Source organism: Siniperca chuatsi, linkage group LG8 (assembly GCF_020085105.1).
Source record: "Siniperca chuatsi isolate FFG_IHB_CAS linkage group LG8, ASM2008510v1, whole genome shotgun sequence".
Classification (NCBI taxonomy): domain Eukaryota; kingdom Metazoa; phylum Chordata; class Actinopteri; order Centrarchiformes; family Sinipercidae; genus Siniperca; species Siniperca chuatsi.
The window spans coordinates 3,444,387-3,588,565 of NC_058049.1; the positions used below are offsets into that span (position 1 = coordinate 3,444,387).

Genomic DNA, 144,179 nt, shown 5'->3' on the forward strand with positions numbered 1-144,179 from the left:
ATTTCAAACATTACCCTGTTCGTTCCTTTCATCCAGCTTGTCTAAATGTACCCCGTTCCCCCCGTCTATACAATGCATGAGGGTAGTTAGCTCTCAATCGGTTATACACTACTTTTTGAAGTCGCACTGGAATAATTTGAGTCCACAGTATAGGGTAGGCTATAATTATTCTTACCAGACATTCAGACAATGCTGCAAAACTGCAAATTAATAAGTGATTAATGAACGTTTTCGGTCACAGCCATAGGCTTTAGATTGAGGCCTTCATTACAGGGGAAATAAATTAAATAAATTAGATTATACTAAAACTGTTTTACTATTAATGCATACTGCTGAAATACAATATTAATTTAAAAATATAATCAGCCCCCCCACCCCCTTCCCCCCTAGCAAATTGCATATTTGTCCTAGAATTTTTTTATTGGAGTGTGACAGTGGGAAATATATCACTGGTAAATGTACACTTTATTTTTCTCTGCTGCTGCTGTGGTTGAAAAACATTTTAAATATCACAAATCTTGCTAAAAAAACAAACAAACCGTTTTTTCCAGTCCGGTCAGTGTTTTTTTTTTTTATTGGTTCTGAGCATGCGCCCTCTGTCGGACAGTTCAGCGGAAAGAAAACGGTTTGAATCAGTTGACAGGACAGAGAAAAGAAAGAGCAAGAAAAGTTGTAAAAGTAAGTTGTAACGTGAATTTATTATCTCGAGAAAATATGAGCGAATTGCTATATTTTACAGACAATAGTTTCGCTGCGCTGAAACAAAAAATATTCGCCGGAAGAACAAACTTTGTTCGCTTTTGCTCGTCGCCGCCAAGACGTTAGCACGGTGGGGAGCTAGCCTAACCAAGCTAACGGAAGGAGGAAGGACCGGGAGAAATGTTTACCGACCGGTGTGACCAAGCTAACAGCTGAACAACGGCGTCTTTCTTCGGCAAGGTAAGAGGACACAATAAGGACTAAAGTAAGTTAAATAGGAACACAAGGGAACCACTTTATTAAGAAAATGAGAGCCCGTAAGAAGCATGCTTGTTTCTTCAATTAACACACCAATGTCTGAGATTTGGTTTTCACGTGGAGGATCTTAATTGGCAGTTTATTGGGAAACGTTACACCTTGCTAAAACAATGCATTTTAATACAGCAGCCCTTCAATATATCCTACCGACATAAAGGTTAAAATGTTCAGTTTTTCGGTTAAACAATTTTTGCATTATACTGAGATGTGTTTATAATATTTAGTCAACTCAACATAGTAAAAACTGCAGTCTCCAAAATGACCATAAAGTTAATTCACACTTTTAATTCACCTCAATCTGAAAGGTATAACTTTCATGAAAGTTGGATGTATTGCAGGGCTGTTGCATTAGTTTTAGCTACATGTACATAATAAACTGGCACTGGAGTGTATGTTCAGTTGTGCGCTCAGACCAAACCTCTAAGTAAATTCTCTAAAAGTTTTGTGATTAAGCATGAAAGTTAATTCTTGACCTTGGAAATAGTAGTTTGACAAAACTATCTCAAATTAAGGACCTAAATGTAAGCGTTTTCAATAGCCCTGGCACTAACAGTGTGCAGGAATTCAACCGTCTTTGCATATGCATTTTTGAAAGAACTCAATGGATTTTTGCAGTTTTATTATCTTAATAACAGGGGTATTAATCCATAAAGGAGCTCTTAATCTTTCATTTCAGATTATCTCAGGAAGGACAACTGATGCTTTCCCTTAGCATTTTCTTATTTACAGTTATGTAGCAATTTATTTGTTTTCCTGAATAACATACTTGAACAAATTCCTTTCAGTCCATTTATCATGACTGTTGACGTCCCCCAGTCACTAGAAAAAAAATACTTGTGAAAAAGAAAGCTGAAAATATAAAATATTGGTGATAATACTGTAGCAAAACATATGGAGGCGCCTCTTATTATGACAGATGTGACCATTTTGTTTTGTTTTATAATCCTTATTTCAACCTGCCAAGATTTAACTCTGGATTTAATCCACTTTTGGGGATTATATGCCCTGATTTATTCAAAGGGATGAACAGAAATGTAACAATGCCAACACTAGGAATCTCTCTACAACCTGATTTTTATGCTGTTAGGTAGCATTTGCAAGCATGCCTCCAGTGTACCACATGCTGTTGTGTCCTTTTTTAAATGAATAGACATAAAAATACTCAAGCTGGTTAAATGTATAATTCTCAGATTGTAGACCACCTGTGAGTACCATTACACACCTTTACTAACTTACTGCAGTATGCTATCAAGGATGTTACTTTTTCTTGTCTGTCATGTCATGGGTCCAGCCTTGAGCCCAGGTAATTTAAGACTGAATGCATGTCAGTATTGTGGTAGTATTGAGTCTAGAATGAAATTCATAGGCCTCACAGTGCAGACTACATACCTGTTAGAGCGCAAAAACATATAGTGTTGGTTCTCCTCTCTGTCCTCCTCTGTGGACTTATCACCTGACATACTAACACCCTTGCTGTCGGACACCAGTGATTTCATGTGTTTTCACTGTGTGTATGTGTGTGTGTCTGTGTGAATGACAGGGATGGAAAGAGTGATTGACAGCCGGTTGGAGCGGACAGGCAGCTCCACAGCTGGGGTTTAAAGACACGAACTGGCAATACACACTTGCTGTGTGTTTCATGTTATTATAACCTGAATGCACACTAACCCATGGGGACAAAAATTGAGGTCCCCATGGGTAGAGACTGCTTTTTGAGGGTTAAGACTTGTTTTTAGGGTACAAGTTACAATTAGGTTAGGGTTAGGGTAAGGGTTAAGGTTAGGCATTTAGTTGTGATGGTTAAGGTTAGGGTAAGGGGCTAGGGAAAGCATTATGTCAATGACTGTCCCCCACGGGGATAGTATAACAAACGTGTGTGTGTGTGTGTGTGTGTGTGTAAGAGGGGGAGAAAAATAATAGTGTGAGCGAGGGATATATCATGTTAATCTGTGACAGGAAAAATATTGTGAATATTGTATTCGCCAGTTGTCAAAAAAAGTATGTTAGAGTTTGATTTGAGCATTATAGAGAGGCAAAGTCCCTCCCCTTCCAGTGGACTGTCATGGGACGTTATTTCGGAAAAAATATGTGAGGTAGTTAGGGGTGGGCGATATGGCCCTAAAATAATATCACAATATTTATTTTATTTATTTATTTCTGTGATAACGATATTTTTGAAGATATGACACAAATCCTGAAAAATATTATGTATGTATTTGTCTATTGAAAATATTCTCTCTCTCTCTCTCTTTATTTATATATATATATATATATACACACACACACACACACACACACACACACACCAGCTATATTGTTGTTGCTGTGCTTAACGGTACAACGTCAGTACATCAACAAGTCATTATCGTGCTATTACTTTTTTTTTTTCATATTAAAAATTATGCCGGTATTATCGTGAACAATATATGGCACACCCCTAACGTTAGTCAATGGTCAGAGACAAATAATTTTTTGATCTAGTTTGAACTGTACCATAAATTACACATTTTTCACACAAATCACACGTTTATCATTTCAGAAAATAAATTTGCAAGTCAAGAAAATCGCAATTTGTTGTAAAACTGCTGAAGTATGACTGTGAAAATACGTAATTAGACCCCAAAAGTTGCGTAAGTGATGTCATAACTTTCTCTCTGTCCACAAGCTACCCAGAGCTGCTGAAGCTACGATGTGTGTTTCGTGCCGGGATGTAGTCACATGAGCAACGGGTCTTGCTCGTTTTTTCGCTTCCTGGCTGGTAAAAGGACCAGGAGTAGCTGAATAAAACACACCAGGTAAGATAACATTGCATTTGTGCTTGGAACTTAGCTAAGTTACCTAGCTAGCTAGCAAGCAATGAACATTAGCTAACATTACAGCATTAGCCGTAGCACATTATTTGGTAAATGGACGATAACTAAAACATATTCCGAAATGTTCAACAAGAGTTGTCATGAAGATAGTAAGATTGGGTAACATGTATTTCATGAACCCTTTGAAGAGTACTGTCACATCGTAGCATTATGATTTATTCTAACTAATGACTCCACAAAGGGAGAATGAAAAGGTTCAGGTAAAAGTTATGTTCTTTTGTGTGTGAAGTAAACATTAAACATTAAAAAGATCAGGCAGTTTAGGGAGAGTTGAAGAGAGGAATGCAGCCTTGCATAACATTCTTCTGGACAACGTTTTTCAAGGGTGAGTCAGTCTCATTTTTGGCAAGATTGTAGTTATTATTATTATTATTATTATTATTTTTTTTTTTACCTCAGCTGTAACTCTGCTGAAAACTTGAGGAACTTGCAAAATGGACTGACCAGCTCTGGAAACCTGATTACCACTGTACATATTTGATGTGCATACATTATATATACCTTTTTTTTAAAGGCACAATGCACCCCAAAACCGCACCCACATACACACACGTGTAATGTGTGACATTTTGTCATGTCATGTGAAATCATCTTTACACACTTGAAAACTGTAAAAGCTGCAACTTGTTTTGAAATTGAATTTTTAATATCCGATAATAAAGTTGATCTAATATTTTCTTTATTCTTCTCTCTTCCCAGCTCCATCAGCATACCCTGTATCCTATATCCTGCAAGTCCAGCTTGCTAATCAATGCTCTTCATTTATATGTAATTACAAATAAATTCAATTTATTGTATGACATTGATGAAGTATGTGTTTGTGTTTCATTACGTTATGTAATTTATCAATACAGTTTAGTAGCAATACAGTGGGGCCCAAAAGTCTGAGTCTACAACCAATATTTGTGTTTCCAACATTAATTGAAGTTTAAAGTGTATTACATGGCAGTCACGTTCCATTAAATGAAACAATTTAAATGTGACTGGCATGGAGTGGAGGATGACACAACACTCTCTAATACACATTACCAAGGAATGTATAGACAGGACCCATAACAGCTTATGTAAATTGATAACATGCATAACACTTGTGGTATCTGACATAACACTGAAACTGGGCCTCACTCAAATTATCCTGAAAACTCTTCCAGCATTATCTAACTTTAGTTATTACTGGCTAACCCTGAGTGCGTCCTTGTAAACTATATTTTAGAAATTTTTTTTTTTTTTTTTTTTTTTTTACACAAATCAACAGCTACTTAAATTGATTTGTACACTGTTTTAACGTTAAACTATATGATTTTTACTGATCTTTGTTAACTCACAAGTTAGCTAACGTTAGCTAAAATCATTGATTGCTTTTGATGTTACAACGTAAGTTAGCTGACATGCTTGTTTAACACTGACCGAAACCTTGTAGAGCCGGTCCCGTATGCTAGCTCTTACGGAAACCAAATGACTCTCCTTTTGCATTGCTGCAGCTCTCAACATGGCCAGACTTGTAGTAATTTTCACCTCTTTTTATTCTTTTTCTCTTGTTCAAATGTGCCAAGGTGACGGCCATGTTAGTGTTGGTGACATATATTGTGCGAGACGAGAGATGTAGCTAACTGAACGGTTTCTCACAAAACTAAATGGTACTTTACTATTTTTACATGTGATTTTTTTTTTTTTTTTTTTTTAAACATGGAACTTTTTGTGGTGATATAAATTGACAAACTTCATATGTGTAATTCATGGCACAATTCAAACAGGATCAAAAAATTATTTATCTCTCTGTTAACTACCATACATATTTTTTCCGAAATAAGGTCCCATGGTCCCACAAGATTACTAATGTGTTGTAGGGTTGTAGGTACTGCTCTTATGACAGTTTTCCCAGTGTTTGTGTAATATTTCCTTCTCTTTGATTACTTTTAGCGATATATCGTACCTTTGGAGCTTCCTATGTATTTGGATCTGCTACAGTTGTGAACTGCATTTCCCATGTATGATTGTGTGGAAAAAGTACACGAGTTTGTATTTGATGTCAGTTCAAGCTCTGAGATTGAAGGTTTAAAGACTAAACGCTAGCCTTTTTGAGTAAATACTTGCACGCGTGCAGAGCCATTCTCAAGGTTTGATGTTTTTGACCTTCTTGCGCCTTGGCATTGGGTTGCGATTGTGTTGATCCTCTCAAATGTATTTGTAATTTCCAACCCCAAAACACTGTTTAAAAAGCTGCTTTTGATGTGCTTTGTACCTGTGATTCCTTAGTAGTTTGAAGGTTTCTTCTTTAAAAATGTATGATGTCACATCCAGATATTTGCAATAGCTACAAAAGAGTTTGAGAGCAGGAAGTGTTGGGTGGTTTTAAAGGAATTTGGGAAAACATCAGAAACACTTAGTTGAAGCAGAAGTTTGAGGGAGAAGAGTAAGAAGTTTGGGGGAAAGTAGGTTCACCCAAAATAATAAACAAAAATATATCATCACAGTCTGATATATTTCAGGCCTCCAGGCAACAGAAATTAGAGCAGTGTAAAGTGTGTGTAGTGTTTGATATGCAGTGTGCTATAACTACCTCCAAACACACACACACTCCTTATCAGGTAGCGTCAGGATTGGGCATAAAGTTGCTGACTGGGTCAGATAAGAGCTGCTTCTGTTGTAATGAGTCTGAGACACACAGACAACTACCTGTAGCATCTTTATCTCAGCACCTCCATCTCTCACTTTCTGTTTCTCAGTTTCACACAAACACATTCTTTCATCCAGTCACACTTAAATATTCACAAAATCTCAGACAGCCAGACGCAGGCATTCGCTGTATCATCCTGCCTTTATCCAGTTTTTTTTCTCCGTCACACACGTCTGTCCTCTAGTGTGTCGCCTGAGCTGCTCTCATCATTTCATAATTTTGTTGGAGGAATTAGATGATTATTGCATTCCCTCGCCTATGACATTGTAATAGTTTTATTGTGTTATGAGATACTTAGCAAAAGAAAATTAGAAAATTAGATATCAGCAAGACACTCCAAACACACTTGAATGATCCTCTAAATCATTCCACTTTTTACTGAAGCAGAAGAAACAGGTCTGTTCATTTACTGTGTGCAAATGTAGCATCACTGTGTCGCATGTTTTGCTTGCTACTCAATAAGGAATTTGCTTGGTCACCGTCAATGGGTGTAGATCAGAAGTTTTTAGGCCGTTGGATCAGCATTTAACCTTTTTAATCCTTCAAACTCATTTTAACTTCACAGTCCTTGAAAAAAAATAGCTGCTCCCATAGGTGACACAACCTTTTTTAATGAATTTCAGTCTGGCTTCAGAGTTTGCACAGAACTAAATTAGCCCTCTTGAAGTTCTTAAATGGGCTTTTCTTGGTGATGGATTTATGTGACTGCTATTTTACTTGGACCTTACCTCTGTTTTGACACAGTAGATCATGCAGTTCTGATGAACAACCTTCATGATGTAGCTGGTATTAATGGTAAAGCCTCAGACTAACCTTTTCAGTTATTATGGGCAGGTTACCATCCTCAACTATAACGCTCTGTGGGGTTCCTTTAGGATCTATCCCGGGTCCTGTTCTTTTCTCACCATGCATGCGTAGGGCGTTGAGGGCGTTTCATTGCTTCACTGATGACTCAGTTTTATCTGGCCTAGTTAAATTTTTAATTAAAACACCCTTAGGTATTATTAGCAAAACATAAGCAAACAACCCCACAACTGTCCTCAGATTTTAATCAAATCAAATGTTACTAAATCCTGATTAGTGCATGGAAGTACATATCATCACTTTTTGTCCAACTGAGCCACACCCACTTCAAACCAGAGAGAAAAGCATCATCTCTCATATGAAATAACAAAGACTGTTCCTACTTGGGCAGAATACTGTGATTATGGGTCCAAATCCCTCATAGCAGGAAGCTGATTAAGAGAATAATTTCAGGACCTTTAAGAAGTGGCCATTAACACTCTGCAGCTGAACAAAACCAATTCTAGGATTATTTTAGCCACCACTGCAACAACCTATAATAAACCTTGACCAGTTAGCTGAATGTGTCAAAGCTTATGCAAAGTCAAATTTAAGTGCTGCATTAAACTACTTCCCATTAAATGCTGATTGATCAGGCTTTCAACCGTTTGGCCCAGTGCATTTCTCAGTCGCTGTGTTCGGGACTAACCCTAAGAAAATTATTTTACTGTCTGGCTGACTTACATCACCGATGTGCATGGGCAAAAATTACCCATGATTTCCTAATCCTGTCTGGAGAAGGCTTAACATTTTTTCACTTCTTTCCAGACCGTGATGAAACCCACAGATGTGCTGTTTTTTCACCTCATCTGTTGCTGAGAACACGAAGCAGCAAGAAGTATGATATCTTCAATCAGTGTTCATAGAAGATAATATCTTTATTCTTATTCTCTTTACAATATCGAAAAACAAAACAGAAAGACAGCATCTTAAAATCTCTCACAGAGAACAACAACAGAGCAAAACATGGGGAGGCCCACATTGATACAAAAATAAACTTTATAAATGAAAACAAATGTAACTTACATTCAAATGAAGTCATATTCTGCACAAACAACCTACAACAGCAACACACAGATACAGACTGTATGTACAACACAATACCTGCAGATTATACGGTCTTTTTTTGTACTAAAAGGACTGAAAAAAATTCTTTCCAAAACAGCAGTCACAGTTAAACCACCAGTGATAGACAGACATTGCACATTTACCCACAGCATACAACAACAATGGCAATCGCAAACTGTTGAGAGGATTTATTGACACATTATCAGATTGGAGAATATATATATTGATCTACCAAAAAAGGATTAATTAGAGAAGAGCAGGAATGGAGTTACTCAAGTAAAAATGTTGGCTAGCAGGTAAATTTAGGCAACTGTAACATCCTGGTTAAGATTAGCTTTTGGTTATGATCCAACACTTTCCCTGATCTTCAAAAATTCTCAGTTCTTGCTCACAAATTTCCTTACAATCTGAAATAACAAAGGCAGCAGAAATACACTGTCAAATGTATGATGAAAAACTACAAGGAAGTTTCAACACTCATTAAGGCCCATCATTATTCATCCAGGATATTAACTTCAAAAGGCTTATCTCTAAGTGCTTTCTTTAAGGCTTTTCTCTAATTTTTCTACTTACGTTTTTCTTAACAATAATTTGTATATGCTGTCAGTGTGTCATTGGCTCAACACTGTGTACTTTGAGAGTGATTGGTAGTATTTTAAGTTTATTCCTTGGAGCGTTTTTTTCCCCTCCATTATCCAAACTTAAAAGTCGCCTCTGGCTAAGCAAGATGAAATCCATGCAGTCCTTTAATTATGGGAAAATGTATTTCTCTTACATTTTGAGTGTTGCTTCCAAACCCTAATGTCTTTCAGTCTTCCATCTTCAGAAATTGTGCCAACAGTCAGCAAGACTGCAGTAACTGAATATGTATTATTTGCAGAGTGTGGTTTGATTTAGACCAATATGGTGCCAGATGGGAGACATTTGGAACGAATGAGCGAGTTCCAGTGAACTTTTTTTTTTCCTGAGACTGGCGATCTACCTATCCAGTGTGTGAATCACCCTGATGTGGATGAACAAATGCCTTTTTCTAGTACAAGCAGTACCCTCATGTCTTGCTTATCTCCCCAGCCTCCAAGAGCTGTGTAAAACAAAATTCAGTTGATGCAAGATTTTACAGGCATCATCTGCATCCCCAACACGTTTACATGGAGGCAGCATCAGTAAACACTGTGTACATGTTCACCCTGCGTGCCTTCGTTTGCCAAAACACAAACTGTCCAAACTGCTAGAAAATCTGATTTGTCTTTCAGATTTGATCTTTGGGGCCGTTTATCTGCGCTGGAATTCACAAGGTTCTCAAGGTTTTGTAGTGTTTGGACTGTATAATCGCTTGCTGACATTGGTTGTTATAGCGACGGGAGGATTTGAGCTTCATATCTGACTATGGACTGAAGAACAGATTGCTGAGTGGCCAAATTAAAACATCTGTTTTCATTACACTTACTGTGTCAACTTATACATACTGCATGTGGCTTTGTGCTATGCTAACATACAGTATTATGTTGCACCTAAACAAAGCACACAGACTGTCACGCTGTTCAATTTACTAAAAGGGAAAATCCATGGCTTCCACAGTAGGTTTCTTTTTGAGTTTAGTTAATTAGAAAACACTGAGAAATCCATGAATGCTTTCAGACCTGAAATGATTATTCAGTTGATCATGGATTGAACTGAAAAGTCACATAACAGTCAATTATCAAGTAAACTTTCTCAAATTTCATAAATTAAATCCACTTTTAATCCTTTAAGGAATTCAGGAGCAAGTTGTAGTTGCCACTTTTTCATATTTTTTAAATGATTAATTAGTTAACCAAAAAATAAGAGATTAGAGCTGAGATGAATAGTCGGTGAGCAGAAATAAATTGAATAACTATTGTTTAAGAACCCATTTTTCAAGCAAAAATGCCAAATAATTGCCAGTTCCAGCTTCATCAGCTGATTACCGATGAGCATTAGTTGTTGCTCTAAATTCTTTATAAAAGACGTTTTGATGAATTGATATTTAATTGTGAATTTTGTGGCTCTTTACTGTTGTTGAACAGTTGAATTTAGAAAATGCTGTTCAGGCTAAACATCAACTCTACTATTCAGTATAAAACATTCACTTTTTAATATTCTGCATACTGCACAACAAGCTCTTGACCAAAACAAGCATTTCTTTTATCTGAGGCTTGCATATTTACACCATTTAAAATGGCTGCATAGACATTTCATTACTGCTGCAAAAACTCCTCCACATGTAGTATTCCCTTTATCATCGAGGGCAGCAAAACTGTAGAACTGAACTTAATCACAAACACTAATGTCTCCTGCAAAGAAAATACTGTTATCTAGTTCACACTAATTAAAATCCATGAGGGGATGCTTACAGATTCAAAATTACAGAATTTACAGTAATGGAAATGGCATTGATACTAGTAACACTCAAAAGTTAAAATACATCTATTTCACGACTAACATCACCGTGTCCCTCTTGTTTATGGCTTTAATTTTTTTTTTAATGAGGATCCAGCCCCCTTCATTGTAACAGACAGCAACAATAAACAACAGCAACAGTAAGCAGATTAAGTTCAATGAAATGTTTATCCTGCATGAAATGTGTTTGTCATTTTTAATACGTTTTAAATTTGAAATAGTGGGCCAACATTAGACGCACATTAAATCTGTGTTTTTCTGACATTCTTGCAGTTCTTTTATGACTGTGATATGAAATATTTCATATTAACACAAACACACAGCAGAATGAAACCTCATTGGTGATTTACTTTTCATACAATGCAACAGTCATCAAAGCTCTATCAGGATTTTATCAGAAAGGCCTTTCTGAATGAGCTTTGTTGTCTGAATGTCACGCTGGCCACTGTCATGGCAACTGTGTTTTCCTCGTGCCTGTTGTTTCACATTCAGTCACATCATACGGTGCATAGTAAATATGCCATTATCAATGTTTGGCAGAACGGAAATTATGGTTGTGTTTTGAGATGTGGTTTGCTATGCATTTTGGACATGTTTCGAAAGTAGATTCCTCTTCTGAGAGTCAGATTCTCGCATGTTGAAGCTTAAAAAAAGTCTTGAGTTTTGCCTTATTGTGACTGACAGTCCACAGTCAAGTCAGTAATACTGTTTCACAACCCTAACAAGTTAACAAGTGCTCTTGGTTTCGTCTCTCAGATAAAGGGATGAACTTCTGCTGAACTTCTTCCACGGAGGTAACCGAGGAGTCTTGTATTACACCGTGTAGTCTGGCACAAGTCAAACAAATGAAAAGACATCTGAAGCATTGTTTCACATGGTGCTTTCATCTCTGTCAGAGTGGGGGAAAAAAAGACTCAGATCTCACAGTGAGAGACTGCTGAGCTGCTGTTCGTTAGTTTCAAAGAGTCCCATCTCAGAAGTGTACTTTTACACAAAGCTGCCTTAGAATGGAGTAGTAGAACATAGCGGCATGTACTTGCACTGTTTAGGTTCCCATATGAAACTAAAAAGTGAATAATCACTGGAAAGGACGCAAATTGCCACAAAAGGATGTAGGCTTTGAACCAAAACTTGGTCTTAAAACATCACCTCCTCACAGCTCCCGTAATCACTCTCCACCATGCTCGACCCGTCGTAGCTGCGCGGGTTCTGCCCTGCTGGTCTCGTTTGAGGCTGGGCGGGGTTTGGCGCTGGTGGCGGGCTGGCCTGCTCTGCATACGATGGCATAGCCACACTCAGACGCATGCTGAGTCTTTTGTAGCCTCCCGAGACGTTATCGAGGCTGTGGGTGTGCTGGGTGGGGTAGTAGCTGATGGCGGTATACTCGTTGGGGCACTGCGAGCTGGGAAGAGGAAGCCCGTCGGGACCCAGGAAGTCGTCCAGGTTCTGGTTGCTGTAGCAAGGCGGTAGGGGAGCGCGACGGTCACAGCGATCTAGTGGGAATGGGAAGCCACCGAATCGAGAGTTCCTCCGCGAGTCCACGGTGGAGGTGGAGTAAGTGTCCTCTACGATGTCAAACTGGGGGAACTCCTGGACTGCTGGACGGCCATAGTAGTCTGGGTCTGCCGGATAGACTGAGAGAGAGGACAGATAAGAGAAAAACATCAGAATAATTTGTCCCGATACGTTCTTTAGATCTACTAGTTTATCTGTTAGTCATCAAATGCTATGAAGGATCTCAAGTGCATTGGAAACACATTAGGTATTATAATGTAGTGCTGAATGATCAGAATCAGAAATACTTTATTGATCCCTGAGGGGAAACTCTTTTGTTACAGCAGCTGCCTGTAACAAAAGAGTGATTTATCATCAAATAAGTGTTTGAAAGTTGAAATTAGTCAATTAACCAGTTAGTCTATCGACATAAATTTGTGTAAGTCTTAAGCGAAAACTAATACTTGCAGGAAAGATGAAATGGAATGTAATTTTCCAACATTTGGATTAGATTATTGAGGCCGAATTGATATTTGTTATGTATGTTGGCTGATGTTCTTTTGTATAAAAGTTGTTTATTAAATTGTGACCAACATATGTAATATAATTTTATTTTATAATTTTACAGCTGAAAAGTAAACTTATCAGTGCTCGCTGGAGGACAAACTATGTGACGGCAACACAAAGTTATCTCAAACGTATATCTGGCACCGCCGTACTGCACTTTTGTCAGTTAAAAAGTGGCCGACATATTCGTTGATACAATATATCTGCAATAAGCTAATATCTGCTGGTATATTGGCCTGGACGATTTATTGGTCTACCTCTTATTTGGATGATTATATTCTAAACTCACCCTTGCTTTGCACAACCTCTTAATCTACTTGTAAAGCAACAAAATGCTTTTTAGGTTAAATATTTTGTTGCACAACACAGCAAAGTCGTCTGTTAATTTGCCTGTGAAAAAACTGACACTACAGTATGCCAGTGTTTCTGCAAGTGCACACTCATCAGAGTGAGAAGTTTACCACTTAGTTTTGAATAGCTGCTACAGAGTCAGATCAGCTCCCAGCCTCAAAAAACAACTCGAATCAACACTTACTGTCAGAGAAAGATTAATACTAATAAACACTGGGACAGATGTTGCTGTGCGGGGTGTGCAGGATGGATTTGAGCAAGACGGAGGGTTTAAAAAAGCTTTGACTATTTGCATATTAAATCCTTCACTGTGGATTTGAAGTGGTGTGGGTTTGACTAGTTTAACAGGAGGAGGGGCGATGTCTAAAGAAAGCTCAATGTCCTAAAGTCACCACATTTACCTTAATATTTTAGACAGATGACTGATCCAAAATGCCTGCAGAAGTAGAATAATCTTCTCTTCTTGGATCAACTGAATTACAATCAACTAACATGGACAATTCAAGGGCAATCTTGATGATAAGCTCCTCTAGCTTTTTGTACATCCCAGTGTGTGCTCTTAACACTTAATCACTTAAATATTTTCCTGAAAATAATTTCAAGCTAAGACCCCAACCTTCAAACACTTATTTGATGATAAATCATGCCTTTTTCGCTGTGCTAATCCTGAATAAGTAGTTACACCAGTTTTTGATTTAAAAAAAATAAAAAAAAATATTCTTCTGCTGGGTAGTGTGTAGCAGGTGAATAGTTGTTTCCGGTGGAGCACAAAGCTTGTTGATGACCTTGCAGTGATTCATACTTACAGTTATTTCCCCTTTCAGTGTTATCTTTACACAGAACATTGTTCTTTGTGTATTGTATTATTTGTAGTTGTGTAAATGGTTTAAATCAGTGTGTCAGAGAGGAAAGTAGTAAACATGCTGTTGGTACTTGAACCTGTTGGCACATACCTTCCTGTATTCATCAACATAAACTACGTCATTCTCAAAGTGGCTGTGACGCATAGTCAGGCCCACAAAACCTTTTTTTTTTCATGCTGTCATTTAGAGCTGAAACAATTAATCAATTAGTTGACAGGCAGAAAAAACTGCAGCGACTATTTGGATAATCGAGTAATAGTGAGTAATGGTTGTAATTTTCTAAGCAAAAATGCCCAACATTCACTTTTCCAGCACCTGCAATGTGAGGATTTGCTTCTTGTCTGTTTTATATCATTATAAATTAACTCGCTTTGGGGTTTGAGCTTTTGATTGGACACACAAAAAATAGAAGCAATATGAAGATGAGAAATTGTGGTAGGAATTTTTTTTCCCCAACTGATTATTTTAAGATTTTGGAGTGTTAGTCAGAGAAAAGAAGCAATTTAACCTTTGGCTTTAGAAAATTATACTCTGCATTTTTCACGCTTTTCTGACATTTTATAGACCAAATGATTAATTGTTTGACTGCAACAGTGGCATTAATCATGGTTACTATTCTAACAAATTACATAAAAGTCATTACTTTGTCAAATCTGCATAAATTAACTATTTTGTCCCACTTACACAGTAGAACCTAATAAATGCAACACGTAAACATTATCACCATATATGTTGGCTATTAAGAAATCAAGAAATCGCAGTACAGAAATGCCAAAGATAGGTTTGAGGTAATTACATAGTTTGTCTGCCTGAGAGCACTGACAAGTTTATTTTTCAGCTGTAAAATGTCCCAGTACATATCCAGGTCACAATTGTTTAATAATTACATTTAAGCTATCCTTATCAAAAATGTTTGTTTATTCTATGTGTTTATGATAAACTAGTATTCACGAAAATCTAAATCTTAAAAATCTATTATTGTTAGGGCTTTGATAGTCGGTTGATGTTATTTCCATAATAATCACTGATGATTTCAGAGTTTCTAAAAAAGTAGCTGAACTCTAACAAGATAACTGAAGTCTTGGGTACTAGTCAACATTTTTAGATAAACTATCGGCAATGAAATTTAGCAACGACTGGGTATCGAATCTTAATACTTTTTTGGTATCCGCCGAAATGTGCACCTCCTTTGTCAGACAGATATTTACTGATTTAAATCACAATTTTGCCAGTTTTTAAATAGTATTTTAATTAGGCAAAGTTCTTGTATGGCTTATTGTGTTTAGACAATTGTGTTGAATACATTGTAAGTATTATTTTGTATCGGTAAAGAAACTCCAGTATCGTATCGGCTAGGGCTGCACAATTAATCGAAATAGTATCAAAATTGCAGAACCTTAAATTATTTGATAAAGGTAAAATGTGTGACAAAACAGCATTTTAATGAAGTACTGTAGTGCTGCAGAGATGCCCCGGCCTACAAATCTTGTTCTCCAGATGTAAGAAAACATGTTTGTTTGGTACAGACCCCAACAAATGTCACATCGTCACAATTTTAATAGTTTATTCAGTGAAAATTGTGATGGAAAAATTATCATTCCCACTAATCATAATCATATCGTAATGTGATTTTTTATTTTTATTTTTTTACCATATCGTTCAGCCCTTGTATCGGCTACGCTCACTTCATGCATTTATTGATGGAAACACATCATCAGGCACACAGAAAGTCATGTGTTTTTTCATTAGCCACCCTGGCCAATAAGACAAAATTATGTTCAAATAATTGGTAACAGTAATAACAAAGTAATAAATATAATCAACAAAAAAAGGGCGTCGCAGCTCAGCTCCCACCACAAATACCCTGCAGCGATGAGCGCTTAGCAGAAAAGAGGACAAATCTGAAAACAGAATGAGGATTACCACTTCAAATTCCTGCCTTCATCCCCAAAATCTCAAACTAACAATGCAGACGCATTATACAGTTTGTTCAAACAAAACAACATTAAAAAAAGCCTCCTGCTGTCACTTGAGTTACTGAGAATACTAATCAGAATTCCAGCTGCTTGTATTGTGAGACAGCAAAAATTAAAGTAGCAGAGGGAGACAAAGTAGAGATTGGAAACAAAATGAAAAATGAGAGAGAGAAAAAAAATGAGGCTGAGAGACAGATGGTGGAGGAACAAAATGAAGGGGTGAGGGACAAATGGGTGAAAATGACGACAGACGAAAGAATTGGCAGAGAAAGAAGCAGGTAAAGAATTCAAGGGGGGAGAGAGAGAGACTGTGAAATTTGTATTTTTTAACCGCAAGTCTACAATTTATATTATCTTACTCATCTGTATATATTTTTAATAGCATATTTCTTCTTTTTATGTTTTCATTTCACACTTGCCTTTGGCAATGTTAATGTCTGTTTTCCATGCCAATAAAGCCCCACTGAACTGAAAGAGACATGTAGATAAAAAGAGGCATTTAGAATAGATGAGAGAAAAAGAAGGGAGACAAAGTGAAAGTATTTGCACTAGGATGATGTTTCCAGGCTAAAGAGATGAAGAACTGACTCTCCCTCTGTAGACTTAATAGATATCAAAGGGATTCGGCTCAGACTCACAATTTTTGCTTGTTATTTCCACACTTTGCACACTTCAATAAATAGTTAAGAACAACAGTTGTTTTCTTTCTTAGGCTGGAAAACAGAGGACTCAGATCACTGTAACCTAAAGGAGCACTTCACCTCCAAAATGGTATCAACTTGTTTGCGTCATTGATCGGTTTTCGCGATCGGTGAGTAGAAAGCATTAATCCTTAGCATTAATATTTTTACTGAATATCAGCCGATAATGATCGGCGGCTGTGCAACAGAAAATATGTCTTGAAAGAAATTTAATGCCTTGATTATGTTTGTTTGTTTGTTTTTTTACGTGTTTTTAATTAATGCACGTTGCAAAATGTTCATACTGAGTGTAACTGCAAAACATTCATTGACCATTATGTCTTTTGATTTTTGTATAATATCGACGTGGCATCTAAAGCATGATTGTTTTTATTATGTTTAGGTACTCACAGCACTAGTTTAAGGTTAGGGTGACATGAGATAGAATCGTAGAAAAGGTTTCAGTCGTAGTCATCTGGACACTGTTTTCAGAATCAAGACGTTTCGGCTCCCATCCGGAAGTCATTCTCAATTGTGAAAAAATTGGACGGGAACTGGAAATTTAAACTACTCTGAGTTACATAAGCCCTGCCCTCAGGAAGGAATCTGCCTGAGTATCTGTAAATAGCTAGTTTCACCTGAAACTGACCTAATAGTTTCAAGATGGCCCAGTAATCAGGCCTATTGTTCTCTGGCTGCATCTACTTCATCACTGCTAAGTGCCTGATTAGCATGTGATAGGCGTGACCAAGGTGATAATACACTCTGATAGACTTTGGGCAGATTAAATCTCAGACCACCATTTCTGTTCAAAGAGGGTTCTCTTTCTTCACAAAAATGGCTTCCTTGACGCCCGTTCAAACCAACTCTTCTCTCTACTAAGAATCTTCACCTCGCTGTCTTCAAATGTGTGGTTTGTAGCTTTTAAATGCAAATGCACGGCGCTCTGTAATCCTGAGTTAGCGTGTCGTCTGTGCTGATAAAGTCTTTTGTGAAGTGGCTGTTTGGTTTCGCCTATGTACCGTTCTTTGCAGTTTTCCTCACTGCACTGAATGGAGTAGACAACATTGCTCTGTTTCTGTGTGGGTAACCTGTCCTTAGGGTGAACGAGTTTCTGTCTTAAAGTGTTGCCTGGTTTAAAGAAGACAGGAACATCGTGCTGTCTAAAGATCCTTTGTAGTTTTTCAGACAGTCCAGACACATAAGGAATGGAGACACCGTTCCTTCTTGGTTTTCAGTTACACTTTTGTCCTGTTTTTGGCTCTTTTAACTTTGTTGATAGCCCAAGTAGGATAACCACAGGCTGAGAGTGCATTCTGGACATGCCTTTCCTCTTTCTTCTTACCCTCTGAGCCTGTGGGCACTTCTTTGGCTCTGTGCTGTAATGTCCGGATTACACCCAGCTTGTGCTGTAGTGGATGGTGTGAGTCAAAGAGCAGGTATTGATCCGTATGTGTTGGTTTCCTGTACACTTCTATCTGGAGCTTTCCGTCCTCTCCTCTGAGAGTAGAACAATCAAGAAAGGCCAAGCGGTTCTCTCTTTTTGCATCCTCACGCGTGAACTTGATGTTGGGGTCCACCGTATTAATATGCTCTGAGAACGCTTCCAAGTCTTGTTTCTTGATTTTCACAAAGGTGTCATCCACATAACGGTACCAATGACTTGGTGGTGTGCCGGGAGCGAGGATAATGCCTTCTTCTCAAACTGTTCCATGTACAGGTTGGCCACAATGGGAGAGACCGGAGAGCCCATAGCACAACCGTGAATCTGTCTGTAGAAGTGTCCCCGGAATTGGAAGTAGGTTGTGTTGAGACAGATGTCTAATAGTTTTACATGTGTGTTCAGGTGTAAGCTTGGTCCTTTGCTGCAAGGTGGAGTCCTCCTGCAGTCTTCTCATCACCGCTGACACTGCTTCTGAGGTTGGGATGCAAGTGAACAAGGACACTACATCATAAGAAACCATAACGTCATCTGGGTCCAACTGGAGATGTTTCACTTTGTCCACAAATTTCTGTGTGTTTTCCACATGATGTACTGTGTTTCCCCACCAACGGAGCCAAGATTGTAGTCAAATGTTTGGCTATGTTGTATGTGATGGAATCTGTGCTGCACACGATGGGTCTGAGTGGAACATTCTCTTTGTGAATTTTGGGAAGGCCATAGGAATAGAATGGAATGGCTTCCCCAGGAAGCCATTCCATGCATCTATGGCCTTCCCAAAATTCACAAAGAGAATGTTCCACTCAGACCCATCGTGTGCAGCACAGATTCCATCACATACAACATAGCCAAACATTTGACTACAATCTTGGCTCATGCTGGTGGGGAACACAGTACATCATGTGGAAAACACACAGAAATTTGTGGACAAAGTGAAACATCTCCAGTTGGACCCAGATGACGTTATGGTTTCTTATGATGTAGTGTCCTTGTTCACTTGCATCCCAACCTCAGAAGCAGTGTCAGCGGTGATGAGAAGACTGCAGGAGGACTCCACCTTGCAGCAAAGGACCAAGCTTACACCTGAACACATATGTAAACTATTAGACATCTGTCTCAACACAACCTACTTCCAATTCCGGGACACTTCTACAGACAGATTCACGGTTGTGCTATGGGCTCTCCGGTCTCTCCCATTGTGGCCAACCTGTACATGGAACAGTTTGAGAAGAAGGCATTATCCTCGTTCCCGGCACACCACCAAGTCATTGGTACCGTTGCGTGGATGACACCTTTGTGAAAATCAAGAAACAAGACTTGGAAGCGTTCTCAGAGCATATTAATACGGTGGACCCCAACATCAAGTTCACGCGTGAGGATGCAAAAAGAGAACTGGCTTGGCCTTTCTTGATTGTTCTACTCTCAGAGGAGAGGACGGAAAGCTCCAGATAGAAGTGTACAGGAAACCAACACATACGGATCAATACCTGCTCTTTGACTCACACCATCCACTACAGCACAAGCTGGGTGTAATCCGGACATTACAGCACAGAGCCAAAGAAGTGCCCACAGGCTCAGAGGGTAAGAAGAAAGAGGAAAGGCATGTCCAGAATGCACTCTCAGCCTGTGGTTATCCTACTTGGGCTATCAACAAAGTTAAAAGAGCCAAAAACAGGACAAAAGTGTAACTGAACCAAGAAGGAACGGTGTCTCCATTCCTTATGTGTCTGGACTGTCTGAAAACTACAAAGGATCTTTAGACAGCACGATGTTCCTGTCTTCTTTAAACCAGGCAACACTTTAAGACAGAAACTCGTTCACCCTAAGGACAGGTTACCCACACAGAAACAGAGCAATGTTGTCTACTCCATTCAGTGCAGTGAGGAAAACTGCAAAGAACGGTACATAGGCGAAACCAAACAGCCACTTCACAAAAGACTTTATCAGCACAGACGACACGCTAACTCAGGATTACAGAGCGCGCGTGCATTTGCATTTAAAAGCTACAAACCACACATTTGAAGACAGCGAGGTGAAGATTCTTAGTAGAGAGAAGAGTTGGTTTGAACGGGCGCCAAGGAAGCCATTTTTGTGAAGAAAGAGAACCCTCTTTGAACAGAAATGGTGGTCTGAGATTTAATCTGCCCAAAGTCTATCAGAGTGTATTATCACCTTGGTCACGCCTATCACATGCTAATCAGGCACTTAGCAGTGATGAAGTAGATGCAGCCAGAGAACAATAGGCCTGATTACTGGGCCATCTTGAAACTATTAGGTCAGTTTCAGGTGAAACTAGCTATTTACAGATACTCAGGCAGATTCCTTCCTGAGGCAGGGCTTATGTAACTCAGAGTAGTTTAAATTTCCAGTTCCCGTCCAATTTTTTCACAATTGAGAATGACTTCCGGATGGGAGCCAAACGTCTTGATTCTGAAAACAGTGTCCAGATGACTACGACTGAAACCTTTCTACGATAGAACACTCCTGGACGAATGAGGGACTACACCGTCTTATGAGATAGAATGTGTTTACTTTTTCCATATTTAACCAAAGCTCTTTCCTTGGACCTTTAGGTCTCCAGTGTTGACGTTCTGTGATTTTTACGCCCACCATCCACCTCCCTGCAATTGCTGTGTGGTATAACAACGTGAAGGAGAGGAGGCGCGCACACCAGTGTTGGACAGGTGCCGACCACAACAAAAGTACAGGTGTGGAGGAGAAATGGTCGCACTCACGATGCAGAAAATAGTTTTAAAAATAAGTCTTCCTCAGGGTACTGCAGTATACTAACAATGTAACGCTTCCTGGAGTGGAAAAACTTCGCTAGTGAACATAATCCAGACTGTAAGTTTGTTTCTTCCAAAATCTAGTACAACATGAATGTAAATTTTAGGAGACAGGGTTGGATACTGATGTCCCTTCCTTGTGCGACTCCACTGTAAAAGATGAGGGACAAAATCTACAGCCCTCTTTCTATGCAGCTGGAGCTAATATGAGGATTAAACAATAGACATCAAAGGGGGCACAGCTCAGAGTCAAACTTTATTTCTACACTTTGCACAGTTCAATAAATAGTTAAGAAGAAGAGCTGCAGAGAACAGGGGACTACGTCTCGGATCACCACCGCAGGCTTGATAATAAATGGCAGAATTATTTTGTTCACTTATAGATTTTTTTTATACCAAACTGAACTCTACTTAGAGGAAACTTTTTACGTAAAGCTCCTTTTTTCAAACTCAAGTCCAAGTGGGAATATAATGCCCTGAAAAGTAATTCAAGGCCTCATGAAATGTGAATAAAATTGTCTACTATGTAAATTATATAGTTTGTATCTGTTTAACAGTAATAACAGTAATCTGCGTTTTACCTGTAAAGTGATGAATGTTTGTAGTCTCTGGGCCTCTCCCTTCAATTAATCAGTGAATGATTAAAAGGGAAAATAAAAATCCTAAGTTTATGCCTGCAGTGGGGGGTTCACTTTGGTTTTGGTTGGCTGCTGAGCTGGAAAGATTTGAGAACTGGGGACAAATAGTTTAGCAAATATGCATTTAAATGTAAATGTATGCTCTAGTACTTTCCCAAAATTTAATATTTTAACAGCTTTGAAAATGACATTAAAAATCATGATTTGTTAATGAAATTTCCCTTTTCTAAACATGAAAGCTTGCTGCTGGGGTTTGCAAATAGCTGAAAAGTTCAAGAGGGACAAAAATCTGATTTGAGAGCTAAAATTCAGCTGCATTTGATTTTTGAGGCAACTTTCTGCATGTGTTAACTACAGATCAGTGTGGCTGCGCCCTTCAGCTCCTGCCTGCACTTACTTTGCTAAATAGAGGAGTTGTGAGTAATCTCCACCTAACGTTTGACAGGTCACATGCCAGGTACGTCTTTTCTAACATGTATTCAAGAAGTATAAAACAAAGCTTGAAATGAAATTAAAAACATCAGTGAGCCACACTGGGTGACATGTTCATCAGCACACACACACACACTGGGGCAACAAGACGGTGTATGTGGGATTGAGTCAAAATAAACTACAGATACCCATCAGAGCACCAAATGCTGATTAATCTGACTCTGAAAATAGTCCACAAATGCACTATTTCCTGCTGTTTGTTTGTTAGTGCCCAATTGTTTTAGGAAATTACAGAGCTCTTTACAGAGCCTAAAAATAATAAACTATATATTCATAACCTGTTTTTGTCTTTACTAGGAACCAATGGACTCTGGGCTGAGTGCCACGAAGAGGGTAAGCAAATCAGAGAGTATTGAGAGATAGACTAACATTGTTGGTTTTGGTCTTTTTATGGGATTTGGTGACAGTAAGAGAAATATAGAATACCACCAACCTTAAACACATCTCATCATTTTAAAGAATTTTATAAATACAACATAGTGAAAATAGCATCATGTGGTTGGCGAGTAAGCACCAGTTCAGTTTCGGAGTGTTTTAAACAAAGCGGTCCTTAGCTTTTTGGGGACCTTAAGCATGCAGTGACAACAAAGCTATTAATATTTTATTGACGACAGTCTTGATTTAAAAAGTAATACTTTCTACAAATGTATTCTTCTTTGTAGGGCTGTCAACTTTAGTTGTTTAGTCGACTAATCGGTCGATGCCGTTTTGGTCGACTGACATTCTCATTGGTCGACCAGTTGCAAATTTTTTTTTTTTTTTTAACCAATAAAGAAATTTTCATTGATTTACTCCTTGATATTTATTCCTTTATTAGCAGTTATATATTACTGTATTCTAAATATAATAAGCCTATGTTTTATACCAAACTTTAAATGCTTTAATTTAGGCTATTTTATAACGGCGCCACAGTTTAGCGCACCACATGAGCACTCGGGAACCGCACCTGTGGCTGGCTGCACTGCTGCTTCGCGCTCAGTAAGGAATATAAGTAGTTTTGCTGTATTCATTCAGTTAGAACGCTACTTGTTTTGGGCTTTAGTCGAAAAGATGTCCAAGAAATCTAAATCTTTTGTTTGGCTGCATTTTACAAAAAAAGACGACAAGACTGTGGAGTGCAAGCTATGTGGCCTAAAGCTAACTCAACCACCAATATGACCTATCACCTAAAAGTGGTAAGCGAGATATAAATGTGTCAGACAGCTTTGGACATGACAACAGAGCAGTGGAATATGGCTGAAGACATCACAGACGTTCTTAAGCCCTGACAACCGAGCTGTTGTCGGAGGAGGCTAACACATCCCTGTCAGCGGCCTTCCCAATGCTTGAGAATCTAAAAAAATGTCATCTTGCCATCACAGATAACGATAGTCCAACAAAGAAGAAGTTGAAACTTAAGCTTGTGCAGGAAATAGATAGTCGATGGAAACTCAAAGACCGAGTTGTGATGACAAGCAGCCTGTACATTTTAACTGCAGTACTGGACCCGCGCTTCAAACAGCTACCTTTTCTTAATGATGAGAAACGGGATGAGGCCTATTCTGAAGTCGTAAAACTAGCACAAAGGCTAAGCCTCTCGGGAGACAGCGCAGAGCAGACAGGGGATGATGAGGACCCGTTGGCAAAAAAACAGAAAACGGCAAAAGAGAAGGAGATAGCGATGCTTCTTTGTGGACATGGTGCAGAGGATGATCCTGATGAGCCAAGCGCACAAAGATCCTCTTGCGACGAAATGAAAGATTATCTTCAGGACAGAAGTAAAGTGGACACTGCTGGGCCACTTGCGTGGTGGAAAAATAATGAGGAGAGATATCCACGACTTGCTCGGGCAGCCAAACGCCTGCTCTGCATCCCTGCAACCTCCACTCCTGCAGAGCGCATATTTTCCAAAGCAGGATTTATTGTTAACAAGTCGAGGAGCTGTCTTTTACCCAAGAATGTGGACATGTTAGTGTTTTTGGCCCACAACATAAAGGTGGACTAGGCCTGCAGATCTGTAAGTAGCCTTAACGGCTTTATTATGCTGACTCAATAGATTTTGACTCAATTTATTTGTACACTTGACGCGTTTGAAAATAGCCTATATAATGTAACAAAACGAAAAAAATCTATAGGCCTTCCTACTATACAGCCTATTATTATTAGTGTTTTTTTAGGCTATTTTGGGTTTGTGTTTGTTTTAAAACGCCTAGATCGGTTGGACAAAAGTTAACCCATAGCTTTGAAAGTAAAGAAGAATATACAGCCTGTATAATTGAGAGTTTTTGTTAGGATTTTTCATTATTTGGCAGTTTTAGCAGTTATATTTTTTGTAGCGTGTGGTGTGGTCAGGTGCACGATTGTGACGGTCACTATAGACCTAGGACAGAACTCCTCACTTTGCAGTTTAAAAAATAACCTAATTTTCAAAGAATTGTGTTATTATTATACTTTTATGTATTATTGATGTTTTTCGTTGTTGTTTTATAAATGCTCTATTATAATTGTTTAATAAATGTTCAATCAAAAAAAGACATTGCGTCTTTTTTTTTTTTTTAGTCGACTGATCGTTGCGCAGGACAGGACTTTGGTCGACTAAGCATTTCTTTGGTTGACTACAGCCCTACTTCATTGGAACAAAACAGAATCTTAGATTAGTGCTCTTAAGTTCTCTGTTTGGTTTTCTCTTTCTTTCTCCAGCATCATAATATTACCCTCTTGGCATTTGATAGCCATCAATCACTTCATGATGGCTGACAGTTTAATGGGGCTCTGTGATTGGATGCTTCATCACCAAGTAAATAATAATGATGGTGATAGAAGACCCATCTAAGTCTATTTTTTCGAATTTTGACCATCTCAAACACAGGACAATCACCTGATCTGCCCACAGAACCTGTCAAGTGTGGTCAAGAGCGGTAAAGGATTTCTATTCAGTGCCAGGGTCACAGGGCGAACTAAAAGCAAAGTGTAGAGGATTCAGCCACCGTCCCCTTTAACCACGGGCCAGATAACAAGTGAAGAACTACAGGAATGTGTACTTTATTCTATGTGAAAAGGTCAAGCAGATGAATAACTTGCCAGGCGGGCGTTGCCTGGGGAGTGACGGCATGACAAACGCCTGATCTGCCTCTCTTCATCTGTCTTGAGAACATAGCAGTGGATGTATGAGTCACGGCTCAGCTGTATTGATCTGTTACATGAAAAAAATTGCTGCACACAAAAGGAGAGAGAGAAGGAATGTGAGAAAGGAAAGGAGGACAAAGAGAAAGAAATTGAGTGAGCGTGATCGAAGAAGAATGAGACAGATAGACTAGAGGGAAGAATAAATAAAGAGAAAGGTGAAGAACGAGGGAAAGACGAGTGCAAAAGTGGAAAAAGAGACAGAAAGACGGGCAGAGGTGAAAAAGAATGAAACAGGGCAAGAACATTCGTATCCTAAACCCCTCTTACTTTTTTGTATGAGGTTTGGTGGTACAAGTGTTCCATGTCAGATTCAGCAAACACTCCTAATTGTACAAACTTGTAACCTGTTTACAGGTGTGTGTTCACTAGCAAACTACCTCCCCCAAATTGATATCTAAAGCTTCCTGTTCACTCTGTGGTTTTGTTTCAGGAGGTTTAAGTCCTGCAATCCATGCATACACCATTTCCCATTTATAAAAGGAACGTGTGGTGAGAATGTGCACACCTCACAGTCGCATTTATAAACTTAACTTTGATTAATTACTTAGTGTGATCAATTTTTATCTCTTTATTTACACCGGATGTATTAATTTCAATTGGCAAGCAAATCTCACTTAACAAATTATCGGTTCATATGAGGGGTTCTTGCATGAGGCCCAATGAGTGTGATTTAGAAAAGGAGAGACTGCAAAGGAAAAGTAGAGGGAGAGAAAACAAAAGGAGAAACAGAAAAACCGTGAAAAGGGGAGGGTATTACAGAATATAGAATCAGTAGTGTAGACTATAGACAGTCATACCGGAAAAACAAGGAGAGAGAAAGATGGAAGGAGAGAGAAGCAATCACAGAAAGAAAGTGGAAAATAAAGACATGCTGAGAGATGAAACAGAAATCACTTTATTTCCTGATGTTATCGCGTCCAATTGGCCTCGTCTATGTTTCATCTTCCAGAATTTAATCAGCGACTCTACAGTTTGGTGTTTCCCTTGACGCACCACCCCGCAAGACTATTAAATACTTGTCTACAATGACCTTGAATGACTGAATCATTCAATTCAATGGAGCTTCATTGGCATGGGAAACGGTTGTTAACATTGCCAAAGCAAGTTCATTCAGCCTATCCTGACATTTTGTATTACTGTGTGGCTGTGCAGCATAACAAAAATACCAGGATGATTTTGTTTATGGTTCATTGATGTTTTTTTCCTTCAGTGTGGTTGACATTTTCCCTAACGAGTGATTTCGCAATGAGTGTTGGAATTAGATTATGTTCAACACTAACTTGAAATGAACTGCTACTAACTAACTGCTAACAAAGACGCCTTCAATAAAAATACATACATGTGACCGTACAGTTGTCTCGTGTCTCAATTACAGAAGATATATTCCCTCTGTGTTTTCAGTGCACTGTAAGTTCACACTGGAGAAATTACAAAATTAAGTATTCTTTAAAATGTCAGTATACACACTGAAATCACTCAATATTATAGGTATTGATGGCCGCTATGATACCATTAAAAAAAATCTACTCATAGCTGGAACAAAGTGAGAAAATTCACAGTTTGATTAATCATCATCCTAAAATTTTATAAATACACACCTTCATAGTCCATATCCCAGTGGTTCTTCCTGATGGAGTCGTTGTCTGAGCTGGATGGTGGCCTGGTAGGGAGGTTGGGGGCAACGCTGCACACTACCGGCCCCTGTATCTTTGGAGAGGAAACCCCGCATCCTGATGAACTGATCTGGCTGCATGGGCGAAGCGACCTGAACGGCGTGTGGTCGAGGTCGTTGATGGGATCGACCAATGTGCTCATCTCTATGGGGTTGACTTGCTGGTTTTCGGCTTTGAGGCTCTTGGCCAGGCTGGGCTGGAAATAGCTGTGGGTGTGAAAAGATAATTAATCTTTGTGGAGTAATTACAGACACCCAAATTCCTGCCTCATTTACTAGCTCACTTCTGTTTCACTATTATCTATTTTTTTCAAAGAAGGTTTGTTGTATCAGTGTTTATGAAAAGCTGGAGAGAAACGCGACTCCCAAATGGATGATAATGTTGCTTGGCGACTGCTGGATGCACAGTTGTTTGTTAACACTAATACAGTATGTCAGGGCTATGTGCCTGTCTGCTAGTTTTGTAAATCCTTTGGCCTCTAATGGCTAACAATTGATTAATACAGCTTTAACTAGATGTTTGAGGATAATAGAAAAAAGAAGTTTTAAAAATTGGGGAGCAGATACATTTAGCATTTACATTTTAGCCTGCTGTGTTGCAAGTATAACAACAAGAGTGTTTCTTCTGACGTCTCTCTACAACTTCGCAGTTGTATAATTTAAGAAATTTTTCTTTCTGATGGAATCAAATTCTCCTTCAGTTTCTGTTCCTGATGGGCTTACTTCCCCCTTGGATTTCCACTGGATGCAGAAAGGCTTTATAACTTTGTGGCATTGACAAGTATGAAACAGCATTTGAACACTGTGTATTGTAGTTTTTTTTTTTTTTGTTAAATCTTAAAACATATAACCTGGACTAATGGAATATGTTGAGGAATTTTGAACTTAAAGGTCCAGTGTGTAGGATTTAGTGGCATCTAGCGGTGAAATTGCAGTTTGTAATAATTTGAATACTGCTCGCCTCACCCTCCCCTTCAAAGCGTGTAGGAGAAACTATGGTGTGTGCGAAAAACACGAACAGCCCTATCTAGAGCCAGTGTTTGGTTTGTCCGTTCTGGGCTACTGTAGAAACATGGCGGTGCAACATGGCAACCTCTGTGGAAGGGGCCAACAATTCTTATTTTCAGGTGATTATACACTAATGAAAACATAAATATTATATTCCATTTCTGCCAATAGCTCCTCCTAAATGTTACACACTGGACCTTTTAATTTTAGACACAGACATTTGCTCTCACCCATTGGAGTCCTGGACACAGACGGGCTTTTTCTTCTTCTGCTGAACATAACGTTTCCTTATGCAAATGAAGATGCCAACCAAGAAGAGTAATCCAAGCACGCTGGCACTGATCTCCATGATTTCCACATAGCCAATCATTGGAGATACATGCTAGATAGATAGACAGGACAATTGATGGATTGAGTATAATTAAAGGTATCTATGGATGTTAAGTGGAATTTCCCTTATCTCAAAAACAAAGAATTTTGTGATACTTTCAAGAAGGACACGTAAATTAATTAATTGTTGTTCTGACTGACCAGAGGCAGCGGGTCGCAGTGGATGTAGCCGTCAGTGACTTTACAATCAAAGCCTCCAGGACACGGATTGGGCGAACAGACTTCTTTCTGATTATGGCACCTATAGGAGAGTAAAGGAAGCTGCATTTAGGAGAATATGGAGATGACAGGAATTATCTTTATTTTAATATACTGTAGTTTTGTGGTGTACATGTAGTATAAAGTTATTTGGTGGATGCTAGTTCAGTATATACACTTGCAGTGTTGGCGCTCTGCTCTAAATGCTCAGTTAACAAAAAACTAAAAGTCTGTAGCCATGGTAGCAGCCCCTTGAGGCTGTTAGCTCATCACACACACCACAACAGCATGATAGCGTTAGCATGTTACATACTAAACATTAGTATGTAACATTCAACATGTTAGCTTGTTAGCGTGGTAACATGCGTACAGTTGCTGACATTAAAAGTTAAAATACTACCAATTAAACATGTACCACTAGTTGCATGTTAACTTTCAAACAATAAACATAAATCAAACTTTAATTGTGCACCTTTCATACAGGTTAAGTATGAAATTCAGCTGAAATTAAAACATGATTCAGGATTAAAAATTAGATATGCATGTGTGTTTCTCTCTCACTTGAACTTTGCAACTTGATTTTGGCCAGAAATCAAGTGCTTTCTCTTTAAAACAGTTAGTGTTCACGACCAGATTGCTGTGAATATGGATTGTGAACAAGAGTACCTCGGTGAATAGCAGCACAAAGGCTGCCACTTTGGCCCGGGAATGAAGTTTAAATTTGGCTGATGATACTGAGCGCTTCACTGCGGCCCTCCATCTTCCAGGCCCAGGCACGAAACACGACCCAGAGGACCTACTGGCAGAGCTCTGATTGCTAAGTGCCACTGCTGAGATACTGACAAAACCTATCATTTTGTTTTATATAAATCTGCCTGGTGTTCAGCTTTACCCACTCATTTCCCAGGTGTTGAATTCCCTTGTTGTACAGCACTGAAAGTATATTCTACAGTTATAGGGAAAAATACAGCATTCACAAATTTTTTCTTGGACAAGGAGTTTGGTTTTTGGAAATGTTTTTTGATGAACTGAATTATAAAGTCCTGTATTTTTCTTTGTATTGGACAGTTTGGACGGATTATTGTTGGTTCATGTGGATGGTATTCAGTCAAAACACACAGTGGACATTGTGCTGCTGTCCACTGCACAGATGACACGTGATAAAACTTCACAGCATGATAAAACATCAGTTTGTTTTGCAAGTCACACATCCTGCAATTACGATCCACCGGCGGTTATTTCTCATTCGCTGAGTTAATCAAAACCCCACCTGGAACATGGATTGCTGTTAATACCCACAAGGAGCGACGCAATTCCACAGGCGGCCTTAATGAAAGAAGGAAAATGCTGCTGTAATTTCATTTGAACGTGACTGTTCTCTTTCATAGCCGTTAGTGGTGTGAGAACACAACTAGCTCGTTCTAGGGTGATGAACAAATGGGTATGTTTGTGTGCATCTGACGGTGTGTGTGTGTGTGTTACAGTTGGAGTGTCCAATCACATATAAATGCAAATTCACGGCCATGCATGGTTTTTCGGAATGCAACCGTACTTCAGTGCAAGTGATGTTGCATATAATGAGGGTTGTGCTGGTTTTGGTATTATTAATCATTTAGTCTACGAAATGTTAAAGGAAAATCAAGTTTAATACAACTTGAATTTCATTTTTGTTGGTATGGCCATCCGTTCTCAGTTATGATAAAATTGAGTTCTTGAAAGTTGCAACGTCGCTAAAAATAGGTCCAACGGTTGAAAAAACACGAGCGGTCCGACGATCAGACAGGTTGGTAACAAGCCAACAGTTTATCCAGATTTACCTTCACTTTATTTGGAGGTACTGAAAGTGGGTCTGTAAACTGTGAATGTGTACTATAGACAGTTTGAGGAGTAATTCTACCATTCAGCATTGTTTTTCCTTCAAATAAATTTGTCCAAATTGTTTGTTTCCAACCTGTCTGACTGCTCTTGTTTCTTGCCGCGTTTGACTACTTCTTCAGCTGCGTTTTTCAGTTGTCTGTCCCACACATCTGGCGAACAGATATGCTTCTATTTTAACTGATCCAGCTGTCCACACAGGTGGTGCAATGGCTCACGTTTCACTCGCACTCAAAGCATGTTTTCTTCCGTTTTATGCATGTAACTGCAGTGTTGTGCATTGGGCTCTGAGAGCTGCCAAAACGTGGGTGACCCACACTCAGTACTGTGCCTAAACGCATCCTGTGTATACAGACAGAGCATTGAAGCTGCTGCTCTGCTAACGTGCTGCTCACGCTACGCCTCCTGTGTAGACAGTGTTAGTGATGTCGCTTGGTGAGTACCATGGCTGCACTCCAAGGGCGGGGAAAGCCGCTTAAATGGAGTACGGGAAGCTCATGAGGCGGCAGGTGTGACATTGAATCTCTTTCAGCTTGTAATCAAACAGCAGCAGGTAGTGGAGCTGCTGTGACAAACTTTAATTTAATCTTATTGCAGCTTTTAAGTGTGGGCAGAGACAGTACCGTACCTTTTCCATTTGTATTCAGCCACAACAAGCCGTGTGAAATATGTTTTTAATCAGTCTGAATGCTGTTGGAGACGTTACTGCAAATCGGCATAAATTGTGTGCCACGAAGAAATGGAGTGGAAACAATGCCCAAACAGCTTGATGCGTCACTGTGCCACTGTGCACCCCATGTTATTATTACGGATAGAAATCATGTTCAGAGCTACGAAGAAACCCCAATTTGTAATAAACCGTAGTTTTCCCTTTAAGAAAACCCAAATAATACCAATCATGTGCTACCAGAGGCCAAAGCGATGTTTTAAAATTGCTTATGCAGTCTGAAGAAATGGGGAAAAAAGTGTTTGATTCATAATGGCACAGTATAACACCAAGAAAGAAGCAAATTCCTACATGTAAGTTGTTGCAGATTTAACCAGCACATATTTGGCATTTTTTCTTGATAAATGACTTAAAGATTAATTAGTTATCAAACTATCACTGATTATTATTTTGTTGACCGATAATAAAATCACTTAAGAATGATGATGGCTGACACTGCAGATGCTGAGCGCTGATATTTTGGGCCTTCAAGAGATAGTGAACATTGGACGTCTTTAACATCTTGGGCATTTTCATTATGAAGAAGTCAGGAGCCGCCTCATAATTTGAATCTTCTGTAAAAGCTTCTAAAATAGCGTCTTGATGAATATTGAGCACTAAAACTCTCCAGTGAAACCAAACTAATCAAATTTTTACAGCACCCTCAGTTCTTAAAGGAAGTCTTACACAGCACACATGTTCAACAGCAGTACAACATCAACTACTGCATGTAAGTAATGAATATGTTAATGCGTTACTCATTAAGAAAATGAATGAATAAAATATGTGTGTTTACCTTGCTTCAGCGTTGACCAGCGGGCAGGTACACATGTAACCTTGAGCCTTGGGTACACACACCCTGCCGTGGGCACATGGCTGGGAGGCGCACGGGTTGTCGGCCAGCTCGCAGCGGGCGCCGTGGAAGAGTCCTGCACACCTGCAGCGCGGCTCTGCAGAGTAAATAAAAACACCCAGACGTCTGAGACAAGAGCGACTGATCAAAGCCACGGCCAGTTACCCCTACAGGCAGTAAACAATCAAAGCAAAGGTCAACCTGATCTAACCAGAGAACACGAGTGTGTTTGATATTTAAAGGGGAAAATCTCCCCTAAAAAACTTCAACACTGTTTAACAGCAATTTTGTTGTTTTTCTTCTTCCTGCGGATAACTGCTCAAAACCAGACAGTGTGACATCACCAGCAGCTACAAAGGAGTCTGTTATTAGAAATGCTTTCACTGATCTACAACAAACAGGAAACATCACGTTTTGTCAGTCGCCCAGAAGAGAAGAGCTTTTTTCTAAATCCGTCATTTGCATTAAAGTTCACAGTCACAGAAGGAGAAAACCACTTGAGAGGAGGAAACAGACCAATTTACACCCACAGGAGCTTGAAACAGACCAGAATGCAATGCTCATATTCTTTTTTTGCTTTGGCTGTAAAGTAATTGTGCTTACACATTTGACAAACGGAGAATTTTGGTGGTGGTTTGGTTTGTCTTTTTAATATTACAGTCATTTGGCAGACGCTTTTGTCCGAATAGACTAACATTTACACACACATACACACACTTTGTGGTTCAGTGTCTTGCCCGAGGACACTTTGACATGGGGGGCCTGGGATCAAACCACCAACTCTGCGATGATGATGATAATGTCCAACTTGCTCTACCATCTGAAATACAGCCACCCTTATTTCTAAACTGTATGCAATTCTCCTTAAATGACTCGTGACTTTAATAGTAACCTGCTTGTATTTACAACTAATGTTTATAATGGTTTCATTAGAGCATAGAAATTTGTACTTGGCCTCTGGGGACAGTAACAAAATACTCTTAAAGCTCAAAGGTCCACTAATTGGCTTTTGGAGCATTTAACAAAAGCTAGACTGATACATATCTGATACTAGCTTATTGCAGATACATTGGAATTGGCATAAATATAGGCCGATAAGTAACAAGAAATTGCAGTACAGAAATGTCAAAATATGTTTGAGGTAGTCAAACAGTGACGCCATTACATAGTTTGTCCATTAGAGTGCTGAAAGGTTTATTTTTCAACTGTAAATTGTCCCGCTTTGTATGAATCTTTGTCACAATTCTTAAACTAATGAATGTAAGAGATCCTGATCAAAAATGTCTGTTTACGTTCACGACAGTATCAGATCCTGTGTCATCCTAAACATGGAACTTAGGTCACATGATAATAGGTGGTCATATATTAGGGAAAGATGATCTCTGACGTGAATGTCCTACTTGAGCTTTTCGCCAACCATCCACTGACTCCAGTTCCACCTTCCCAGCCGGAGCTGTGACCAGCTTTGGTTTGGGGTTTACAGACAGCTGATGTTGTCAGGGGTCCAGGGTTCTTGCCATTTTACCAATGTTCGTCACATTTGTTGTTGTTTTCCTAGCTAGTAAGTGGACGTTTGAGTTTTGATTATTTTGTTACACATCTTTCTGTGGTGTTAGTCTCAGTTTAGAAGGACATGTTTCTTTGTTACCTGACATGTTTTTGACATAATAAACCAAGACCTAAAAAGGCCTAAACTGCTATAAAGAAAAAGAAAACAAGGTAAACCTTCCTTTTACTCCACATCCCTTTATACTCGGGAAGTAAACAAAACAGTAGGGGAACGACTTCATATTCTACAGTAAAAATAAAGAAACATCCACAGCCTTCATTGTTTTTGCCGCCTGTCTGATTACATTTGCTCGAGCTGAAAGGATCTTTTGGGAAATAAGTTGTTTGGCATCGCACCCCAGAATTTGTGCCTGAAGCATAACTGAAATGTGATTTGACATGATGATGAATAAAGTCCTGAGAAAAGTAATACCTGGCTGTAACCTTGTGTCCTGTGTGTGTGTGTGTGTGTGTGTGTGTGTGTGTGGGGCACAAATTATGCAGCTCAGCGACCTAACAGGTAAACCCACGGTAAAAAAATACGTTTTCTGATAACAGCTTTAGGGTTCGTTTGTTTACACTGTTCTTCCAAAGCACAGAGATCTATATCATCTTCGCAGCTTTATGTTTCATATCCACCTTACTAGAAAAAGAACATATTGCCTGCACTCTCTCACAAAGACTCATGAGGATAATATTATTTTAAAGCTCCTGGTCTTTTATCTGTAAAATTGCAGGTGTGCTTATCAGCTATCAAGTAGAGAATAAGGCAAGCCACCAGACATCTTTTGTGATACATAATGCAAAAAAACAAAAAACAAAGACATTGTGAGCCTCTCAGACACCAATTTTTTATCTTTTGTGCTTCGCCAAGAACTGATGCATTCGGCCAATTAGTGATAACCTACAACGTTAATAAAGCAAGCAGTCACATAAAGAGAGCCTGATAAGGATTTGAGACCAAACTAATCTTTCATGGCGGAGTTGTGGCTTGTCCCTGACTGAGAGGGTGTACGGTAGCTCGATGCCGGGAAACTTCAATACTTTCTAATTATTCCTTGTGTAATAATTACTGATTTGCAGGGGTCTATCTCTTTGGCTACTGGAAAGGATATTGCTCTGGCCCCATCCCCCTTTTTTAAGGGGCTGGTGTTATTCTGTTTTTATCTTATAGTCAAGAAATCAAATGAAAAGACCAAAAATGTTCTAAGTTAGTAGGCCAAACAGCTGTAGTTTTTAGCAAACGTTTCGAAAACAGGAAATAGTGCATTTGTTGGAGACGGTTTTTAGCGGCGGATTAATACACATCTGGTCTCAAGTCACTTGAGACACCAGTGCTGCTTTGTACAACATTGTTGGTGTAGGGAAATCATGGAGGACAATTTGATATTTTTATTCTAAATCTCAAACCGGACAGTTCGGCCCTCGACTGTGGAGCAGACACTACCAAAACCTCAACTATATTTGTTTGTCTTTTTAAGAGTTAAGAGTATTTATATTACTGCACATATGATTGCTATTAATTGCGTTTTTAATTCTGCTTTATCATCTTTTTTCATTATGAAATCCTATGAATGTCTATGTGGCCTAAGAGTAGCCAATAAATACATAGAACATGAGGTGGAAATAAGCTAGAATGCACCAGAAGGGAGTTGAGATTAAAAAATAAATAAAATAAAAAAATAAAGAGGCTGTTCTACCCCCTTTGTAAAGTGTGGGCATGAAACGCTGTATATTTGTTTTTGCTGAACATATCCAAAGTCTTGTACAGCCCATAGAGGAAGGGGTGTAAGAGGATTTCCTGTTACATCGATCAGTATGTGTGTACGTTCACAGTTCCTAATTTTTCTGTGGATGTGTTTTCCAAAACTTTGTTACAAACCTGTTTTGTTTTTAAAAGCGGTATATAAATGAACTTAACCTGTTTTCCGTGCTCTTACATGAACAAAGTTGGAACAATTCTTTCACATGAAAGATTTCTCTCTTTGTGTTTTTGTTTGACCTTTTCTCTCGGGTTTGAAGTAGGCGGGACTCAGCTGGAAAAAGGTGATGTCACATAACATCCATGCACCAATCAGAATTTAACAATATTTGAATGATACTGATGACAGTTGTGGGACTGTTTGCTCATCAAACCACACCCACGCAGTCCTGATGAAGTTTTTGCGTTAAACTCCTAATAAATAATACCGAAGGTATTTGTTTTCTAAACTTTAACTTCAACTCTTAAATACGTAAGATTTGAAGTTTTCAAGTGAGCGACCTCTTCAGTGCACTCACCTCCGCTGGCGTTCTCCTCGCAGACCCCTTCATTCTGACAGGGGTTCTTGTCGCACGCTCCTGCCCGGCTGCAGCACTGGTACACCCCAAACACCCTCCTGCTCCCTGGCCCGGCCCACTCAGCCGTGTCACCCACTCTGATTGGCTCCCCGTTGAGCTCCAGGCCCTCTAGGCAGCCAATGAAATTACGTGGATTCTGGTGGACCTCTGGAGCAGAGTCCCGAGTGAAAGAAGCAAAGAGCAAAGCACCATGGGAGCGCATCATCCGGCACGGCTCGGCCAGGGTGATGAAGGCTGGATGCTGCTGGTCCAGGGTCAGTCTCAGGGCAGTGGAGTTGACCTCCAGTAGGACGCTGTGCCACCAGCCATCTGACACTGGATCAGATCTGATCAGTAAGGAACCAGGGGAGGCGTTTCCACAGCTGTACCTGAACTGCAGCTCTCCATCAGTCAGCTGAAGAAGGAAAGTGAGATTCAGTTAGCAACACGGTAATTATGCTCAGAATCTCTAGAGCAATAAGATGAGAACCAAAACTTTTAATTTACTAGAAGAAATAAGAAGTCCATATTCAAGTTATGGCTTAATGAAGGAATCTAAACCCTGTACATTGAAAGAGTTAGGCTCTTAGACTTGTCCGGTTAGATAAGATTCACTGACCTCACATGATGTAAACTGTTTTGTCCATTTTAGATTTTTTGTTTGTTTGTTTGTTCTAGGATAATGGCAGCGTGGGAGAAGGTAAAGACAAGGAACTGTTAAGTTACTAACTTATTAGAAAACCATAACTGTCACTTTAATTTTATATACTAGACCAAAACCATACAGACGTTAACGCAGTGTAAGTCTGTATGGTTTTGGTCAAACACTCTTACTTGTCATCATCTGTTTTTATTCAGTTGGCATTTAAGACTTTGTTGTTTTATGATTATGCATCATGTTGTGGTGCTTGTTATAGTGATTTCTTTGTTCAATTATAGTAATTTTTGGTGTTATTACCCCCCGGAAGCATTGATTTGGTGGTTGAAGGTCTGAAGACGTCTTGGTTAAACTGGGTTGAAAGTGAAATGTTCTGATGTTTAGGTTACATATACAGGTTAAATATATTGTTTTTTCTTTATGTTGAAATATAGTAATTTAAATGCTGCCGAGACAACGTTTAGATAACCACGTTTAAACCTGCAAATCACCAGCTTGGCACTTCTGTTTTTTTGTTTGGACTGGTCTAAACATAAAATCACGGTTGCAAGCCTGGTGATTAGTACAGAGAGATAACAAAATCTGGTATGTACACTGTGATTTAACATTAGATTCAATTTTATGTGCCAAAGTAATACATACACACGCCTTTAAGTAAAAGTTAAGCAATAGAGATTCAAATGATCAAAACATTCCAATGCACACCAAATATACTCGATGCCAGCAACTACGATAACTTTAGCGTTTGACCTTCAGCCTGTGGAGATTGCAGGCATTAAGAAGATAAACACGGGTGTGTTTTTGTTCTCTTTTGTGTCTCAAATAGAATCTGATTTCGCTGTCAGCTCCCCGTGTCGCTGATGTACAACACCACACAGTGCTCAGAGTCACACACATTCATTCAGCATTTCATCACCATCAGCGGGAGCCTCTTAACGTTTCTGCACGCTCAGCGTTCCCACAAACTAACAAGCCAGCAGCTTTTTTTATTATCTATTCATGCTTTATGTAACGGAAGGGTCCTCATATCTTCCCCATTAAATATACAGATGGAATGTGTATTTTGCAAATTGCCAAGCATCACCCCATCGGACACTGACAGCCGTGATGCATTATTGATACCAATCTGCTTGACTCCTGCTTCTTTATTTGCTGCAGGACAATGAGCTTTTCTCTATTTGTTTTCTTTCTTGGAGTTTTTATTTCCTGCTTTCTATAAAACTCAAGTATAGCATGGACAGGTTGCTCAGCATTGAGGCTCTGCGGGGTGTCCTCCGGGCGATGCTGCTTAGCTTTCTGTCCCTGCCAGAGGTTTCTGTTTGATTCCCTGCGGCTGGGATGATGAAAAATACAAACAGCAATGATTTATTTTGGAGGGACAGACCTGTGAAATTCTTCACATGGGTCAATGACAGAACACACAGAGGAGAGGGAGATGAGGGCTGCTCTGGCTCTGGCTTATCATGGAAAGATACTGAAGAGCTGGCAGAGGAACAAGTGAAAACTTCGAGACATCCGAGGCGCCTGTCGCTTGTCTTTTAATCTATTTTACATGACTTGGTGTGACTACTGGTGCGATTTATGGTGGATATTTGAAGAGAGACTGCACAGTTTGAAGCACTGAGGATTTTACAGTATCTGCACAGCCGACGTAGTGTGGGCACCGTGTCAAGTCAAACTCCACAGCATCAGTGTTTCATGAAATCAACGAGCCTGAGCGCAAACGCTGCGAGTTTCCCGCAGGGAGCTTTAATACTGCTGGGCAAAGCTTAATCAACAACGGCTGCCACACTCATGTATTCTGCTTGCATGTGATGTATGCGCATACTCAAACTCAAACACAAGTATATTGAGAGCATGCAGGAGGCAGCGCTACACGTCTGCAGTGATAAAAGCTCCGCTGAGCACACTCACTCGTTTGTTGTGCTACATAATAAAATCTGGTAACATGGGAATAGCCTTGCGGCCTGTGGTTGCATTTACATACAAATAAATTTAAAATTGAGAGTAAGGCACTGTTGGATTCAAAGAGACTGTAAGTAATTCACTGAAGCCGCCCCTTGTGGCTGTTAGACCAGTCTCCCAAAAAAAATCATGGACACTTTGGATTTTTGCTAATTTGACATCATAAACTGAGTTTAAGAAACAGCTAGTAGTGGGAAGTAGAATGCACAAACAACTTTTAAACTTTAGATTTATTTCTACTTTATTTAGACAGAAAAGGCATTTGTAAGTATTGTAAGTTTTCGAAACTAAAAGTTTAATATTTGTTTAGACTGATCTTATAGACTAAATGGAATCCTATGAATTATATTAATCTATGATCACAGAGCTAGTGGTCCCTAACTGCTTTAACTTAAGTAATGAATGTCTAGTATTTGTCTACTCCAGTGAACTGAATACCTGCAAAATCAAGCTACTATCAAGCTAGCCTGTAAATTGCCTGTAAACGTCTAATATGAGAAATTACAGGTATAGCAACCTCTGTAGAAGCAGTGTAACAACATGTCAACCTGTTGACAAATCTCTACCGTCTCATGGTATATCATTATCAAATCATCAGCTACCAACTGTAAATGGGACTCTGAACCAAAGCATGGAAACAGGTATTTTCAGTCATGCTGATGCTAAGCAGCTATAATTTTTTACCATCAGTGTTGTGCATGAATGCACTAAAAGAGCGCATGTCATGTTGTTGGTGAACGGTGAACAGAACGTATCCGTTTGCTAATGAACGTGAGCGTCGTTCACTCCCGCAAGAGTTAATGACGCCCTCGCACTGTGTTTTACAGCACCCGGCATGCCGGTGTCACAGAAATGACACATCGAGCTGAAGCATCTGACCAGTCTTAGGAAATATCTGCGAGTGAATGAGGATCACAAGAAACCATTAACAAAGACCACGAGCCAACAGCCGCGAAGTTCCTCTGCTCGAGTCAAACTCACAGCATTTTGTAAAGGAACAAAACTGAAGAAATGAATGTGAACTAGTTCATTTAAATCTGTGTGAACTGAGCTTTGAGCTTGCTCTTTTGAAGTGTGAATTTGCACAACACTGTTTACCATGTTCATATCCAAATTTAGTGTGTTAACATGCTAACATTTGCTAATTAGCAAAAAAAAAAAAAAGTACAGTTGAGGCTGATGGACTTGTATCTCCAGGATGTTTCTCTGAAGTCGTCACAAAAACCAGGTGAGGGACTTCTCAGATGACCTTTTGAAGCCATTTCTGCTGACAATGAATCAGGCAGGGACCTATTCTTGCATGTGCGAGCCGAGAACCAAAACCCACGAGGTAGAACCTTGGGCAAGTGCTGCTTTTGAAGTTATCCGAGAATCAAAATGATTGAATATTCTGTCTGAGTGCACACGGATGTCACGCAAATGAGAAGAGCCCACAAGGGGAAGTATCACGCTGCATTTCAAGGAGGGTTTTTTTTTTTTTGTTATCTGTTTAGAGAATTATTCATGTCTCTCAAAGAATACAACAATTTGTTATTCGTTTAATATGGTACAGTAGACCTTGTATTATAGCACGGAGATGAATCTTCCTTTCCCTCGACAAATCTAGAAAAGCACGTCAATAAATCTTGAGTTTTTCATTAAGACTCCTGCAGAAGTCTCAGTGGTTCCCTCGGCGTGCATTTTGAGATAAAAGGGTAATATGTGGCTCACGTGCTGCATTCAGAGCCAGCAGTCACAGCTCAAGTTAAAAGGGCACTGATGAGCTGATAACGCTGGAAAAGCAGGGAATAATAAACCAGACGAGTATTGTTGGCTTCATAATCAACTGTGGAACTTTAAAAAAGTGTGTAGGGTGGGAGTTTACCGCCGCTTCTGATATTCAAGCAGGCATTTAGCACACATAAACATATGAAATAATCTGACACAGAGATAAAGGAGAGGCATGCCTGATATGCTCTAACATGTGATAATCTGCAGGATTTTGGCAAGGGAGAAGCAGCAGGGTTTGGACAGCTTCAAACCCTGCTAACAGCTTTTCTTGTCAGCACAGAGAATATGAAAAGGCCCAGGACGCAGCTGGTATTTCACGGTGAAGAAGGGCACGTTGTCTGAAATGTCAGTGTTGCCACAATAGAACAAGTTTAAATCAAGTTGATTTTATTTTCCAAGTTTCAGGGTGTCAACAGGTGCTGTGTCATGCTGACAGTGTTGACCCAAATACACAGCAGAGTGTTCTGCTATTATGGGATCTGTGTTTGCAGTAAACACAGAAAAGGAAAAACAGAGATTAGACACAAGACGAATGACTCACCAGATATCAAATATTTCAAAAAATGTGAAACCTGTGCTGATAACCTGACTGTTGGCATCAAGTAGCAAATAAAATATTCACAGTTAAGATGATATCAGTAGAACATCCAGCAGTACTTGTGAATCGGAGCTGGAAACATTTTGGATTGAAAAGCTTCACTTGTCATCGTCGTTCCCCAGCGAGAACCCCCGAAGATTAAATCAGCAGCTCTCAGATTTGATCATTCTGATAGTAAATTAGTGTCAAACAACAATTACATTACATTAACAGCACCTGAAAATTAGGAGGAGATTTAATCTCTCCACAGCAGCAATACTCAAAGAGCAAAATAAATTAGCTGCCAGCTCAGGGGAGAAAATATTTACACTTCCTGCAAATTAATGAAAATAATGATTTTCTTGTTCGTTTAGTTGTAATTGAATTGCAGCCTGTGTTTTTCACCCTGAGCTGTTGTGTCATTTCCAACCAACAGACAATGAGGATATCTTTATGTCTCATGTGAACAGAACAAACGCTGACACACACGTCTTTACTGGTTTGTCTTTGGACCAGTTCTAAATTATTTATTCATTGTTATATTTGATTATTATTACCATTGCAATAAGGTCTAAGCAGCATTTTAATGTTTTAGTTGGTTGAGGTGCAGAACATTTTAATATAGTGTTGGAGAGTTTAGTCTATAGCAGGGTTTTTGAACTCTGACACTGGCCCTGGCCTGTGTTGGCTTACACTTTGCCAAATTGGCACCATTAAAAATATGCCGAACTAGCCATTAGCAGAACCTGTTTGCAATGTCCCAGTGGATGCACAGACAAGTATAACTGGATTACTTTGGTACTGAAGAAAACTTGTGATTCTCAGACAAGTTCTGAAGTTGCTTTGTCCACTGATTTAAGAATTGTTTACATTTATCCGCAATCACAGATAATGCTATCCTCAGAATATGAAAGTCACACAGAATCTAAAAATATGTGCATCATGTCTGTGTGTTCAGATCTGACTGAGCTCTGAAGAAATAGCTGAAGTACCTTAATACCTCTGGTCGACAGTATAACAATGCATCATATTGAAAAAGTTTTGTTTGTAAAATCTTGATCTTCAAACTAACCAGTAACTGCCAGACAAATGTAGTGGAGTAGAAGTTATTTAAGTAGAGTACTTGAGTAAATGTACTTAATTACAGTCCACCACTGGATTACCTACATTAACTACACATCGTATACCCAACGTGTATTAGGCACAAGCTACAGCAGAACAGCTGTAGGACGACAGAACAGAACATCCAGTAACAGGCTGCATCTGTTTATAAAGATCAGTGATTTAGGAAATCATAAGAGTACATCTGCCACAAAGGGTTCAAAATAAATCCTGTCATCTGTTCCTCTTTAAATGCAGCCTCGCAGAGATAAATACCTGTAAAGTTCCCCAGTCGTTGGTGCTGTTGGTGGACACGATGAGGCCTTGCTCCTGGAGAGTCTTGAACCTCAGTGACAGTTTGAAATCCTGGTAGTCTTCATCCATCCTGTGAAGGTACTTCAGGTAGGATTTACCGTCGAACCTCACTGCCGACTCTGAAACATAAAAACAACCGATAGTGAGATCACCGGTCATTACTTTAAACCAAAAGTAACACTATGAAAGAAAGCCATGTAACTCCTAAATTGTGGTAGTCTCATTGTACCTGTCGATTAACTTTAAGCTGAGTTTGTTATGAGCTGATTTTAATCAAACTCTTTTTACACAAAAATGTGCATAAATGGCCTCGATCCAAATTAAATCTTTCATTTGATCAAAAATATAATTGCAAAGAGGCCACAACCAAAGAGGAGCAAAGTGGTGACGCTCCAGTTCTACTGCACAGAACAACTTTCATCTCTCTCAGTTCCTTTTAACAAAAACTTTAAAGTTTTCAATAGACAAGTGAAACAATGGCTCAAACTACAAAGACGTGAACATTGAGCGAGTTTTGAATGGATCCACTGGTCGCATGCATGCACATATACAGTCATTCACAATGTATGAACACAGACACGTTTCAGCTAGAGGCTTTAATATACATTACATCGGTTGCATTTCTTTTTCCAGAAACGGATTAGTTGACTGTTCAATACTTGATTGGCATCAGTTTGGTAAGAAATAATCGTTTCTAACATCTTCATTTTTAAAGTTCACTGGTTCCAGCTTCTTAAATGTGAAGTGATGTTTTCTTTGTGTTGTATGATAGTAAACTGAATATCGTTGGTCAAGCAATGTGACTGACCTGATGTCAACTTGGGCTTTGGGAAATTGTGATGGGCATTTTCTCCTATTTTCGGACAGTTTATAGACAAAACGATTAAGAATAATTGAGCAGCTGAATTGCTAATGTAAATAATGGCTAGTTGCAACCCTATTCTTATGCAACAATGTTTATCTGAATTGCACCTGGTAAATAAATAAAGAAAACCTACTCCACAGGCTTTGCTTAAATATTCTTAGTTTTATGGCAGTAAATTACTTGTCCTACCAAACCAATGTCTTTTCATCTTTTAAGACAACTAGCTGACATTACTGCTGACGCTTTCCCAATGGATAGAAACCAGTGGCTGCTGGGAAGGTTGGAAACCAAGCTGCAGACTTTTGACCAAATTAACCTTTTTCACATTCTAACTCAAGGCCACAAAACTTGGAAAAGGAAAAGTAAAAAAACCTTTAACTAATATTTATCACTCCTCAAGGCAGCGCTGACACCTTCACTTTCCACCAAATGTGACAGCTGAGTCTGCAGATGAAACATGGTGTAAACTGAACGTAATGTGTGATCTCAGATCTGACAGACAAGTCTGCAAAGAAAGAGAGGAAAAATACGTGTTTTTCTCAAATTTGTTTGATCTTTTTAACTGGAAAATGCCAAAAGTTGAAAAACCAAAATGCCCAAAGCCAAAGAAATAAGAACACAGTAACGTGCGACTGGTCTGGCAGAAGTTTAGGCGTCAACAACAGTAACAAAGGAGGAAGGACTGAATGAAGGATGAGTGAATTCATGAAGGATGGAGGTGCAATTCATGGATGGATCAATGATGATTCCAACAGCAAAACTTCTGCTTTTTTTGTGGTTCTTAGATGAAACTTTATTGATTTTACTCTGACCTTGTGGTCCACTCAGGAGATTTAAAAAACACCAGTTTGGTTGATGAAGTTTGTTTGTGTCTGAAAGGTCAGCAGTTTGAAACCCAGACTGGCTTTGTGGGGAAGGAAATGAGAGTCTTGTTCATCAGCTGCTTCTTGTTTGAAGTTTGAATCAGTGTTGCTGTATAAACTTTCAAAGGATAAAAACTATTTTAAAAAAGCCTTACAAACTAATAAACATTCAAATTTAATGACAAATACAGAAAGTGCAACTTTATAATCAAACTTGATGATTAAAAAGGTTTGTTTGTTTAAATGACTTTTGCCAGTTTCTTCATTTACATTGTCAAATTGGCTAACCTTTGTAACCTTTATAATGTGCATTTGTGTATATTAGTTAAAACACTATTTCTTGATATTGGTTCTCTTCTTTGTGAATTGCATAAGGCTGAAACTAACAGTTATTGTTGTTACAGATTAATCTGTTTATTATTTTTTCAGTTAATTGAATAAAAGCTCAGTCCATAAAGTGCCAGACAATTGTTAAAAATGCCATCATGGTATCAGAGCTGTAAGTGGCACCTTCAAATGTCTCGTTTGTCTGAACAATCCAACAATATTCAAATTACAGTGATATGAAACAGATAAAGGCAGCAAATCCTCACGTTTGAGAAGCTGGAACCAGAAAATCTTTGGCATATTTGTGTAATAAATGACTTAATTGATTATCGAAATTGTGGGATGACATTTTTCAAATGAGCGTACAGAAGGTTCAGTGTATGCAACTAAAACATCTCAAAATTCACCTACAACACCAAAACAGCTATTTTTATTTTTTTTTATCATGGCTCCATGACATGATATTTTGTATGATTTTGATTATTTGCAGAAAAAAAAAGGTTTATAACTGGCAGCTAACTTTCAACATCGGCACACAAACTGTAGCCTGTTCTCCGTTCTCACACGACATCTCCTTATCGCAGAACCCTAGAGTCTCTTAAGACCAAAGAGGTATCCAATATAGTCAAAATACGGTGTCGATAACACATTTAGAAGATGTTCCACAGGGAAGGAGACTCTAAACAAGCTGATAATGAGTGCATATCCTGGAGAGCCCCTAGCTGACTTTTATTCTGTTCTCACACCACTAATCTTCACAGGAATGCCAACACAAATCACTGAGGACGAGCCGACGCCGCTGCTCAGTGCTTTAGACGTTCTGTCGGCTGTAATAGAAGCCAACTGAGGGCCCATATTCACGCTGAACGTGCTCCGAGTAATTTATATGAAATCTTGGGGATTTACTCCCTTAGTTCGCTGTGTTTGAACAGGTGAGAAGAAGAAGGCTCTTTGATCTCTGGCAACAACAGATATCTTCATCGACTTGCCTGAAAATAGTCTGTCCTCTCCTAAAAAAGCGAGAATTCAATCTGAACCAAGTGATGGAAGATGGGTCTTATGAAAGTCCAGCAGAACTGAGGGGAAACTGCAGAAGAGGCTGACGCTCATATTCAGCTTTTTCTTCTTCTGTTCCTAACTGGTACAAAGACCAGAGACGGTATTTACTCACCTCATTCTCAACCCCACAACTGACATCTCAGTGTCACCCTGGCAGGATGACCACTTTGTACAGCATGAATGAGAAACAACTGTCTTTTCCTCCCCATTTCTTTTAAGAGTTTGTCCCCTAATTACTTTTCTATCCTTTTTCTTCTCTAATGAATAGAATTTGTTTATCTTGCTTTGAGCCTTTCTGCGGGCCACCTCTTCTGCATGTGCTTTTTCTTTGAATTTACTATACATCTTCTTTTATAATTCTTTCATGTGGAAATAAAAAAATAAAACATGAAAATGTTTCTCCATTATGACAGAAGAAAGAAAAGCTGCAAATGTCGGTGGAAATAAATATTTCTTCACCTCAGTTTTCCTCAGTTACACCGTCATGTGGTTTTCTGTTAAAAACAACATTACATCCACAGTTGGATGAGATGGTCGTGGACAGCGTGCACTCTCTGCTCTGTGTGGATGTTGAGAGAGCTGGCTCTGCTGTAGCGCACGTACGGTGCGTTTTCTCATTCAACGCTGCAGTTTTGAACTGGATCAATTGTCAGAGCAGCTGGAAGACACTGCTGCGTCTGAAGCTGCAGACTTGTCCTGCTCTTTAGGAGAGAGGAGGGTGATGAGCTGTGTGTGGGGGTGTCTATGAACTGCCATTCCTGCTGATAAAAGGCCGCCGCTTCCTCCCTGGTTCACACACGCTCACATCAATACCCACATGCACACTCCCTCATTATGCCTCTCCAAAGCACAGGTACATGCACACACACACACACACACACACACATACCATTACAGGGGCAGACGCTCTCCCAGGTGTGTTGTGGGGTGATGTAACCGGCCCTGGCTGTGGTGAAATGGCTCAGTCTTTCTCCTGTCAGTCGGACGGCGTTCCTGCAGCCTCGCGGTGGACAGCCGGTACCCAGACACCCGTTGTGGCTCACCTTGTTGATGCTGAGGCCCAGAGAGTCCTCGATGTCTGATATAATACCTACATCAAAGAGTTCAACTTTCAGACTGCACATTCAAAGACACTCTTCGTCTCACGGGGATTATCTGACTTACTTTGTGCCAAAAGAGTCTTTTTCTACTGAAGAAATGTGCCTGATATCCATTGCTCTGTATTTCAGCCTAGATGATATCTTTGGAATGAATTGCAATTATTTTTCCATTTAAAGCTAATTACTGAGGTATTTTGCGACTCAGTTGGCGAAGATGTCAAACTGCAATATCATAGTTTTAAATGGCTCAATATGTATCTTTATGATTACCTGCAAGTCTGTTGGTTGGCAGAGACTGGACGAGTCCACTCTGAGGCCTCCAGATCAGCAGGGCCTCCAGGACCTGGGCGTCAGGTAGCTGCTGCAGGCTGGCCAGGTAAAGCTCTTGTCTGGGCAAACCCAGAGCTTGTCCTAGGTTGCGCTGGAGGCCTCTCCAGTGGTCACCCAGAAACTCCTCCGGTGACAACCCGACCAGCTGCAGCGTCAAACCAGAGTCCAGCGCCCTCTGGTCGGCCATCCACACGTGAACTCTGACCCCAGTCCAGACGCTGAACTTCCCATCAGTCACGCTGACGTTCAGGGAGTATGAGCCCTCCTCCAGGTTTTCGTCCGCCCAGATTTTGCCATCAGTCAGGTCGACGGAGAACCTCTCCTTGTCTGGGTTTTCTGATACCAGCTTGTAGGTCAGGACATCCTGCAGGTCCTGGTCTGAGGCGTGGAGCCTGCCAATGACCCGGTTGGCAAACAGTCCGCCAGAGGTAGTGATGAAGACCTCCATAGGCACTACAGATGGAGGGTACTTGCTCTGCTCTGTGACATTGATGTTGACCACACAGATGGAGGAGAGGGGAGGGTGGCCGCTGTCTGTCACCTGATTGGTACATGGATAGCAGTTAGCACACAACACAAAGATTAGACCGATATCATATTTGCCTTTTTATTAAAATCAAAATAGATTTTGTACTGGACTGTAAACAGCAAGCCTGACTCTTTAAAAAGGTAACAAAATCCACCTAGCAGCACCGTGAATTGAACGTGTTGATTATAATCATTTCTATCCTTAATGAACGGTTTGTGTCTCATGATACTCTAAATGCTGTGTATGAGGATACTCTTACACTGACCAGAGGCTGGCTAAAAACATATGGAAATGGTAAAAATAAAAAATGCATCAGCAGTTTTAAACCCAAACATTTGTACCAGCCTACAAAAATCCATGCAATGCAATCCACTAATATGCATATTCAGCTGTACTCAAAAATGCTTTCAGTTCATAATCTTGAACAGCCTTGAAAGCTGTAACCTAATAATAACCTTTTTATTTCTAGTGGAAAGACATAACAGGGTAAACTTTGTTGAAACTCTACTTAAGGATTCTAGTTGAATGTCATTTTTCATACTGTTAGCAGTCAATAACTTTGAATGTTATTAAATTCACAGCGGTGAACTTTCTTAATAATCCGACTTGATTTTCACGATCCCTAAAGGACACCTGTCTATATAACTATGAAAGTAATAAGCCGAAGGTGTGACCTCACATCCAGTCAAAGCAAATTATCGACAGTCTGGAGTCTGTAACTTTCAGCTCAGCGGTGAACCTAAAGCACCACAGGACTCTCAGCTTGTGAAGTCAGCCATATCACTGCTGAACCACAGCAGACAATGAAAATGACTCTGTTACCACTTCCTCTTCTGTTTGCCAGTGTGTTTGCCACCTCTCCTGTCAGCAACACAGCAACAGAGGCCACGAGGGACACTCAGCATTTGATCACTGAACCGGGATTACAATAATCACTTTGTAGTTTCTTTCACAGTGTGACGATTTGTGAGAGTTTCATTTTATTGTCATGAGATTCCAGCAAAAAGATGTGAATCTCAGGGGAGAAATGTGAGATTTGACAGATATGACAAAAGATTTTTTCCCTCCACTGGGTGAAAACAGTGTAGGAAAGAAAGTGACAGACAAAAGTTGTCAAGGTGGAGTGAAAAACAGGTGAGCAAATTCAGGAGGGGAAACTTATATGAACCAGACTCCGGTCTGAGGTGAACGTGCCCCATAATCATATACTGTTTTCTTACCTGTATCTTGAGCTGGTGATGGGGTTTGACCTTCTTTTTGAGAGGAGCAGAGAGCGACAACAGGCCACCCTGGTCAATGTGGAAACGGCGGTCCTCGTTGCCGCTGACGATGTGGAAGGAGAAAGGGGGGCCGTTCCTGGGCATGTCTTTGTCCGTCACCACGAGCTGGAGGATGCTGCTGCCGAGTGACTCGCCCTCCTGCAGGAGACAAGGTTTTAATTCAACTTTAATTCTTTCTATTATTTTATCTTATTTTATTTCCAACAGCCCTGCAATACATCCTACCGGCATGAAGATTATGGTTTAAACTGTTTTAGAGGTGTTGATTCAACTTGACTATGGTCATTTTGGAGCCTGTAGTTTGTAGTGCTGTTGAATTTTATTGCGTTATACTGAATATACTGATACATAGAAAATATTAGAAAGACTATATTATATTAGACTATATTTGTTTCGAGGGCGCTCATTGTGCAATAAAGGGGAAGTAAGTAAAGTTACTTAGTGTACCTAATAAACTAGCAACTGAGGATAAATCAGCCATATTGTCGCCGATCATTTTCTATAGCATTTGATTAAATTATTAGATCAATTTCCAGGCAGCCATTGTTTTCCATTCATGTCAGTATGCTATGAAAATTCACTTTAAAAGAGACTTTAAACATAACCAATCACATTGAATATTTTGTTGCTTTTTCACTTCAAAGTATCAGTGGAACTATGCGGTAATGTGGCTGCGTCTGTTTTCATAGCGTACCGAAATGAATAGAAACCAGTGGTTCCCTAGAAGGCGGGTTATCAATCTAAACACTTACAGCATGCTTTGGGAGAAGGGCAGCAATGAAATACACACTTTAGGGTTAATGGGATCAAACATGCAACACCACCGGTGTGGTCTTTCAAATTTCAATTAGAAATCAAGAATCACAAAACACAATCCCGTTTTGGCGAAGAATGACTTCATCAGAGTGTGAGGAATGCACAGGAAGTCATGCTTAGAGTGTGTCAGGGTTAGGAGTTTGATTCCTTGTGCAGGACAGTGGTTTGAGCAAGGCATTAATGCTGGAAGGGATTCACCTTCCCTGTACATGTTTTCCAGGTGGATCCAATGTGGGACTGAAGGGCAACCCACAGATCACCTGCCTGTTTCTCTTCCCTTCACTGCCGCAGTATGATGGAGTTCCCAGTAAGGACTGATTTGGTCTTTTGCAGCTGTAAAGCTGTCTAGACCATAACTACAGATTCAGTGGATGCTACGGGGTAATTGTGAGCCCCATTTTTCAATGTATTCTGATTGCATATGTTATAGCTTTGTAGAAAAAAGGTGGAAATTCTACATATTGTAGCTTTAAATTGCTATATTTTAATATGATGCAGGGGTTAACTATATGTTGAAATACAGTAATTGAAATGCTGTTAAAACAAAAAGGTTAAATAAATGTAACCTAGATGTTTATTAACTTTCACTTTTCCACCTAATTTAGCCCAGTTTTACAAGGACATCTTGACATATTTGGACCTGCAAATCACAAAATCAATGCTTTTGCAAAATCTAAAACCACTGCTTTCTAAATCACCTTCCTCAGATGCAGTGCAACACAGTGCTGAAAAAAATCACTTCAGAGGAGTAAAATCCTGTTAAATTTGGGAGTGAAACACCTTCACATGTATTATTCATGTGTCAATGTTTAGCATGCTGGAGTGAAGACAAACAGGATGTGCAGTAAGTCAACACAGATGCAATGTGATTTATCGCTGTGTTGTAGCACTTCTGCATCCTTTGAGGAAGATACCGAATTACCTGTCCATCTGCTGCTTTTAGTGAAATACTCACATTTGACTGCAGCCTAAAATGGCGTCAACACTTCACTACAACAGATGTGTCGGTCGTTAAAATGGGTGTCCAACAGTGATAAATAGTCAAACAAAGACACACGATGACTACCTGTCTGAAAAAAACAACAACTCCTTTCCCCAGTTTGAGAAACATCCATCGGCTTAATGAAATCAGAGCTTTCGTCATCAGGACGAGCTGGCCGTGGAGACATTAGCAGATGGGCGATATCACAGTTTGGATTCATCACTGCACACGGCAGACGTTTTGGCTTGTGAACCAGCTATTCTGTGACTGAATCAGAGTTTCTGAGCTGGCAGAGCTGCAGCAGGTAGAGTGATGGAGAGCTGGCAGAGAGAACTTTAACTGTCAGTGAGCAACAGCCAGCGTGGCTGAAACTACACAGTGACAGCCCTGCCAGAGGCATGAACACACGTACAAAGACACGTGTATTCGCACTGAAGCATGCAAGTTTTTCCACACCAGGCCCCGTAATTAGAGGTGTTAGGTGAAAAGGTGTCACTGATGTCCTGCGAGCAAACACACACACACACCCCAACAAATCATGACAGCTTATCTTCCTGCATCTTTGATCCCCACAAGGTTCAGAAGCCCTGCTCTGGTTTTGCCTCTCTGCACACAGTTTTAATGAGCTCTGGGTGCCACAGTTATAATGGAGCAGCACATTGTCACTAGGAAAAAGAGAAAGATATATTGATCAAGAATGACTGATATTTAGTGGTTTCTCTTTAATTATCTTCAGTCATTAGTTCATCTGTCTTCATTATCACCTTTTTAGGCAGTCAGGAGCAGAGCAGGTAGACGTTTACAGCCTTGCTTGAGGAATATTTGGCACTACTGATGGCTGTTTTTGGGGAATAGCATAAACCTTACAAGCTTTTTCAGGTCACTAACATCATGAACAGATTAACTAAACTGGCTCTTCATGAGGAGTTGCATGCTCTGCTCATATTCATGTAAAAGTGAGTCTCTGTGTTCATATTTTTTCATTGAATTGTCAAATTTCACACATGAATGCGACTGCTGCTTCCCCCCTCAGGACACCAGGTTATATGCGGGAGCTGATGAGCAGGCGATTCTTTTCCGGAGCTTACTGGCTGAATTTTGTTATTTCTATTTGTTTTTTGTTTTTTTTACATATTGCTTGTTGACTTTTTGTTGATGCAGTGGTTTGTGTGAGGTCTGTTTTTTCTTCTACTGTAGGCAGCGTGGTGCAAGCATCTTTTTAACTGCTCCAGGCTGCGAACATGGTTGGTTTCTGAACACAAATCCAAAGCTGTTTTTCCCCAACCAGAACACATTGGAGAAGAATCTCTCAGACTTGCCTATGGTGTCCACGCAGGGGTCAAATAAATTAATGAATCAGGGTTAAAGGCCAAAAAGCGTGTTTGGGGGTTTGTGTGTGTGAACACGTTCAGTGTGGTTATGTAGGTATGTGCGTGCGTGAGTGGGTCAAAGCCTTTTCCAACTGACACGATGTAGGATGCGTGAAGTCAAACTCCGCCTGATAAATGTTTATAAAAGTTCTATATAATATCCAATTCATTCTGTGTAAATCCTGTCGAGATCTGAGTTCGCAAACCCAAGTTCTTAGTGAGTTTTGTCTTGGAGAAAATGGGCTAATGTTAGAATGCTGAGTTTGCCACCAAGCTAGTAGCACAACATAAAATAACAAAATAAATTAAACAAATAGACAATGAACAAGAAGATTCAATTAGGTAACCAGAAACCCATATTTCATCCCTTTAACCAATATAAAAGTAGAAAATCACAGTATCAAGTGTTTAGATGCACTGAAATTACATTAACAGGAACGCTGTAGTGTTACCATAGCAACCACACCAGCTAGACTCATCCTACATAGCTAAACTGGTGTGAATGTACTATAAGGCTACAACCTTTCATTGCACAGTAAATAGATTCAGAACTAACATTTTCAAAAGAAACATTTAAACACAGGGAGACATCTCCATTCCTGTGGTGATAAATACACATCAGGATCAGATCCTGAAAGGGGGACCTGCATTTGTGAGCGGGTGTTTGACCTGTTCTCATGTAGACAAACATGTTGTGTGAGATGTTCTGGTTGTCATACCTGCAGCAGCAGACTGTGGTTGACCTGGGAGAAGACGGGCGGGTTGTCGTTGACATCGGTGACAGTGATGGTGATGAGAGCCGCAGAGGAAAGAGGAGGATCACCTTCATCTGCTGCCTGCACCGTCAGAGAGTAATGAGGGATCTGGAGAGGAGATACAGGTGAAATTCAGTATTTTTTGTCTTTTATTTAACTCTTTTTTTGTACTGTTTTTCCTTTTTATTTGGTTGTTGTTTCTTTAACTTTCTGAGTTGTTGCACCACTTGTGTTTTTTTGTGTCTTTTCGATGAATCAATCATCCTTTATTTCTTGTGTTTGAGAAATAAAACAACATAAAATGAAACTTGATGTCTGTCTTGTTGCGTTGTTCGTTTTTATTTATTTGACACACACAGAAACACACTGACCTCTTCTCTGTCCAGCGCAGTGCGGACAGTGATTTCTCCACTACGAGAGTGAATAGAGAACTGCTGCAGAGGGTCTCCGCTCACTATGGAGTAACGCAGCAGATTGTTGATTGGACCATCCTGATCGGTAGCTGTTACCTGGAGGTAAAGAAAGGGAGAGGAGGAGAGGAAAAATACTTGATAGCACCCAACAAATGCAATCCATTAGAGCAATAACAATGCCAAACGATCATAAAGTATGGTCAGAGGTCATGGTTAGCTACAGCACAGCATCTCTGATGCTGGTAAAGGAGACGTCAGCAGGGCTGATCGTCCATTCAAAAGGTTTGAATGTGGATCCGTGGGTTGAAGGACATTTTCAAGAAGAAGAAACTAGGTTAGTAGGAAGGTAATAGTTGGTTCTGATTCATGGTTCTAGCTTATTTTAGCCTTGTTATGAGCATGAAAACACAGACATTATCTTGTTGCAATGACTTCATGCCAAAACACATTAGCAGATTTGTTAGTTGTAAAGAAAGTGACCAAAATGATCAAGACATCAGCTGACTCTTGCTTTTTTATTGTCACTGAAATGCCACCTTTATTCCTCGCCTATTCAAAAAAAGAGAACACATTTTAGCCTCGTTTTTAAGATGACTACAACATTATTTTGTCTTAGCCTGGATTTTACTGTAATTACTGTATTTATGAGCAGTTTCTGGTTACTTCAGCTCAATTATTCTAGCTCGTATTAGTATTGTCTTTACCTCTAAAACAAAAAAGATATTAGATTGTTTCAGCGTTTAGCTTACACAAAGTGTTTGCTTATAGCCTAATATTTAGCCTGAGCACAATATTAGCTTGTTTTAGCCTCAGCTTTTACTTGACAACCTCATTAGCTTGGTTTAGCTTAGTTTTTTATCTGCACCGCAAGCTTAAAGCTCGTTTCAGTGTTAAATTAACTTGATCACAATGTTAGCTTGTTATAGCTTAACCTTGACTACAAGATTGTTTTAATCTCGGTTTCAAATACACAACAATATTTTAGCCTCAGCTTTACCTTGATGACAATATTTTGTTGTTCCAGCCAAGAACTTGACTTGACAACTACATTAGCTTGTTTTAAGCCTTGATTTTAACCTGATGACATCATTGCCGTGTTTTACATTTGACTACAATATTAGCATGTTTTGCCTTTGTTTTTAACTTGACAATGAAATTAGCTAGTTTAAGCTTTTTTTCTTTAACTTGACAATAATAGGTTATTTGGCCTTGGTTTTAGGTTGTTTTAGTCTTTTTTCTTAAAACAAGAGAAAAAATCTTCTAGAGTGGTAAGATTCACGTTGTTTCGAGAATTTTCTCGAGTCTACCTTCTGTCTTGTTTCACGATATTAACACTAATTTCTGGATAATTCATGAAGCATTTGAAACAGGATGTACAAAAGACTTTTGGTCTCAATAATAGACAAAGGTGACTCATTAAGATGGAGATGTCTTGCACTAAAACCATGTTCTGAGCTCATCTTGTGCTTGTTTTCCTCTTTCTTGCCACAGCTTTAGCTAATTGTAAGAATGAGTCATATTATTTTCTCCACTGACAGAGGAGACTCTCCGCCAGTAATTTGAAAACAGTTAAAACATTTCAAACAGCGACAAGTTGGAGTTAAATGGTGAAAACAGAGAGATGGGAACAGAGGACCGAAGAAGAAAAATGTCAAATATGAAACCATATAATTACAGACACATCATCCAGCCGTGGTTCAACCATCAGCAAGCCACTGAGCTGTGTTATTGCTGCGTTATCTCTGCTGCTGGCCCGACAGATGTGCATTAGGGCTGCACGATATGGTAAAAAAAAATAATAAATCATATTGCGATTATTTTGACAGATATAACGATTGCGATATGATTAGTGGGAATGATCATTTTTGCATCAGAATTTTCATTTTCACTGAATAAACTATTAAAATCATGATGATGTGACATTTGTGGGGGTCTTTACCGAACAAACATGATTTTAGGCCGGGGCATCTCTGCAGCACTACAGTACTTCATTATAATGCTGTTTTGTCACACGTTTACCTTTATCAAAAAATTGCAGCTTCTGCGATTTGAATATTGCACTTGGCCATGTTGCAATTTCGATAATATTGCGATTAATTGTGCAGCCCTAATGTGCATCATCGACAGGCTGCCAGATCATCTCATACTGCCATGCTGTTAATGTGTGCATGAAATTATAAATATATGTAATTTGTCCACGGGTTGAATTATCTGTGTTTGTATGTAATCTTTGATGCTACAAAGATAATGCTACAGCTAATGGAGAAAAGTCCTTCAGTTAAATTGAACCTTGTAAATATATTTCATTTAAAGTCCAGTTCAATTCACTGATTGAATTAAAGATTACTGATGTTATTGTGTCTATGATGTATGAATGTGCCCCATATTCTGTGTGTATTCAAACCATAAAGTAATTTATTTAATGTAACCTTCACCTGCCGTTTCACTTGCTCAGTTTCTGGGTTGGTTCAGGTGGGTGTGAAGAGCAGTGCACACTTGAAGCCCACTTTCCTGCTAAAAATGCTTTTTTCCCCCCCAACAAAAACAGTATTTATGTACGTATATATACTAACAGGTATCTGTGTGTGTAACTAGTGTGTGCGCCTTAGCTCTTACCTTCATTACCAGGCTTCCAGGCGTCCGATCCTCCGATATCTCTGCGCTGTAGCTGCCTTGTCCGAACACCGGCGTGTTGTCGTTCACGTCAGTCACGTTGATGATAACTGTGGTGATGTCGCTGAGGGACGACTTACCACGACTTCCCTCTACAGACAGGTAGTGCTCTCGGGAAACTTCAAAGTCCAGCGGTGTGATGAGGGTCAGAAGGCCTGCAAGACCACAGGGTAAACACTGAATTATTCTTATTGAAAAGTGTGAGAAGATGCAGTATAGAATTGACCTGTTTGTACAAAAAAATCTGTTCCACACAAGAGTCAAGAATAAGAATCAGAGAAAGCTAGACTCACTGGAGTGAATGTCAGATCTTTTCCACCTCTTATATCTTTGGTTTACTTTATTGTAAAACATCACAGACTGACCGGGTTGCTGAACACAAGTGTGCTGTGGACTTGTTGGAGGTGATGAAATCCTTGACTCTTAAACAGTTACCTCTGATATACAATATAAGTACAAAGTTCACTATCTGTACACAGCTGCCCAGTTCACCTTACGAGCAAAACACTGTGGGATTCATAAAACAAGGTCTTGATTTTGTTCTGTGTAGTTCTACAAACTCGTCACGCCTCTCAGATTCACCGCTGGGTCTGTCATTACAAATACATGTTGCATGGTTGAACACTCTTCAAAGTCACAGAACTTTGATTTAAATTCTAGTCAAGACCTCAATGTTTTTGAAAACTACCAAATATATCACTCTGAAGTGTGGAGAAATACAGATAAAATAATGAACAGCGCATCTACAGACATAGTGAAGCCATATAAAACATGGCATCTTGGGTCTGAATATTTCAGTCAGTCACATAGGTAAGCTTCTTATAGCTTCAATTGCTTATTAGAGCAAGAAGACAGAAAACAGTGTGAAGCCACAATAGCAGATATAATGCTGAGGCTATAATGCTCATTATATACAAGGTCTGGCTCAGGCTCATGCCAATTAAAATGTAAACATGCCTCAAATTCTGACATTTAAGAAGCTGGAACTGGTGCATATATGGTATTGTTGCTTGATAAATGACTTAAATGATAATTAAATTATCAAAATAGTTGCCGATTAATTTCTGCTAAAATGACTAATCAATTAAATGACTTCATTCTTTCAGCACTTGTTAGCTTGTAGGATGTTAACATAACAGGAGTTAACACGCTAACATTAAGCATGAGGCACTGAGCATGTGACACTGTTAACATGCTACCGGTTAGCATGATGATGCTGATGTAACATACTAGTGTTTAGCATGGCAGTGAGATTGCAGGTTTGTGGCAATGGTACAGCATTAAAATGGATAATGTGCTAATGGTGTTAGCAGGAATTTATTCATTATTTTCAGAGTTATCCTGTCATCAACTGAGGTGAAATTTTGATCTGCTTGTGGCACTACATGAAAAGTCAAGTGATAGATAAAAAGAATGACCAACTGACCCACGTTAAAAGCCACTTAAAAAATGAATAATTTACACAAATCTGTACACTACCAGATTTTAGCTTAAAAGGATCTGGTCCAGATCAGTGACTCACAATGACCTTCATTATTATTATTCAGGCCTTATTCCATCGATCTCCTCTCTATGTAAACTACTGTGATGCTGCGCTGCTTAAATGCACATCATACTGAAACGCAGAATGTATTTTATGTAGAGTGACAGACATATTGTACTGTTTAAAATGGATGCTCTTATGGTACAAGCAAGGTGGATAATAATTATACTAATAAAGTCAAACACATACTTTGCGTGTGTGGCATCATGTGATACATATAGTGAACTCTCATGTTTGTCAGCTCAGTGAAGCTGTGAGTTTAACCTTTCAGGAACTATAAATCTCTCCACAGCCGGCTGCCGTCTTCATGTGTTATCCGTCATCCACATGTGAAACTGAACCTCAATTTATGGCGGCGGTAAAAGAGGCGTCAAGAATCCGTAGAGGGAAATACTGTCATGTCCACTTTTTGTTATTGAGTTACTCCTTTTGGTTCAGATGGATGGAAGTCCTCATTTATCTGACCCGCCGTAAACCTGCTCCACTTTAACACATAGACCTTTTCCCCTCCTGCTCTCTCCTCCTCTGGTCATTTCATCAACAGCCTTGTTATTGAATATTTGGTGTGCAGTTTCTGGTGGATATGAATGACTGTCTCTAAGCTGGATTTTGCTGTGTTATTTGTAAAAGAGAAGAAATGATCAGGGAAGAATGGACACATTTGCGAGTTACTAGAGCTGAAAAGATTAGTTTATCAACCACTCGATTAAGAAATGGTTAAATAATCAGCTGGCAGCTATTTTGATAATTGATGAATTGTTTAAGTACATTTTTTAAGCAAAATGCTAAATATTCCCTAAGTACAGCTACTCAATTGTGAGAATTGGATGCTTTTCTTTGGTTTTGGTGATTGCTAATTGAAAGTATTTGAGGTTTAGTTGGACAAAACAAGCAATTTGAAGACGTGACGTTGAGCTTTGAGAAATTGTGATTACTGCATTACAGCGTTACTAGAAACAATCTGTTTTGTTCTACCAGTCTCAGTCTTCCCGTGACTGTCTTCTTCCCTTAGTAGTTAAAAACCGGACTCACTCGTAAACTCCCATCCAAATCACATCTCTCTCGATTGCCAACAAACCAAATCTAAACATGTAATTTGTGTTCTGATTTCTGTTTCTGTTTATTACACTGAACAGGTCTGAGGAGACAGGATACCTCTGTGAATGAGCTTATTTTAACACACAAAGCCTGAGTGTATCTGTCGGCTGCAGCACGTCGTATCCAGCAGAGTGTGTGGGTGAGACATGCAGCCTATTTTCTTGGGCCGCCAGCCAGTCTGCTGAACCACACTTCATTAAGATAAAACAAAATGGAACCCAACAAAAACAACTGACTACCTTTCCCCTCAAACGAAATACCTCCAGGCTTCAACAAGTAAATTATTTGCACCTCATACACACGGCACAGATCTCACTTTGTTGATTTTTCTGAGATCAAGGAGATTTTTTTACAACCAGTCTGAGTCTAAATGAGCCACGCTGTGTTATTTATTCATTTGTTTATTTTATTTTTACCCCTTTCTACTTGGAGAAAGTTGGCTGAGCTACAGTTTTACCTTTCTATCAATGCCTAACGCTCATTTATATTCTCGTGTACATTCTTACTCGACCAGTACATCCGCAGTCTCTACTTTTCATCACAGAGATGATGCTCATTTATACACATTTGGGCACTAAAAGGGGAGTGTCTTGCTCAGGGTTTTCTTCATTTCTAAATCAGATCTGAGTCACAGTTATGAGGCTCTGATCCAAAGCAACAGCAGTCCTGTTATTATCTCTGCGTGTATTATGCCAGTGTGGGCAATTCTGCAAATGAACAAGGAGGGCCGCTTTATGGCACTATTGGATTTTTATAAATATTGTTGCATCAGATATTTCATGTGTTGCATCTGATTGCAATCTGTCTTAGCTTTCCCGGGTTACGCAGCTCGCTGCATCGTGTGTGTTGAAATCACTGGAGCTGCTTTATTTCTGTTGCTTTAATGATGTATGACAGGGGACAGACCCTGTAAGTGTTTATTTCCACAGACCGCTCACTGACGTAGTTACACATGGGAGCTCATGTATGTGTCTTTGAGAGACCAATGCATTTACAACTGTCACTTTTTATTCAAAATTCAAACTTTTGTTCAAACATGGGAAAAAATTAAACATTTGAACTCAGTCTATAAGCGCAACCGACCGTTTGCAGTAGTTTGCCTTGCTAAGACCAAGATCCGTGCCGAGAGAGAGGACAACATCCCCTCTCCTCCGTCTCCAACAATTTCTGGACAATTAATTGTGTTATGTTAATGATTCAGTTGTTGTCCCACATCCACATCATTTTTTATTTTTTATCTCTCAATTTTGTTGTGCTTTATGGTATTTTTTCCTTTTATTGGTGTGAGTCTGGACTCTGGCTGTCTTGTTGAGTGGGTAGACCGGGGTTTTAAGGGGACATGGGTAATATATTTTACTTATGTTCATGTTGTTGCCTCTTTTGTAGTTTTCTACAAAAACAACTAAAAAAAAAAAACATTGAGTTAAAACAAAGAGCCTTCCTGTTAACCTCAGTTGTGAACCTTTTAAAAGTTCAAAATGTTGACTAAGCTGTTGACATCAAGCATGAAGTCCACTTCTGGCAAAAATGAACTTGATTTCCATTTTAATATGCCCAAACAAACAAGTCTGTGCGTCTTTGGCAAAGATGTGAAACTCCCTTGTTTTCTTCCCTGAATAAATGTCTTGGCACTGATTTTCCATCAACCTTTAACACCTTCCACCACCTGCCAATGCTGCAAGCTCTATAAAAACAAAACCTTTTTGTACTATTAGTGTAAATTATTCCCACAATCCAGCAGATTTCCCTCCACATTCACACAATGTAATCACAGTGCAGAAACATGTTTGTGCAGGTAATTATGCTACTGTATGAGATTTATTGTGGCAGTGACTTACTGCTGTTACAATCCTGCACGTCTTTAATATAAACGGAGATATGGTTTACGTACAGCAGCTCCTACACGGCTGCTCGTGCTGTTTGTGACTGTGCTAACCTTGTGGTTGTGGTGTGTCAGAGCAGTGGTTTAGCAGTTTATCCTGCTTGCAGACACTTAACTTTCAACCACAGAGATGTGTGGATGTCAAACACTTCCCTGTGATTCACAGACACATTACACTATCATGTTGGATAAACCCCCACTCATCTGGCACCTGCAGTAAGACATGACAAACTGCAGTATGTCTAGTGTTTGAAAAAAACAAACACCTTCTGATCTAGAGCCAGCGTGACATTTACTGTTTACAACTGCGTCCTTCATGGCATCCTTGGAGAGGCTTACTGATGACGCAGAGCATCCATAATTTATTTAATAATTTTGCATCATTCTGTGGACATCAAAAAACAAAACTCATAAATTATTAACAGTGATCTCAATAAGCCAGGGAGTCTCTCTCTGTCTGTCATTCAGTGGACAAAAAAAGGAAAGAAAGAAAACTATTGATTAAAGATTAACTTACAAAAACATCAAAGAACAAAAACATCAAAAACTTTACTTTGTCATGTCTGCACTGTTCGATGAAGAGTTTTATTTAACTTTTTCATGAATGCACTTCCTTTCAAACAGTGGCCTATACTTTTGCTTGTGTTATGATGATGATTTCCCAGAATGACTTTCAACAAACCCCCAGAGGAGGGATGTGATCTTTACTCATATCCAGCAGGTTCAGTGAGCAGCAGTGATACAAATGGCACAGTGACACTAACAGAATGAGTTCTTCAGGCCATCAAAAGCAAGTACTGAAAATGTTACTTATAACTGCACTACGTCATGTAGCTCCTTCAGGAATTTGCACTTTATCAGTCTTGCGATCATAAGAATTAATGCAAATTCAACCAACCTCAATAGTATTTATGAGAGCTGACTATTCTGTCCAACCCTTGCAACATTTAATTTCTGAAGAGTGGTTAAAAACGTTATCACTTTCCTGCATAAAATAGATAATTCATTTCAGAGTCAGTGTTAGAAGCCAAGATCAAATAATAGCAAACCTCAACATACCAACAAAAAAATAAATTAATCCATGTGGGACATTTCCCACCTTGAATTCTCAGATATTTCACCCCAACAAACTCTACCAATTTAAATCTTAGCAAACAATTTCTAACCTAAACTTAACCAACTGCATCTTAAAACCTTAAAGTTACCATTTGATTCATGTGTGAAGGTTGTTGTGGAGCAGTGCATGGCTGGACAGTAAACATGTCCTAAATTCAGGGAAATCAAGTCCCTGAATAAGATTTTGGAAAATAAGCTCATTTGCTTTCTTGCCGAGAGTTAGATGAGAAGATAGATACCACTCTCGTCTGCAAACTGCATCACAGTTTTTCAGAAGAGCTGCTGCCCTATCAGTCATTTTGGCCACAGTGATCATAGATATCGATGGTGTATCGAAGATATGATCCATAAGTTTGTAAAAAGTTTTATAAAGTTTACCGGGTGAGAACTGAGGAGTACATAACAGTCCTGAGATTGATCACTTCTGGAACAAAGTTCACAGCTGGGCCATTAATCAATTTCTAAAGGCAGTAGTGTGTGTGTGTGTGTGTGTGTGTGTGTTGGTTATACTGGGTTCTACACGAATTTGTATTACTATCACTGACATGTCTTAACACAAATGCTGACTCAGCAGCTCAGGCTGGTTGACGTCTAATACACACTGTACACACACAAATGGTGTGCATGTACCCGCATGTACCCGTGACAGTAAATTGGGTTGAAATTTTAAGTGTAAATTAGAAACAAACACAAAGAACGCAGGTTTAAACCCCTGTACGCCTCGGTTAGTGGTTCAGGCCCATATGTAACTACACACAGAGTAAACAAAGAAAAGCAAGAAGAAGGTGTGTGAGGTGTGCAATGCTGATAGGAGAATTTATTGATCAGTACAAACTATACAAAGAGAACACACAGGATGGATCAGCAGGATATGTACTAGATTGTAAAGTTACCGTCTTCCTCAGCCTACGACCACTTGACTACACATTTAAAGGGATCAATGCAGCTTTCCAAAGCGAATGAAGAAGGTCTCACTTTTACTACATCCCTTTAACTCAACACCATGCCAGAAATATAATATTTATAAGTATGTTTTCATTAGTGTATAATCACCTGAAAATAAAGAATCATTGTGTTTTCATTACCTTAGAATAAGCTGTTGCACCCCCATGTTTCTACAGTAGCCCAGAACGGACAAACCAAACACTGGCTCAAGATAGATTCGCGTTTATCTGAAGTTTTGCGGCCACCGTAGTTTCCCCTAAACACTTGGAAGGGGAGGGTGAGGCGATCGGTATTCAAATGGTTGCAAACTGCAATTTCACCGCTAGACGCCACTAAATCCTCCACACTGGACCTTTAACAACTGACGGAGTCTGTGGGCAGTTGGTCCCACACAGTTCAAAGGTCAGACTGCAGTTCACTTCCAAACTTTTTAAATCCAGCTCAGGGTACTGAAGCCCAACTCTGTAACTTTTAACAAAAATATCTTTTATTTCTAAAAATAAAAGGAGGATGAATGATGGGTTCATTTAGTGTCAGGAGATTTACTCAAGCATAAAGACAGAAATCATAATTAAAGAAAATAAAATGTATTATTTTAAAGGGGGAAACAGACAGGAAGGTGTTAAAAAATGTTAGAGGAAAGAGAACATTTAGTCTTTTAGCCCTCTAATTATCTGTTAAAAATCATTCGATCATAAGAATCCTTCATCTGGTATCCTAAAGGTCTTGCATTTTAATACGCACAAAATATTACCATGATTATTAAAGTAAAGACATTACTAATTACCGTAAACTTGTGACACAAAGGCTGAGTAGACTGGCAGCCTCTAGCCTCCTTGGAGGGAAATTAAATTATAGCCTTTTTGCTTTTATTATTGCTTCCAGCTTTGTGCCGTAAAGCAATCGAGCTGGATGTTTGTGTCGTAACATTGCTTTACAAGAGAAAACACAGCCAAAGCTTAGAGATTATACAGCGAGGTTTCAAATTTGAAATTTAAATTTCTATTTTGAAACGTTCTGTTTCTGTCTTATATAAACAACGACTGATGTGTTTTTAAAGTTTCTTGCAATGATAAATAGTCCTCCTTTATTTCTTATTCATCAAAACATGGAGCTTGGACACTATTTTCTGACTCCAGTGTTTGACTGGAGTTAGTCTGGCTGTTAGTTTGTGTACACCCTATACACACAGAGAGGACAGTACAATCCTCCACAATCACAGAAGACATTATACAACTGTTTCCACAGGATGAGTGAGTAGCATCCCCTGTAAAATCATCGCAGTGCCCCTTAAATACAATACTGTTTAGGTTCAGTATAACCACGTATCACGACGATTTCTTTTTCTGAGAATGATATATTGATTGTATTCTTAAACAGGACTGCGTAAATGTGTAAACAAAGTGTGAGAAAGATGGACAAAACTTTTCTAACCTGTCCGTGAGTCCAGCAGGAACCGTCCGTCCTCGTTGCCGGACACGATGCGGTAGACGATGGGATCCGGCCCTCCACCGTCTCTAGTCAGGGCGGAGACGCTCAGCACCTCTGACCCGACTGCCAAGGATTCTGGGAGCTGAGCGGTGTACTCTGACCTTAGGAAGACGGGCTGGTAGTCGTCCAGGGAGACCACGTCCACCGTCACCGTTGTGACGGAGTAGAGGTGACGAGGCAGGCCGCGATCAGTGGCCTTCACCTTCAGCTCAAAGGAGGGCGGGGTGTTGTGGGTCAGGGGTCGCTCCAGCCGCAGGATCCCCGAAAACTCGTCCAGAGAGAAGTAGCCGCTGTCGCCCGCCAGGAGGGAGTACTTCACCTCAGAGTTTATACCTGGAGATGTAAATTATTTTATTAAAACTCAGATTTCAACATTCAGTACATTTGTTGAAAAAAAAAAAAAAAAAGACCAATATAACACTTCTAATATGTCATTCAGTTTGTTTTGTGTTACTGTTATCAAAACCACATGTGGATTCCCACAAGGTGTGGTTATGATTAAAAGTGAAGACACAGAGAGGGAAAAACGTAAACATCATATAACTTTCAACTGTGTGATCAAAAGATGAAAAACTGTTGAGATTTTATGTTAAAGAAAATTTTAAACATGTGCCAAAAAACACGGTGATGACAAAACTTAGATAATAATCGCTGTGTTTAACGGGGCAACCTGTGAGACTGCAAGCGTTTTCGTTTAAGAGGTCACAAGCTAAAACGTCTGGAACTGCTGTTTTAGGATAATTAGGCAAGCTACAATATAGGTTAGGCTTCAACACACAGGTGGTTTGACAAGTCCTGGAGGGAAAATGCACTTTTGTACAGTGTTTAGCAAACTAACTGGCCTAAAGATGGCACTACAGTTAAAGGGCAAAATTTTAAATCCTGCATTTTAGAGGAGCAGTGGTTTAACTGTTCTCTCTTTCCTCATGTTTCCTGATGCTCTCTGTGAAATGTCCATTGGAGAGAAAAATGCCAAAAAAGAAATCTAATTCTGATCAATTACACCCGCTCCGACACCAGTTTCATTCTGAATGAATCCGGGAAGGACGATAATGATATAAATGGATTGTATTACATATCTATCTATATATTTCTCTGTGTCAAATACAAATGATCAGGTTTTTAAATGACAAAGATGTTTTTTTAACATCTACTGAATCAACAACATCTTGATTTCTGTCTTTACCTTCTGTGAAACCTGCAGTTTGTGTTTTTTCTTAATGTGTCAAAGTGTTTGATACATTTCTTTGGCAAAAAAAAAACTTTCATTAGTCGTTGTTGTCTGTGAGAAAGTTGCCCGTGTGGAGACAGAGGACAAGCTGCTGCACATCTGAAGGAGTGGCTGACCTGTTCTGTGTGCTCCTGTTTCCCTACCCAGCTCTGTGTGTGTGTGTGTGTGTGTGTGTGTGTGTGTGTGTGTGTGTGTGTGTGTGTGTGTGTGTGTGTGTGTGTGTGTGTGTGTGTATCCTGTGTGTGTCTGAATTGCATACGTGTGTGTATGTGCGTTTAAGTGTTTGTACGGGAAGAATATTTGTATTTGTGGGTGTCTTTGTGCATTTTTATCGACCCTCTTGTGAGAACTGTGACTATTAAGTGTGAATATGTGTGTGCGTGAATGAGTGTATTTCTGTTAATGTTCGTGTGTGAGAAACATCCAAAACCACACACGCCCACACTGATTGCGCTCTACAACTGGTTTCAGATGAGGAAACAGTCTTATTTCACTTTTATCTGATTTTACTGTTCCAACACCTAAAAACCAACGAACCATCAAAGGCAACAAATGAATAAAACATTCAAACACCAAACTGTGCCTGCAAATCTGAACCAGAAGAGACTGGTTCAGATTTGCTCGGTATTTGATCTGTGCTAACACACTGATGTGATTTAAAAAACAGTGTGATGAAATTGTGTGCTAAAACACACAGACAGAATGACAAATTGGTGTAAGTGAGATTAAAAAAAACAAGAGGCTTACTATATAAGTCACGGAAAAGAGAAAAATAAAGAAAAACAAATTAAGTCACGAAGAAGTAACACACAGGAAACAAGTTTCACTACTACAGAACTAAACGGGGAAGAGAGTTAGAAACCTGTGTGTCTTAATGTTTATGCTAACACTTAAGTAAACTGTATTTAGACGAAGGACAATCTGTTTGGTAATTTTTTGTCCTTGTGGTACCCGTCCCTAATGAAGGCGATGTTTGTTGGTCCTTCATTCTGTTCTGTTTTTGGTGACCCCTTCACTTTTCCACGAAACTTTTTCATCATGGAACCAATAATTGGAATTTAGTCCCAGGAACCCAAACTCATAAATGCATGATTAAAACACAATAAGATCTACATTTGATCACAGCCAATAAAGACATCGACATTAATTTCACGCTCAAATTTACAGACTTTTTAATAAGTTGTCTCACATGACACAAACCCTGTTTCTTTGGTCTACCATCGGGCCAAAACTTCCTCTTGTACAAGAAATATCACATAGTAAAGACAGGTTTTCCATTAAATTTAGTGTTTATATTCAAGCTCCACACAGGATAAACCCTTTCCATTTCGGCTGTATCATGAGTTTCCCACAAAAAACCTTATATGTGTGCTGTGAGCTTTTTGACCAGTAATGGCACTATGGAGCAATGCGTTCATGAGCGGGTCCCCCGTGCTGCACTAGCATGCTCACGAGGATGCTCATGCACACACGAACAAAAGGCTGCACTCCTGTAGCCTGATCATACTAGTGGAATGACGCCAAGTGGAAGACAGTTGGTGGCTGAAACACACCAAGAAACGTAGCAATGCGCCAGCAAGGCAGGGAGAAGACTGCTAGCTGATCTAAACAGAAATGTAAACAATGCAGGCTTCAAAATATTTGCAAATGTTTTATGGAAGAAGACAATGCTCTCAACACAATTGTTAGGCCTCAAAGATACACATTTGCTTTTTGTGTGAGAAACACAATCTGTAAGTCAAGATGACAACACATGAACACATTTATACTCCTTTATGTTTCTAAGGTGAATGAACACTTTTGATTTATCGACCGTACAGCCTTTCCTATAGGACCACCATTAGAACTATTTTTTTTACTTGCTTTACTAATACTTTACTGGATTTTACTTGCAAGGTTAAAACAAGATTAAGAGTTTAGAGCTATGCTAGCGGCTCTGTGAGGATGTACTAAACTACAGCGGTACTTGGAGGTAAATGCATAGACTGTTTAAAACGGTAAATGCTATTGTCAGCATGCTAACATGCTAACAATGACAATACCAACATACTGATTTTTTTTGCAGGTAGTTAGCAGGTATAATACCATGTTCACCATCTTAGCTTACCATGTTAGCATGCTAAAATGTGCTAACTGGCTCTAGAAACAAAGTACAACTAAGGCTGCTGGTGATTTAATTAGTTTTGCAGGTGTTTGAATTAACATTTTGACTTGATGATGGCACTAGATGTGAAGCCAGAGGATCACCAAAGTGATTGCAATTCATCCTGAGGGAGACATGAATGTTTGGACCAAATTTCATGGCATCCACTATATCCAATAGTTGTTGAGATATTTCAGTTTGGACCAAAGTGGTGGACTGACCAACACTGCCATCTCTCGAGCCACTCTAGACCAGTGTGTAGTGTGGCTAAAAACACAAAAGACACAACTAAACACAATATTAGAATATGGAGCTGAACACTACTTATGCACACAACTAACAGAAGCTAGAACATTTTTAGTTACTGTGACCTAATCAGAATCAGAAATACTTTATTGATCCCCGAGGGGAAACTCTTTCGTTACAGCTGCTCACTGTCACGTCAGTGCACACAGGAATAGAAGTACTAAGCAAATCAAAATATAATACACTATAATACAGCTAAGATAAATTAAGTACAAAGTGGATATAAGTATAAAAGCTAAAATAAGTGTAAGTACAAAAGTGGATTTAGAGGTTGATAAGTATGTACGGTATGATACAATGTAGTAGTATAAGTAATAAGTAGTAGTGCATTAATGAGTACTGTCAAGTTAAGTGTAGCAGATTAACCAGATTATTAGACAGTGGATACTGCACAGCAGTAATAGAAGTATCTGAATCAGAAATACTTTATTGATCCCCGAGGGGAAACTCTTGAACTATGAATAAATAGCATGAATAAATATCAATAAGGAGTCGAGCAAGATGCTAATGCTGCCAGGGTTAAGGGTTAAAATCCCTCTGCAGCAAATAATTACCAACACTGCTGGAGTGGCACAGTAAAGAGGTATCAGGTGGGCGTTTCAGGAAGCAAAACTCTGTTGGGAAAGGCTTAGTCTTTTATTATGTTTAGAATTAGTAGTACCATATTCATACATACACATACTGTACACACACAAAGGAAAGCCTGTGCATTAGCCTTTAATAGCGTTAAGGATCGCTGATACCGGGACTAAGGGGTTGTCACAACATGTTCTGACCTGACAGAAACAAAATAATGCCCTCTATGCTGCTTTTGTGTTGTAACTCTAACTTGCATGTTCACAGCACACATAATGACATTTAAAAACTCAGCCTACCAGTGTCTGGGTCCTTGGCGTATATGACAGTGATGGGAGTTCGGACGGTCGTGTTGTCAAACACGGTGACCTCGTAGTGACTGGAGGAGAAGCGAGGCGGGTTGTCGTTCATGTCCTGGATCATCAGCAGGATGTCCGCCTGACACGACTGCCCCCCGCCATCCGTCGCCTTCGCCACCAGGTTGTACTCAACCTCCTTCTCCCGGTCCAACACAGCCAGAGTCAACAGCTCACCTGGGGAACGATGGATACGATACTGAAGTCATAATGAAACTCAGAATAGTTCGCCAGCTGGTTTGTAATTTTTCTAGCCTTGTGAATTGCCAATACATCACCAACAAGAGGACCCGCAGTTAAACTTTGCTGTGCCACTTCCTAGTGTGACCACGCTTTAACACTTGTAAGTGTAAACTGCTATTGTTTACTATATTTAGCATGCTACCACGCTATGTTACCATTACTCTCAAAGTACAGCTAAGGCTGTTATAATTTAGCCTGCAGTATTACATGTTTCTAGTCATGAAGGGTTGGACAGGTGGAAATTTTAACCTGTCGGTGGCTCTAAATGAAGTTGGATCACTTAACTATACAGGATTCATCCTTTGGGATCCAACAGTTGTCAAGATATTTCAATCTGTACCAAAGTGTTGGGCCCATCAAATGACTTACATTACTTACAACCTCTCTGTTAACATGGCTAAAAACTGTCTGATCTCTTGCAGGCAATCAGGTGGCACTGAAGACATGAGAGAAAGATGTTATGACCGAAACAAAGTATGACCTGAAAATGGGAAAAAAGAAATGACAATAGAAATGTTTTTGGCTCTTTTCAGCACAGAGCCTCTGAGCAGCAGCAGAGTGCCAATGGTATCGCCAACTCAAACACTCAATCACACACTTTGACCTCAAACAGGCACCATCATACCTGTCCTGTGGTCGAGATGGAACTTGTCTGCGTCAGGCCCGTGGAGGGTGTAGGAGATCTGGCCATTAGCTCCCACGTCTGGATCTGAAGCCGAAACCTTCAGCACAAACATGTTGGGGGGCGAGTTTTCCATCACCGCCTCCGTGTACACCAGCTGGAATAGGATAATAACAATAATCAGGCCTCCGTTTGCATAGCACTTTTCTCAGTCAAGCTACTAAGTGCTGGATAAATAAAATGACGTGCCATTAGTCATAGTGTTAGTGGTCCAATCCCCACTTCCTTCAATGTCCTTGAGCAGGACACTGTCATTTTTTTTTTAAGTTGCTTTGGACAAAAGTGTCTGCCAAATGAATGTAAGTCCATTTTTGGTACATTTTCATTCATGAAAGCACACATGTGTTTGTCCAAAAGAGAAGAAAGGTAAGGAAAGTTGAGAAAGGTAAGAAATTCGAAAAAACAAAATCACACTTATACCCAAAAATGTTGAAATTATTTCTGTTTGGTTTGTTTTCACAGGTTTTGCTGTCTAAAATAATATGCACATTTACTTTCCTATAATTTATTTTTAGTATGAAATCAGATAAAACTCAAAATGTATCCACTAAAATTAGCAACAATTAAATTCTAAGATACATATCAAGATAAATGGATAAAAGTTTTAAAAAAATGAATCTACCAAAAGTTCACTGTCTGTCAAATTAAAGATACAGAGATTAGGTAAATAAATATTATCTTAACTATGAAGGCAAATGTTTACAGTACGATTTATGGTCATTTTTATGTGTTACAGCATCAAATTTTGATCAATTTTTAAACTAAGTAATATCACTTGACCGGGTCTTGAAAAAGGTGTACTGAAGTTTGGGTAAAATTTTAACAAACTATATGAGAGCTGACTTGAAATGTTCCACTAGGTTGCAGTGTATGCAAGAATTTCCTCCTGGACCTAATGCTTACTGTCAGAAATCAATACATTAACAACATTCAGGTGATTTCTGATACAGCACCTGTCTGTATCTCACTCCATTAACAACCACAGCTCATAGCTTAAGTGTTTGGTTGTTAGGAAAAAACAAACTCTGTTTATACTTGACAACATGACAATAGTGCTACATTTCTTATTTAGAGTGTAGAGATTTTCCTCTGAGAATTGATATTGACATGTTTTGGTTGTGTGTGGGGGCTGCAGAATAAAATATAAATGGAGAAGAGAGTCTGACTACCGGCACTGCAGGTTTGGATGTACTGTTTTCAGTTCTGTTATTGCATCTGCGGTGCTCTATATGTGAGTACATGAGGGGGTTTATAGTTTGGAAGGAATTCTCTTCTGATTACATCCAATAACAAATTATTTCATTAAGATAGTAATATTTGATAGTAGTCTTAAAAATGTAAAAACTACAAATACTCAGTGTGTCCTTAATTTGTTCTTCAATAAAAAAAAAAACCAATGAAACCCAGACTAATGAGATTCTTTTTTAGAGAAGGTTTTACGAGGCACTGCGACACAGGCAGGATGCATTATTACTTATTACTGATAAACATTACCGGTACAAATAAAAGTGTAAAAAAAAATGTGCTAAGAAAAGAAAATTTAATTTCCGTAAACTGCTCCCTGTGGCCAAGAAAACTATTGTACTAAGCATCTCCCAGGTGGGAATGTGTTTGACAAGCTGTTGTTAACTTTCGATGGATAAATAAGGACAATGGTGGCTTTGGTGAATATCATCTGTAAATGAAAGGATGAAATAACTCATGTGCTATCTCACCTGTTCACACAGTGGACTGTTGTCATTGATGTCCAGCACGTGGACGTCCACCATAACCGGAGCCTCAAACTTCCCATCAGTGGCTGTGACTTTGAGCGTGTATCTGTCTTTGGTCTCTCTGTCCAGAGGTTCCTTCACGATCAAACCCCACTCACCCTCGTCCTCCTGGATGATGGCAAACTGCCCCAAAGGGTCCCCATCTACATGTGTGATGAAGAACTGAGTTACTGGTTAGAGATAAGCAGGCCTGTAGCTACACTGTCGCAGATACTGTAGATGTACATGTCTTGTGCATTTTTTCTGGGAATTATGGAAACATTTTAGCAACCAAGGTGGAGTTACCTTCTACTAAGGCCGAAACTAACGATCATTTTCATTATTGACTAATCTGATGACGATTTCTTGATAACTTGGTTGATTTGGTCTATAAAACATCACTGAAAAATGTCCATCACAGTATCCTAGAGCACAAGGTGATGTCCTCAAACAGTCTAAAACCCCAAAATATTCAATAATTTATTCAAATGCTATAAGACTAGGAAAAGCAGCAAATTGTTTGGTGTTTTTGCTTGAAAAAATTATTTTGACGTTTAATCAATAAACAAAATAGTTGCTGATTTTTTTGTCTCGATTGATCAATCTACAAATAAAAAATTAACACATGATGGCAATTTTCTCACTCAATATATTTTGACTACTTTTGGGCAAACAAAAATTAATTAATTCATAAATATGTAAATGACAAAGTATTTCCCCACCAGACATGATAAATCATGTTTGGAGATAAAACTTAAATGGGGGGGACTTGACCACAGTATTTCTAAAATCATAATTATGGCCTTTTATATAAGGAAAAATAGTTACATTATAAAATATCATATAGAATATGTTTAGTTGTAACAGTTGTTAAAATAAAATTAAACAGAAAAGTTAAAGGAGAGGAAAGAAAGCATGAAAGAATGAAGAGTCACCTAACAATAAATCAACTATCTGAATGCGTGTAAATGGGTATATGGCAGGGATTCAGCGTCACCTTTATGAGTTATTGTGTTTCCTACCATTTTCAGTCTATGTGAATGATGTTTTCTAGTCTGTTTCCTGTGCTGCAATGTTTGTTGTTCACATAAAAGAGAATGAGGCCATGACAGGAGTAGCCTAATACTTGTATTAAAAATCCAACTAGTATTAATATGCTATTCACCATTCAGGCTGCGATATATCATGTCTGAGTTTCTCATTGGTTGTGCTGAGTGTTTGTCCGATTTTGTTTTCATTATAGTGTCTCCAACATTCTATTACCTTCTGAGTAATATAAAGTTTTTATTTAATACTAATTAAATACAATGCCATGTTGTTCCTGATGAATAATTCAATAATTTCTGTTTGCCATCTTGATTTTGGATTGTGGGGGATGTTTTAACATTAGGCTGACTCACCTTTGTACTTGCATTTTATTGTTTTCTTCTCTTTCTTACAAAGTTTTATCTTTGACATGAAAACCTCTAACTGTTGTTTTCTCTGACTAGACAGCTGACACTGGCTGGTTCATCATGTGACAAACAGGGCTGTAGCTACCAGTGACGACTTCATGGTCAGGTCCTCTGTGTTGTACCTGAGAATTTGGGGGTTTTACACAACCTGAGGAGGAGTTGACATTGTACAACTACACTAAAATTACACATGGTGTATTTTTAAGGCTTATCCTTGTATTATTTAGACTCAGTATCCTCAAATATGCAGTTTTTTTGCAGTGTGGAGAAGTCTCTGAAACAGCATTCAAATCATCATGTAGTTAGAAAAAAAATTCAGGTAATTATAAAATCCTGGCTACGGCCCTGATGAAACACTACGGAAAATCACAGTAATGAATTTTGTTGTGTCAAGCAGTGCTGTTGTAGGTGGACTCTTGAAAAATCCTCACATCAATCATACTGATGGTGGGCAACTTTAATATCTAACATATGCTTCTGTTTTTGTTTCTTTTTGACAAGCCAGTGTCAACATCAGCCAAACCCTACCCTATAAATAATTCCAATGCGAATATTCCTCTGTTACACTTTCCAAAAACAATGTTATGACAGCAAGCTCCTTTAGAATGGTCCGGCTTTAACTGTCTGGAGGAAAATGGAGGATTTGCATTAATTTGAGGCTTTGTTTTTGTTGTTAGCTGCAGGGCATCCAGTTGGTATTCTTCTCTTGTCGGCTTGTCAACCTGCTTCTCTTGGTTAATCAGTGGCTGAATAACATATCATGGCTCAGTTGAGGGCCATTAACAGAGATTTAATTTCACCTCATTAATGTCTTGATAAATCCCACAGTGTAGCAAATCTTCAATGGGACAGTAATTTGGCTGCCCCACACACATCCTCACAGAAAAATACACAAATACATGATTGCAAGTGACTATATGAGTGACACACAATTACACTTCTGTGCACACTTGCAAATAAACTTAATGGCTTGCACAAATGCTTAAACACACAAGGGAGCAACACAAACTCACATTCACAGGCTTAAATCTGTGAACACGCACTCATAAATACACACTTAGACGTACTCACCTATGATGTAACACGTCACAAGGCGGTTCTCCAGTGACACATCAGCATCTGTGGTCGTCATGGAGACAATGACTTCACCGGGGCTGCTGTTCTCCACCACTGAGCCGCGGTACACGTCATCAGAGAACTTTGGCGGGTTGTCGTTCTCGTCCGTCACCGTCACCTCCACCAGGACGCTGGAGGACAGCTTGAAGTCGCCGCCGTGGTCTATGGCGACAACGCTGAACCTGTAAACTCTGGTCTCCTCACAGTCCGTCTCCCGTACGGTGGTGATCCATCCACTCTCTCCATCGATGGAGAATACCTCAGCGATGTCCGCCGTGGTGTCATCAGGTGGAGACTCCAAGCTGTAGGTCACAAGACCGTTGGTGTCTGTGTCCGGGTCGTTGGCGGTCACCTGTGGGTCAAGATAAGCATTTGGTGGTTACATAAAATATTTTATTTCAAATTCAAGCATTTTTAAGAAACATGCTGACATTTTGGGGAATAAGCTTGTTTGCTGTCTTACTGGGAGTTAGAGGATACAATTTATATCACTTTCATCTCTGTGCTTTCAGTAGAGATGTTGGTCCAGGGTGTTTTAAGCTTAAGTTTTAAGTTGGCAACTTGGCAAATGCTAAATTCATGCAATATCAGGAGAAGGTGAAAAACTCCTGTTATTCTGACTTAAGAGTTTCACGCATTATTCCAAGATGGATAGCCCTACTGCTATCCTTGTAGTCACTGTAGAAGCAGAGTAGGGATTTCTGGCACAACTTCACCTACTTCCAAGATGCATAGAGAAGGGTAAAAGTCTGAAGGGGTCAAAACCCCAGCAACACAATATACAGAACAACTTTATTGTCAGACAAACGCGTTTCAGCTTGTGGCCTTCATCAGGGTTATCCCTTTACCCGTGTAGTCACACCCGATACATAGCTAATTTTTATTGAGCTACATATCTGTAGTGGTTATTAAAGAGGGAAACCAGATACAAACATTGTAAGCTCCTTTTGAGTTAGGTAAATCAATAAGTGTGGAAATTGGATTTTATTTTGATGTAACTTCCAGTAATGGTGGCTTGGAGTCAGTAGGACTAACTGCTGTTATTTGATAAATAGATCCAAGATAACTGGTCGTTGAACTATAATGTTTTGTCTTCTATTTCTACAAGCACTAAATATGCAAGACACAGTGTGTAAATATGACTTTTTGAGCTGATGAAAGTTGTTGGAAGGCATCATCAACCAAGCCAGGCAAGCCGTTTTCCCCTGCATCCAGTGTATGTGATAAGCTAACGTTAGACTATACATACATGTCATGCATTTATCTTTTTGTTAAACACACAAAGATGAAACTGATCATGTTCTTCTTATTTAACTTCTGATAACTGTATTTTTTCTAATGTTCCATGTAAGAAAACATAGAATTAATTTTATTGACCACTTTCGGTACACACCTGGTAAAAGCAGTTGAAAGTTTGATATTGTCTATCTGTACTAGAGTGACAATTTTTACTTTTCAATCAATATGGAAAACACATTTTAAATACCTTTTAGCTGGACCTTAAGTACGGACCTTACACTGTTATACCTTACACAGTTATACTGCTCTTACTTCTCACCTGAATAACAGTGGTTCCAGCAGGCATGTTCTCAGCCAGGAAGGCCCTGTATGGGTTTGCATCAAACACTGGCTGGTTATCATTCACATCTTGGACCTGGATGCTGATTGACACCAGTGATGCAACATCAGTCCCGTTGTGGCTCCCTCGAGCGATAACATCTATCTGATACCATTTTGTCTTTTCATGATCGATGGTCTTCTGCAACAGCAAAGTTCCACTCTCTTTGTCCAAACTGAACACTTTGTCTTTGTTGCTTTCCACAGTGTTCCCATTCACCAGGCTGTAAATAAGGGGCATGTCGGAGTCCGCCCTCACAGAGCCTATCTCTGTCCCTATGGGGATGTCCTCTGCAGCTGAGAAGGTGTAGAGAGGTTCTGAGAACTTCGGAAGAGGAACCTCAGGAGGAACCACTCTGACCTGAACAGGAACCGTGGAGTTATAGAAAGGAAGGCTGCCGTCGCGAGCTTTTACTTTGAAGTTGAAGATCTTGTTCTCCATGCCAATAAGACTCTCTTTGACACTCACAACTCCAGTGAAAGGGTTGATCTCGATAATGTCTTCAGTCACCTCTTCGGCTTCATCTACTGTGTAGGTGACATCTGCATTTTTCCCATCATCTGCATCATATGCCATGATCTGAATGACAGGGGAGCCTTTATTTACAGTTGACTGAATTGAAACCTGGTATTCTGATGCTTTGAATTGAGGAACGTTGTCATTCTCATCTGTGAGAATAATCTTGACTGTGCAAAAGGCCACTTTTCCGCCACCATCTTTTGCCATCACTTTGATAGCTATGACTCTCTGGGTGGGGTTCTCTCTGTCCAGTGGTTGTGTCGTAACAATCTGCCCACCATTGTCGATGTCAAATTTCTCATCAGCAAGTTTGTTTATGATGGTGTAGTCAACACTGCCATATGGCCCATCGTCAGGGTCAATGGCTGCTAATCGGATCACACGAGTTCCTGCCTCTGCATTTTCAGCCAGCTCTGCTTCGTAGATGCTCTGCTTGAAGTACGGACTATGTCTGTTGCTGTTCATCATGTCAATATTGACTGGTGCTGTTTTCTGAAACACTCCGTCAGTCACAGCCACTGTCAGGTTGTAGTAAGGATCCAGATTCCTCTTGCAGACATTAGAAAAGGAGATGATTCCTGAGGTTTCGTTGATGTTGAAGTACCGGCCTTCGTTCCCTGAGAGGATTTTGTACTTGAGGTTACTCAGGTCTCCAGTGTCGGGATCTGAAGCTTGGATTTTGATGACTGTGTGGCCACACTTTGCCATTTCATCCAGTGTGGCTTCATACTGGGAGGTGACAAAGTCTGGTGGGTTGTCATTGACATCTGTGATATTTATGAAGACATAGGCTTCACTACTAAGAGGAACAGTGCCATTGTCAGTGGCTTTGATTTTCAAATTAAAGTGTTTTGTGTTTTCATGGTCCAACAACTGTTTTGTGACAATAAACCCGCTATGAGGGTCTATCTCAAAGAAATCAGTCTCGTTCCTCTCCGTTTTCACCACCTGGAAGGTAAGGTCTTTATTTCTGCCCGAGTCCCTATCAGAAGCAGAAAGTTGTATCACAGAGGTGCCGATTGGGAGCCCCTCAGCAATGTTAACAGAGTATGTTAGCTTTGAGAAAACTGGCACATTATCATTCACATCCTCTACTTCTATTTCAATGGAGGCCTCTGAGAAAGCTCCAGTCACAGAGTCAGTAGCTCGAACTGTCAACACATGCATGGTTTGGCTCTCGTAGTCGAGGGGGTTGGTGATGGTCAACACACCAGTTTTGAAATCAATGTGAAAGTGTTTTGAGGCATTTTCCTCTTCAAGGTTGTAGATGAGCCGATAGCCCTCTGGATTCCTGGCCTGGACGTGTAAGATGGTGGTGAATGGGGGGACATTTTCGGGGACTTTCAGCGGATACAGAAGAGTCTGGAAAACTGGGTTGGTTTGATTCCTCATTTGAATACTCAGCTGTGCCATTGTGCTGTGACTGGGCTCACCCTCGTCTATAGCCAAGACTGTCAACACGTACTTATTCAGAGCTTCAAAGTCCAGAGGCCTTTGAAGGGATACATCGCCTACGTCAGGATCTATCCTGAAGAGGTCATAGTCCTCCTCCAGTGAGTACATGATGGATCCATTCTCTCCCAGATCTCTGTCAATGGCAGTTGCTTGATACAAAACATCTCCTGGTTCAGAGGCTTCAGAAATCATCATTGAAAAAGGCAAGTTTAGAAACTGTGGAGAGTTGTCATTGACATCATCTATAAAAACCTTGACCTGGGTTGTAGCTGTCCTAGGCGGTGTTCTCATGTCTTGTACTTTCACCACTACGTCATAAACATCTTGTTCCTCTCGGTCAAAAGGGATACCTGTTGTTTCAAGAACACCTGATGTCTGGGAAATTGCAAACTTTCCCATTGGGTTTACCACAGAATATAAAAGAGGCTCATTTAAATAACAACCTGTGGTTTTGAGTGCCGCCAAAGTTTTGACTGTCTTTAGGTTTTCTGTAACGCTTGCTGAATACACTTTCTGCTCAAATCCAAGATCGCTGGCTGTTAGGTTTGTTACGTTTACCTTGACGATAGCCGAGTCTTTGTAGAGGCCGTCAGAGGCTTTGACAACAAGTTGGTAAAATGGTCTAAATTCAGACACATCGCTCACGGTGATGACGCCAGTATTGGGGTGAATTGAAAAGGCATTGTGATGATTCCCCTCAGTGATGCTGTATGAGACTGCCGAGTCGGCGTCATGGGCCATGACACGCACAACCTCTGTATCTCTGACAGCTGGAAAGATGATGGATGGCTCATACACTGGGGTGGTGAATTGTGGCGGGCAGTCATTCAGGTCCAGGACACGAACAGTGACCTTGGCAGGCTCTGTTGCATACAGCGACGGCTCCCCTGAGTCCTTTACCTGCACGGTGAAGTGATACTCTGCCTTGGCTTCAAAGTCAACTGGTGAAATTAAAGAGATTGTGCCCATACTTGAATCCATCTTGAAGACGTTCAGGGCCTCCGGTTCGAGGATCTGATACACCAGCTGAGCATTGGCATCTATGTCTGTATCTGAAGCCTGGATGACCAGAGGGGTGTTTCTTTCTCCCATTACCATGCTGTTGATGTGAGCTGACTCACTTATTTGCCCCAGGTACTGCCTCTGCTGAAAAATAGGAGCGTTGTCATTCTCGTCAATCACGTAGATGTAAACGAGAGTCTTGGACGAGGCTCCAGCTGTGGTGGTAGCTGTAACTTTGAGCTTGTAGGAGGCACAGTTCTCGAAATCAAGGTGCTTTTGGATTGAAATCAACCCAGTGTAGGGGTTGATATGAAATGTTCCATTTGGGTTGCCACTTTCTATCCCATAATGCACTGCAGCAGGACTGGAGGCTGAGACGGTGACCACTGGTGTTCCAAGTGTGCTCAATTCACTAATCTCTGTTAGGTATTCATCCGAGGGGAAGGTAGGTGGGGTTTGGTCAGAGATGCGGATGTGGATGTGGACAGAGCAGAGGTCACTGCGCTGAGGGAAGCCCTGGTCAGTGGCCTTTACTGTCAAGTGGAACTGGTCCTGAGGCTGAAGGTCCAAAGGTTTGGACACACTGATGGAGCCCAGCTCTGGATCTATGGAGAAGATGTTGTCGATATTCCCTTCAGGGAGAAAGGAAATAATGTGTTACACAAATTATCATGTCAGACGTGAAGGTCTATAACTGAAATGCTTCTTTAATGCTTTTCTTCTGTGCTGACAAAGGTTTGTACACACTAATGGAGCCCAGCTCCGGATCTATGGAGAAGATGTTGTCGATATTCCCTTCAGGGAGAAAGGAAATAATGTGTTACACAAATTATCATGTCAGACGTGAAGGTCTATAACTGAAATGCTTCTTTAATGCTTTTATTTTGTGCTGACAGTGTGTGGAAGTCACACACCTGTCTTAAAGGTTTGCATTAGATTACATACAATTTAAATAATAACAACATATTTGTTATTATTACAAAGCATTTTACAGGGCATTTATCTACTATTCAGTCCTAAAATGCTATTTTCTTAAAATTTACATTTAAATTTACACTTCAGTTTTTGTACGGATTAAACAAACAAGGTATAACGTGTTAATTAGTAAACTTTAGAGGTGCTGGTAGGTGGATTTTGTTACAGATAACTGTTACTGTTTGTAACAGATACATGAAAGTGGTATTGATCATCTCATCTAACTCTTGCCAAGAAAGAGACAATGTTGAACTATTCCTTCACAAGTAAAATAAAATTTATCTGATCGTTTCAGATTACTTGAATGGTTTTCAATATCAACTTGTGTGAAACAGTTAACATTTATCTTACCTGATTTTTTTCTCTAGTTTTAAAGGGTAAGTCTTAAAGGCTGAATCTGAGACAGTATTAGTTAAGATGGATGTTCTTTGCTGTATAAAATACACTGAGCAGGCGTAATAATGTGTTCCACTGCTTTGATCATACATGATCAGCTATATCACCTTGATATGCATAATGTAAAGCAGAGTGAAGCTGACAAGGAGCAAGCATGAATGAATAAAAATAGGCCCTTTACTGCTCACCTGAGAGCAGAGAGTAGCTGATGTCGGCATTGCTGCCCATGTCCTTGTCGAGGGCCTTGACCCGGATGACCTCGGCGCCTGAAGGGGCCAGGTTGGAGATGCTGGCCTCGTAGCGGGGGCTGAGGAAAGCCGGCGAGTGGTCGTTACAGTCCTCCACATGAACCACCACCTTCACAAAGTTCCTCTTCACTGGGATCTCCTGGTCACGTACCTGAGGAGGAGCAAAGTAATGTTATATTTGTATCTGTGATGGTAAGAGAAAAGATGAAAAAAGAAATTGGCAAAAAAAAAGAAAATGATTATAGACAAATGTAATAAGAAAGCTATTTGCACTTTGAGCTGCATTTCTTGTATGACTGGTGCTATATAGTTAAACTATATTATCATCATTTATTATTAGTTTGAACATATATTTTTGACTCAATATAATATGGACAACAAATGTATTTGGGTCTATTCTATCATATCCTGTCTCTAACTGTTCTGCACTATGTCTTGTGTCATTAACATACATTACGGATATCTTCATAAGATTCTAATCTACTGTATTCTACTGAGATAGCTGTTTCATTACCATAACGATGAGGGTATGAACAGAGATCATCTCGTAGTCAAGCTCCTCTGTCATCACCAGGACGCCACTCTTTGGGTCCAGATGGAAGAACTTGGCGCTGTCTGGATGTAGGCTGCTGTGGATGGAGTAAACCAGTTTACTGTTGGTGTCGGCATCCTGTGCGCTGATCTGCAGGATGTCCTTCCAAGGGGAGGTATCCTCAGGAACCCTCACCTTAAACACGCAGGATCAGAGGAAATGGGTGAATTTTTTCCAAGTAATGAAAAAAACAAAACGGCAGGAAAAAACAGGGTTTGATAAATGGATAGGAAACTGAATTCCTGGGCTATGACATTTCAATTTTAAAACACAATTTTTATTCATGAAGGTGGACAGAAAACATTTTGAGGACAAGAAATTGTCCTGTTAGAGCAATAATTCTAGAGACAAGCCCAGAGAGTGTGTTGATTACTGTTATTAGGAAAACAACAGTGATGCAGCAGCCTTGCACTGTCTGTTGGATGTCCTGATAACCATAGCAAAGAATGCCTGCAGAGGTTTTCAAATCATTCTCAACATGTGTCTAAATTTTTATTTAAAGTGGAATGTTTAAAATATCTTTAACTAGCTTCCTGGTTACCACACTCACAAGAACCAGAACAGCAATCAATCAAGCATGGCCTGCCAAGCCTTTGTGTGTTATCAACATGGCTCTAACATGTTAAGGTTAAGAGTTAGACTTCTTGGATGTAACTACCTGATATATTACTTAAAATAAAGAAAAACATACTTGAGGTAGGTGGGCAGGCTATCAGGTGGTAATTTTACTGTCAGACAAAACCAATCATAACGTGTATATCCAAGAGTTGTTTTGTTTAGACCAGTGTTTCTCGAACTGCAGGGGAAAGAGCCATTGCAGGAGGAGCCCACATGGAGGAAATCAGGGAATGCATCATCAGCTGAATGACTTTGAGTCATAAGTGTTCTGATGCCAGCAAGACTACCAAGACTGAGGTTAGTAAAAAAATTTCAGACAGCAAAGCAAAGCATAAGAGAAATTGACTTTATTCAGGGAAGAAAAGACACAGCTCATGGAGGCAATTAAGGTACTTTAAAATCCTTAGTGCCCAATTGCCGTCATTTGCGTCAAAAACGTGCTCATTCTCGCAGTCAAATCTGAACACACAGACATCACACACATATTTTTAGATTCAGTGTTACGCTTCTCGGGGATATCATTATCTCTGATGTCCATTGCAAATAAATATCCATAAACCTCTTAGAAATCATAGAAAAAAAATAACTAGAACTTGCTGAGAATTATCACGTTTTGTAGATTCCTTCAGTATGAAAGTCATACAGTGCTAGTTGTTTGTGCATCCATGGGTATTTTGTAAACAGAAACTGCTAATAGCTACTTCAGCATACTTGCAGCTAAAAACAAAATGGGGCTAAAGTTGCAGCCCACAGCTGACTCGAAGACAATATTATACTACTTTTTTCCAATGGGGGGACAAGGTAGAAAAAGGTTGAGAAATACTGGTATAGTCTTTAAAGAAAAGTTAGCTTTGATAGTTTTGTTGTATAAAACCCCTTTGAAAAACATGTTAAAGGACTTGTATTCTTGTGATGACCAACAGTACTCTTCTGCTTTTCACACCAGGTTGCATCACTGACATAGCCATAAAGACTGTCCTTTTAGGTATTATTGCTGTAATAATTCACCCGTGAGCTCTGTATTCTAATGAAAACCTACTGGATTTTCTTGACTCTCACCATGTACAGTGGCTTCAGGAAGACGGGACGATGCTCATTCATGTCCAGCACACGGATGTAGGCCTGCAGTTTGGAGATGGAATACACAGGGTTTGAGAAAATGGATGCACAGCATGAATAACATCAAATATGGAAGGTAGCGCTTCAAAGTTGCTTCACATGCAGCACCTGAGCCGCTGCTGCCTGCAAGATTAGATTCTAAACCAGAGATTTTCAAACTCAAATGAATAAACATAAATAAAGCTGTTTAAAACTGCTGGTGCAGCTCAGTGGGTTGATTTGCACAATGACTTCAAGGTGCCAGCACATGTACAGTGGGTTTTCTTTGATCTCAACTGTGGTGGAAAGGGTTATTTTGTAGCTTTTTTTCTAGTAGCTTTGGTTCATAATGTGTAATCACAAGAAAAAAATAGAACAAGTCTCATGAATTTTGAAGTATTGTAGCTTGTTCAGAAGACTAAGTTTTGATTACTTCTATCTTCAAACCAATACAGTAGCTGGTTATATTAGTGGCTATCTAAATATGCTGAAACTTAGAGAAGAATTACCTATTGATATAAATTAGTTTGGTGTGATCACAACAAGGTAGACTTATGCTGTATTTGGTCAGAATTGAGGATTCCCTGATCCCTGGAAGTGAAAAAAGGGCCTTTTTCAGTTAGAGTTCCAACTCAAACCTGAATTATCCAATCCTCAAATAAAGGATTTTCAGAGCTTTCTTTCCTTATTTCTTGGGTCAGATAAACCAGTTTTCCTACGTAAGTCATGACTTTTTTACTTTTTGCAAACATGAGGCATGTTTTTGTCAAAGTCTTCTGTTTTCTGGTTCATGTTTCTAACCTGTGTGGTGGCGTTGTGGTGGCCATCGGTGACCCGCACCGTCATGTTGTAGTTGGAGCGTCGAGCCGCATCGAGCCGGCGGGCGATCGAAATGGTTCCTGTATTTCTCTGGATGTCAAAGTCCTTTTCCTCATCGCCACCTGAAGGAGAGAAAGAGAGCGAGAGCGAGAGCGAGAGAGAGAGAGACAGATAGATGGAGAGAATGAAAGAAAAGTTTATTCCATCATGTGTTGATGCTACAGTATGTGGGGTTATGAATCAGGCCGTGTCCAGCTGTCAGATGTAATATTTTTGATGATGTGTCAAACTCTGCAGGTCTGATTTTGACTGGTTGCAGGAATGATGCATCTTGGCATCGTCCTCCAGCATCTGAAGAATTGCAGTGATTTCCCTGTAGGAGGCGCTGTAATTAATGATCCACTTTCTAACTTTGAAAGTCCCAAACTCCTTTAGCACTAGTCCCACTCTGAAGAAACTTTGAGGAATGTGCCTTTTTTTCAATTATTAGTATGACTACATGTTCTAATAACTGTTTGTTATTATAGACACAGCCAATTGTGTAATGTCGCGTAGCAAATGTCATAAATTATGAACCAACGTGCAGGCCACGTTTTCCAGTCAAACAATGCATCATCTCATCCTGACTTGATTGTATAAACTGACTTTTGAAAATGTGTTTGGGCGTGGTGTTTCTGATAAACTCATCCTGAATTATTGGATTAAAATAGGACAAAAAAAAAAATCCAGAGAAAAACCGAGAGCAAAAAATAGATTTTCTTTCCTTCATATGAACCCATCCATCACAGCAGGACATTTTGATGGCCTCTTCTTTACAGACAGAGTTGAGAAACCAACTGAGACACCCAGACCCTCCACAAGAGCAACAATACTGTCTGTCTGATCACCTGTCTGTCTGTCTTAGTGTCTATCTGACTTTAAAAGAACATTCTGAGTTTGTTTAACCATGACTGTTTCTCTTTCCTGTGACATACATACAATGCATCCTGGTGAGAAACACTGTAAATTAAACAGTTTGTTCACAGTGGAAACTTCAAATCCCTTTAAATCTTGAAAACTGATCTGAGTTGTTGTCTGGCTTTGAAAAGCTTCTCTGCTCTTGTTGCTATCAAAAAAAAATTGAATATTTATTTCGTACTCATAGTTTTTGTTCTATCCTTTATTGAACCTGTTTTATCTGATTTTTTACTGACTGCATGTGTGATTGCTTTTTTTTTTTTGCTTTTCTAATTTTGAAACATACTGCGTTTAAAATCTGCAGTAACACTGACTCACTTTGTCCATCTGTTTGCCTTTATCCTCTCTTCCTTTTCTTTCTTTCCATCCTTCATTCCTTCTCTCTTTTTCTCCACTCTTCTCTCTTTATCCTGCACCCCCCTGATTTTTCTTGCTTCATGGCTTTCTTCTCTCTCTCTCTCTCTCTCTCTCTCTCTCAGCAGGTTGTGTGTGTGTATGTGTGTGAGAAAGGTAAACCTCATGCCTGCTCAGCCAGATGGTGTTTATTATTAAGATATCCACCTTGCTAAGGGCTAAACGCACGCACATATACACTTTTATACCTCTATCTGTTTCTATTACTGCATGTGATGGTTGAGGCTGCACTCATTTCACCCTGCCACTTCATTTTAATTTAAATCATGTATAATTTTTGCATTTATGTGAAGAGAAGCGTAATAAAGCACTAACACATTTCTCTACCTCTTGATCTTTTTTCCTCTTCCCTCTCCTTATATTATACACAAGGAATGGAGGTTGCATTCCCTCTGGGGCCAGCTGTGCAAAACATATCTTTTACTTATGGTGCTGGGAGAAAGAAAGTGTACGCCAAATGTCACGTTACACAGGAAAAAAAGATTTATGCAGGAATTCTATTCATCTATTTATCCATACATCTTCTGGATGATTATATGTGTCAGGGCCACGGTGACAAGGCAAGCCGAGTAGCCTGGAGCCCATCAGTCTTTTAACAGGCCATCCTTGACTTTCCTTCAGTACTTGCTTATACTGTATGTAGCTTAATACATCACATACGTGGAAATCACATGCAGAGCAGAAGGGAGGGAGGTCAAGGTGGAGTAGGTTTAATTAATCGCTCATTCGTTCTCTTGTTTCCAGCAGCAGCAGGCAGCTGTTTTCAGCAGACAAGCTGTGATAAACCCACTGTACACCACCTGCTTAGCGCTAAACAGCAGACAGACAAAGTTAAAGACTAGCAAGTGAAGAAAGTGGAATGTCTAGCTAGCTGCTAAAGAGCCAGATATTTTTCTCAGGAGTTGGTGGAGACCAAACCAGAGCTAAAAGGAGAGTGAATATTGGACAGTCGGTGTGTATGTTGCTAGCTAGTTTACAGCTAATGTCTATACAGTTGGTGCATTGGCTTTTTGGGGCGAATAAACATGGACTGGACAAATGCTCCAGCAGTCATATTCGCGCAAATGATGCAAGGTGAAAATTAGCTTCACTTTCTGAACATACCTCTGCACTTTTCTCCAGAGCAAGGTGTCTCAAAAAACTACTGGCCAGACTGCCACCTAATTTGCTGTGGATTTCACTTGTCCTCAGATGATGAATCTTAATGATTTAGCTGACCCCCCGACCTTTCCTCTAGCCCACCATCAAGCAAAATCCCCACCAAATACCAAATTCTAAAGGGCACCAAGTATCAAAATATCAATATTTTCTTTCTTTAGGTTTGAATAATGATATGGCCCACCTTCGAGCGCTACCCTAAGGATAAACTCAATATTTTTTGGCTCTTAGAAGAACAAAGAGCATGTTGTTGTTTGTTTTATCTGTCACCTTTGTATTGCAGGTTATAATGAGCACTACAGCCTTTGGGGCCACAAGTATTACTTTATTGCTTTTTTTGAGGTCTTTTATTCCAGTAAAACCCAGTGAGACACGTCCTATTATACTGGGCTATACAAATAAACTTGACTTGTATGAATTATTCTCAGTCCTTTTTCCACCATGGAGGATCAGTACATGAAATGATTGAAATGATGGAATACAATGCCTTCTGAACAAGATATGTTTCGGAGCTGAATATCATTGTTGACTCACTCTCTTGATCCTCAAAGGGTCAAATTTTGCAGACAGCAGACATTCCCTCCAGGGCAAGTTGAGGAGGTGGAGTTGAAATGACCACGAAACAGATGTCCTTTTCTACTGCAATCCCTCCAGCAATTGCTCCAAGGCAATAATACAAGGAGGTTTAATTTCTCAACTTGTTCAGTGTCTGCCTCAGGGTCTCCTCCAGGTACCTGACCTGCCTCAAACAGCTCTGCTCAGGAGAACAGCCACATGTTGTCCTTACCCTGTACACAGAGAATCAGGTCAACCTTCCTGCAGAGAGAACATCATTTTCTCTGATTTGATCTGCAGCTGTATTCTTTGAATCACTGCTCAGAGGTTCTGACAACAGCTGAGGGTCAGAAATGAAGATCGATTCTTTCCTTTGAATTTGTTTCCTATTTACTGCTGGCTGTAGCCGTATATTTACCAGACAGGTATCAAAGTGGTATTGATCATCTCATTTAACTCGAAAAGAAGGTAAAGAAGCGTGTTTCCCTGAAATGAACTATTCCTTTCGATTGTAATTCATCCTTTAATGAAGTGGAAAGTTTTTTTCCTGCAAGTAGTTTTTCATTCTCATCGTGTTCCTCAGGAAAACCTGCTGAATTCAGACCCAGATAAGCCTGAACTTGTCCACAGAGCAGATGCTCAACCCTCCCCTGCAGGGGACAAACCTCATTCTCCAGCAGAGGGCCACAGCCTCGGACCTGCAGGTGATGACCCTCATACCGACCACATCACACCCAGCTGGGACCCGCTCCAGCACACAGATCACAGTCCAGTGAAGCCGGAGGGACGCTGCATCCATTCACAAACAGCAGAGACGCAGCCCTCGCCTGCTCTTTGATATCCTGCCGCTGATTTTGTGTTTCCACTTGGCTCTAAATGCAGCGTGTTGTTTTTGTGCAGATTTACAGGAGGCGTTTGAGTTATTTTGACAGAGATGGAAGTCTTCATTTGTCTCTCTGACTTATCTCACAGTCAGAGAGGCTCGATAGGCATCCGCGTTCTGCTGCTGGAGATGAGGAAGGTAAAGTGGGGCGATAAATACCTGATCATATCTGCATGGGAGAGAAGTCCTTTGACATAACAACATTCCCTCATCTGCCGACGCCGAGATGAGGGTCAGTGATACACGACTGTGGAGCAGACTAGAATAGAACAGAATAAAACAGAACTGAAATACAGTGGCCAGTCTCGTCATGAAGTCTTCAAAGTAAAATGGAAATTAAAACGGTGGGTGGAGTCTCAAGTTTCTCACAATTAAAAATATAATTAGAAGAGAAGAAACAAAGAGGATTGGTTGATTTGACAGTTGACAGGCCATCAGTGATAATTACCGAGTTATGTTCACATGCCACACAGGGAGAAAAACACTGCACAATTATCCAACACTATGACAAACACTTCAGCTCTGATTGATTGAACACACAGCTGTCAAAGCTACTGCAAACATAGAATAAATAACACTGCAGAAGTGGAAAGTAACCTAATACATTTACTCAACTACTGTACATTAGTTCAAATTCTATACTTGTACTTCAGTATTTCAATTCCATAAGACTTCTTTGCTATATTTCAGTGGGAAATATTGTACTTACATGCACTTTACTACATTTATCTTACAGCTGTAGTGCATTGTTACTTTGCAGATGAAGATTTTTCATTCAAAAATAAATAAAATATTATGTAATGCTGACTTTCTTAATGCAATAATATGATTCGCAATTGAGTATTTTTCCATTGTGGTGTTACTCTTAGTTAAATAAAAGATCTTCTATCGCTGACAGTGCAATGTAAATGCTTTCACATAAAACTATACAAAACTGCAGTTGACCCACTCTAACCCCACATTTACACTTACAGATTCTGGCGCCAGCCGCCAAGACTCAGAAACTATAAAAGATACCCAGCAGGGCAAGTTGGTGGAATTGGAAAAGTTCATGCACATCTCCTCAGACGCAGGGGAGCGGCAACAAAAAGCACTCGTTTTAATTCCCATGGAGGAAGTACAGAGTCATTTTCTACTCCACACCACAATGTAAAGGAGCTTTAAACAAACTCAAAGACAAACTGATCATAGCGGTTATATTATGCAGTTTTAACAATTTTACTTCAGCAAATTCAGAAAATAGCTGCCCAGCAGGAGCTGAGTATGTGAACTACACGTTCATCACTAAACACATTCAAAAGCTACAGATTCATGAGAGATGTGGGAATGAGGCGGAAATATTTAGGAGGTTGTTCTGTTCAGTTTTGGATTAATTTAGATTATTTCTAAGCAATTTAACACGTCATCAGTGTTTGATTATTGCAGAGAATTTCAAGTAACTGAGGTAAGAAACTAAAAAACAAAACAAAAAAGGAGTTGAGTAAATGCATCAGACTTCTTTTTGGCTAATAAGAAGTCATTTGTGTGGTCAGAGATAAAGTAAAAGTTTGTGGCTATGGTTCTGCCAACAATTTTTTGGAGAAAGCTAGTTTTTTCATGCTTTAATAATTTTGCGGCCAGACTCCTCAGGTCGATCAGGACTCCTCTGCTTCGTGACATAACGTAACACACGAATGTCACAAGACGTCACATCCGGCGGCAGCAGCTATGAGACAACTGAATGTCCCCTCAGGACAGAGTGTCTGTTGTGTTCTGGTGGGTTCTGGCACAGATCGAGCTTGGCACAGCAAAGTGAACAGGAGGAACCTCGGTCTTTCTCTGCACACGCTGCCCCGCTTGGCAGGAAACAGCCTGGCAAACCCTGATGTGTTTTCCTGGGAGGCTCAAAGGGAACGAGACACCGAAGTCACAGGGCTGATTTCAACTTCAACTAAAAATGTAGTTACGCCTTTTATTTTTCATAAAGCTTTCTGTGACAGTCCTTCTCATAATGTTGGGGGCTGAGAGAAGCCAGAGGGGAGCAAAAACGAGAAAGGAGGATGAGAAGTGGAGAGGAGGAAGAGGAGGAATGGCCAGTCGTCCCTCCTGTGGTGATCTGGCAGGTGATGAGAGGAGGAACGTTCCTGATTTATCCTCACAGAGAGAATGTCCTGCTGATACAGCTGACACCAAGACCTTTTCTTCCTCTCCTCCTCCCCCTTTCTCTCGCTATTCATCCATTACACTAGGAGCACTTCTGTGGTGGAGAGCAATCAATGTGTAAAACATACGCACATCTTTTCTGTCCAGGTGCTGAGTCCAAACAATAGATACTATCTGTTTCACAACACTGCAGAATTATCCCTTTCAAAGACAGTCATACAGTAGTCTTTCTAAATGAATTATCTATCCTCTAAAAATCCATCTAAAATCAAAGATGTCTGCTAATACTGCAAGGATTTTCAGTTTTAATCATTCTCCTCTCGCATACCACAGAGGAACCTGCATGGCCGCCAAGCAAATGTCAAGGAATTCACTGGTTATTAAGTATTATACATATTTATAAACTGAACATGTAAGTATATATGTAAGTATAATTTTTTTGACTGGTTACTGTCCGTAGTTTTGTCTCTGTGTGTTCATGTATGCACATGAAGTACATGTACACTGTATTAGTTGAAAGTGAGGGTATCCAAGGTGAACGAGGTCAGTCAAAGCCAACGGTCACACCCCACTTCTGCTAAGCGTTACATTCCCCCTCTAAGGCATGTCAAAGGCCTGTCCTGTCTGTGATTTTCTTTTCAATGGGCGCAAAGAGTCTTTTCTATGGACTGAATGATCACCTCAGTTACCTTTCAAACAGAAAACATGCAGCTTCACCATAACTTCAAAGCTCTTTGTACATCTTCAGAGCTTTCTACACCAAATCCACTCTTATTTTCTGCCATAATTGGTCACCATGTTTGTTCTTTAATGTCTTTGTTATGTTTTTCAGATTCACTAACAGGATGTGAGCGTTGCCTAGAAAACAACCACAAATGCTGGGTGAGAGAAAAGTGTTTTAACTACCAGACCACCAGGGTGTTTTGTCTCTTTCCTCTTTTTAGCCTCAAAGTCTCTCATGTTGTTTCTAACAATCAGGCAAAATGATAATCTTCCATAGTTAAATGGCTAGCCAGCTGACTGTACACAGGCTGGAGCGATGGTCTTTTTTAGCCCTGACCTGATTCTGCCAGGCAGCACAGGGAGGCAACAAACACAAAAACACACTTATAAACAGAAAATGAGATGGTCCAAACATAACCATGAGACCTGTTATGTTGGTGAATCTATGCTATGTTGAATAAAAATAAAAATGACTTCTGATAATCTACTTTTCACTCCTGAGTGCTTTTAGTACATTGACGTATTGTATGTCACACCCAGATATTTCCTGCACTGCTAGTGGAGTTTGGCATCAGAAAATGTTCAGTCGACATAAAACATCAACACCAAGTCCCTCAGGATCAGAGTGAGATCTTTCATGGAAAATCCACTGGAAAACATGCATGGAGACCAGCTTCTATAACAACAGGAGCAAAACAAATACACCAAGCAACCACAACTGCTCCCCATACTGTTGCAGTCTTTATCACTTTCTCCACCTCTACATACAGTTTAAATCCAACAGCTGAAAGCCACACTAGTTCAGACAAGCTGAACTACTCTGGGAAGTTTAAGAGGCTGATTTAAGAAAATTGTGTTTTCACAGCACTTCAAAACAAGTCTTGGAAACACTGAAATTCACAGATTGATGAAATGTAACAGTAAACATATTAGAGAATGAATTCTTCCTTTAACCCCGCCCTGCTCCGCTCCAGTATCATTCACTGTTGCAGGACTTTGCCGACCTTTAGAAAATAACTTGTCTCCTGTTTATATGGCGGCTCATATGGATGGATGATGTCTGAGCTGGCGCTCGACAAGTCAGCACTTTGGTATAAGTGGCAATATGGTGAACGTCAGTCATCATTTCCTAATATGTTGTGCTTTTTGCCTCAGCTGCAGGAGTTTAACATCACACAGAAGCAGAGACGGAGAGACACTCCGTGATCTATGAGAAGTCATTACACAGTGATCACTGAGCTCTGATTTCAGGCGCCTTTTGTATTTTGTTTTCTGTCCTTTCTTGTCAAATTGAGCATATTGTGGAAATAAATATTAATAGTTTCTTTCCATCCATTCTTTGTCTTCTTTTAGAGATCATTACCCTCATTTGTGTGACGCTTGTTTTTAATCAGAGCTTGAAGTTGATTTTGTTTTCCTCACCTCACCTGCACAGCAAACAGCTTCCGATCAATATTCAGCTCAACAACAGAGTGTGTGTGTGTGTGTCTGCGTGCACGTGTTAGCTCATTTCCCCTCACCTATGATATCGAACCACCTCAGCCGATGCGTCTCCGTCATGATGATGCCCACCATGTGAGTGACAGGTTCCGTTTCCATGACGGCAAAGGTGAAGTGGGGCTCGTCAAAGGTGATTGGCTCGACAGAGGGCGGTGGGTGGATGATCCACTCGATGTCGAGTCTCGCTGTGGACGAGCGTGACGGGCTGCCCTGGTCTGTAGCTTTAATCTGGAAATTGACAGAAATTAAATTAACATTTTAATGAGGGTTTTACTAAAAATAGAACTACTGTAAGACAATACTGGAGATAGAACAACCTACCTATCTCACAGATAAAAAAAAAAAAAAAAAAAATGCTTGTCGGGATGGGTTCCCACAAGATCAAATTTCAATTAATTTGATGCCTGTGTGATGTCATCACAAATCACAAGCTGGAGCGAGGTTAGAGAGGTTAGCTGAGTGAAAATGTCTAACATTAGATGGCCGCATAACCACGCATGATTTTAATCCATTTAAAAAAAACAACAACATTTATTTTTACAGATTTCCACCCAAAAATGTAGGTGTTTTAAAAGAAGATGATCAGTTTAAACTGTTTTTAGGTAGATTTTATGTTACTATACACCTTCAGAAATGTTGTTTTCTGCTGCTGGTTCTGGTAACAGAAAAATAAAGCGAAAATCTGGGGAGAAAACCCAACACAGAGTGCCTCAAAGTAAATTGAGACTGTTAGTGCTGCAAATGGTATTTGTGAAATAAAATTTCCACACAGATTTATGTGGTTATGAATTTTTAAAGCCCAGCGGGCCACATCCGGCCCAGAAGCAACCTCCAAGTCGCCCAGCATACAAAAATCTGATATATGACAAAATAAGTATAGTACATATATAATGTATGGAAGTAGCTAACAAGTGAGCCATCTCGCTTCCTTCTCATCTTTGTTGAGAGTTCCACATGCGCAGTACTGATTGGGCAGGATGTCTACGGATGTAGCGACACCACATCATAACTTTCACAAATCAATGTTTTCTCATGTGAGTTCCGACCACGCTTAGTAGCTTTTCAAAACATCTGGCTATCACAGTCACAACTAGGGAAGTGCTCTACTGAAAATGTCTCTGTCAACCCTGAAATGCAAATTTGACAATGAAAACCATCAGTTTAATCCTGCCCGGACGAGCAAGTATCTGTTTATTTTATCGCCATCTCGCCTGCTATTTTTTTATTACATTAATTTGCATGTGTTTAAAATTTGTCATTAACAGGAAAAAGGTTATAAATAGGCTGCTGAAAATGTTTGGCCCATCTACATTTCCTGGTTTTAAAATCTGGCCCAATTGAATTTGTAATTGAATAGCCCTGTTCTATGGCTTCCACAATGCAGAGTGATGACAAGGACTGAGAACATTCATTGGTTTCAGAGCAGGTGTTAGTGAAGTGCCTTTCAGGGAATTAAGCACGGGTAATTTAGCCTCTTTAGCAGAGTTGGTGGGCTCGGTCAAGACTTCAAAGTTACCACACCTTCTACAGACACACGCAAATGAAGCACAACTCTTTAGAGAAAGTATTTACCTGAAGCCTGTTGAAATACAAACTAATTATCACTCTTGTCTGAAAGACAAGAGGCACATTTTTGTTTTGGAGCCACACAACTCCATGTGGGCAGATCAGTGTCAACCCTAAACGGAGTTCTGGACACTTACCGTGAGAATGCTGTAGTTTCCAGGCCAGAAATCACCATGCGATGTCACCACACCCGTCACTGAGTCGATCTCAAAACGCTTGTCCTTGTTGTCTTGGAGCTTGTAGGTCACCACGGCGTTTGAGCCTTCATCATCATCATGGGCGACCATCCTGCAGACTTCCTGTTTACCTGCCTGGTGACGCTGTTCAGGCAGCTTGACGTGGAAAAGTTTGTCGGTAAACTTTGGTCGGTTGTCGTTGGCATCTAGAACTCGGATCACGACGGTGGCGGTGGAGCGCAAAGACGAAGATTCATTATCGGAAACGATTACCTGAGAATTAAGAAGAAAGAAAGGTTAATATCATAATAATTATATTACTTGTAAAGCTAGATGAAATTATATGCAATAAAAAAACACCTCTGATCTTTCACTGTTAATTCAACTGTATTTTGTGATGAAAGAACTGTAATCAACTTTTTCGGAGACTCTTTCAGACTTTCCCTTAACCTGCCACATTAACTTAAGCTAATCCCACATGCTGTTATTAGATGATAGATTTATGTCATTTTCACTTGGATTTAAATTGACATATTTATTCTGAAACATGCCTAAAAGAGAAATTTCAGATTTCATTTCGAGGCCAAATAATTTTGGGATCATCGTAAGAATAAAAGAGCAACAGTTATTCCAATTGAGAAAACGTTGCACACAACTTTTCTTGTAGCTGCAGTGCATTCTGGTCTATCTTCTGCTGCTGTGAGTATAGAAACTGTCCCGTGTTCCTCTGCTTCCACTAGCAGATTTTTCCCCTGTATGACTGCTTAAATTAGAGTAAAAGGGCTTCTGTAAAAAGACACCTTTACTCTGACCCCGATCCTATTATTAAACCCCACTGAAACACCAACATTTTTCAAGTGCCTGTAAGCATATAAAAAAGCAGTGTGTAAAAACAGATATGAGTTTGCCTTTAACAGCCTAAAGAAAATATATTGTTATGGATTTATTGATACTCTGAACCTTAGATGCACTATAAAAACAGTAGGATTTGTTTTTTCCTGTTTCAGCATCAATCCGAAAGGAAATAAAAAAAACAGTTGTTTCAGTCTCACCTCGATAATATGTTCTGGTTTATCCTCCCGATCCAAGGCTGAGAGAGTGCTGATAACACCTGCATGCACGCGCAGACACACACACACACACACACACAAGGAATCAATGCTGTTAGTGCGTGTGAGTCCCGGGAAGTGAGAGTGCTAATTACACATAAACAAACAAACACAGACAGTTAGGAGTGTTACTGCTTCTGTTATTGTAGGTGTGTTTATGTTTTTGTGTGTGTGTGTGTGTGTGTGTGTGTGTGTGTGTGTGTGTGTCACCCAGAGCAGTAACAGAGCTGATCACACCTAAGAAAACACATTTGGTTTACGGATGTTGTTTCTGCTGTTGTTGTTGCTGCTGCTAGTATATCTGTGTGTGTTTGTGTATGTGTACCTCCTCTCGTCCTCTCGGGTATGTACAGTATGAGTGTGTATGTCAGTGTTTTCATGATTCCCTTCAGTGGAGTAACACCAGTTTTCCGCTGCCAAACACTAAAACTTGGCACATGATTTTATCCAGATTTTGAATCTTATCAGGATATTTTTACTCAAATTAAAAATAAATAATAACAATAAAATAAAGAAATATAATAATGTTGATAATAAAAGCATTTGTTTGGCAAAAAAGTTTGTTAATTAGCTTTGAGATGTGGTTGAAATCTCCGGAATAAGCTAGTAAATGGACCTTGAATTAAGATTATGCTTTGTCACACTAATATTTCCAAGGTCTAGAATGAACTTTAATTTAATACCACCAAATACACATTGCAGAAAGTCAAAACAAACTGAACTATCATTTTTGACACCCCTGTGAAACTGTTGAAAAGGTTATGATCATTATATGCTAAATAGAAAACAACACCGGCATTGTAAAGTTTTGCTTTGCTTTGTCATCCTGTGACGCTTCCTTGTGAATGGGAGAAGATAAGTCTGTGGATAAAAATCAGGCTCGATTATTTTGAATACGTTAAATCGCTGATTCACCATGCTGAACAGGCAATCAGAGCGCTCTCTCTCTCAGTGACTGTCTCCGCCGTCCATTCAACAAGCTAAATCAGCTGAAGAAGTGGACCATTCGATACAGGCTGACTGGAACCAGCGATACAAGACACAAAACACAGGCTCAACGATGGCGGTGTGTTTGTTTCTGATACAAGATATAAAGTTTGTGGCTCAACAGATTATTCAGACAAAGTTGTTTGCTGGGAGTCTCTCTGTGTTTCTGAAGCTGAATGCTGAACTTTCTGCTCACTTCAATCCTATAACCTGCCAGGGGCACTCAGCAGTCCACTGGGACACTTTTTTATAAAATATAAAAAAAAACCAACCCTTACCTTATGTTTATACACAATTATTATGTAAATGTTCTCATTATGCTTTTTTGCTTTGTGTGTTCTACACTTGTTTTGCACACCAAATTTAAACTGAGGGACTTCTAGTAGATTAGTTGACAAATCTGTCATTGCGCTCTTATTTGGTTGGGGAATTAGCATTCGAATACATTGTTTTTATGGTCTTTTTTATGGGGAATGTGCTGTTAGTCATTGGTATTTATTGAACTAATATCAGACAAATATGTTTTGGTCTTCAATAAAAGGCAGACAGAAGGATTCTCTTCATTCGCTTCTCAACTTTTGCAGCTTTTGAAAGGATGAACATCGAGTTCTATAGTAACAACAGCTTCACAACGGAGTTACTAGAGTGACCTTATAGCAGACATCTGTACAACCTCTAGCCCCCTCAGACATGAAATCCACTTTAATTTATCATAAAGATGATTGAAGTTAAATTTAACTTTTCATAAAGAGACAAAAACATTTTTAAAAGTTTGATAAATTGTATGAGGTCAGATCATCAGCATAACATACAGTAAATCTTTCTATTAACATTGCGTTTTTTTCATTGACTTGAATGTATTTTATATTTTATTGTATTTCATCTATTTTATTGGTTTATTGTTTCACCTTAATCATTTCTATTTTTCGTGTGCGTCTACAATTGTTTTACTGTTTATATTTGTACTGTTTAATTATCAGCTTGTTGATCATTTGTATAGCACTTTGAATTGCACCTCTATGAACGGTTCTATACAAATAAAGTTTGGTTGATTAATTGTCTGAGGTTGAATATAGTGATACACCGGTACACAAAGTTTGTGTATGAAGGTGGTATTAAAAGGGTTCCAGGATTTCTAGAGGCTGAGACTGTATTGACATCTGGGTAAGATGCATTTAAGGTCGGAATATGCTTGAAAATAATAGTTAATAGGTGCTGACAAGCACTTCATTGGAAGCATACAGAGGACCTTAAGCTGTTGGTATGCTTCGTCAGAAGTTCTTGTCTGATGGGTGAATAGCTTTGGATACCACCTTCCCCCACACCTTTCTGACATCAGAATTGGGGGGCTGTGTTGGTGGATTTCTGTAACTTTCCCAAATTTGTGTTGGTGAGGGTGTATTAAGAACTGAGAATATTTGGGAAGAGGTTTGGGAAGAAGTTGAAGAAATGAAATTTCAGGGGAAATAAATCTGTGTCGACAGAAACAGGAACATAAAAAAGTCAGCCGCTGACAGACGGCAACATGGCTCTTTGAGTTTCAACTTATCCATGTTTAACTATAACAGTGCTACATGTGTCACTGTTTCAGCAGGTTGAGTTCAGGCTGAAGGCCAGGTGTGCACAGGTGTGAAAATGGGCAGAAGTCCAATACAAAATTCTTTCTTCCGCTGTTCATTCTCACTGCTTAAATACACAGATCACCTCTGTGTCAGCAGTGAAAGAGGTGTTGAGTGTTCAAAGAGGCAAAAGGAGAATAAGGAAAGTTTGGAAAAATTTCTGAGCAACAGCCGGAGCAGATATGAGCAAATAGTAAAAAACAAAACAAAACGACCGATCGACCAAGAAGAAATGAATAAGCAGAGGTGGTAAGCGCTGACCCCCAAGCCACATGTATTTTTTTGCTAATTGTTGTTGATGTATTTACTACTTATTCGACAACTGTCTGTAAACCACATTGTCCCTGAAGCTCTACTCTCTTTCTCAATTTGGCTTTTTTGACGCAGTGGACAACGTGTCATTCTTGTGTTTTTTTTGTAGTATAGCATGTATATATTAGCTTCCTGCTAATAGTGCAAAGAAACAGCAATGGAAAAGGTAAATTCACTCAAGTACTGTACTTAAGTAATGCACAAGTACATCAAAATTGTATTTAAGTATTTCCTGTTTATGCGACTTTATACATCTACTTCACTACATTTTAGAGTGAAATAGTATCCTCTGTACTACACTGCATTCATAGTTAGTTTCTTGTAACTTTGTAGATTAAAATTTAATATATAAAACATATGATCAGCTTCTAAAATCTTAATGTTGTTCAATTACCTGTTCATAAGGAGACAAAGAAAATTTAGAATTAAAAACAACTTCAACCATCTACAACGTAAAAATGCTGCATACGCATTAATGCATCAGTAATCAAATAAATAGTTTTAATAATATATTTCTATGCCTTTTGTTCCCATGCTCACCTGCATGGAAGGGCAGGAAACCTACAGATTTAGGGCCTGATAGACTACAAAATGGACACAAATGCGGACAATGGGCATGCATGTGGTCTGCAAGGCTGACTCGTTCATACACATGCAGATAGCGTGTGCGGACCCTTGTGGACATGGGCAGATGACAAAATTTACGCAACATAAACCCTGGTGGCTATGTGGATGCGGAAACATAATTATAGCTGCACACTCCTTGAGCTTGTTTGTGTTACACATTTTGTGGTCTGAGTAGTAATATCAGTTTCAGTAATCAATCAATCAAAGCCTAAAAGAAAAACTTAAAACAGTTCTGCTGCTGGATAGAATATTTCTGAATAAACCACTAAAGGAAGAAATCACTACCATGACTGCATGCATAGTGTTTTACGTTCTCCACTGGAGTCACTTAAGATTTGTGTAATTTAGGTAGAAAATCTGAGTGTTTATTTGTTAGGACCCAGTGAAGGAGGCAGCTATGAGGAGTTGTGGGAGCTGTCCTCTCTAGACACAGCTGGGGGACCTAAGTGAAGTGAAAGACCCTGCCGAGGGTTGTTCAGGCTTTTACGACAGTGCAAACAGCCCTGCTGGGAGGACATCATTAGGACAGGTGGGGCACATTAGAAAGTGTGTTTTTGTGATTAGTGCAGACATGGGAATCAGGGGTAAGGCCTTGTGTCTCCCTCGTCGCCTGTTTTCACTCAGCCGTGCTGGACTGCTGTCAAAATCACATCAAGATAAACAGTGTTGTCTGGCATGTCAGGGCCCGTTTTGTTTGTTTCCTCAGCTTTCTCTAGATTCACTGCCAGTCTTTGTTTTTTTAAATGTAGTCTTTATTTTACTCAGTGAGCCCTATCAAAATCATGTTTTCAAGGGAGAAGTCTTAAATTATGCAACATTTCTGAGCAACATTTCAGCAATATCACAGGAAGGGGCTCACAGAAAAAGTAAGAGAGTCAGTCAAACATATCAAGAGTGCAAAGCAGGAGTCAAAATTCACTCAGGTTGGTTTAGAAGGAGAATTTCTTTCTTGAACTAAGAATACAAAATTACCTTGTAAATAACAAATGTATGCAAATTAAGTCATATGCATAAACAAGCGCCTGGAAAGAGGAGCAAACTGCCCAATTCATCACTAGTTGTAAGAGCAAATCCACCAAGCTGGCACCCCTGGCACCCCACGAAGTGCCCCTCGTTATCGGATCGCTATCTAATCTGAGATTCTGAGATGGAAAAACTCTCTGCCTCGTTTGCCTGTCTTACTAGCAATGATATCTGATCATTGCAACCATTCTGGGTGAACAAACTTTCTCATGGTGCGTCCAGATACGAAATGTGAAACTTAAAGGCTGTGCAAATGTTTAAGAACTCAGTGGCAAGACGCAAACAGAGTGGAACAAACAGATTTGCTCTACGTGGTGGAAATTAAGGTAAATTAAGGTGAAACATGCGAGTTTGAGTTGAAAATGTTTCAAAAGAAGTGAAAACCATTATCCCAAACTGTTTGACTTCACTTCACTGATGAGCAGAAGGAAAAACAGCCTGGAGGAAAAGGAGTGAAATGTTTTTTTTGGTATTGTCAACAATCCCTTGAAAAGATGAAATGTAACTGTGTTCTCTCAGCACTTTCTGACTTCTGTGGCCCCAAGCCCACTGGTTCCTACTAAAGATGTAAATCTTTAAAAACGGATCATGATTATATAGTTTCATTGTTCTCAATATTGAGAATGACTTCCGGATGGGAAGTGATTGTGAAAACAGTGTCCAGATGACTACGACTGAAACCTTTTCTACGATAGAACACTCCTGGATGAATGAGGGACTACACCGTCAGGCTTTGGATACACACAATACTTGTTAGTAGGATCAATTTATTATTGGTTTGGGTCTTTTCAGTGGATGTGTTGGCAATAATAAAAATATAGAATATCACCAGACTTATCCTTTAAATGATAACCATTTCTCAGTTTGTGGCTTGTGTAAAAAAAGAGAAGTTAAAGCAAGACAACAGAATGCTTCAAAATATGACAGGATCTTAGAGGCTCTACAATAATTTGAGGAATTTGCTGTTAAAAAATGCTAATGAATTGGGCAAATTCCTGACTTGCCTGGCCTTGTCACAAACTTCTTTTGTGAAACACATAATGAAACTTATAGTGAACATAGATAAAAAGAGAGACGCTGATTTTTAGTAATTTTGGTAATTTGGCACACCTTCTTTCCCTGTACAAACCTGTTGTCGAAGTCAGACAACTTGTTCAAAGCAATAACAGCTCAACAAAAATAGATTGGCCTGGATTTTGTTTGTGTTTTACCGTCGCTCAGAACACATCCTTCCCTGTTAAAACTTTATCAGGTAATTTTTTGAGGTTGAATCAGAGGGACAATTCTGCAGTATAAAGTATATACACGCAAAAAGGTTTAGTCATAAACCTGCATACAGCCATGAGTCATTTTCATCCTGTCGAGGCATGAGAGGTTTCTACACCAGCCACCCTGTATATTAGTAATAGTGGGTTCATTTGTGAAAATAAGACAAGGAGGATCATGTTCCAAAGATCAGGTATCAGCAGCACGTTACTGTCATTCAAGGTAACACAGTCTCCCTTATTTACACAGATTTATTTGATCAATGAACGCTGATAACAGATTTTTCTTGTATTCTTTGCTGTCTGATGATTTTTCATGAAAGTTACTATGGTTGGTGCATTGCTGCCTTCAAGTGAAAGGTCAGATTATCTGTGTGAATGTCAACATTCCCCTGTGATTGAAACTACATGGCCTAAAGCATCTGGACACTTAACATTACACTCACGTGATTGCAGAACATCTAATTCCAAAGCCATGGGCAATAATGTGCAGTTATAACAGCCTCTAACCTTCTGGTTTCAGACTTTCCACCAGATGTTGAACCTGACTGCAGGGATTTAGTCCCATTCAGCCACAAGAGCATTAGTGAGGTTCAACACTGATGTTGGGCGATATGGTCTGGCTCGTTCCAGTTCATCCTAAAGGTGATGGATGGGGTTGAGGTCAAAGCTCTGTGCAAGCCATCAAGTTCTTCCAAACCAAACTGAGAAAATGATTTCTTTATGGACCTGGCTTTGTCCACGAGGGTATTGTCATGTTGAAACAGTTGCCTCAAAGTTGGAAGAACACTTTCTTTTCTGAAATTTAGTTATGTATATTATGTAATGAATATTTTTATTCCCATGGAAGACTAACTTGGAAGCTAATAGAGATCCAATATGAGAATAGATAATAAAGTTCAGTAGCTTTTCTGCATGAATTTAGGTCAGCCACATTTAAAAACACCTCAGTCTACAGCGGGGACATGAAATCAGAAAAATGTAAATGTGTAATGTAATGTGTAAAAAGTACACACAGTAGACACAATTACCTTTTTCAACCAAACACATTTCATCCTGTGCTTGTATGCATGAATAAATGAATATCAAATATACCTGCTTTTGCACAAAAAAGCTTGTTTTAATGTGACACTCTTCCGCTGTTTCAACACCTTCTTACCTCCCTGCCTTTGTGTGACGTCTCTGTATTAACAAAACTCGCTCTCTCTGTCTGTAATCCTTTGGTATACTGGCCTTAGGGTGTGGACAAACACCAGAACTACCTGGAGATTATACGATGAGGACAGGGCTTGTAGCGGCTTGTAGCACAAGAGCTAAAGCTGCGCTAATTTGCCTGAACATCAAAGTCTGCACCAGGTGAGTCAGTTGCAACTGTCAAACATGAAACTCACATACCTGAGGGGGTTTGCAGGCCTTTTCCCCCCCTGCTATTTTAGTTTTTCTCCACAAGTGCACATCCATTCAAACCATAGATGAGTGAGTTTGTGAGTGACCTCTGAAGGAGTTTCTCATTATGAAGTTTCTTTTGCAGCTCTGCCCTCTATGTGACACACGCTGGTCTGCTCAGACTTGCAACAGTCTTAGGAGATATCAACTATTTTTCAACCCCCCACCCCCTTGTGGGAAATAACTCGCTGTTAGGTTTTATAGCTGCAGTAATACCCCTGAATCAAAATGTAAATCTGTCATGGGTACATGGTGACATATACAGATATGTCGAAACAATTTGTGAAAGAGAAAGCACAGAGGTCCTCCAGCTGTCTTATATTCACAAGGGGAGTTTGAATCAAAATGTAAATCAATCACAAGGCAGCGAGAAGCCTACATTTCTGTCCAAATTGCTTGTGAAATGAGAGGATGACACTGTGCAGGCTGATCCAATTACATCCTATATCCCAGAGTTACTGTATATCTGCCTGCCCGTACGTTCTACACTTACTGTTACAAAGCTGGAGGATGAAGCTGCTTAGAGGATTTATTTTCAAAACGTGATCTAAATTATGTTATTATACTGCATCTCTCCAGAAATGGAAAAGTTACCTGATGATCATCATGCAATGTCCAAATATTTTTTTTGCAGTGTATTCTTTTTTAATCACATTATATAATATTAATGTATTCAACTGGTTAGCAGGCTGGGGGTAAGAGTTAGATAAGGAGGGAACGGGCATCGGGCAAAGGTAGAAAATGGCCATATGTACTATTTCTGTTGGATCATGTTGAGAATTAAAAAAAGAAATGAATTATTATTATTTTACATTGAAAAATATGATTTTTAAGGCATTTTAACCTGTTAACCCCACCTGCATACATGTTGGAAAGTTTACATTTCAGTTCAGTTTCCATTGAATTTCAGGATATTGAGTATACAATTATTATGCGCAAATTATGTCGAATTTTTCATTTGATGTAAAGGTACAGTCATAAGAAAAATAGCATATTATTTTTGAATGATGATAATGATTTGGTACTGGTTCAGGTTGCTCCATCAGCATCTGAATGGAGTGCCACTGACTTTACAGGTATGTTAGTAAAACAGCACACCCTCCACCCTAGGCAAAATACACTAAAAATAGAGGCACAGTGGGTAGATATTCTCCTTTTCCACGCATTGTTTGACTCATCAAAAGATCTTAAGCTCTCATTGTAAAGATTTGAACTCTCCAAAATGGGCACCGCTTCCTTAAGATGCCATATGATGGAGAAACATTTTATAGGACGTTGTTACTTCAAGGCCATCAGTGACTATTTCCCATTCTTTAGCTATGAAGATGCCCAGCACCAAAGACACTGTGATGCCTATTGCCTCAATTTTTTGATCATAACAGAAAGTGGGTTCACTTCTACAGACAGAAAGTCAGTGGGGCTCTGTTATCAACAAGACAGGTTGGGGTTAGACAACAGGCTGGCATCATTGTGGCATCATCATGGCAATTGTTTTGCATGTTCCATGGAAATATATTGTTTTATAGTAGATAACGTTTCTGCTCATTCACTCTTAATTACCTGTTTTGGGGTCCACATCGAAGTACGTGCGATGAGATTCCAGCATCTGGAAGGAAAGCTTCCCCTCAGAGGAAGTATCCACATCTGTGGCCGACACCTGGACCACAGACTTGACCTTGTCCACGTTCTCTTGGACGGATGCGAAATACACCGGCTGAGAAAGTTCTGGAGCATTATCGTTAATGTCCAGGACCTCCAGGAAGACGTGAATCCATGAGATCAGAGGCTCAGTCCCCAGATCAGTGACATAGACAGAAAGCCAGTAGTGAGGCATCATCTCACGGTCCAACGTCTCTGTTGTACGAATCACACCTGAGGCACATAAAAGGGTGGAGAATTAAGATTAACTGTTCACTGTTTTCACTTGTGAACAGCACCCAGTATTTACTTGTTTTAAACCTGCTGCTGTGCCTCAGGAATTAATCACTTACCAGTATATTAAATTTTATACTTAATAACTGTAACCACCCTGGAGGAAATATTAATCACTATGACTTTCATCTAGCTTAAGGTGCCTATTTGCATTTTAAAAAGTCTGGATTGGTGCCCAAAGGCTCAGCAACATGGATGACACATTTGTGTTGCCAAAACTTACTAAAATTCTTACTAAAAAGAGAAGCTGGATACCACAGGGTAGTTATGGTATGCCTGGGGTCTAAAAACAAGGAAGATTGGCTTTTCTGCACATAGTTGCTTTCAGAAGCAGTTTAAATTTGTATATCCTGAGGGAGCGCTAAAAAACCAGCAACACAGAAAAGGACATATTTCAGCACAGTTCGATTATGACAGCGAACTCTCTTTGCCCTGATTTTATCTGAGCCTTAACTGCAGCAGCAAGCTAATGGAATGCACTACAATATGTTGAGAAGTAGCAGGGTATCCTCTGCAAAGGATATGCTGATGGAAAAATAGACGAACAGCCTCAACCACCCCAAGTCTCTAATTAAGAGCCCTAGTGTAGATCAAGAGAAAAAATAATTTGCCCATTTTCGCCTTATTACCAAAAATACAATCACCAATATCACAAAAAAAGTAAAACCACAGTGTTTTTTTTTTTTTTACCTGTTTCCTCATCAATGGTGAACACTCCAAGACCAGAGCCTTCATGGATGTGGTATCTGACAACTCCATCTCTGCCCAGATCCTTGTCTGAAGCTGTAAGTGTGACCACTGATGTCCCTACTGCTGCATCCTCCATCACTCCGGCTTCATACACAAACTTTGAGAACACAGGCCTGTGGAGGTTCTCGTTGACATCCAGAACCTGAATCTCCACAAAGCAAGACGAGGAGAGGGAGCGAGGGAGGCCGTGATCGACAGCACGGACCGTGAGGTTGTAAACTGGCCGCCTCTCAAAGTCTAGCTCCCTCTCGAGGGTCAAGGCACCCGTGGAGGAGTCGAGATGAAAGATCCCGCCCTCTGTATTCTTAAGGTTGTAGGTGACGAGGCCTCCACTACCCAGATCCAAGTCAACGCTCTCAACCCAGACGAGGACGGTGCCCACAGGTACATCCTCTGGAACTTTTATTTTGTAAACTTTTGGTACAAACTTGGGTGGGTTGTCATTTATGTCTTGCAAAACCACCACAAGGTCAATCGTCGAGAACAACTGAGGGCCAAGTTTGGCTTGGTCTCTGGCTTCGATCCAGAGGTCATGCCTGGGTGCAGTTTCTCGATCCAAACGACCCGTCACAGTCACCTCACCAGTCTGTTCATCAATTCTGAACATGTCAGTAGATGTCAGCAGGGAGTATTGGATATCACCGCTCGTATCTACGTCAAGATCTATTGCACGAGCTGTAAAAATAATGGAGTCCGCCTCTGTGTTTTCAGGCACACGTATCACATATCTGGGCTGATCAAAAATAGGAGGATTGTCGTTGACGTCCATGACATTCACTGCAACAAACTTCCATGCAGATGTTTGCGGTGTTCCCAAATCATAAACAGTGATGTTCAAAATGTAGAACTCTTTACTCTCTCTGTCTAATGGGCAAACTAACTGAAGGTCACCGGAGAAAGTGTCAATGGAGAAACAGCCATCTTCATTCCCACTTGATATGGCGTACACCAGCTTACTATTAAATCCAGTGTCAGTGTCTGTTGCCTTGAACTGAACAATGGTGGAATTGAGTGGATGGTCCTCAATGAGGTCAATTGAACTCGGGATGCTCAAGTCAAACTTGGGAGAATGCCGGTTGGTGATGTGAATATCAGAGAATGTGTCTTCCTCTTGATTGGTTAAAATGGGTTTGATCGACTCTATCAGTTTATCGGTCAGCTGTTTGAAAATGCCTGTTTCCTGGCAGTGGACCGTTGCATCATCACCTTTGTTAGTGACAGTTATCCTGACAACTGAAGCTTCAGAGTGATATTTGCCATCTGTGGCAACAGCTCTCAAAGTGAACGAACCCGCTCGTAGGGGAATCGGTTGCTTAAGGGTGATGGCTCCTGATACAGAATCAATATCAAATACTTGGAGCTCATTTCCTGACTCGATGACATACCTCAGCTGCTGCAGCTCATCTAAATCAATGGCTGACAGCTCAGCGATTGTGTGCCCCACGGGTAAATCTACAGGTACAGTGGTGTTGCAGCCCACCCTCTCAAACAGAGGGATATTATCGTTGATGTTGTTCAGGGTTATCGTCACGGGGCATTCGCTGACCTGACTAAAGGGGCTGCCGCTGTCTGAGGCCCAAACTCTCAAGTGGTACCGCCGTTTCATCAGCTCATAGTCTAAGTGTTCGGAGGTTGAGATGACACCTGTGAATGAGTCTATGGTGAAAGGTAAGGGGCCTGAGTTGGCAATAGCGTAAGTCACAAATCCATTTTTGCCTTTATCTTTGTCTGTGGCTGCTATTTTCAAAACACTGCTGCCAACAGGGGTGTTTTCATCCAATGTGGCCTGATAGGATGTTTGGGTGAACTGTGGGCTGTTGTCATTTTCATCTGTTACCTCAACCACTATGTGAGTCTCAGCTTCACCATGATTGGCCACTACATCAAACTCATATCGATTCTTTCTCTCATAGTCAAATTTCTCTGTTGTTATAATAATTCCTGTTTTGGGATTTATCTTGAATTTAGTGCTGTCTGGATTATTTTTGATACCAAAGGTAACATTATAAGGTACTGAGGTAACAGAAACCTTAACTACATGAGTTTTAGGGGGTGAAAACTCACTCAGTGTGACAATGTAGGTGTCTTCAAAAAATGCCAACGGGCTGTAATGATAGGCCGGAATGTGGATTTGTATAATTGGAGAGAGTAAACTCGGGAAGCTCCTGTCTTTAGCTTGAAGGGACAGATTCAGCCCAAAAGGAGTTTGAGACCAGATAATCCTCTTTGTAGAGATCACTTGGAAGTCACTGCCCTGCACACCTAAGGGGGTTATCTCAAAACACTTGTGGGGATCCCCTCCAACAATATTAAGGGTTTCCACAGGCTTAACCCCTGCCTCCACTTGGACATTGATAGTTATTTTGCCGTCTGTAGAGATTGTGGGTTTGGGGGGAGGTGTGATAACTGGAGACCCCATGGACATCTTTTGTATGTTTACTGTAACCCTGGCAACATTACCAAATTTCTGAACACCAGACATCTTCTTTTTCCTGTCCTCAGCTAAAACAGTAAGGTCGTATCTGTCTGTGAGCGTGTGATTGAGCTTCTTGACGAGGCTGACTGTGCCTGTGAAAGGGTCGACGACAAAAGGATGAGCTCTGCTGGTGAAAGAGTAATAAAACTCAGCGTTGCTCCCAATGTCGGCATCTGTAGCGGTAACTCTGACCACACTTGACTTAAGTGGAGTGTCCTCCATGATGGCCACGTTGTATGAGGCAGGATAGAAAAGAGGTTTTAGGTCGTTGGTGTCAAGCACCTGGACAAAAACCTTCGTCTTCGCATGAAAGTCAAAAGTGTTTTCGGTTGCCTCCACAGTGAGAGTGTAAGTGTCTCTGACCTCCCTGTTGAGGACTGCTGAGTTACTGCTGCGTGTTTTGATCCTGAGGAAGCAGAAATCTCCAACTTTAACTGCCTCTGCTTGGAAAAGGCCATCGTCATCACCTGAGACAACATTATATTTGATTTCCCAGAACAGATCTGTCACTTCAATGCCCATCTTCACTGGCGTCTCAATGTACGTCCGCGGGCCAGAGTTCTCGTTGATTGTGGTGTTGTAGAGATGGTGTGTGAACCTCAGCGGCGAGCTGTCTTTTCCTTTTCCCATACTTCCGTGACATCTTGCCATGTGCAGGAGAACTGCTGCTAAAGTAAGGAGAGTTGTTTCAAAAGCTGCCATCTTTAGTGCCTCCATGAAGATCCTCAGACCTGTGAAAAGGAAAGAAAAAAAGATGTCAAAATGTCATGTAATATACTAGAAATCAAGAGTAGGAGTACCTACACTATTTTGTAAATAGACCAATCATTTTCCCTAAGCTCCACAAAGAATACAAAATGGACACAGAATACACAATGACACAACAGCAGTGGGGAGGCCTCTGGCTCCTGTCACAACTTGCCTGTTGTGAAGGCACAGTAAAATAATACATTGTTTCAGGACCAGAAAGTTGCCTCCAAGCCTTTTCAGACAGGTGGCAGCTCCAACCCTTCCCATAATTATTCCTTTGGTGGCCAAATACTAGCAAAATGTACTCATCAAAATTATTACTTCTAAGCCTTTGTCATCACAGAGCTATGAGGAGAGATTTGTAGTTTGATGATTCAGTATCATGCAGATGACAGTGGGTGGCTCAGTCCTGATCCAAGTGTAAACGGCTGCATGTGTACTGCAGGGCTGCGCTGGTGATTGCTGTATGTGCATTAGACAACCCTGGAGGCATGAGCCAGCAAATGGCTGCTTTCATAATAAACAGAGGATCAAGATCCCACACTGTTGGAAATGCAATATCTTTTGGAATTGTAATATCGCTTTTACGAGAAAGAGCTGGCCAAAATGGCAGCATGAAATGTTACATATAGATAAATGCTGAGACAAATTTAGATCACTAAATGTACACTAAAGTTGAAAAGTCAGATGAAAACTGCAGCCTTGATTATTTAAAACATTGACATTGCTCATAAAACATTTCTTGAATGTTGCATTTAAGTATATAATTTGATGGCAATTTTTCTTTTTAAACTGAATTTTTCAAAACATGCATAGAGCTCTGAATGGATGAGCCTGTATTCATTTCAAATCATCTAAGACTCACCCATAAGTTTCAAATCTATTTTTAGTTTTCTGTCTACTACAAATGCTATTTTTTTTCCAATAAAAGCACAGACTAAGTGGCATTTAAATACATTTTCTGGTTTAGTCTCACTTTCGGTTTCCTTCAGAGTGGATCCAACTGGAATTATTACTTTGATTTTAACTCAAGATTTAGCATTCCCTGGCTACTAACTGCTTACCTGTGTGCAGGTACAGTTTGTCAGTTTAAAAATCAACCCCATTAGGAAGGATACAAGAGCATATAAGTAACACATGGGGGGGAGAAAAAAATTGACTACAAAAAGGATTTACTTCAGGTTTGACACATGGTGCACCCTTTGCATGTGGATTCCATGCTCTTTAATGGAAACCAAGAGCCCAAATGTGCAACAGAAACAAGGAAATACATGAGCCAACATGAGCCCAGTTGATGCATAGCCACATCACGCCGACTCGAATTTCACAACACCCAGAACTGACAGCAGAGAGAACTGGAGGGCAGAACACTTTGCCCTTCACTGCCACTCTGACAGTCCATCCAGAGCTAAAAGCAATCGGCAGAGAACAATCTGGAGGGCAGAAATGCCGTTCCCAGAGATCAGCGATGAAAAGATCTCTATCATGCTTTTTGCCCCTTTCACTCCTCTGCAAAAATGAGCTTGTTTAGATAGAATTAATACAGAAAATCTAAACCATTTGACCCCATCATAAGATCATTAGAGTCCTGGGGCCAATACTACGAAGCAAATTCAACATACCCCGGATCTCTTTTCATTCTGGCTTCACTAACCCTAACAACCGCAATCAGGATAAGTGGTCACATGACACTGGTTGTCAACTGGGTAAGTCAACCCAGGGTTTCCCAATCCAGCCATGAGTGTGTTCACACAAAAGGGGCGGTGTTTGCAGCATATGACCAATCGCAAACATGGACAAGTCTACTGACAGCAGAGCGGCATATTTTACAAATGAAGAGCAAACTTAAAAATTAGAGAAATACAAAGAAGTTAAACACATAATCAAGCTGAAAGCAACACAGCTGCAGCTGCCAAATGTAGGAAGGACAGCTGGCAAAAAAAATCACAAACTGTGTGAATGCATAAATTAATTAAGGGGCTTATAATATCACTGCCCCATCATTAGGGCACGACATCTGACTATAATTACATTTATAATAATAATACTAATATTAATAATAAAGTTTATTTGTATAGCATTTATCAAGACCAGCATTACAAAGTGCTTTACAAACAAAACAACAATAAAATACACAGTAACGTATGAATAAACAGGCAGGCATAGGGAATTAAAGAGGAATAAAACTTAAACACAATGGATGATTAAAAACCATAAAGAAAACACCAAGGATAAAATGTAAAGACAATGGGTGAACGTAAAATAGAGCAGTGGAAGACTTAAATTCAAGGATAAATTATAATGCAACTCAATAGTTAAGAATTAAAATAAACCTAAAAATTGTAAGTAAAAAATATTGGAAGTTAAGAAGATTTGTGTATTCCATTCATTGCTTAAATGATCATTTTAACCTTTAACCTTCTTTGAGCTGCAACCCGAACAGACTTGGGCGCAAATAAAAGATAAATCTAAAAACAGTACAAGTACAACAAGTACAAGGCTTTAGTGCTTTAATTAGTCTCTGTTGTAGGATGATGAAGCACAAGGGTTCTGTCGGTGTCTGAACACTCTTGCCCTCCCAAGAGATCCTCTCACGATCCACGCACCAAGCTTTTATTTTTTAATCATTTTTTATTCCGCACACCAAGCTCCACATGATCTTCTATGAATGGTTCCAAGAGAACTGATTGGTCAGTAGCCTATATAGGCAGTGCTTTTATACGTGTTGATGTGTTATCTCCAACATAACCTGCTCTGGAGCAGAATGCCACAATAAATGTCACACAAAGCGGCAAGGAAAAAGAGGCCTTCATATTGAGCCACAAAGTTATGAATACCTTATCTCACAATTTATAAAGGGTTTATGAAAACAGTTCTCCCCCAGGTACAAAATGTACTGAAAGTTCAGGTCTGTGTCTCCAGGTACACTGGCGCTGGGGATTTCAGTAGAGGGTGACAGGTATGTGGGGTTTTATCTCCAGTCAGGGCACTTGCTGACAGACAGTCCGATTACTACAGTCAGGGTCACTATTCTGGTTTCGGAAGAGATTTAAGGCATATTGTAGTCTTGCCAGATTTTTAGCAGTGTCATTTTTCTATCTTCTACATCTGCGAGGCTGGATTAAAATAGTTTCAGCATAATTTAGTCTAGGGGCTGGGTGGTATTTTAAGTCAGGGACACTTCACATGTGGTACTTGAGGGTTTTTCTTTTTGGCACTATTTGGCAACATCATAACTCACAGGAGAAATACTTACACAAACACAAATTTGCTCAAGTGGTGTTTCTCATGAGGCTGAAATAAAGTTAGATCAGTGGCTAAAGCCTTTAGTGAGCAACCAGAAGAGGGTGATTTAAGTGGGAGATGAGGATGGATTACACTCTGATTGAAAACCAAGAAATAATGAATTCCATTTGAATCTAATGAATGCTGTGTCAGACATGTAATGAATCCCACAAATCAGCATTACTTGCCACATCACACTCGTTAATAGTCAAACTCATCTCGTAACACTGCATACACACAAAAAACTTGATATTTGTACAGAAACAGAGCTAATTTCCCAATGTTCAGTAGGAAGTGGATAATTGAAGCCATCTTCTTGTCTGTCTTGGACTATAGTGATGTTATCTATAGACATGCCTCTGCCTCCACTCTTAAGATGCTAGATTCAGTTTATCACTCCGCCCCAAGATTTATTACTTGTGACAGTTATTCTACTCATCCTTGCATCTTGTATGAAAAGGTTGGGTGGCAACAGTAAGACGTGACAGGGTTTCTATTTATTTATAAACTTGCCACAATAATATTATATTAATATTATATATATCCTTATTAAACTGGTAGTAAAGTCCTTTACAGATCTAGTGATTGGTTGAAGCTTGATGTCCCGCGTGCAAACTCTAAATTTGGGAAAACTGCTTTTGGTTTTTGTGCTACACACACACTTGGAACATTTTATAACACGCACTAAAACTCAACACATTTGTACCTATAGGTCAATTTAAATCCATGATTACAAACTACTCTGCACTTGAATGTAATTGTTTTTAACTGTGTTCTGTTGCTGTCTGTTTGTTTTTTTGTGTATTTATTCTGTTTTGTACTCTCGACATAATTGAAAATGAGGGCATGCCCTCAATGATTCCCCGAGATTTAAATAAAGGTTGAATGAATGAATGAATGAATACAGAGGTAGTTATTGTGGAAGTGCACCTCTGTATTGCGTGCTGGACTTTATTTGCTCCATATGGAAACTGAGCTGTATATTATAATTTGTATCTAAAATAATCCAAAATCTGAATGAACAAAAATGTATTGATTGAAGTCAGTCACTGCTACAGCTGACAGGTTTTTGAAAAATGTAATGCTGCTGTGAATCATTGCTACTTGTGGAAAAGCCTTTTTAAGTCACTCAGAGTTTCTCTGGAGCCGGTAATCTCGACTGAACCTGATATTGAGACTGAAAGGAAACGTTCATGTTTTTATCCAAACATCCCATGCTGCAGGGCAGAAACCTCAGGCCATTACTGCTGCTCCTGAGGTCAGCTCACACATGCAGATACACACCACATCTCAATCACACCCACATCATCACACAGGCCTCCATCCCAGTGTGTGTTTCAGGTAGCAACCTGCAGCCACATGTTCAGCTCCAGCTTCCTGAATCACATTTCACCATCACCCACATGGCTCCCAGTACAGACAGAGAACAGTATCTGTTGCTTCTTTCATTCCTCATCTCCACTACCTCTGTCTGTCTGTGTGAACCTGACTGAGCCATCATTCTCTGCTGGAAGAACAGTGTTATGTGTTCATGTATACAGGACATTCATAATGAATGGTTTATTTTATCTTCAATGTTAAGGTGGGTTTATAATTGATGTGAGAGGTTAATGGCAGTTCTGCCATAGGTACCTATGGCGTAGGTTTGGATTTATAGTTCAGTGTTGTTTTTCAGCACCACTGCTATTAATCTTCCTATAATTACATTCCCCTCCACAGTAATTTTAATTCTGTCATTTACTTTGTGATATAGACTAACGGTGGGCTATGCACACACTCAGAGAACTGGAGTTACATTCAGGTCACCTCTATTTTGCCTCGCCTCATTACTGAATAGGAGAATACTTTCGCGCAATCGCTGTCTTTACATTAAGTCTTTCACAGTGCTACAAGGTGGTAATCAGGGTGAGGTTTGAGGTATGTAAAAACAGATCTAATATCTCAACTATTAATATTAGTATTGGCCTCAAAAATCCCAAACCACAGGCATGTTTTCTTGTCAAAATACATTAATCTGAGGCTGCAACAGAGTCACCTGCCTCATCTCTATTAATGAAGACGCTGTAACTTCATTCTTTTCTTTTCAACTTTTCATTAACGAAGAAAAACAGGCGTGTTTTGGATGGGAGGTCACTCCGTCTTAAAGGAGTATTTGAGCAAAGAGTTTAAACTATCGTATCTGACTCAGTGGCATGTAATGATCATCTCTTATGCAGCTCTATTTTGTAATTCAAGAGGTTTTATATATATTAAAACTTTTTTACTGGTTATGTGATTGAAAAAGAAATACTTGCGATTTACTGACACCTACATTTTATTTTAAGTAAATATTAACACTCATCAGTTGAAGTTTGACTATCTACCAATTAAAGCTAATCTAACAGATCTATTAGACAGTAGTAATTGTAAAATCAATAAGGCAGTAATGGTTGGGTGCAGCTCTTGCTGTGTCTGCTCTTGGCCTTATCATTTTAGAGTCACTGTCAACTTATTCATCACTCCTTCGTTGAAATAATTTTTAACCACATGGAGCACTTCACTCAGTGTAAAGGTAGTAACTCATTTCCGTTGTGATGACTATTGCAACACAGACAAGTTGAATCATGGATCCATATAGCTGCCAATCTGGCTTTGTAAAACCTGGCGCGTTTTATAATGGGAGGGCAGAGAATGTGGTTTGATCTGAAAGAGCCAACAGCACACAGCAGGCCCTGTCAGGCCCAGTGGCATACAGGTAATTATCTCCATATGTTTGTACAAGGTTCTTTACCAGTAAATTGTGGTAAAAGGGTAATGGCAGAAAGTGGTCTTATAAAGAAATTAAAAGATTTCAGGGTTTTCCTTTTTTTCACTGAAAACTATCCTGCATTAGTCCTCCTCCTGCTCCGTCTCCAACAGCATTCATCCCATCAACCTGTTTCCTGGTTTTTGTGAAGTGATTAATCCCCCCATTCTCCGAAAGAAAGGAAAGAAGAGGGAGCTGCCGGGATTCAGCTGAAATATAATATCTAAGTAATCGCATCGAGGTTCTGTTTTGGATGTAGGCGTTTCAAAAGGACTCGCTAAAAACCAGACAGACCAACGTACCTTTCCGTAAATGAAAATACAGGTTCACTTATCTGTCAAACATTTTTTGACATTATACATCTTTGCACTAACCCAAGCTACAGACATTAGTTTTGTCCTGTTCACCTTTCTACACCTCTACAGTGCACCCTAACTGATAACTTTGTTAACCCCCCACAATTGAGCATTTATAAGCAGTATATAAATGAATAATACTTTTTTATTACAACACACTACAGTAGTTGCTGTAGTAGCAGATTTAAGGACATTTTAATGTATTTGTCAACAAATATAACTTCTATATTTATTATACTACTAATTACTGATGAAGAACTTAATTATTTATAAATATTTCATCAATCTACATGACAAATGTTCCATCTGCTGATGAAAGCCACGGAATGCAGCTGAAAGCTCCTGAAGAAATCTAGTAAGTGGAACTTGAGTCGTTTTTTTCCTCAAACTACTATTTCCAAGGTCAAGACTGAACCTTCAAGCTCAACATGTCTTTTGAACATATTTCTAAAATGTTTTAAAATTATCCGTAAGTGATTTGTGCATGTGTATAAACAGTTAATAAATGTCGTATAACACACAACATGTTTCTTACATTAAATATTATTACAGCTATGTTATTTTGTATTCTGTTATCAGTCATTTAATTAACTTTGTATACAAATACAATACACCTAAAAATGTCCTTACAGCTTCTTACAACTACATCATAGCCACTTATAAACAATGGATTGAGTGTTTAAAATCATGCTTGCAACATGAATGCTACATAAGGGGGTTTGAAGTTAAATGTTGCCCTTTAACCTTATTTGAGTGTCCTGGCCCAGTCATGATGGTGACACGTTTTCCTCCATGTGAAACTAAACTTATTCTCAAAGTCCCTCTCATTTGCATAATTGCAGAGTTCAATTTCCTCCCCATCTATAAAAACCATCCATAGTCTGTACCTTGGTACAATCTGACACGGTAATGAGTCTGTGCTGCAGTATTAAGACATGATGGATGGGAAGGCTTTACACGATGTCAGTCTATTAAGTGCTCACTCTTGTATCATGGTGGAAAAACACCCCAAATTTGTTGACTACAAAGCACAATGATGTCAAGCTCCTCATTTAAGATTCACAGAGTGAAATAACCCGAAAATGTCAAATTCGACAATTCAGTCCTACAACAAGGTGTTACAGCAGCTGGTCCCTTTCAGGTAAAAGGTTGTTTCCAAAGACACTCTGTGAGACGTGCAGGTCTTTAGCATTTCAAGCCCCGTCAAAGTTCTCTGGGGTCTGGGAAAGTGCTTTGCAGAAGTGATGAACAACAACAATCAAAGGACGGGTAAACTGGTAAACTAGCAGACAAATAAAGTTAAAGTTTTTAGAATGTGGGGGAAAAGGGTAGGTATTATGTGACCTTATAGTCATCACAACTAAAATTATAGTCAAGAATCGATAATTAAAAACTGAGGCTTTTGTCAGTTAAACACCCTGCTGACTTTTAACATAAATCAGTTTGATACAACATACAGTTTGTATGAACGGGCCTCAAGGTTTCTATTAATCTATCAAGGTGGGTAAAAACTGACTATTTAACTAACTATTTATATATTAACAATGGAAAAAAATGCCATGCGTGTAATGTGAAAGGTGTTGTTTGTAGTGAAAAGCCGACAGAGAATTATCGACAAATCCGCAATAAAAAAAGAACTCGGTCCAAAGACCGTTTCATTTGCGCCCATACAGTGTTTTGGATAACAATGGCCTTTCCAGGTACTAATGTTGCAGCTGAGAGGCTGCTCTCCACTGCTGGAGACATAACTTTAATAACAGCACAGCGAAGCACTACACTCCCCTGATAATATATTAATGTTGTTTGAGGCAGCGCAGCAAGCTTTTAAAAGTGGCCCAAAAAATGAATTAATGCAAGTTTAAGAAGATTAGAAGTCCAATGACAGCCCCACTGTGTTCATCCAGTCAGTTGTAGGAAGGGTTTATGTTGCAGGGTTACCCCCAGGAAATTGGTTAGCGGAGGTGGTAAGGACTGTTTGTGACTGTTTTGAAGCTTAATGATAATTTCTTCTGAAGTTAGTGGGGTCGCTCTTTGTCAGGCGAGGCATGGTGCCTCCACTATAAAATGCAGTGGGAAACCCTGTGTTGATGTATAGGGAACTGTCAATCATCTTTTGTACAGCCTATGCAAAATAGCTGATATCTTCTGAGCCTTGCCAGACCACCATGCGGGAAATAAATGTGGGCTGGTGTTGACATTCAAATAAGAATAGAAAAATAATCTATCATTTACTTTTGCAGCCACACTTCTCCCTGACATGTCTTCCAGATCCCAATTAAAATCAGGAGGGTCGGGGGGGTCAGAGGTAGGACTGGATGAGCCTGGACGAGCCTCCATCATTCCCCTCTCCTCGCTCTGACTTGTTCTCATTTATGGAAACTGCCTCTTAGTACTCTGCCCTCACTTTATTACTTCTTCCTGCATGACCGTTATCAATGCTCTGTGACTCTGACACTTGACCTCAGTGCAACAGTCTCCAATCAAGGGTGGAATCCATTCTTCTCTTTTGATTCATGCATTAGCGTTGGACTACATTATTCATGGGACATTATTCCTGCATTTCATACAACATTAGTATCAGAATTACAGGTTTGAGTTTTATGGCATAGAGCCAGTTTTTTATATGACCTGCAAAAGCCCACTTTACCCACAGTATTCCTTCATTCCAAGACTAATCTAATCTAGGAATTAAATCTTGCTTTTGCTGTATTCTGCATAAAGGCATCAGTTAAATGACTGAAAACTAAACTGTTAATTCCTTCAAAATACCATCTGCAGAAACTCTCCCAGCTAACACCTTTGCAGGAGTGTAATTTCAGGTCAGACCTCCTGTATTTTGTAAGGGTGGGGTTACGATGCTAACCCTCGTCTGGAAGGGTTCAGGGCTTGGGAAGAGCGCGGCCTCCAACCTAACCTCTCTTACACCAACAGCATGACGCTGGGACATGGAGGCCTTTAACTGGAACTGAGTGGTTATATTGGGTTGAGCCAACAGCCCTGAGCTGCTTTGATGAAACTCAGAAGCCCTGAGAACACGGTGAGAGTCTGTCTTAAATAAATACCAATAAAAACTTCAGTATTCAGCAAATGGGACAAAATATACAAGCATCATCACACATAATGTAATGTTTGTAATGAGAACTTTGACTTATTTCTTCATGTCAGCAAAGTTTAGATGCTCCATATTGCTGATTTTACTATTTTCTATTCAACTCACTCAACCCACTGCTATACAATACTATACATTAAGCCATAGCGTGCTAAAGTTTAGGGGCAATGCCTGTGTATGGGGGATATCCATAAAAAACTATTATGGTATGTGTCATTTTATATTGCAATATTTGAATTTCTCTGGAAAAATCATTCAAGATACTCTGTGTAAACTAACCACACAAGGATGTCAGTTTTTGCCTAATCCAGCCAATTAAATAACTCAAGTACTGCATCATATTGTTGTATTGCCATGACACAGTAACACTCATTGGTTTACAACATTGGTCCCGATGGCAACCAAAGATATTCAAAAGATGGGTACCTTGGTATAAATGGTATGACAAATTCTATTATTGGCAGATAAATGTGTGTCGCGTTACAGTACATATCGCCATATAACCAAACCTAGCACAGTATATCATATTATCCTCTGCTTTGCTATACTATGTTACTATATGATACTATTCTGTTCTATACTGTGCTAAATTATAGCATCCTAAAAATAGTATTCTGTATAATGGAACATTATATCAATTTACTGTCTACCATATTATACCAATATGCTATTTTTTTGTTCTTAGCCCCATACTGGAGTTTTGTACAATAATACATTGTATTTTCAAGTCTAGGTCATCAACCCGGGGACAGAATCCCCCAGCTGAAAGATTTTGAATCTGACCATTGCCAACTGAAGCTTTTTGTCTCAGTAAAGTAGCTCCTCCCTACCCCGCACCCAATGGCCACAACTTTTATATGCTGGTGTTGAGAAAATACTTCAAGCTCTAGTCTACAATAACAGAAAATGTTACCGTCATAGCATCTGTAAAAGTTGTGTTGGTGCACCACTGTGGGCAGCCATAAACAACATGATATTTAAAGGAAGTGTGGGAAACACAGCGGAAAACTGCATTTGGAATTGAAAGTTGTTTAACCCCTTTACATTAATTTTGGGGTATAAAAGTACAGCATTTAGAAAAATAAACTGCCTGAACAACTAACATATTAAACCACACTACACAATTACACTGTTATAAGATTATTCATTGTATGTTTTATTCTCTATAATACCATACTGTACAATCCACAGCCTGTTTTGCTGTATTTTTCTGGGCTTCTCCTCTCAGAGCTGCAGCCTGCATGGTTAGGTCATGTCATGGGTTGAAGGTTGAGTAGAGGGGTCGGGCGTTTCCTTTCAAGTTAAAATGCCCCTCCACACACACACACACTCACACTCACTCACAGAGTCACTCAGGCCTCACAGCAAATACCATAATTACAGGGAGGGCCAGAAATGCCTCAGCAGCATTCCCTGTTAGCGAGCTCAGCCGGTCAGTCATTCAGACGCTCTGACGGTTCGTTTGGACCTGACTTTATGGGATGGGTAGTTGATGGAGGGGGTAGATAGGTGTGTGTCTCTTTTGGGGGATGCATAGGAGTGTGCTTGTTTGGATTAGGGTGCAATGCATCTAATTTTCCCCTCATATCACTCTTTTTGACGGTGTTTTCTAGTTCTCAGTCTTTCCTTAGCTAATTGCAAAACTTATCTTGGTGATTTTCTGCAGCTTAATTAGGCCAACAGCCTAATTGCATGAGGGTAACATCCATCTATCCTTTGGCAGGCAGTTCCAGTCAAGACTTTATCTCAACTACTCCAAACAGTCGTGTTATCTGCGTCATTATTGAGGATCTGCTTTTGCCTAATTGACCGTCAGACAATTTAAAAAGCTCTCAGTCCACACTGCATGTGCATGACTGTAAAATTTCAGCATTTCTGCAGCTTCCTAAAACTTTACTTGATGGGAAAACTAATCTGAGTTAATCCTACTTTAACAAATTATACTGTCTTATTAGAGATATTTTCGCATTTCTCCAGGGTCATAAAAACCAATTATGTGCCTATATGCTTTAAAATTTAAGCATCAACTGAAAGTAACATCTAAACACAATATCACCTCAGGCAATTTTTAGGTCAAAAGAGGCTCAGGAAAATTTGTGAGTAGTTTTCTTTTCACACGGTTTACGAAACAATTACCTGTGTCACTTTCAATTATGGAAAGTCACCTTTTAAGAAATGAATTGGTCAGTCCTTTAAGGTTATCTTGGCACCCATCCATCACAAATGTCATAGTATGTGCCATGCAAGCTGGCCTCATTGGGAAGTGACAGGACACACTTTGAGCAGGAGAGAAAAGCCAGCTCCTGACCTGAGAGTCATTTGAAAAAGAGATGAATGCTCATCCTTCTTTTCCTGTCATTGCATTGCAAAGATTTGGGTACATGTGCCATCATTGCTGCAAAAATATGATGGAACAATTTCTTTTCACACAGAGGAAATCTACTCTAGGACAAAAACTAAAAGAAGGGAGGGACTCTTTGACTAAAGCTTCAAACGTCAAGAGCTCAGCTGCATGTGTTGACATGTGATTCCACTGCTGTGCTTTACCTCCCCTCCCATGCAATTGCTCCGAGCTAAAACTGTCAGAAATAAAAGCTTACAAATCCTTTATGAAACTCTAAACAACTGACACAGCCATACACTCCCACACTATTTTTCTTTTCTCTGAAATAAAGTGAATTGCTTGAATGACTGACTCTTAAATTTCTAATCTCTCTTTGGCAACAGTTGGTGCTCAAACAACATTATAAAGCACCATGGGAGTCTCATATGCACATTGTCAATGCATGGTTATAATTAGAACCTAAGAACCGACATAAGAAGCATAATGTGCAAAAACATAATTATTTTCCAGCATTTGTCTGATTTATTTGTTGCAAGAAAAGTTTAGCGCACTTCTACTCTGTTTATATATGCTCCTGGCCAGTATTTAGTAATACTGTAATACTAAATAGTGGTGTTATTCTCCACAATAAACAGCAGTGTGAAGTGGAGTGAAGCAGCATGCACAGTGAGCGACAAGGAAAACTTACTTCAGGTCCAGTTAGGTTACTCTTCCAGGAATATCTACCTCTTATGTCCCCTCACACTTCAGGAACTTTAAAAATCCTTTGACAGGACGGCAACAACCGGCATCCTCCCATAGTGGTTTGGTGTAAAGTCCAAGAAAAAAGAAAAAGAAAAGATACAGTAAAAAACACACATACAGAGTTGTAGGAGTGTGTTTCGACTGCCGCTAACTTCAACTTCAGCACCTTCAAAAGGCTCTGAATCAAAGTGCTGCTTAGACACCTCAACACTCCCTCAGGAGTCTCATCTCCACCCACTTCTCACACTGTCCCTCCTCTCTCTGTGACACACACACACACACACACACACACACCTTCCATGTGCCCAGAATGTGGGCTGTGCTCCCCCCTCTCTTGCCTGTGGGCTCAGGCCTTTGGGCCTTGGCCAGGACTGTGCTTCTAGGGCATGTGCATGCGTGCACGTGTGTGTGTGTGTGTGTGTGTGTGTGTGTGTGTGTGTGTGTGTCTGTGTGTGTCTGTGTGTGAGGTGTCTGTTGATCCTGTACATCTATCTGCATTACGTTAAGTTAGCATTAGTCTGATTCAATTCAGAACTTTTTCCTTGAAGCCTTCGATAACAAAATTATTGTATAAGAATAAAACAACACATATACACACACACACACACATCACTTGATTAAAGATGGGTAGTCAATGGTTTTGTTTTCTGTACAGTATATTTGCATGGTAAGAAAATCTCTTAATTGGTAAGCCAAGGTCCGAAATTAGAAACTTTGAACCAGGCTTCACATTCAAACAAATAATGAAATAATGAATTATCTCAGTATGGAGGACAACTCTCTTGGCACTAGACTCATAAAACCCACATCCACATTTACTGACAAAAAACAAACAACCCTTACAGGGCCATCTGTGACCTGTATGGAACTCTAAGGGTAACCAATAAAACTGCAGCAACCAAAAACACTTAAAAAGGGTCAGTTCATCCAAATTACATACAAAACAATTCCACTTACCCCTATTGGTACCTGGTCACTGTTCATTCGTCCCTCAAGGGGCTATTTGAGGCAAGTTCATAAGCTGGTAAATATAAAATACAAAACATGTTAGGGTGAAGATTTAAAAAAAGAAAAGACAAAAAAAGTTGAAAGACACAAGAGTTAATGGCAATGGCCGATCCATAGATGATGGACAGTGTCCAATGTCACAAAGGTACATCATGTCAAAAGGCTGCAAAAACTGCAAGTGCATTTCATACACGAAACACATCATCTCTTTTTCCTTGGCTGTTCACAAGTATGTGCTGAGTGTTTGATATATCTGACACTGAGATTTCTGCTGCCACTTTATTACAATGGATGCAGGTGGAATTTTATTTAGAATTGAAAAAAAAAAGAATTAGAAAAAAATCCTAACCACAATTTGTTTTTCCAGAGAATAGCGTTGCCGGACTGGCCGGTATTCAGTCCATTTGGGATACTTTTTATTTGATTGGGCAGGTAGAAATTGCTTTGGGTGGCTTATGACAATTTGGGCTACTTTTTCCACCAACTGGGCAGTTTCCCCTGATAAAATGTTATAGACACCGTCTAATGAATCTACCCTTTCAATAGGCTCGACAGCAATGACAGAAAACTGTTGACTGACAAAATCACATTTCAGTTCATTTCAACTAGCCTGAGAGTGACCTAAATGCGAATAAAAATTTGGGCTACTTTTATGACAATTGGGCGGTTTTAAGGCTTTTATTGTGGCTACTCCACTGCCAGAGATAATGTCCAAGTTACTCTAGATAATCCACAGACTTCACTTTGGACAGTTCATTCACTGGGAACCATTTTCTGTCAGCAGTGTGACCTTTTACCACTATGAAAAATGTATTGATTTTATAGTATAGAAAACAGTATGTGTTTAGTATATAAACATCAGAAAATTATGAAAAATGGCCATCCCTTGTTCCCAGAGCCCAAGGTGACATCTTCAGATTGGTCGCTTTGTCCAACACTCCAAGATATTCAATTTACAATGACATAAAACAAGAAAGAAAAGCAGCAAATTCTCCTATTTGAGAAGCTTTAACCAGAAAATGTTTGTTTTGCTTGATAATCAACTAATCGATTAATCAGCTAATTGTTTTAGCTCAAATTTACAGTATGTATATCTTAGACAAACTATATTTGGGCTTTTACTTAGTTAATTAATTAACTGCAAGCTGCTGTGATAATAACCCCTTTGCATCTTGCTTGCTGCTTTGCTGATCAGTCTGGGTGTAACCATATGACTCACCTGTAACTAACAGTAGACTTCAAACCATCTCACCCTAATAGAGAGGGGTAATTAACTGTTGTGCTGCAGAAACTTAACAAGCTTTGTGTTGCTGTTGTGTAAACACTACAAATGAACTCACTGCATACAGCTCTCTAACTCCTGGCCCTGGGCCATGAATGTGGTTAGGAACAAGAGGGAGAATAATGTGGGTGGCGGTGGTATGTAATCTATAGCACTGAGCAGAAAGATATTCACAAAGGGGGGATTGTTGTGTGAGTAGGAGCCCGATTAACAACCAATTAAACATGCTGCAGATGCTGTGTATTAGAGTCATTTGTACAGTCGAGCAAGGGCAATTTTAGTTTATGCGAAATGCCCTTTGACAGATGATGAAGGATGTGAAATGCAGTTGAAAACAAAAAAAAATACAAGGTAGTAAGTGGACTTTCACCACATTCATAGTTTGGTTGCTAAGATAACGTCACTTACTCAGGACCAATTTTAATTTTGCCAGCCGACACGTTATTTAGTCCTTTACACAAAATTCCTTATATAGTGATTTGAACTACATTGAAAATGTAGTTACTATAATGTCCTCTGCTGTAACTAATTTAATGGTAAGTTAAGACATTTGCAGGCTGGGGAATTATTTCAATTTTAAAAATGTTTGACACACTCTGTGAAGCAAACACACACATGCATTTAAAGCGACCAGTTTTACATCGTCTGTGTGTGAAAGGGGATATCATTAACATTCTCTCTGCTTACATGTAAGAGCAACATGTTTACACTCCTCTGGGGGTGTTGAAAGGCATTCTGGGAAATATAGGTGATCACCACAAATGCACCTTAAAAAAATGTGTGTAGTGAACATTGTACTATCCCTTTAAAGCTGGAACAGAAGGTGAGCAGAAGCTTCCCTGAGGCTCCATGTCCAGTATTTCCAGGCCAAGGTAGAGAGACCTAATGATACAGAGGAGAGAGAGAGAGAACACATGGACCTGTGGAGAGAGAGAGGGGGATGGAAGAGGGACAAAACAGGGGTGATGGGGTAAATGGAGAGAAAAGCAAGGAAATAGAAAGATGGAAAGAGGGAGATCAATGGAAAAAAGGTAAGGAGGTGGAGGGCAATGGAGGGACAGAGCGAGAAAAATAAATATGTTGTGGTAGGGTGATAATAGAAAAGACAGATGAGAAAAAGGAGGATGACAAAGGTAAGCAACATGTGAAACAAATGCTAATGAAGAAGGAGTGATGATGAGAAATGTAAGCAGGTGGATGGAGGGAGTTACAAAGGAAAGAAAAAAATGGAACGAAGGCTGAGGTGAAGAGATAAACAAAGGGGAGCAGGAGTGTATAAGAAGAGGTGGAGGAGGGACGAAAGGAAAAAGAAAGCATGAAATAAAATAAAAAATGGCTTTGTAAGATACAACGAGATGGACGGGGGGGTTGTTAAAGGGGTGTAAGAGAGAGGGGGACAGATGAACAGAGAGAGGAGAAAAGGAGGGAGGAGGTCTGGCCTACAAATAAACACCAACAGAAGGTGGGCATGAAGCCACCAGCAGCAGGTGAACCTGAGCAAAAAGCAGGAGAGCCTGGAGGAAATGAAAGCTAAAATCCACCTTATGTAACCCACTGCTGCTGCCTCATGCGGTTCGATCCATACTGCTCAACATTTACATTTAGACTGGGGGTCATTCAGCCGATGCTTCGGCCCTGATGGAACAAAATGTCTCAGCAAATGTCAGAGTTTGGTGTTTGTCCATCAGAATCAAAGATTTATGACTTATTGTACTGTATTTCAATATTCAACAGTCATACAAGGGCAAACCCAACAGTGAAGAGGAAAGACCAATTTCTATATCCACAGGCAAAGGACTATGGCTCATATTTATTGAGCATGTCAGAAGAAATTGGTCCTTACTGGAAAAAAAGTTTCAGTGCTGCATATTTGGTCCCACTCAACAAGCATTCTTATGATCTTTCTTAACCTAGGAAAGTTGTTGTTACCGGCTGAGCTGTCCCAACCTGTTAGGACAAGCAATTTAAGCTTAACTGGAAACAAGGAAATAGCCTAATGTTTCAGCAGCAATGAAAGAGGAGGAGTAAATGCAGTCAAAATCAGTACATCCCCAGAGATGCATACCATGCACCATGCATATTCAATAAATCTCACGCCACCATATAATATTTACAACAAGATTCAACACATATTGGATATGTATGCATGCAAGAGTCTTGATGTTGTGGTCAAATGGGACGATGACGTGGATCATCATTATTGTAGCCATGACATTGTAACATTTAACTGCAATGTCATTAACTATTCAACTAAACATAATGAGCTGTGTCTGGCAGTTGTTTTTCCCGGGAAACTCCTGTAACTTGCATGATCCTCAAATTTCTGAATAATCGTCATACACAAATCCAGGTTTTGGATGTTTTTCTGACGTCAACCAAGTTGCCAGATAGTCTGTGAAACACAATCCACACACTACATACAATTTCAACACATCTGTCACCGCAACCCACAACCCGATCCAAAGGGTGTGCATGCAGCTGCTCTCTGCACGGGCAGACAGGTCACCATCAGAGCAGGATGCCGCTTCACCTATCCCCCCCCCCCCGAAAAATACTTGTGTATTTTGAAACCCAAATGTTGGCAGGTATGAGCTATGGCAATTTATTAAATTGTTATATTATGAAAGATGACCTGAGAGCAGCAAAATACACTACTTTAGAATGACTGGAATGACAGTCCATTTTAAAAAATGCAACTGGAGCCCCTGTCCTCACCCACAACCAGTGTGAATGCAGGGTCAGCTCTGAGTTCATCGGTTCAGCTACGTCCTGTTCATGTTCCACCCTGACGCCTCCAGATCGGTGGATAGCGAAAGGAAAACTGTTGCCACATGTCTACCAAACCAGTTTGCAGGTGCAGTAATGGACTGAGGTTGCAGGGCCTTGAATAGTTCTTAGATGACCTTTTTCAAAATGTGTCAATGTGTCTGTCAACAAGTTCACTTCTCCGCTCTCTCTCCTGACAGAGGTGTCGAAGAATTTGGGGTCGGGAGAAGGACAGGGGCCAGGGGAGAAAATAAGTAAACAGCAAATTTTGGAGCCTATTTTCTCTTTAAACAGAGAGATGTTTACTTACTTACTTATAGAAATATTAGATTGCACTGACCGAATTATATCATTTTGTCAGTCAATACATTGCTCCACTTTCCATTCAGAACTTAAAGCTGGAGTGCGGAACTTTTGTCTCCCCCTTCTGGCAGTGAGAGTAATTACATTAACACTGGTGACACGTGCTTATGATGTATGTCTACAGTGAGCTCTCCCCAGGCTCGTGTTCAGATCATTGCTGGCTGGCGTGAATTGCATCATTACCAGTGCGCCAGCGCGGGAATGTCGCCACAGACACCAAATTTAAAAACTCTGTATACTGCGAAATACAGAGAGATTTACCTGGCGGTGATAGGCTTAATTAGCATTGTGAGAACTCGTTTGGCAAAGACTTGAATGTAACGGATGTTCATTTATGTGTAAAACTCTAGCTTTAAAAGTTGATATTGGTAGTTCTGGTGGCAAGTGTTACAAAGCTTCCTGCAACGTATATTCTAGTTCCTGTGACAATTCAACTGTCAACTCCCATGAGATAGAGATTTATAAAGATCAGAGCGACATTAACCTAACCAAATTCCTCCAAACAAAAGCATATCATGATAGAAGAAAGATGAAAGATAACTCTTATTAGAATTTGGCTTCTAGATTTTTACAAGAAGTTGCAAGTGAATTAATGCAGTGAATGAATTCGCTCTGCAGTCTTTCACATTTCTGTAACCTCCCTCACTCCCTGAAGGTCAAGAAGTAATAACTCCCATTGGGGTAGCTTTGATTTACATAGTTTGCCCCCACCTCACTTCACGCCTGTTCTGGCTGGCTGATAAGGATCATACAGGCTCCAGCAGGCTGAAGTTTTCTTGTTCTGCCAACATGAAGAGGAAGCTCTCTGAAAGGCAGAGTCACCATCCATTCATGGAAAGTTTGAATTTTGCCGTTGATGTAGCCTCACTTTCAAGACTGACTCAACTTCTGCACAAACCGTGATTTGAATTAAGACAAAAAGAAGGCACTCAATATTTTATTTTGACCAAAATGTATATTAGTTTTAGTCAAATTTCTGCCGTTTGATTTTTGTTAGTTTTAGTCAGCAAAAACTAAAAACTGTAGTCTCATTTTTGCCTTTTTCAATTTTTATGTCTGCACAGCGTTTTGAGGCCATCTTTGTTGTGTACAGTTACCATGGTTACAGGTGTGGTTCTCGTCTGAAAAGGCACCGTTTACTTGTTCACACGCACAGTGTCCATGTCACTCTGCTCTGCAGTAATACAACAGACTGACTTTCTTCAGTAAATCCAGCTAATATTTCCAAACTTTGGCTGTTTGAATTAAACCGCTCTCTCTCTGTCGTTCCCGCTCACCTAGCATAACTACAGCTAAAGTTATCTGTTCTCTCCACAGCAGGACAGCAACTCATTCACAGGCTGGATTCAGTCACATGTTCACTATAATACTGTTTATTGTCTGGGTTTAGCTTGAGAGGAGAAGGTATAACGTCAGATAATGTAGTGATATTTCTTTAGTGTCTAACATCTAGAGGAAGATTTACATGGTAGACTGCCAACATTAAGCCTACTTTCTGATAGCAACGCAAAAGAAAGCTGACATTACATCCCCCTCCACAGCACTGTTACTGTTACTGTAGCTTACCTTTTTATAAATGTCAGCATGATGCCTGCATGTTTTCTTAGTTTGTTCCAGCTGTTTTGTTGCTGTTTATTGTGTAACTCTCAGTGGATTGTAGATAAATAAAGTCAATAAAACTGTTTCTTCCAAGAACCGGTAACGTCAGATAACATTACTGACAGACATAACGTTACTGAATGCAACATGCTTCTTACTACGGGAAGTTCAACAGGTCATAAAGTTAAATCAACTACTGAGCGAGATATTTTTTTGGGCAGTGGAGGATACTGTTTTACTAATCAGGGGCCAGGCTACAATCTGTGAATCTGCAGATGCATGCGTGTCATTGAATAAGACTTTGCATTAAAACAGTAATTAGTTAATTTGTCCAATCCTCCGTCTTTCATTCTCATTTAGGTTTTATTTGTTGACGAAAAATGTAATACCCCATAGTTCTTGTGATCAAAGATTACTTTTTATTTAGTTTTAGTCTTGTTTCTGTCAATAGGTCGTCAACAAATATCTTTTGCCATAGTTTTCGTTGACAAAATTAACACCAACATTTGCTAGCTAGTTATATGTTAGCTATTCTGACAGCCCTGAGAAATTTCACCTACTTTTTGCTCATTCTCACACAGTCTTTAGTTAAATGCCTGCTTCTTGCGAGAAATCTCTACAGACATGAGAAAATAGCAACCTCATGGTGAGAGCAGGATTAACGATGGCTAAAAAGTTGGCTAACTTAACTAGTTAGCTTGTAAATGTTACCATCTCTCTGCTAAAAGACACACATTATCTTGATTGAGTCGTACCGAGGTGCAACGCATTCACCAATGCACCAGGAAAAAAAACAGGAGACCTGACCTTGTAATTATTACTTCTGTAGCTTGTAAATATCACTAAATAGCAATATCGCTCATAACTACGAAATAAAATCTCCAATTTCCTTTTCCTTAGTGAATTTAGTGCTTTTGTAAAGCCAAAAGTTTTCAATAAATCTTTTTTTATTGGCTCAATTCTTTGTGCTCTGTGTCTATTTAATCGTGTATCTGGACATCTCATTGTGTGCTATCAAATACTTAACCAAGAGATGGTCTTTCCATAAAGATATTCTGAATGTCAACTCCCATTCTCTGTAAACTTCACTTATGCGGATTTACACTGGTCGACTACAAATTATATCAGATCCTCCCAAAACATCAATATCCCAAAATTAAAAATGGTTAACAAGAAGGTATTGTCAGCCTGAATAAGGGAGGAGTAACAAAAGGGCCATTCAGTCTGAATATCAGAAAAGTCTCATCCCTACTTAACCTGTTGATTCTCTCTATTTACCCAAAATGAGAGGACATGTGCTTCACATCCTGAGTGGAAATTACGCCCTTGGCTGTGGGACAGAAGTCGTGTGTTGGAAAATGTCTTGATTGTCTTGCTATCTGTCTTTCAGGTTACTATCACCTACAAACACAAGTGCACCTCCCTGAGTTTTACCAAAAAAACCCTGTTTCTAAGTTCACTCCTCTACCAGTCTCCACTAAAACCAGCACAACTACCCCCACCCTTACAGCCCCCAGCCTGGGACCAACCACCCTGCTTCGGGTATCTCTTCCACTGTTAAAGACAGTCAAACGGCTTTTGTCCCCAAATCCACAGCGTCACAGACTACTTGTGACACAACCTTCACCACCACCACCATTATCACCACAAGGCCCACTGCTGCTCCTCGTACTTGTAGAATTCCAGAGAGGGCCCAAAGTCTGGCAGTGCATCACCCAACACCTCAGTTAAACACTACAACAACTGTACATAGATTTATTTAGCCTGCTATGATGCATGGTTATGTGGGTATGCAGGGTTTCCCCAAAGTCACGGTGGTACCTGTATTCAGTTAGTAGATGATGGCCTCATAAAACACAAATGGAAGAAACATCTTCCTGATGTTTTATAGATTTAAACTTGTTCTGTGTTGTCACCATATTCTGTGTTTCCGCTTAATTCCTAGCACTTATTGGCTCAGTTCCTCAACAGAGAGTATCTCTGGCTCACAGCATATCAATATTATCTAGCTTTAACATTATGAGCTCTCTTCCCCCCCCCCCCCTTTCATCCATATGAAACTTAAAATACTGATGAGTCAGGAAAAAAAGAATGGGGAAGAAGTGAATTGAGAGCAGACAGACAGGCATGCTGGGACAGGTCGCAAGCAGGTTCCTCACAAATAGAAACAGTCACTGTTCTGGCTACAGTAGGGAAAAGGTTACCGACTGAGAACAGAGAGAATTCATTCATTCACCTGTGCAAATAAGTTGATATATATATGTACACATACAGTACCAGTACATGCACCAGTGTACACACTCGTACGCATACCTCAAGAAAAATGGATTTTCTCACTACTAATATTTGCCTAATTGTTTCCATGTTTCTTTTATCCAGTGTTTATTTGTACTGTATTTGTATGCGTTGCTTGTTATGTGACCGTAGGAGGTTCTGTGTATGTATGTATTTGACCCTGTTTTGTTTTATGCAGGGAAATGCGGCATTTAGTGTCTCTAAACAGGCTGTTGAACATGTCAGTGTGATATACATCTGCAATCATCTGCAAACTGGATGGATGTTGCTGGATAACAACCAGAGCCGCAATCATAAATATTTACACGTCATCATCTGTGGGATTTGAGTTTCCAATTGCATGCACAGGGAAATATGTCATGATTGTTTTTCATGGTTATTTAGTAAACAAGTACACATACCCAGAGAGGAAAACATGTATCAGTCAGTCACCACCCGCACTGCTTAACACAAGCTAAATCTTTGTCACACAGTACCTTAGTGAGTTTGTCACACTGTTTAAGGTTGTAATGCTTACATTTTGATTGCTGGCAGTTAGTTTGGTAACATATAAAAGCCGAGTAGGCGGGAGAAGGTGAGAACCTTTGTCAGTGTCAGACTTTACAGTGCGAGCATATGGCTATTTCCTGGAGGCAGTATGTATCAGTGCAGACCAATTATGAATCGAACTTGCAAAAGAATCAGTAGAAAAGAATCGTATGACTGTCAGTATGACATTTCCCATTATGTTTTGTGAATTAATTGCTTGTGTGTTTTTGTGTTTGCAAATACGCATGGCTCAAATTGCCCCTTGAGGGACGAATTAAGTATTTTGAATTTAATTATCCGAGTTACATGCTTTTTTTGACCAAACCATCATCTAAAATGTTTCTTGGCTCTAAGACCACCATGCCACCACCTTTGTTCCTAACAAGAGTCATAATTCATACTTCCGCTAGAGGTCCTTGTCAGAAAAACATAAACATGATCATGTTAAAGGATTTGAACAAACGATAAATGCTGTTGTTTTTCTCACAAGGACAGTCTACTAAATGTTTGTAAATGCACAATGTGAGAAATATGAATGTTTATAGGGCAAGTCTACAAGAAATTCCCTAATAATCACAGGAAAATAGAACATATTAGAAAGCAAATGAGTTTTTATCTACTATTTTTGATTAAAACTTGATTGAATTTGTAGAAGGAACTGTGAAAAAACTATTTTGCTAAAAAATATATATTAGAAAATATGTAATTGGCATGGCCTACATGGATAGACGTGTTGGACCAAGGAATCCATGGAAAAAGATTTTGCTATGTATTGACATTATAGTTTATAAAGTATGAGCCAAAACAAAAAATGCTTTGTAAATGTCCACCAAATTTCTGTCAATTTTATTTAAGTCTGTCAGAATCTGAGATATCCTGCTAACTAGCAAGTGTGTGTGTGTGTGTGTGTGTGTGTGTGTGTGTGTGTGTGTGTGTGTGTGTGTGTGTGTGTCCATACTAGCTCATGGCCATCGAGGCCTTCAGCAGACAGAAGTCTGTCAGTTTTCTCTCTGCTGTCTGTTCCAGTTTCAGATCAGTCTCAGACAAAGACTCTCTTTCAGGTGTTATCATGTCCTCGCAGCGGCCTTGTACTCCTCCACAAGACTAGAAATACTGTTGGGTTTTTTTCCCTTATCACCAACCCACACTTCACCTACCTGGGTACACACTGTTAAATTTTCAGTCGGAAATTCCACAGAGAAGATGCAAAATGTTCTTCAGTTGATACATTGGTATGCTAAGTCTACAAATTCTTAAGTGCTAAGGTTTGAAGGCTGATAATATTTTTGAATTAAAATGACTGATACATAGTTTATATTCTAATGTAATTTAATACTCACATCCCATGGCCGTTTGACGATTTTCAGGACAGGAATTTCATTTTTCAGGGTAGAAAAGCCGCTGAAACAGGATTTAGACCATTATTAAACACCACACAATGGCACCAAGTACATCATCACTGCAGGTTTCTTCAAAATCTAACAAGAAATGTTAAATCATGGTATATTTAACAAAAGGCTGGCCCCTGCAGTAGGTAGAGCCCTAATGTTGGGCATCATGCAGCGTTTTTGTTAAATAAACACATTTTAACCTTGCAGTGTGTGCTTTGAGAGTATTGTCATTCTGAAGGTTTTTGCTTTGCAAGGGTTAACATCTGATCGGGGCTTCTACATTTAGGCTGGTGACAGTGAGGGCCGAGTCTGCTGGAGTGACACTCTGCAGAACAGCTTCACAGCTTTAACGGCAAACTCTGACAGTCTGTGATATAAACAAAAGCATTGTTGCTCCAGAATACCACATCCACTGTGGCACAAGATAGCAAAGCTTTCCACATTTCCCCTCATGATAAGAACTTAGCGGAGCAAAATAAAACAAAGTACATGTTTTTTGATCTTCTCCTCACTGCTTTTGCTTTATTGTCACAATGCAGACCCCGTACTGATAAAATTAACTGCACTCGCAGTTTAACAAACACCACCATTATTCTTCCTTTAGTAAAGCTGCTTATTTCCCTTTGTGTGACAGCAATCAACACACTCTGCAGCTGTAAATATTCACTCAAATTTGTCCTTCCAGCAACTCCACCACCGTTATTGTTTCTAAGGAACGGCCTTTAAATCTGTGTTTAAAAACCAAAACAGAAAAGTCTGAATAGTTTTAACCCTTAATGACATCATCTAGCCTGAGGATGGTTGGTTTTGTTAGTCCACCCTGCACTCAAGTCCACAGAAGGAAAGTTACAGGATCCCAACAACTAGAGGCCAGTTTTTAAATGAAATATAGCAAAACCCTCAGGACAAAATTGTCATTTTTAGCCCCATAGTGCACTCAACCCAACACACAGTAACCCCAACCCAAAAGGGATTCACTTCAAACAAAGATTGGGATTGATTGTTTTTGACTGTCATTGTTTGGGCAAACAGTTTAATTGTCACTCTTAGGAAGGAGAGGAAGTGGGTCTCCAATGACATGACAGACTTTCCTGAACTTGTACAGCTTTAAGCAATCATCATAAGATTTATATCGAGAGAACACACTCACTGTGCACTGTCCATCTAAAAAAAGCTGTTATTTCTCAAGTTAAGCCACCACAACTGTCAGTTTTACTTGACCTGAGATGAGAGTTTAAATAGAATTCTTTCAAGACTTGCCCGGTTGCTCCAGACCTTTAATCTAGTTTTCGAGAGGACTAAACAAAGATCTAAGCTGCATTGATTTTCTGTAATAATTACCTATTTACACATCCATCAATTTGGTGCTGGGTAGGTAGCGAAAAGTAGGAGTTATCACAATTTCTTCTTAAGGATTAAATAAACTACGTTTTAATCCTTGTTGGTGCACCCCAGTCAAAAAAAAAAAAAAAGAAGCAAAATCACAAATTCTTTGTTTGCTGTGGCCAACACTTTCATATTGTGAGGTGTAAGGGGATTGCAGCCTCTGGGGGACATGAGTGGGGCTTTAGGCCTGTAGTCTTGTTTACATTCAAACCACTCTGTTTGAATCATACAAACTTTACAGTATAGATGGATGTATAGGAACAATGATGAACTGTATTTTCAATTATAGTTCTAATATTAGTAGATATGGCTGTAAAGTGGTGTGTTTTCTCTTCATATATTCCTGTGTTTCATCACATTTGTTATGATTTTCTGTTTTTCTGTGTTTACGTTGGTTTCACTTCCCCCATACTTTCCATCAGTGTACACACACACACACACACAGTGGAGTAGTGTGTTCTTTGCAGGCTGTGAGGATGACAACAGTAACAGTGGGTCACAATAATATTTAGAATCAAATTAATGGGAACTACTAAAACCAGCAGAACATTAAATATGGAGCAGTGATAGAAGACAGACTGATTATATTAGGTCGATGGCAGGCAGACAGAGAATCAGAGACATATAGCAGAGAGAGAGAGACAGATGGACAGTGAGACAGTGTGTTGTGTAAATTAGTGGAGCATAACTGTTTGAACCAGCATATCTGCTGGGAATTTGCACCCGTTTCCTGGGACCTGCTGGCTTCACACACACACACACACACACACACACACACACAGAAACATAAAGCATACACTCGCACACATACATGCACACACACATACATTCAGGACTTTTGGGCGGTCTTCTACCTCCTGCTTCAGCACCATCTGCCTCCTTGATATATGAGCATACCAACACCCTCTCACACACACCCATACACACTCACACAGTTCTTGTGTGGACCTTCATTAACCATGTTAATCCCCCTATTCTTCACTTAAAGAGGACGCTATTTCTATTTTAAAACCTTAAATGCAGGTCATAACTTGTTCCTACAGCACATTAACGCTGTTTAAAAGGATCTTAGTGATGATTTTGGTTCTGGTTGGTAATTTGGTGTGTTGTTGTTCTTCCAATTGACTGCTGGCTGAAAGTAGAAGATGTATTGTCACATCCAAATATTTCCATCAGTTCCAGTTGAGTTCAATAGAAAATATTTCAGCGAGCTAAAAATATACCTTTCTGAACAGTAAAATTTAAAAGAATAAGCTCTATTTTCTTCTGGGCTTTGTGACAGTATTATTTATTGTTTTGTATTTTCTTGATGGATTCATGGTTCTAAGACAATGTATTCAAATGACTTTGGTGATCCCCTGACTTTCCCTCTAGCGCCTCCATGAGTTTGACATTTTTGTTTAATACTGAAATATCTCAACAACCACTGGATGGATTGCTGTGAAATTTGGTAGACAGTCATGGTCCCCAGGGGATGCATTGCAAAAACTTCGAGCACCATCATCAGGTCAGGTCAGGTTGTTTGACCATCACTTTGGACATAAAAATGTAAAAAAATTATGACATTCCCATCAGCCTCAGTGTGGTTTGTGTTTAGTGCAAATTAGCAAATATTAGCACCCTAACACACCAATATAAGATGGTAAACATTATATCTGCTAAACATCAGCTTGTTAGCATTATCATTGTGAGCATGTTAGTATGCTGATGTAAGTATTTCGCTCAAAGCATCGCTGTGCTTAAGTAACCTCACAGAGCCGCTAGCATGACTGTAGACTTTTTTATTAAGTAAATTAAAATTGTTGAATGCAACAATTTCTCTCTGCTGGTGTCCAACTGCCCTAAATGAGCATGAAAAGCACATTTCAAGGTCAGGCAACCTGCTGTATTGTGACATGCATCAGTATTTGCTGCCATGAAACAAGGGCCTGTACAGGTGTATCAGTTATTGTCCCATTTTTAAGTGAGACACATTTCTCCATTCCCAGTAGCAAAACAAACGTAGGAAAAAAATCAACCCTGACGCCATTTGAAACTGTGTAATATTGCTGACGCCACTTGTCTGATTGAAATAATACCCGGAGAAACGATGCGTCTCTTTACCACTTGGCTGAAGAGCTGCCCACATCATTCATGGAAGAGAACAAGTTTGTTTGTTTTGTTTTTGGCAACACTTCAAACATTTGCTTTACAGTCGAATGGGGAATCACTTTACCGCAAGTAATCTCTTTATCGTTACCATATCATGTTCTCTCTTTACCTGTCTCTCTTACACACACACACAGCATGCCACTGAGCTCTGACCAGGCATCAGCTGGCCGGAGGATGATCAGGGGATTTAGCGGTGACGTAATGTTGGTGAAGCGTGACTGTCCCTCCTGACCACACATGTTCAGTACACATCACACACACATACATCCCAACACTGGATGGATTTGACCAGGCTTCCGGTGGCGCTGCTCTGTTGCAACCCGGGCTGCCCTGCTGCCCTGCTGCTGCTTTGTAGTGTGTCTTGTGATTATTGCGTAATTCTATTTTTTTTTTTTACTGGTGGTGTTTTATTAGAACTACTTAAACGATGATGCCTTTGTGGAAAGCATTGTTGATGATTTTAATCTTATAACTATATATAAAACTTATAATAACAAAATGTCGCTCAACTCCAGCGTGACCTGGCTACAAGAGGATGTACCCGACTCGCTCGTTGACTTGGAACGCTTCTCTCTGGTGCGCTCCGACAGGAATGCTAACTTGGGCAAGAGTAAGGGAGGAGGCACTTGTGCTTTTCTCAATCAAAAACGGTTTCACCACGAGGGAGTCAGTTTGCAACCCCAACGTTGAGCTGGTATGTCTAAGCCTCAGACCTTTTTATCTCCCCTGTGAATTCGGGAATATTTTATTATGCTTATTATACTGCTTATATCCTGCCGAGTGGAATTGCTGCAAAGGCAGCCACCACAATAGCAGGCTGTATTCATAGACAACTGAAATGCACCCCTGAAGAGCCTTGTTTTATTGTTGGTGATTTTAACCACTTCAAGCTTGAAGCTACGCTGCTTGGATTTAAGCAATACGTAGACTGTAATACTAGAGGCAAAAGAATACTGGACAAATGCTATGGTAATGTTAAAGATGCCTACACAGCCAAGGCTAAACCCCCATTAGGCACCTCTGACCATAATGTTGTCCCTTTAATTCCCACTTACAAGTCCCTGCTCAAAAGCAGTAAACCACAAGTAAAAACTGTACATGTTTGGGACAATGATGGCACTGAAACCTTAAAAGGCTGCTTATCCTGTACCAACTGGGACCTTTTTCATAGCCTGGGCTTAGAGGAAGCGAGAGATACTATTACAGATTATATTACATTTTGTAGAGACGATGTGTTAACACAGAAGTCCATAACTATGTACCCAAAACAATAAACCCCATATTTCCATGGAAAATAAAAAATGCATAGTCCAGAAGCAAATAGCATTTGAGGATCATGTGTCTATGAAGAATATCCAGACGGAACATAAATTAAGGACGGCGAGGTGAAATTTGAAACCCACTGCTCTTCTAAAACACTGTGGCATTCTATGAAATTTATGACAAACATGGCTCCAGCTAAAAAGTGTCGAAGTGTTTTTAATGAGGGTGAGAGGGCCAATGAACTAAACAACTTTTATGTGAGGTATGAAATAGCTGACTTCTTCCAGGAGCAACAAGTGGTTCTAGATACATTACCTGCATCGAACTATCCAAAGATCACCATTGACCAGCATGTAGTACAGAGCTGTTTTCATGCACCTGCCCCAGGAAGGCCTCTGGACCAGATGGCATTTCTGGGATTCTGCTGAAATCATGCAGTGAAGAGCTGGCAGAAGCCTGGTGTCCTATCTATCAGATGTCTCTGGACTTACATGTTGTTCCTTCCATCTGGAAAAACTATTATTATTCCAGTTCCCAAAAAAGCATGCTATAAGGAAAATAATGACTCGTCGTCCAGTTGCTTTGGCGTCAGTGGTCATGAAGTGTTTCAAGAAAATCATTATCAACCCACTGAAAACTGAAGTCAGCTGCTCACTGGGTCCCTTTCAGTTCGCGAGGTAGTGATAGAGGTACGGACGATGCAGCCATAGCCATGATACATTTCATATCTATACACTTAGAGGATCCTACCTCATATGCATGTCTGTTATTTGTAGATTTTAGTTAAGCATTTAATGCAGTACAGCTACTAATTAAGAAGCTGAATGACCTCAATGTCCACCCTCTTATTATTAGATGGTATCACTTGTTTTTAAGTAACTGTAAACAACAGGTCAGTGTTAATGGTACCCTCTCAGAACCTAGAACCTTGAGTACGGGTGCCACCCAGTGCTGTGTCAGTTCACCTGTCCTTTTTACCCTATACACTAACAAGTGCAGAAGTTTTAACCCTAACAATTAAATCATTAAATTTGCAGATAAAACTGCCATCTTAGCTTTAATGAAAGAGGACAGTGACTACTGACTACTATTCAGAGATACAGAAATTTGTGAAATGGTGTGATGACAACTACTTTGTCTTAAATGTTAAAACGACCATGGAGATGATGGCAACCACAAGCTTGTAGTTATCCACGATGGAAGTATTTCACAGGTCTCCTCATTCAAATATCTTGGTGGTTTTACTGAGAACCCATTAGCTTGGAACACCCATGCGGACAGTCTTTGTTGCAGATTACAACAACGATTGCACTTCCTGTGTCGACTTAGACTTCATAGTGTTCATCAGATGCAGCGACACACACTTGGTTTGGTAACCTTCCTGTGCAACTAAAGTCCAAACTGGTCCGGCGTACCCAGGCTGCATGGAAAATTATAGGGATAGGACAGCATCCATCCTTGCAGTCTACACCTATGAACAGGCTACCCTAAGACAAGCCAATAGGATAGTTACCGACCCAACCCATGTTCTACACGCAGCGTATCAGTTACTGCCCTCTGGGAGGAAGTTTAGAGTCCCTTGTTGCAGGTTAAACAGTTAAAATTAATTTATCCTTGTGTCAAAACAACTTTTATAGCAGCTGATAAAGAAACCTTCACTGAAGGGATCTAACTAGATCTATGTTTTAACTGATGTTTTTGTTTGTATATAGGTGTTTTTAAGAATCTTGCTGCATGTTTTACGTTATTTATTCATTAACACCTTCGTATGTTTTGTTACGTATGTGGAATGTTTGTTTCTTTTTTACGGCTGCAGCATGGGGAAAAGTCCAAGCCAAATTTCCACTTCGTGGGACAATAAAGAATCTTGAATCTTGAACACACACACACACACACACACACCTGCGCTGGAGACACAAAAACGCCTTCTGACAGTTTTATTGGGAGCTTTGTCTTTTCAATGAGGATATTGGCTCATATTTTTAACTCCCTGTTACATCGAAGCTTAAATACCTGCCACAGTAGAGAAAGAAAACAGATACATCAATACATTTCTTCTCGCAAACGCAACAAGAAATAGAAAAACAAAACTATAGTGCAGAAAAGCTTGAATGAATGTCAGAAATTTAATCAACAACGAGACTTTGAGTTCTGGGACCTTGTGCATCTTTCAGTATTTTCTGGCATTTTAAGACCCGTTTCCATCCAAAGTATCCAGAACTTTTATCCCCAGAAACTACTTTTCAAGGAACTAAAAAGTTCTTTGTTGTGTGCGTTTCCACCGCGGTCTAAAGACCTGCAAAGATTAGGCAAATTACACCCATTAGGTTACACCCATCACACAGGTGCATAACTCTTGTTTTAACTTATTAAACACATCACCTGCAAATTAAATTCACCTTATTTTAACCTATGCACTCTCACCTGTTTTAAATACTGAGCTTACCGGTGTATAACGGTGAAATTGAGAGCCACTACTTCCTCAGAGCGTTGTAAATATTAGAATATGGTAACACAAGCATAAGTATTATGTGTCTTTTTACATATCAGAATCAGAAATACTTTATTGATCCCCGGGGGAAACTCTTTCGTTACAGCTGCTCACTATCACGTCAATGCACACAGGAATAGTAGTACTAATAGAATAGAAATAGAAATAATAATAAAATAAGTCTGCAACGAGACAATTATTTCTAGTATTTCTAGTGGGTCATATAGACTGACACTTAGAGGGTTAAAGAGTTTTATGGTCACAGGCAGGAATGACTTCCTGTGGCACTCTGTGGTGCATTTTGGGGGGATGAGTCTTTCGCTGAAGGTCAAGGTTTGACCAGCACGTCATGGAGTGGGTGGGAGGCATTGTCCAAGATGGCATGTAGTTTGGCCAGCATCCTCCTCTCTGACACCACCGACAGAGAGTCCAGCTCCTCCCCCACAATGTCACTGGCCTTACAGATCAGTTTGTTGAGCCTGTTAGGGTCCGCTACACTCAACCTGCTCTGTAGTCTTTGGAGCCACTGGGACGCGGTGTCTTCGGCACCAGAAGGAGGCAAGATGTCTTCCACAGAACAGGGACCCTTTGAAAACTCCACATAGCTGGGGGGGCAGAGGCTTTTAGCACCCCGGGGAAAACGCCATCAGGGCCTACAGCCTTGTTTGAGTGGAGTTTCATCAGCTGTCCTCTCACCTGGTCAGCAGTCAGGCACACAGCAGAGGTTACAGGTGGGGGAGGGGGGAGTCGTCAGTCTGGAGAGGGCCATTCACCTGAGAGCCAGTTGAGGGGGGAATAGGACTCTCCCAAGAAGATGGAGGAGGGGGGCACAGTGGACTCAGACGAGTCTGAGGGCAGGCAGCAGCTGAGTTAGAAGGGGAACAGATTAAGTTTGTTGGCCCTGTCCAAGCTGCCTTCAACTCCTCTGCTGCCAGTCGGTCTGAAGCCAGTGATGCTCTTCATGCCGCTCCAGACCTCTCTGCCCGTTTCATCAAACACATTAAAAAAACATGTCTCACTGTGACGACATTAACACATATAATAATATAATTTTGTACGATTGTTTTCGCCAGCTCTTGCCTTAACGAACACCCCAGTTCTAAACCATTAGCAGTTGGCGTTAGCATGTGGCTAACCTTAGCTTTTGGCTAGTGTAGCAATAGCATGACCGTTTGCGTTATAGCATTTAACAAGCATCATGTGGGTTAACTTCAACTGACTGGTCATCCGTTTCTGTGTCTTCCACCACGGCTTCCAACAGTGAGTAGCTGAGCCGCTGCGCCAGAGAAGGCTGGCCTGTGACCCAGCAACACATCGATCCAGACGGTCAAACCACTTACTGCTCCACCTGGTCAGTGCTCGACCAATCAGAAATGTTCAGCGCAGCAAGCCCCACCCCGAAAGTTCTGGTACTTTTGGAAAGTACTACCCCCCAAAATGTCCCGGTTACTTCATTTAGACCCTGGTCCTCCAAAGATTCCTAGTCCCTGGGGAAAGTTCCTGCAGTGGAAATGCAGCTATGATTATCAGAATGTGAAACACAAACGACATACTCAACAAGTCTGTTGTGAAAGTGCCAACATCATGTTTTTGGCAGAAGACTAGATCAACTACATATTATCCTTTTTAACATCTAACCTAAAATCTTAACATTATCCACTGTAAACAACAACACATCTACAACAAGATTTTTCTACAAGAGTTGTGAAACACTGATTATAGAAATAGAAAATATTGCCATAATACTACAGTGGAAAGTGTCCAAAATAATTTTTATATTTTAACTGCCTGTTTATTTGTATAGTCCGGTATCACACAGAATAGCCACGTGTACATGAAGCCTAATACTCCGATTATAAATCTGTTTAAAAGCCCAAACAGAATCAGTTGCAGAGGGGTAGTTTAAGCCTTTTCATAAACCGATCAAAAGAAAAATGTACTATGTACTATGTAAACGATTAACCTGATTACTGTCTGGCTCCGTTATTTCTGCACATGCCCCCCATCGTGACGTAAATACGTGTGTACATACGCTTCTAATCTTTCAAAAATAGCATGTGTTATCATGCTGTTCCTTGATTAAGAGCAACACGATAACGGCAAATACTGTGCTGAACAGACAATAGATATCCATCTTCATGGAGATGATCAAACAAATGCCAGGTAGTCCTTGAGAAGACGGATGAATGACTATTCATCACTTTTGCAAAGGCCACACAGCTGTTCCAATTAAATGCATCGGCGCATGTAAACACCAGACCATATTACATCATATCCCATGTAAACAGTTGACCTGAAATCTTAAATCGGAACCATTTCAATTTCAGAATGAAAAACCTTTGAAACTCAAGTCTCAGGCTTTAAACTTGACATAACTGTCTGTCAGAATGATTTAAAATGGGTGGAAAGATTTTAGGGTGGAATTTCACATTAGAGAGCTGTAATTCTGGATTGCAATAAGCGATCCCTAATTACAGCCTTTACCAAAGATGAATAATCAGCTTTTCGTACTGAAATGAGCCTCATTGTTCTCTGTTGATGCTCTGTGGAGAAAAGCTTAGATGTCGACAAGTTGGTTCTGATCCCCAGAGCTCAGGGATAATATTGAAAATAAGTATTTTGGCAACAGCTTTTTCAGGCGTTATGGGTTTGTTCAAACCTGTTAAGTTATGGGAGCTGTCTGTTTGACATGATGAAATATAGTGATTTAGCACATGTTCCCTTGATCTTCTCTCAGTCTACTTCCTCATGTTTCTATCTGTCCGTATCCATACAAATCTCTCCTTTTACTGTTTTCTTCGGATAGCTCTTTATAATCTTTCTCCATCTTCCAGCATTTATTCCACCTTGTTCTTTAGTCCTTTCCCTGATCCCCCACCTACCTGTATCTAGCCATCCATATAGTTTTGCGTTTATTAGTCCAGGTTTTGAGTTATCTAATTCTGAGTTTTCTGTTTCAACCCCAAAACAACTGAATGAATAGGCTTCTGTTTTTGTTGCGCACAGTATTAAAAACTTTAAATAAATTCATCAGCAACATGGGTGTCCAGGGTCCAGTATCCCTGTTACTCTGGATAATTCCACAACTGTCAACAGTTTTTATTGGAACTACGTAATACCAAGAAATGTGGTGCAGGGATCTGGAAAGTCCCTCCTTTAAAAGAACTGTGGATGGCATTGTCCTTAATGTCTTAAATAACATAACATAGAATGTATGATTAATGGATATCAAGTTCGCAGTATGCTAGACGAGAACAAACTTGTGTAACTCCATTGCTAGTGGAGCCCAGTGGAGGCTTACGCAAAGTTTCTGACTGTTAAAAGTAATTGTTTTATCTAATTATCTATGGATGTCCCGACCACTTCCTTTGGCCCCGATCTGAGTCCTCTAATGTTGGGTATGTGCCAATAGAGTCCAATCTGATACATTTATTTACCTGAATGCTTATTAAATATGTATCTGACACATTGAAATAACAGCTGTAGCCTTCTAAATTTGGCACATATTTTTCAAGAGCTACTTGATCCAAATACTGGAGGTCCTGCTTCAAAATGATTAAGTTAATATGCTTAAATTATTGATATGAAGTGAATGAAGGATTAACTGGGAGAATAGGACTCCTGAAATTGACGTGACGCAATCCGCTAGAGAGATGTACCACTCTGTAGGAGTTTTTGGAACTACAAAAACACACTTTATTAAAGAGTGATGCAAGCAAGTTGGTTCGAGCTTTTGACAGGCTAATGTTACAACCCGGTATATCTGCCATTGCTAGCGCGTGCAGAGTGAAGCGCTACTGTGCTGAATCAAGTGTGCATGTGGGAGAGTTTCGCAAATCTAGGATTACCATCTAGACATGACCATTTGTTACTGTTGGAGCTTAAGAATTTGTGTATTTTGCCAACCTGGTTGTAAGAACGGAGTCAATCACCAGTGCAACTAAATAATATTTCCCATTCACACACTAATTTTCACTCCTATATGGAGCAAAATGCTCGCAGTGTTGAGTTCGGCTGTCATTAAGGAGAGCAGCGCTGCAACACGAGCAGGCTGAGGTGAAAAAAAAAACACAGTAGAGTTCAGTAAAGAAAGGATCAACTTTATTTTAACCAATACCAATCCATTAAAATATGCACCGATCGGCCCCTATACTGATCTTTGGGATCGGCTCGGGACATCCCTATAATCAGTGATTATTTTCATTATCGATTAATGCAGATTATTTTCTAATTGTTTCAGCTCAAATGGAAACAATCTTTGGTCAAGTGGAAATAGTATAGACACTGGCATAAAGAGAGCCTGTTAACCAGACAACAGCCAAGATATTCATTTTGTATTTTGGACTGTAATTAACAACAATTATCTACAGCTGACTCAATTTTCCAACGACAGTTGTCATTTCAAATGGCCAAATAGATGGTCGACGACTAAAACTTTTCTTTAAAATTACTTACAACACGTTAAGACGCTGTGAATAATGTAATTATGTATTATAAATCAAAATTAAAGGTGCTTGTGATTTAAACAATTGCACTCTTTCAAATAATGATTTTGATATAAAAAGGTTTACATCAGCCCAGTTTACAATATATTATATGGGGCACCAACTTCTCCAGTGAAATCGTCTATTGATTTGCACGGCTCACTGTGCGTCGCATAGAAAGAAGTACAACTCTGGCAGCTGTGGGTGTGTGCGTGAGACAAGCACGACCGCGACAGTTTCATGGGATCGTGCCCACTTGTCAGATTGCCTGCGCCTCCCTACCTGTCTGCTCGACTCTCATTGAAAATGAATTACCAGGCTCGTCAACTGCTCCCTGTGTGAAAAGACATTAAGAAGATGATAGGTAGTTGGCTTGTTAGTCTCAGACACCGCGTATGAGGTGACTGTTAACATTCCTTGTTATAAAGTCAATCAAACAACCACAAAGAGACACAAAACGACCAAGAAGAGAAAGTAAAATGGCCACCAATTGTGCAAAATGGCAGCCAATAGCTCAAAAACAACTACTAACGGTGCCCATACGATCAGCGGTAAAACCGCTCTGTGCTGGCTGTACCATTGTTTTCCTATGGGGAGAGCGGTGGTGCCCAACTAGGCAGAAGCGCGACCCTTAGCGGGGCGCACAGCTCAAAATTGCCACAGAGCGCTGCACTCAAAGTTCAAATTATTTCAACTTTGACCTTGGTTGCCACTGTCCTTTCAAAGCGCAACCAATGAGATAGCAGCTGTATATGACGTGGCTAGAAGCGACACATGCAAGCAGGGGAGGTAGAGAGTGATGAAAGAAAAACTTACTCATTTCAGAGTTCTATAACAACATTAAAAACATACCACAATCTCATCCAGGAAAAGTAATGCATGGTGAAATGTCAGCAGTCAGATGGGGCTACCAGGTTTGTGAGTAGGCATACAGTTTACAAACTTAGCTAAATCCAATGCTAGTTAGCTTAGTGCACTTTTTGATGCGCTGTGCTTTGCCTCTGCAAGTGTCTGCACTATGCTCTGCGCCCTACCTTACGGTGAGCGAAGAGCAACTTTCTTATCATGTGAAGGTAGCTTAAGAGATGCAAAACGATGACAAAGTGATGCACACCGACTACAAAGAGACCCAAAATGTTGCCATTCACTTGTTAGGCTACACTGAATAACTATTAATAATGTACCGTTTATTACTGCGAAGAAGCTGGGCTTTGAATTTCAGGCTGAACACATTTTTACT

The 144,179-nt window shown here is 39.8% G+C and overlaps 1 protein-coding gene and 1 long non-coding RNA gene across 3 annotated transcripts; one reads left to right on the plus strand and one right to left on the minus strand.

Annotated features, from left to right (window-relative positions):
- The first annotated feature begins 612 nt into the window (after positions 1-612).
- LOC122880707 lies at positions 613-26,930 on the plus strand. Of its 2 annotated transcripts, XR_006379014.1 has the most exons (6): positions 613-939; positions 16,860-16,958; positions 20,842-20,976; positions 22,050-22,149; positions 22,482-22,517; positions 22,847-26,930. It is a non-coding gene; the product is annotated as an uncharacterized LOC122880707 (long non-coding RNA). The 2 variants fall into 2 exon arrangements; XR_006379013.1 differs by having other exon boundaries at positions 22,482-26,930.
- Positions 8,270-120,168, minus strand: fat2 (FAT atypical cadherin 2). The gene is made up of 29 exons (XM_044206084.1): positions 119,877-120,168; positions 104,024-107,290; positions 102,962-103,273; positions 94,066-94,124; positions 92,975-93,286; positions 91,292-91,499; positions 82,922-83,061; positions 82,082-82,144; positions 80,327-80,539; positions 79,753-79,963; positions 75,158-78,825; positions 73,555-73,951; positions 70,994-71,193; positions 69,222-69,375; positions 68,297-68,530; positions 63,685-64,074; positions 55,610-55,821; positions 52,952-53,089; positions 52,545-52,688; positions 48,598-48,795; positions 46,789-47,389; positions 46,308-46,508; positions 42,266-42,423; positions 35,880-36,333; positions 31,995-32,148; positions 28,561-28,660; positions 28,260-28,411; positions 26,948-27,228; positions 8,270-12,530 (listed from the first exon to the last, which is right to left on the minus strand). Exons 2-29 carry the CDS (start codon positions 107,274-107,276, stop codon positions 12,034-12,036), a joined length of 13,104 nt encoding a protein of 4,367 aa, XP_044062019.1. The 5' UTR covers positions 107,277-107,290; positions 119,877-120,168; the 3' UTR covers positions 8,270-12,033.
- Between the last annotated feature and the right edge of the window lie 24,011 nt (positions 120,169-144,179).

Bases quoted from the DNA above. Each gene is read 5' to 3' on its own strand.
- fat2 (XM_044206084.1), bottom strand. From the start codon at position 107,276: ATGGAGGCACTAAAGATGGCAGCTTTTGAAACAACTCTCCTTACTTTA. The intron at 55,822-63,684 runs GTTAGAAAAGTT...GTGGTCTTGCAG, and splicing joins CCTGCTGGACTCACGGACAG to GCCTTCTGACCCTCATCACA. The intron at 47,390-48,597 runs GTAAGAAAACAG...TGTACCAATCAG, and splicing joins ATCACCAGCTCAAGATACAG to GTGACAGACAGCGGCCACCC.